This window comes from Adiantum capillus-veneris, chromosome 6, assembly GCF_014529385.1.
Source record: "Adiantum capillus-veneris isolate H3 chromosome 6, ASM1452938v2, whole genome shotgun sequence".
NCBI classification, from domain to species: Eukaryota; Viridiplantae; Streptophyta; class Polypodiopsida; order Polypodiales; family Pteridaceae; genus Adiantum; species Adiantum capillus-veneris.
Genome location: NC_140936.1, coordinates 110,398,201 through 110,542,379, shown reverse-complemented (window position 1 = coordinate 110,542,379; position 144,179 = coordinate 110,398,201). Strand labels below are relative to the sequence as shown.

Here is a 144,179-nt window from a genome sequence, read left to right as displayed (position 1 = left end):
CCACACTTGAGGTCAATACATAACATCCTATGATCCGATTCCGGATTCCATTCACCAAGTGTAAAGCTTTGTATGCATTCTAGAGTGGCTTCTGAGAACAACATATAGTCAATCACGCTAGCACCATTGTGCTTTCTACATGTAAAGTCATTGGTGCCTTGCCATACAGATACACCATTTGCAATGAGCATTCCGGTACTATTGCACATATGTAGAAGTGACTTTCCATAGTGATCCACTTCTTTTGCATCATTAGAACTTCGATTATACATGTATGAGTCATCCACTCTTCTTGATACATGCGGCATGTCGACTTGTTGTGTGTCGTGTTGTAACATATTTGTGCGAGCATTCATGTCTCCAAAAACAATGACTTCACCTTGATCCTTGTAATGAGCAATGTCTTCCTCTAGTTCAACAAAGGGCTGATCTCTATCCATATTCAAGCGAGCATAAAAGTTGGAGTCATAGTGTGGAATGTAGCAGTCGGCCACAAACATGACTTGACCATTTGGTGGGCTGATTTTCAGCCATAAGTAGCGTTTATACTTATCTTCTTTGACAATGGAAACATCTTTCAAACCCTTTTTGGTCATACATGCTACGCCTCCTTGGCCTCTTCGTTGCTTTGCATTTTTGGCCACATCAAAGAATGTACATCGTATTTGTCAAATCCAAGAATTCGTTGCGCATCATGCTCCCATGTTTCGACAAGAAGTATCACATCGGAGTCATTGGTAAGCTCATCAATGCCAATTCCCGCATTCCATGGATACCCTTACAATTCCAAAAGCTTATTCGCAAGCGTGAGTTGGTCTCATAGATCATGTTGTCCCTATTTGTTGGGTGGACTTGCATCCTCCTCAAGTGACTTTCTTCTTGAGATGATACCTTAACCTTCTTGCTTCTTTCCTCGTATGCTTTGCGACGTACATTTTGTTGCATAAGAGTGAGATCCTCATATACATTACAACCCGTTCCTTTGAGGTAGATCCAACCATTGTCAAGGATGATCTTTCTCTTTACCTCATCAGCCATGGTAACATACAATAGGTCTTTCTCCCGAGCGAGGGACTCCTTGTTTTCCAACTCGATGTGCACCATAAGCCATGATTCCTGACATGCCAAAGTGTGTAGCAAAAAACTCTTCAATAGCAACCGCAAGAGATTGGGGTTTGTTCCATGCTTTCCTCCTTGATTCCACGAATGACGATGTTCTTTGAGCGTTTTTGTCGTTCTTGCAATTCTTGAGTGTCCACATTCTCTACATTCTTTGCTTGGACAATGGCTTGCGTGATAGGAGATGTAGAAACCACATTATCCTTACATATATCAGCCCATGATTTGGATGCATTTCTCATCTCACATACATCATGTCGTATTGTATCTATCGTTTCCTCTTTCAATACATGATCACTCTCAACTTTGCTCAAGCGCTCTTTCACTACATTCATGTCCACAAGAGAGCGTTTACATTCTTGAACTTCATTCTCAAGATGCATCAAGCGTGTTGTTTGCATTTCAAGAACCTTCTTGAGGTGCTCATTCTCACAACGAGAAACTCTTAAAGTACCATTCTCCATTGCAAGTGCGCGCAACTCTTCACCTTGCTTGTTGACGGTTTCTTGTAACAGATCAAGTAAGCCATGATCATTGCTTCCGTTGTTGTAGACGATGTGGTTGGATTAGCATCCAAATTCCTTGGAGATTTTACATCATTCTCCATGGCGAGTGTGGCTTTTCCACCCTTGCGAGTTTTGTCTGACATTGCCTTCAAGTCGGCAACCAAAAATGCAAAGTTTTGACAGTTTTTTTCAGTTCTGAGATGCTGTTTACAGCAAAGCCTTTCATTACACAGAAAAAATTCTGTCTTTACATCCATGCGTAGAGGGCTTCGTGCTCTTCGATTGAGGCTATAGATCACCTAAATCGGAGTTCGGATGAGCAAGTTATGGTCAAAAGAGTGAACTGCTGCCTACTAGGTCAAAAAACGGCTGTGTGTGTGTGTGTGTGTGTGTGTGAGAGAGAGAGAGAGAGAGAGAGAGAGAGAGAGAGAGAGAGAATTCAAGGATCCCAACCTTTATAAGCAGCGAGAGAGACCCACTTTCCATTTTTTCCTATGGATCCCCATTCTTTATTTCATCTTCTTTTGCACCCTCTTTTGTGCGTGCCTTCTTTGGAATGATGACAAAGTAATCTAGCAGAGAGAAGATCTTGAAGTTCTAAGGAAGCTTTTGGTCTAAGAGATGATCAATGAAGTGGATGCAAATGACAATGGAATGATCAATTTTCTTGGGTTCTTGAATCTCATGGCTCGCAAGATGAAGTAAGGAGTTGAAAGAAGCATTCAAGGTTTTCAATTAAAATAAGAATATGTTTTATTCTGCTGCAGAGCTTTGCCATGTGATGAAAAATCTGGGAGAGAAGTTAACATATAAGAGTTTGAAAAAATGATTCAAAAGGCAAACGTTGATGGTGATGGACAGATGAATTACAAGGCATTTGTGAGGATGATGCTCTCAAAGTAGTTCTTTTGACAGGTGTAAAAGCTAAACAATGCTAAATTCAAACTTCGGTGTTGCGTTGGAGTGGCACTATTCTGCTCGTTGTTATAATCCACCACACAAGAGCACTATGGTTTAATTGTTTGTACACTTCAAATATGACATTTATTCATTGTTGCATCATGCATGGTTTTATTGCGAGAGAGAGAGAGAGAGAGAGAGAGAGAGAGAGAGAGAGAGAGAGAGAGAGAGAGAGAGAGAGAGGCAGTTGATGCAAGGTTAAGAAGAGCTTGCATATTGGTAGAGCGTCTCTACCTTCACAGGTATATATCTTTTTCAAGGGGAAAGGAAGAACGCTCTAGACTTTGGACGTATTGGATGAGTCTAGGTAAGAACCTGGTGCACGCGCGCGTGCACACACACACACACACACACTATATAAATATCCTAGCACGCCATGAGTGGATTTGATTTAGCCACCTTTGGCCATTGTCTATCTAAGCCATCGGTGGTCCAATTTGGATAGCTTTTAGCCTAGGCCTATTGATTTATCTCCACTAGTGGATTCAAATCTCAAAAGCTAGCATGTTGCTATCTCTATATCTCTCTCTCTCTCTGTGTGTGTCCCAAGTTCTTCTCAAAATTCTTGCTAAATTATGGAAAACATAGACAAAGGTAAAGCAGGCACCCTCGTGGGGAGGCCACATCTACAGCAAGGACAAGTTGGCACACTACAGCTAGTGTGAACACAAGAGACTGGCATAGACAAAGGCTAAGCGGTACAAGCAACCACTAGCATGCAAAGAGGTGACAATGATATGTGTTCGGCCTTTAGCGCGCTCATGCTCTCTCCTTGTCCTTGTAGGTGGCATCCCAATAAATGTCTGTCAAGATAGCCTTCTTGTGCCTCTCTTTGTTGGTAACTTTCATGTATCTCGTAGTGGTGCTTGTGTTCTTAACCATAATGCACTAGTACTTAAACTCACTAAGAGATATCATCTAGACTATGGAGAGTTGATCAACAAAATACTGCACTCCACAGAGTGTGGACCATGTTTGTAGACCTGACTAAGATTTCTACAATGGAAATTTCTTTAGTGGTGCTAAGATGTTGATTTGTGCATTCCTTCCTACTCAAGCTTCATTTTAGATGGCTTCTATATGGGTGTGCTTAGGATAAGTTCTCTAAGAGCCTCTAATGTTTAATCAAGTCCAAAATGCTATTAGAGATGGCACAGCTATAGAATCTCCTTGAGATTTAGTTTGATTTGTTTGCTCGATTTTGTATTTGCTCGAAAAATCTTGCTCGCTCTTTGGAATTTCTCTTTAAGCAGGTATCTGAGGCTAAGACTTGAATTGCAGAGTTACAAGTTATATGGTGCTTAAATGCAAGAGGTAGTGGCTCTCATAGTCAAAACAACACTCCTCAAAAAACATAGCCCACTTTCAAATTGATAAGAGCTTCACACATGGAAACCTATACCAGAAGAATATGCAAGCCCATCAACGGCTATTATGCGTAGGGTTCACCTAGGTTCACCTAGGCTTATGCCTGGAGATGTTAAATCGTGACACATGGAGTTGGGGGGGGGGGGGGGGGGGGGGGGGGGGGGGGGGGCTAGAAAAGCACCCCCCGTTATATTTCCTATAGACACCTGGCCGCGGGAGGGGTCGCAATTCCTCACCGTTTTATAGATAGGGATTATTCCCTTTTGGAGCTCCGCCTTGCTTCACTCACACCACCCCTCATCCACCTTGTTGTATCAACTTCACAGTGCTTCACTTCTTCAATCCGTTTTTGTGTGTAGAAAAGGCATGCTTTTATAGGCCAAAAGGGTTGCCCTCTCTCATGAGAGGCAGCCATGTGTAGCCGCCCTTGTGTATACAAATCCGCTTTGAATTCTCCCATGAGCCCATGTGTGGCTGCCCTTGAGAAGACAAATTCGATTTGAAATCGGCCACCCGTCATTGACTACCAGCCACCAGCCAATTGACCGTCCGTTTTCCGACCACTTTCCTGCCATAATATCTTAGCGAAGAAGGAATATTTCGGTCGTGGAAATTTCGAGACAGGCCGTTGAAATTTTGGTTTTTCGGTGAGTGATTTTTTTCACGCACGATGGCTTCTCCTCATAACGGGGGCCTTACAAATGTGCATTTTAATACAAAGAATTTCAAGGAGTAAATCAGGATCCATACTTAACATGGCGACCTCACAGGCAGCATGTACTTGACTGGTACAACATAGTTTCCTGGTAGTAGTGGATGTTGGCCTAATACGGGTTGTGGTCTTTTCATAGCCATAGGTGGTTTCTAAACATGTGCCATGTTTGGTGGATATCTATACTTGGGTTGTCCCTAATGTCTCATTAGCACATACTAGACATTTCCATCATATCTATCTATTTCCCTTTGATGGTACACCATTTCAATGGTTTGTGTTGTCCCGTAGGTTGTCCTTGAGATGAACCCTATTTTGGCAATCCCATAGGCATCCTTCGTAGGTATTCATCATGTCATTCATGTGCTTAAGCATGTCGTTCATGGCATTAAGAGGAGCTGCCACTATTGATCCTCCTTGTGTTGGCATAGTAGATGTGGTTCGCTCACTCTGTGTATCCGTGATAGTGCTTTCTGAGGTGCTTTCCTCATTGAAAATCTTGCAATTGTCACCCAAGTCAATTGCATCTAGACTGCAAGCTTCCCATGTTGTATGTTTTTTACTATACAAAATGGCATGCAATTCCTTATTAAGAAATCCTTCTAGGATCAATGAGACACGCCTCTCCTCGGTTGGAATTTCCAACTTTGTACATTTATCGATGTATTGCCTCATTCGACTCACACAATCTCTTATAGTTTTCCCTTGTTTTTGTTTGAAGCTATAGGTTTGTGCCACGGTGCTAAGCTTGATTCCCATTTTCGAGCAAGCAACATCAAATCTCATGGCCAAAGTTGTTGGCGAAAAGTACTCCACATGTAGTGTCCTAGCAAAAATCTACTCCTCCAAGATAGTGTGTGCTCAGGAAACCACATCTCTCAAGAGACTGCTACAAGAGTGTGAACCTCCTTTGTGATGGACGAAAGCACAATAGTACGGTGTCGATGTGGAACTTGAACCATCAATGCCATGTATGCAACAGAAGATGGAAGTGTTGCCTTTGGGAAGAAATTTCTCCCTAACGTTGTGAGTATGGGAGCCGCAAGAAAACCACCACTATCTCAGTCGTAGGCTAGCTCACCAAGAAGCTGAATCTTATGTCGATCCGTGTGTGTGTGTGTGTGTGTGTGTGTGTGTGTGTGTGTGTGTGTGTGTGTGTGTGTGTGTGTGTGTGAGAGAGAGAGAGAGAGAGAGAGAGAGAGATACACACTCTCTGAAGCTCAAACAAGCCTGCAAGAAACCTATAGCTCGATGTCGATCTGTGTGTGTATGTATGTGTGTGCGTGCATGTGTGTCTAGTACACACTCTCCCTCTCTAAAGCTTAAATGTGTGTGTGTGTGTGTGTGCGTGCGTGTGTGTGCACGCATGTGCATGTTGAGCCAAGCTCCACACACACTTTGTCTCTCTTGCTTGCACTACTCATTGGCTTCAATGCTTCAACTCAAAACTATAGCCAAAAACCAAATCTTGGGTGGCGTTAATATTTTGTGATGCCTTAAAAGAATTACTTATGTTGCCTTAGCTTCCCTCGCTACTACAAGGATATATTTTGCTTGCGTATTTATTTTGTGCTACATCAAGAGCCAAGGTTTCTCAAACTCTTTGCAATCGACCGCTTTAATATACATAGGAAAAACAAGTTTTGCACAAATTGAGTGCCTGTTGAGGATTGAACCTTAGTTACATTCCGTGGCCATGTCGAGCGCAATGACAGAGCTCTAATACCGGTTGTTGAGGCATGTGTGCACGGATGTGTGCTTGCGAAGAGGGGAGATGAGAGACAAAGAGGAGAGACTTTGGGGTGGAGCCACACTGTGTGTATGTGCTAGGGTTCCTTATTATATATTTGAGAAGGAGAATGAATGAGTTAATGTTATTGTAGGGTTAGTCACCAAAAGGGGACACCCACTATGGCTCTTTAAACCAACAAGGATGACCAATGCCATATTTGGCACCCTCAAGCTCCCCCATGAATAGGCCATGTCTTGTGATGATTTAGAAGAGTTCATACTCTAATATACATTCTATGCACACTTTGGGGTACAAAACACATGTGGGTTTTTTGGGGGTGCAGGTCCCACTAGGCACCCCACATTCAAATTCACATAAACCTCCAAAAGTTTCATAAGGTTGACCTACAAAGTTGTTTTTTTGGCCATAAAAGCATCATTTTAAGTCCAAATTGATCCTTGTAAAACCCAAAAAGACCCCAATCTCAATGTCCATCACCTAAACATTGGTTTTGGCCTGCAAATTCACAAAAAAAACACCAATCATCGCATCACTCTAACATGCATCCAAAGTTTCCAAAAACACGTAAAATCCACTTAGATGGAGCAAGTCTTGTTGTATCAAGCCAGTATATATCCAATTGGAACTCAAAGACATTTGACATGATCACAAAGTCAAAACCCACCCATTTAGCATAATTCCTAGCACACATTTCATTCAACCCATCATTTTTTGTCGTATCTGGCACACATCAAACACTTACTACATTGAATCTATGAAATGCATCATATTTATTGCAAACTTAATTGGATACATCAAATGGTATACATTTTAGCAAACTCTTGTCGTCATTGATCCCCAATATAAACCAAAAAACCCCAAAAGTGCAACCTACACTCGGTTTTTCACACCATGCCCACAAAGTGGCATGACAACGCGTGAATGCAACATCAGGTTCTTTTGGCTTCATAAGGTGTTGTATTCAGTCTTTGTCCACACAAGGGCAACATATCCCGAAGCCTCCAACCTCCAAAAAAGTCCATTCCATTCAAACCTTTTTATGCAGTTTGATCCATAAGGGACTCTTCCTATGGCATGTTAGAGCCCATAGTTTTAGTGTTTTTTTATGCAATAGGTGCCTCCTGCCTAATTTTGGAGTGTCATTTCTTGTCAAGGGAGCAATCACACACAAGGTAGAGTAGAAATTCAAATAAGGAGCCTTTCCCTTAGTAGAAAGTACCAGTGCTTAGCTCAACTTAAAGGGCATTCTCACTAGAATAAAAAGGTAGCAAGGAAATTTTTTCCAATTCATCTAAAGGAAAAATTCTTCTATCTCTCTCACTTTCTCTTGTTGTACTCAAAGCTAAAAATGTTTTGCATCCATACCACAATCAAGTATCTTTTATATTGTATGCTCTACATTTCATGTATGGATATGATTTGATTTTGTGCTATTTTGAGACATAGGCATTGTCCTTTGAGACTCTCAAAGTGATATTGATTATCTAACTATCCTTCCTATCAAGTGTTATCCACTCTTACTTTAATGGCTTACACAAGTTGTGGGTAGATTGCATATTGTTCAAGTCCTAGAAATTGAGAATTGTCCCCGCTTAAAGTGATTTCTCTACATTCTTGGATTCATAATGCTACTAAGGCTTTACCAAATTCTAGGGGATTACACTATAGGGACGAATCCATAAACATTGATTAAAGTATGTATGTTGTACAAGGGTCTTAGCTTATCATGGAGCCATTGTCTACCCTTTCTATTTTATTTTTTTCCAAGAAAAATATCCTTCTATTAGTTAATAAAAGTGCCCATTGAGCTATAAACTGCCCCAACAAGAGAGGGGGCTACATCATCATGAGGGGAGACTCTCTAAATGAAAAAAAGAGATATTTACAATGACGGCTAAATGAAGATATGGGAGAGTAAACATCCACACAAGTGACTGATAGTGCCATCTAGGATCCCATGGACAATGGTGTAGAAATGCCTCGGATGCCAAAGTTGTAGGAATGCCTCGCGGTGCTCCTGCATATGGTTGTAGCTACCCTATAGCCTCTTGAACTAACCTCAAAGTATGTGGATCAGCTCCAACCATGTATCTCATACAGTCTCCACCGGTGGGATGGGGTAGGCCTTGAAGATGAGAAAGCAATGGGCTATAGATAAGCTCTAAATAAATCTCTTTATCACTGCTCCACTCCTGGGACGTAAGCTCTGTGACATGTTGGAGTGTGGGTTGGCCCTCGTGTATCACAATCATCTTGCTAGTTGAGGATAGCTCAAAACAAAGTGGTGGGCCCATGAGGGTGGATCAAACAGCAACACCCCAAGTGTACTAACTAGCTGACGACAAGGCTAACATCAGTCGTAGAATCCAAAGCCAAACTTGTTGCACCATGGGGCATTCTCATAAACAATGCCTCTGTGACTCAAGTGGTGGTCACACACGACACATGCCATCGGATGGTCACTATAGACCAACCAACTTCCCACTGCGGTAGCTCAATGGGTGACAAGCCTCCAGAACATGGTGACTCTCCTCAACTATTTGCAATCCCACAAGTGCTCCCAAAAGAATAGAAAATGATCTAAGAATTGAATTTATTGACATAAGTAAAATTCACAACAACACAAAGCGTTGTAGCACCTAGATTACCATCTTCTTCATCTTTAACTTAATCCACCTTTTATTTGTTTTTTATAAAAAATAGTCACATGGAACATTTGACTTGAGGTTACCTTGACCACAATTAACTGTATTGATAGCAATAGGGCTTCGATGTTGCACTAGAAGAGCCCAGATGTTCTACACTTCTTTCAAAGAGTCAATACTATTGGAATTCGCATGTTCTTATTCCTGAGATGATGCGACCAAACCTAGAAATTTAAAGGCATTAAGATTCTATAAAGTAGTTGTTCGAGTAACCCTTTAGCTTACACTCTAATGTGACCAATCCTTAAAGCCAAGCATACATGCATGCACCTCTATGTGCATGGATACACCTTGCTAACACGTGATTAGTATTTCCCTATGCTAGACTTAGTGCTCTCTCTCTCTCTCTCTCTCTCTCTCTCTCTCTCTCAACAATGAGTTGATTCATAACTCTTTAGGCTGATTGCTACTCAATTCTAATTATCTATGGCATTGGTCTTTGGGCACGTCTATACCGCCTGTACCCTTGCCAATGATAAGCAGTAATTAAATTGAGTATTAGGTTGTGTGCTTTTTCTTCTTCATTTGACTTGCGTGATTACAATTTAATGCTTACAAAATTGCCTATCTATGCATATATGCATGTGAAGCCCCCAATCAAGAGCGCTCAAATGATGCACCGATACACAATCTAGCTCAAACATCAAGCAATGGTGGTTTTCATTAATCTTCACGTTTTAGTGTTTGATTTCTCCATAGGTTCTATGCATTGCCATTACTAAAGTAAGTGTGTGTGGAGTGTGTGTGTGTGTCTCCCCAAACATCAACCAATGTGTGTGAGTGTGTGTGTGTGTGTGAGTGTGTTAGTGTTTGATTTCTCCATAGGTTCTATGCATTGCCATTACTAAAGTAAGTGTGTGTGGAGAGAGAGAGAGAGAGAGAGAGAGTGTGTGTATGTGTGTTTCCCCAAACATCAACCAATGTGTGTGAGTGTGTGTGCTTGAGGCAAAAAAGAACCATCTTCAATGGATTTGAAAAGGCTATTGGCCATGGGACCCTTGTCTCACTAGGGTCCAAGGGGCACTTGCCTACCCACCACTAATTCAAGTTTCTAGCACGCCCGTCTACTATCTAGTCTAAGCTCCTACAACCCCCAACCCACATTGATTGGAGCCCATCGCACGTAAACTTTTATCGTCCATTGGACCTTAAAAAGCCCTAAATTCCATTTTGGGTCCATTAGAGCCCGCTCCTGCACGTGCCCTCAAGGTTTCACCTAGTAGCTAGACACCAAAGCTCACACGCTCAACTCCATTGAGCTTGTTTTTCGGGTCCCCTTTATAGAAGACCTCTTTCCCGCGTAGCTTACTACTCCCTTGGCTTCACACCCTTTCCTTGATTGGCCTTAGCCCTTTCTCATAATGGTGTTATTTACTTGGCATTGAGGCCTTGTTCACAAAGCAAAGAAGCAGCATTGCAAAGGGTATCAAGCATTAAAACCTCAAAATTATTTGAGGTATTTAAGAAATTTACCATTGTGTCGGAAACAAGTTTCGCTCGCTTATACTTTTTAAATTTCTTAAATATTTCAATTTTAGAGGGGCGACGAGCACCCTCTTTGATGTTTAGCGCAGCACTTGTGTTTTTCTCTTTTCCTTCCCCGCCCACCCTTTACCCTTCCTTGCCCTTCGTCCTCTCCTTACAAAAAAAACCCCCTTTAGCTTATACTTTCTTAAAGCGTAACGTCCCTTTTCCAAGTTTTACCTTTTCCCAAGGTTGTAAACGGCCTTTTTCTTCAAGAGCTTTTATTCTTGGTGGTTGTGCAAAGGCACGCTTCATTCACTGCACCATTTTGCTTCAACGCACAGCCCTCCATAGCTCGCAACTCGCATCGCACCAGCTCGCTTCAACACACAGCTCGCAACTCAACCCACAACTGATCTCGCACAAGCTCGCCTTTTTAGCGCAACGCTCAAATCGCTACCTGCACACTACTCGCCCACTTCCTACGCACTGTTTGCACCCACCACCGATATCCCGCTTTCTCTCGGCACCTATCTCCCACCCTGGCGATTGCTCCGACTAGCTAGTTGCGACCACCCGTAAGCTCGGCTTACACTAAGACGGTAGTCTTAGCAACGCAAGCACCCTTCTACGGTTTCAAAGGCTGAACTCGGCACTCCAACGACGGCAACAACACTCCGACGAGGTTTAGCTATGAAGCCGTAGCTTCATCATTAGCCTCCGGCGTTCCTCTCCTGCTTTACTGCTTCCCACGGGAGGCCCTTGTCGGCTCTCTACCTACAGCTAAAACCAAAAGGCGCTCTAAGTGCAGCTGTGGCATCTAACCACAGTTGTTACCCAGCATTCGCCCTGTGGCTATTACCCGATGGTTGCACGTAGCAACTCTCTTCACGACACCCTGCTCCGGTTACCCAACTCATTCGATAGCAGGTGCTACAGCAGTGGGCTGCGGCAAACAGACGGCTACCAGCAGCGGCATACAGACGGCTTGGACGGCAAGTGGCCGCACCTAGCAGCGGGTGTTATTATTTCTCCTACAAACAGCACCCGGTGGCGGTCCCCCTGCTCGTGTTTCTTTTGGCTACAGCAGCACCCGGCGGCGGTCCCTGTATCACTTCTCTTCCGCCTACAGCAACTTCAGCCCAACGGGCACCCTGCTCGCCCAACGGCTGTGGTAATTCCTGCTCGTCCGATGGCTGTGGTGGTAAGTCATGCTCGCCCGCCCGCTCTGCGGCAACGGCTGGCACGCTTCCTTCGAGTGCCACGATGGCAGCTAGGTGACCAAGCCTGCGGGCTTCATGACAACAACTATTACAACTAGGCGACCAGTCCTGTGGGCCTCGTAGCGTCGACGACAGTTGGTCTTGCCCACTCTATGACGGCAGCAAATCAACAAGGCAGCAGCTATTTAGAAAAACAAAACTACAACAACTAGTCAACGCGAATCCGAAATGGCGGCTCCCCCTCCTCTCTCCTCCACTTCGTCCTTGTCCCTTGCTCCCACGGCTATGGACGAAACCTCCGAATTTCCTTCCGTGGATCTTGCACCCTCCCCCTTCACGGTTTCCCAAAACCCTAACACCTCACCCGTTGATGTGGTTTCCTTTCCCGGCTTCGTCACGGCGGCTAGCCTCATCAACCCTCCCTCTTCAAACCTAACCGCGCCAATGCTAATCCCAACCCCTCCCATTACCCCCTCCATTACCTCGTCCGAAAAGATTTTATTTAGTCCAGAGGAGATCTTGGGCCTCACCGCTAACCTACCCATCGAGGATCTCGATCAACTCTCTATGCCTTCTACCAACAACCGCGGCAAAAATAACCCCTCCCTTTTTACTCATCCCGGCTTGGCTAGCTCTTCTAAGCAAGGCTTCACGATTTCCTCCTACCCAAACCAAGGCGGTATTTTCTCCAATTTTCCTCAAAGTGGCATCCTCACTAATCCCCCCCTTACCTTCCCCCTCTTCCTTCGGCTCCCTCTCCGCTAACTTTTCAAATATTTCTCCCCATCCACCATCCCTCCCCATCCTACCCGCCATACAGAAACCCTTGGAATTCAACAAAATTGTATCCCTTTCTTTGGAGGAATTTAAAGCCCTTAATCTCAAGCTTAACAAAGCTAAATCCCATCTCACGCACCTTTAAAGCCTTCACGCCAACCAAAAGGCCCCTCATAGTCTTTGTATGAAAACCCCTCGTCTTACCTTGGATGACATTCATGCACAAGCGCTTTTAAGCGCTAAGCTAGAGACACTAAACATACAATTTCAACTAGATTGCACTAAAGCTTACATCCAAGCCCAAACTTCACTCATAAAAAATCTTCAAAAAAGCTTTGATGACTACCACGACATCATGGAAGAGAGGCTTCTAGAACTCACTAAAAAACTTGCACCCATCTCTTTCCTTAGGGTGCTACATTCGGCTTGGGCTAACCAACTCCTTTTTTGGAAACAAACTTCCCTCAACGAATTTGATGCTCTCCTACAAAATCAAATTCTTCAAACTCACTTGGCCTCTTCCTTGAGCATGGTGGCTCATAGTACTAGGAAGAGATCACAAATCTCTGTCCTAGAAGAAGTAGAATCCCTACCTAAAGAAGAAATGGTAGGTGAATTGGTGCATCACGAGGTCACTACCCAAATGAAAAAGCTCCTCTCACCTCCTCACAATCCCCCTTTTCCCAAACGCCCTCACCACACTTTCCACCCTAAACCTCCCTCCTTTCAATCCAAACCTTCCAAACCATACTCTTCCTTGGCAAAAAGACCCCATGAGGAATTCACTCAGCAATCATTTAAGAAACCCAAAACCACCCCCCCTACTTTGTAACCCCGCCACTCCTCCCCCTCTTGTAATCTCCCCATTTTAAGCACTCCCAATAATCCCTCTCCCCCCTCTAGCAACACTTCTCACTTACCCTCTCTTCTCCAAACTCCCAACTACCCACTCAACTCTCCCTCCCCCAAACCCCCCCACTTGCCCCAAACCAAGCCTCTACATCCCAAGTTTAGCCTACCCAAAGGCTCAAAAAACTTGCAATGGAGGAGGACCAACTAGGGCAAGAGCACCCTACCTCTTGGGTCCACTTGCTCTTCTCAAAACCCCCCCTTTTTTCTCACCTTTGGACCCCTCCTACTTGTACTTTCCCTCTCCTCCCCCATCCCTCCCACTCCGGAAAAAAGCGTCATAAATTTTGTCTTCCTCTAACTAATCCTCACCTCTTTAAAATTTTAGTTCTAAGCAATCTTTCTATCTTCACTCTTGAGCACAAAATTACAAACCTCTCTTCGCACAATCTCTCATGTCACCCCCTTTCTTCCTCCAAACATAAACTCCTAGGTCTTGGACTCAATTATATCCCTCCTTCTCCTCCACCCCCTCCGGATTCCATACTTAAAGCCTACTCAAATTTAAAAAGAAGCTTCCATCTTAGATTGTTCTTTAAGAACTCTTCCCCTCCCTCTACCCTCTCTCTATCCATTCCTAATCCCACTTGGAATCCACCTTTGCTTTCCTCCACTCTAAACTTGGCTTTCAAAAATGTGTTTACTCTCCTCAATTCTCTTCTCTCCTTTCGTCCTCCTTTCCACACGAAACCTTCTTTCATGAATGCCCTCTCTTCCTTAAGAGATAACCAAAACATTGTAATCAAATCCGCGATGAAAACCTTGGTCCCGTTGTCCTCTCCAAATATTGGTATGAAAAAGAATCCCTTCGCCACCTCATGGACCCCTCTACCTACTCCAAAATTTCTTCCCCTCCTCTACCCTTTGTTGCGTCCCTCCTCACCTCTATGATTTTAAACTACCCCCTTCTACCTAGCAATGAAAGAGATTTCATCCTCTCCTCTTCTCTAGTTAAGCCAAAACCTTGCCCCTTTTTTCTCCTACCCAAAATCCATAAACCATTCCTTGTAGGCCGCCCCATTTGTTCCTACAAGGGATATGTTTTAGAAAATGCCTCTAAATGGCTCCACGCACAACTCTATCCTATCCTTTTATCTAAAAACCAACACCTAAAAGATTCCCACTCCCTTATCGTGGACCTCATATCCACCCCCTTCCCTCCCCATATTATCCTCTTCTCCTTTGATGTAGAGTCTCTCTATCCTAGCATCCCCATTATAGAAGGACTCTTAGCTCTCAAAAATTCCATCCAAGATGTTTTTCCCTCACCAAAAGTACACTTCATTATGTCCCTAGCCTCCCTCATCCTCAATCATCACTATCTCTCTTTCAAAGGAGAAGTGTGGCATCAAACTAAAGGCACAGCAATGGGGTCAAAATTTTGCAGTGGTCTACGCTTGCCTCTTCCTTTTCTCCCTGGAAGAAGGCATGAAGCTACTCACTTCTGCTTCCCTCCTTTATTTCAAAAGGTTCATCGATGATGCTTTTGGCATTTGGGATGGCCCTGCCTCTAGTTTTAAAAAGCTTCTTCAAAGCTATGGACATCCTCTCCAAAAGTATATTAAAATTACTTCTTCCATCTCCTCTCAAGAGGCTTTTATTTTGGATATCCATTTCTTCAAAGGACCCTCATTTGCCACCTTTCGTATTCTTGATTCACACTGTCACCAGAAAAGCCTTAACTCCTACAACTACATTCCTTGGCAATCTTGGCATCCAACACACCAGAAGATTGCTTTCATCCTTGCAGAAGTCAAAAGATATATTGTCAGGGAAAGCTCTCTTTCGGGCTTCATCACTATTCGCAACCTCTTTTATGCAAGGCTTAGAGCTAAAGGCTATCCCCCCTCTCTTTTGGAAGCTTGCTTCCTTTTTGTATCTTATGAAGTAAGACCTTCTCTACTTCATAAAATACATAGAACCAAGCATTCACCAACCATTGTAAAAATTCCCTTCTCTCCCCTTACCCGCACTCTAAACCTCTCCCGCACCATCAACAAACCCCTCGCTAAGCTTCTTAAAAATGATCCCGAACTCACACATCTTCCCAAGCCTATCATATGTTGGCTTAATGCTCCAAACCTTGGTACCCTCCTCTCCATTAAACCCGACCCCAGCTAGCCTTAATTATGCTCTCCTCCACTAACTCCCCCACCCCCTTATGTTTCCCCTTTACCTTTTCCAAACCTTGATATTCTCTCCTACACTAACTCCTCCACCCCCTTTTACTTCCCCTATGCCTCTTTTCAAACTTGCCTTTTTCACACAAGGCTCATTTAATTTTGATTGACTAGCCTTTTTTTAGGCCCTCATTGACTCTAAATAGCCCCTAAGTGACTTGTACTCCCATCTTTTACTTCCCACCTAAAAAATATTTTCCCACCCTTTTTTGCATGTACCCCCTACATTTAAAGAGGAATTACTCACCTTCCAAACTAGCCTCTCCTCCCTAACTACGGTATTTGTGTAAGTTTTTGAACCATGACTCCCTACTTATACCCCTTCCACCCTCCCTTTTTGTTTACACCACTGATGAGCTAATATAGCGAAACGCGTTTGGTGTAGACTCTTGTGTAGTTCCTCTCTCCTTTTTCCCTTCCCCCCCCCCCCCCCCCCCCCCCCCCCCCCCCGTTTTTTTGCCCTTTACCATTGTGTCGGAAACAAGTTTCGCTCGCTTATACTTTTTAAATTTCTTAAATATTACAATTCAAAATCTGAAAGTCTTTCTTCTCCAGTGGCTCCAAAACTTTTGTTTATGGTGATGGCATAGCTATTCTTTGGTTGTAAAAAATGTTTTGTATGCCATATTTGAGCTAGTGGCTCAACCACATTGCACCATTAAGGTTGTAAAGGGTCAAGAAAGTACCAATTTTATTTGGTATGGCAAAATGTGCACCAGAAATATAAAGAAATTCAATGGCATCTGATTTCACACCTAACAGACCAAAGTGACAGGGGTGCTCATGAAGAAGAACCTTTGGAGCATTGTAAAATTGCCATCTGGTTTAGGGGAATCCTAGACATGAACTTTAAATGCTCAGCAACAAGCCAAAGATGAGCAAGCATTTGGAATCATCATCACGGACCTAGAAGATGACTTCATCCACCATGTTGATGATGCTACCTCTGCTCTTCATGCTTGGCAAAACCGAGAGCATCTATTTGGTTCTCAAGGTAAGCACTCCAAAATAAGCCTTAAAAATCTAGCTTTAATGGTCTGACCATGCAAGATCAATATGATGTTGCTAGCCTTGTCAGCAAACTTAGGAGTATCTCAACCCAACTCATTTATGCCGAGGTACAAAGTCTAGCAATGATACAATAGCCATCCTCCTTAGATCCCTACCAAGTATCTTGATAACATTATCATCAATTCACTTATAGCGGAACAGAAAAGACCTGACACTTACACAAGGTCTCAAAATAGCGCAATAGTTGTCAAAGATAAAGGTTGCTCACGTTGTGGCAAAAGGAACAATAAGTCAAAAGATTGCTTCCGCATTAAGGTGTGCCCTCATTGCAACAAAAAGAGACATGAACCTAACATGTGTTCCTTCAAAAAATAATGCTAAGAATCAAGAGAATCCTAGAGATTTCAAAGGCAAGCTACATGTAATAGTAGAAGATGAAGAAGAAGGGGGTGTCAACACTTTCTACTACAAGGATGTTTTGTAATGGATTTAGACACTGACCCAAATCCAAATTTTGGAGGTGAGACCTACCCTCTTGCGTTAGATTCATCTTTATGAGCCATGTGTACTTACCCAATGTAGCCCATATTAGGGTCCATGATTAGAATCCACGCTTCTCGTATAAGCTATAGCTTACGGGGGCAATTGTTGGGGTAAACCTTTAGCTTACACTCTAATGCCACCAATCCGTAAAGCCAAGCATGCATGCATGCACGTCTATATGCATGGATACACCCTCCTACATAGAACTCCCTAGCACATGCTACGCGTGATATGCACACATGCTACACATTTTAACCCACATGATACTTGCCATCTACCATACGTGATGGATATCCCTCTCACATTTATTTCCGTCTTCCACCTTGAGCCTATAAAGCCACTATATGTAAAGCTTGTATCATTGCTCTCAATTGTCTAATCAATCGAGCAACTTTCATTCCAGTGTATTGAGTACACTCCATTTAATTTAGCTATTCTCTATTTCTATGGTGCCTACCCAATGATGAATGCCACAATGGTTTATCCATCGTAGCTCTTACGATAGTGACTATGCTCTTGTATTCGAATAAATCTTGTACATTCTTGAAATGAATAGCGATAGCATCATCGTGTTCAAATTTGTGTCCAAGAGCTAAATTAAGTGTGAAAAGGAGGAAGAAAGTTGAAGGAAACCTCCAATGTAGCGAGCAAAAAAAAGTATGAGGTGGTATTTGCTCATCGCGACCTATAGAAAGAGGATTTGAGTTGGCTACTGTGACAAAATATGCTTCCCAAGATTGGGCTCTCTTTTGAGACCAAAAAAAGTGAATTGTGAAGGTTGACAAAGCAAGATCCCTCTTTGTTCGGGTGATTTCCCACATGCTCGTTGAGTTGATCGAGCCGACTATAGCCGGTTGTGACTCTCTAGCTCTGGTAGGCTTAGGTATCCACAGCTAGGAGAGAGGTGTAGAGCTTGCAAAATCACATGAGCAAAATGAGTAGAGAAAGCACACTCACACATGATAGTAAAAAAGAAGAGAAGTTTAATTCAATGTGAGATTACATATATATAGACGGATGTTGTCCAACCACCACTAAGTGCGTGTAATTCTAACCATTGAGATAGTGCATGGTTTAAGAGGTGAACTCCATGGTGTTGGGTAACAATTGGTTATCTAATACTATGAGGGAACTTCATGACAATGAGTGGGTAAGAACTGATTATTTAACACTATGAGGGAAATAAACAAATCACTTTCAAGGGGAGGAGCATCATTAGCATTACCATGTCTTGCATTAGTGCTACCTTCATCTAAGTATTTCTCTAAATCATTTTGAATGCTCCACCAATTAATCCACCCTAAATTAACACAGTAATGGCTAGTGCCAAAAAAAAAATTATGAATCTTCAATAATACAAGAACATCGCAATAAAAATTTGGAGCTCTTGGAGATTCTTTGGGGTAGGTTGTTCCTCTATCACTTTAAACTTTTGTTGATCCATCCTTATACCATCTTTAGAAATATATAAGAGCCAAATATTGTATATCTTGAAAAAGGAATTCACTCTTCTTGCCATTGATGTAGATCTTATGATCATACGATTTTTGAAAAGTTTCCCTTAAGTGATTTTTGTGCTCGTCAAGAGTTTTGGAGTAGATAATCACATCATCAAAGAATACATGTGTGTAAACCCTATGCTTATGATAGAGTGAATCCATCATTTTGTTAGATGTAGCTTGTGCGTTAGTGAGTCTGAAAGGCATCACTAGATGTTTATAGAAACTAGAAGTGGTTCTAAATACAATTTATCATAGTCCACGCACATTCTTTTTCAATCATCCTTTTGTTGCACTAAAGGCATCGATGAACAAAGGAGATGAACTTGGTCTAATCATACCTTTCTCGAATAGTTCATGTACTTGTGTCATAAAATGTTCTTGTCATGCATAAGAGACTCGATAAGGTGGTTTGTTGAGAGGAGAGCTTCTAGGGAAAAGCTTAATGTTTTGATCACTACTTTCCCTTGAGAAGGGGGGAGGAGTTAGTAAACAAGGAAGTATGCTAATCAAGAATTTATTTGAAAGACAATTTTTTTCCAAATGAGTCTAAGTTTTGAGGAGGGAGTAGCTTGATGCTAGCTGTAGACTCCTTAACATAAATCATCTACACAAAAATTGACTTCTTTATTGATTATTGAAAAGCTTCTTGAGCTACATTTGGAATTGCGCTACCCTTGCTCTTTGTATGAGTGGATATCCCTTTACTTCTATTGTTGTGAAATCTAAATGACCCTATCAAGAACTTGCAACTTGGCTTACATGGGTGTACACTATGGAGATCTTAATAGAACATCTTCATACTTCAAAAGAGAGATGCAAAATTCATGTTGATCAACATATCCTTGAAGGTGAATTCAAAGTTTTCCAATTGGTGAGATAACTAGGGCTTCTTGTCCTACAAAAGCTATATCCACATCATCAAAAGGGACCCATCTTAGAGAAATTATTTTCCAACTTGATAGCCATATCTTGGGAGATAAGATTATGGGTAGAGCTAGGATCAAAGAGTATGAAGGCATCTTGATCGAAAACTTTCAATGATTAGTTTCCCCTTACCCAAAACAATTATTTTCTTTCTTATACCTCTCAAATTCCTTGGGAGAGAGGTTGTTCTCACCTTTAGAAATTCCCTTCTCTTTCTTTTCATAGTTATTGTTGTTTTGGTTCTTTCCTTTAGAATCTGGACTGTAATTTCTCCTCCTTTGGCTTATCATCAACATTCTGTCATAGCACGTATATCAAACATCATGAATTCCTCTTGCAAATCAAGAAGAATTCTTGTAGCATCCACACTTGTGGTTTAAGTCTTGTAATTAATTAAAATGGAGAAGAAAGTAATATCATTGCCCTCTTTCTTCTAGGCTTCCTACTAGCTCAATAGTGGTTAAACTAAAGGTAATCCCTAAAATACTCCACTATTAAGACTACAACTATGAGGGTATTAATCGATATTCTTGGGAAAATAATGCACCCTATCACCCTTCTCTTGGTTACTCAATAGGATCATCCTTTCATGCTTTTCTCTCAAACGATCCTCTCGTTAGGAAGAAAGAAAGACATGAAGCTCTAGTATCAATGTACCTAAATTATAATTTGCAAATAATAATTCTTGTAATTGTTACACTACTTAATCATGGTAACTAATCGATGTAGACATTCTAGGTAAGAAAAAATTGAGATTGACGTAGAGTAGAGGGTCAAATTTTTTGAGGCCAACCCCCCTCAAAATGAATTTTCTATCATGATAAAAATTACAAGTACAATTGTTAAATTCCACACTCTGTGAAGACTGAGATACAGTCATTTTATCTCTCTAGGCTAGAGAAATAAATCACTCCCCTTAGCCTTATATTTTCATTTTGATCACTCTAAAATATCTTTAAAGGATCAAAACAAATCTTTGTTTCTTTTCAAAGTAATCTTGGGCGTACCAAAGATTTAACTTGGTGACACGAACCAGCTCTTTGCTTAGTTTACGAAAGAATCTATGAGCAATGGCTTGGCACTGCTAGATGTTAGGCGTGCTCACCATGACCAAGGTAGGAGGACAGAAAGCTACACACATGCATCAAGAAAAAGGGAGAGTTTTTTTTTAATCTCATACATTCATAAATAATCATGGTATACAATCACTTTAACTTGAATGTAATCTCAACCACTAATCTCATACATTCGTAAATAATTATGGTGTCCAATCACTTCAACTTGGATGTAATCATTTAAGGAATGAATCCCATGGTGGTGTGTACTTGATTATTCAACAATCCCCCCTATCAATTGTATCAAATTTTAATTCAGTGGCTTCCATAAGTTTTAGTATGTTGTAGATTATTCAACTTCTATGAATTGAGATTTGTCCCCCCTTAGAGTGATGTGTCTACACTCTTGGATCAAACATCTATTAATATGTGTATGTTGTGCAATGAAGGAGGCCTTAGCTCTTGCAGATTCAATGTCTGACCCTTTTACAAATTGAGAATGATGCATTGTTATATGTAACTTTATAAATGTAGAAAGTTGGCTCGTAGCTTAAGCCTACATGGATACGCCATGAACTTTGTCAATTTCTGTACCAATCTCGGTTGAAGATGTTCTTTGATCTTGACTCAGTTGGAGGTTCTTGAGGGATCCAAGAGTCCCACCAATTGCAAAGTAATTTCAACATGGATAGCAAATAATTCTAATGTAAATCTTGAACTCAATACCTTTACCTTGAAGCTCAAACATGTCTTTATGGTTGAATATCTATTGGATTTTTATTGGGGCAAAGGCGGTGTGCCCTTACCCTGGTCAAACAAGCTAGAGGCATCCGATCGCCCATCACTTGCACACACCGTTTTCTTTACTAGATAGAAAAATAAGGGGCTCTCTCTCACACATTGTGGAGAGTTGATCCACCCACATCTTGTTCTCTCTCTCTCTCTCTCTCTCTCTCTCTCTCTCTCTCTCTCTCTCTCTCTCTCTCTCTCTCTCTCTCTGTCTCTGCACACTCACCGCATTTGCGCACTCACAATTGGTATTATAGGTACGGCTTGACAATGGCAAGGAGCATGGTAACGTGGAGAGCTTTGAGGCAATAGTTTGCTTGCTCTCGGTGGTGGAGAGATCAAGAAATCTTAGAAGCTTTGTGCGAATGTAATGGAAGCTTGTGAGCTTAGATGAGAGTGATGTATGCTCTTGTGAAAGCTTAGAAGACAATGTGGAAGATAGTGTGCAAGTGACGGTGCTACCCTAAAAACTATGTGCAGTAGCATTGTCTTCAAATTTGTTTTTCTCCTTGTAGATTGCAAATCTGAAAATTTTGGCCATGGTGTCCCTCCATTTGCAAAAAAATTCAGGTTTTCTGTGTCGCATAGTGTGCAAGTATGATGCACTTTTGATAGCATAACATGTGCTCAAAGTTGGGTGCATAAATTTTGAGGTTGAAGATGCAATTTCAGCTTATGTATAGCTTAAGGTTTGAGGTTTTTGGTAGATATGGGTAAAGAAGAAGTCGATAGATTTAGTCGACAAATATCCATTTCTAGCCGGGGTGAAGTTGCCAGCATTGGCACTATAGATTGAGCTTCTTTCATAGGTTTTCACTTGACATTTTGACATCAATTATGTACTTTGGTTCACAGTCTTTGTGGACGGATTTGCATATGGTTATGAAATATGGTTGGTGCCCATTGTCCATGCATTTTGGCAAACACTTTTGAGTGCCAGTGAGCTCTCTTGAAAGCATTGTTTCCAAATTGATCAATTTTCCGGATTGCCATTGTATGCACATTGTGGAGTTGTTTTGGCATTACTCTTTGCCATTGAGTAGTGTTATGGTTTATGGTTTTGAGTCCTCTTTCAGAGACAATAGTGGTCGAGGTTTATTCCCACTTTGCCATACTTTTGGTTGATAGATTTTTGATTAGTTTGTAGTGGTCAAGATCATTTCCCAATTTGGTATCTTGGATGTGGTTTATGGTTTAAGATTTTTCTTTAGATTTTGCTTAGTTTACAGGGGAGACTCTGTCCAATTTTCCCTAGATTTATTACAGAGTTTTAACTTGATTGCCATACACTCTTTTGATGCAATTGTAGTCATTGGATTGAGATGCTAATTCTCAGGGGAGACTCTCTCCAATTTTCTCTAGATTTCTTGGCATAATTTTAACTTGATTTCCAAACACTCTTTTGATGCAATTGTAGTCATTGGATTGAGATGGTGATTCTCTCCTGTTGTGGTTGGCTTTGATCCCACATTGATGGGCATATGGTTGTTTTTGGATACATATTGGTGTTTTGTGTATGCTCGAAGTGGCTACAGGTAGACTTTTGGGATGCACTATTTTTTATCGATGAATATTTCGATCGTGCATCTATTTCATACATTTACAGGTCATTCGTTACATGTTCCATGTACTTTTGGCACTTGAGACATCAATGTGATGATTGCAGAGCACAATGTGGTTACACTACTGCGAAAGATTTTATGCATTGATGCGCTTGAGCACTATGAGGCTGGTGAGCTCTTTTGAGAGTGTTTTCTCCTTATAGGGAGCTCCTTTTGTTCCAAGTTTGGTTCACTTATTTTTCTTATTAATTTATGATTATTGCCCTTAAACATACTATAGAGCCATAGCTTTACTTATGGCAGTTGATATGTATGACACTTTTGAGTCCATGGCAATGACTTATGTGAGAAAACGGTCTCGTTCGTGTAGACACTTGAAATGTTGGCATTGTGGTCACACAAGGCACATTAGACATCGTTGCTTTAGAAGCATGAGGCATTGGCACATATGTATACATGATGCAGAGATGGTTTTGACATAAACTAGAGAGGTGTCTTTGCATGCTAGTGACGATGATGTCACATTTGCCTCTAGTGTTCCTCTTGCTTTTATGTCTGATAGAGATGCCACTTGCTCTCAATGGTTGCTAGATGAGTATGCAGTGGTTCTTGTCACATCATACCGTGAGTGATTCAAAACTTTTGCTAGTGGGAGCCTTGGTCATGTGCATCTAGCCGCCGACATATCAACATGTGACATAGAGGGTGCAGGATATGTATGATTGTCATTACCCAATGGTGCATCTTATTTGCGAAGAATGTGTGTTATGTTCCTCAGATTACATAGAGCTTGGTCTTGGTGAGCCAATTGAGAGATGATGGATGTCAGGTACTAGTTAGGGAGCAGCTCTTTCAGATGTATTCCAGATTTCTAGTCATTGTGCAGGGCATTCGGAGTGGCTTGGTCTACCCTATGCATGTATTTAAGGTGTCGTATGACATAGTCTTGATTATATTATAGTCATGTTAGCGACATGCTGGACACATATCTTTTGTGAATGAGCTCTAGAGTGTTGTGCACAACATGTTTGTAGATGCAGAGTTAGAGCAGCCATGCTTTAGCGAGACACAACACATTGATCCTCTTAGGACAAAGATGCCTCCTAATATGAATATGAGCGATAAGGAGGTTTTTGACATGCTCATGCTAGAGGTTGATATGGTGACGCGAGGAAATCTAGATACAATCCCTATGGACGATGACGGAGTGATGACTACCTTAGAGTCAGTCCATGTGTGACTAGTTCTGGTGGTGATGCAGTGAGTGTTGAGATACCTATTGTAGATAGAGTACATGGCTTTGATGTAATTGCCATAGATATGCTAATAAAGATTACACATTTTTCAGCATCCTTTGGGACTGTAATGGAATGGCCTATGAACTTTAAGAATATCGGAATTAAGAGGATTAGTGAGCATTTTTGTGAGGTTACTTTGAGAACATAGAGGGTGAACTTAATTGATGGTAGCAACATAAACATAGTACTTGGCATGAAAAATGCTTTTGCAAGAGAGAGTATTATAGAACAACAAATAGTTGAGGACCGGATTTACTTGGAGCCGGTCCCCCCTCTAAAAGGCTTTTGTATTATAGATTCTCTCATCAAGAGACACTTGGTACAATACAATCTTTGTGTTCCTTGTGACCTAGCTGATGCAATGAAGATGGAAAGCTTCATGCATCACGAGCATAATATAAACTTTGCAAAAAGCATTAACTATCCCAAGGCCTCAAACACCTTCGAAGGTGGAGAGAGCTAGCAGGGAATGAGGGTAGGGAAGAGGAAGAAGAATCATTCATAGGAGAAAGAAATAGCTCCTCACTTATCATCACTCTTCTTGCATAGCATAGCATAATAGCATAGTAATGAAGATGAAGAAGATGGCAAGCTTAAGCATTGAAGCATGGCTCTTGGTTGGATTTGCATTCCATAGCCAATAGTGTTGGTGTAGGCTCTCAACTTCTCAACAAGCTTGGAGAAGGAGATGGAGCCCTTGCACTTTGCACTTCACACAATGAGAGAGAGACTGTGTGTGTGTGTGTGTGTGTGTGTGTGTGGGAGAGTATACTCTCTCTCTCTCTCTCTCTCTCTCTCTCTCTCCTTTGTATTATTTAATTATATCATTTGGACATACGTCCTCTTTTTCCTCTTTGAGAGAAAGAACTTAATTATTTATTTTTATGCATCTAAATTCTCATTGGACCCCTTTAAATCCTATCCAATAGGATTCAAGCACATCATGAGGGCCAAATACGGAGGATCTTGACATGTGTCTTTTATGCTTCTTAAGATATCATGTTTGAATTGAACACTTCAAGCACCTTGGTCATTTAAGCATGAAAATCGTTTATGCCTCTTGAGAGATCATGTTTGAATAGAACACTTCAAGCACCTTAGTCATTTAAGCATGAAAATCGTTTATGCCTCTCGAGAGATCATGTTTGAATTGAACACTTCAAGAACCTTAGTCATTTAAGCATGAGAAGTACCTCAAGCTTGGGCAAGGTTCCCACAAACACCTTACGCACCTTAGTTAGCAAGCACAACAAATACCTCATGCTTGGGTAGGATTCCCACCTCAAGGTCAGCGCTAGCTTGTCAAAGGAATTTTTAACACTAACTTTTGGACGTCTTTAATGAAGCTAACCCTAAGTTCTTTGAGATCCATTAGGTAGCATTGCTATTTAACAAACCATCTCTCATTTGGACCCCTTTAACCTTGGCCCTGTGTTGAAACATATCCATAAGCACATGTCTATATTCTAACCCTTGTTCTCCTTTATTCTCCCATATTAAATAATCAGTTTAATATGAGAAAATCATTTGGGTTGGTTAGGTATTAGATTTTATGACATGATTCCCACCTCAAGGTCAGCCCTAGCTTGCCTAAGGTCAAGGTCAAAGGACTTTTTAACACTAAACTTTGGAGGTCTTTAATGAAGCTAACCCTAAGGTCTGCAGCTCCATTAGGTAGCATTGCTCTTTAACAGACCATCTCTCATTTAGACCCCTTTAACCTTGGCCCCGTGTTGAGACAGATCCATAAGCACATGTCTATATTCTAACCCTTGTTCCCGTTTATTCTCCCACATTAAATTATCAATTTAAAATGAGAAAATCATTTGGGTTGGTTAGATATTAGATTTTATTACAGGGACTCTCATGTACGACTTCTTAGGTATTAAAACATATCAAACACAAGATCATAGACTAGATGCACCTCTCCATGTACACTATAACATTATGTAACTACTACTACGCTAGTACTTGTGCTCATCGCAAACGGAAATGAGAGTACATCACACATACTTATCAAGAGAATAAGTACACAATCTGATTTGATGAGAAACACTCGATTATATTAGTAATGGCGGAATTACATGAGGTGTAGGTGGCCAATTTGAGATACACTAATCAATGGACGAGTAAACTCGATCCCCAATCACAAAGTGCTGAGATAAGACTCTAATGTGGCCCTTAGAAATCTATTATTAGCCTCTTTCTTACCCCATATGAGCAGGGATTACAGAGCTCTTTATATAGAGCTTTAGGTAGGTAGCTAGTAGGTGTTACTATAGAAAAACAACACTACATGGCCTGTTTGCGGAGACCATAACATGAGGAGTTAGATGAGCTACCATGAGATTTGGTATGCTAATAAAGTATATTATGAGCTAGAGATTTTCTTTTGGAACCTTCTTAAAATTAATCCTAGATCGAGAGAAATCAGATGTGCAAAACTGTCCAGCTGTAGGTAGACAATTCCACTTATCTTGCCTTAATTGTAGGAAAAATGTCTTTCTTCCCACCAATCATGGCATGATTGATTGACTAAAGGTGATCAATCATGGTTATTCTGAATTACAATGCTGATTGTAAATTAAAATATGAAGTATATGCAACCTATCCTAAATAGGCATGTGATACCTATTCTTCAACATTAGTGTCAAGATTGGACATAACCATTGCCAGTGGGAGCATTTGCAGTTGGGATTGTTAGTCGTGCGATGACTAACACTAGCATGATTCTAATTGATCTAGTAGGGATACACACTTTCGCACACCGCTAGAGCCTACACGGTGGCATGCATGGACTTCAAGAGAGCCAATGGGTATAGGTTGAGACAAGATTCCTCCCTATACCTCTTGTACGTACTACTAGGTCTTATAGTAGTACCACTTACCGGCACATTCACCTTTAAGTGGGAGATTGTTGGGATAAAGGCGGTGTGCCTCTTACCCCGATCAGACACGTTAGAGGCATTTGACCAGGCCATCACTTGTACACACCTTATTCTTTACTAGATAGAAAAATAAGGGGCTCTCTCACACACATTGTGGTGAGCTGCTCCACCCACATCGTGCTCTCTCTCTCTCTCTCTCTCTCTCTCTCTCTCTCTCCCCGCACACGCACCACATTTGCGCACTCGCAATTTTCATTGATATAATTTTGATTATCAAAATTTTCTCTTCAAGAAGCAACTTGAGCTTCACGCAATCTCTCCATGTGAGTACTACCATTGAAATTTCTATGTAGACTTGTTGATGTTCTTTCAAGACTCATCTCATGGATTGCTTGTATAGTTTCTTTGTCCTGTTTAAGTCGCAACTCCATTTGATCAACAATACTCCATAGATTACCTCATAAAAGGTGGTGTTTAAGTTTTACCTACCAGGCGTGAAATTTGTTGTGTCAAACTTGTCTAATTTCAATGAAAGGCTTTGAGTTAATGATGTCATAGGAGGATCATAGAAGTTCAAAGCTGTGATGTTGATGAATCAACACCTTTGATACTCAAAGAAGATGAAGTAGAAAATTGAATTATGTGTCAAATGGTGTAGAATTTGACTCTGCACGTGAGACGCAAAAGCATGCAAAACAATGTTTCCCTTCCTTCCTTAAGAAAAAAATTGCTTAATCAACACCTCACTCTTATACCGTGCTAGATGTTAGGTGTGCTCGCCACAACTGAGGTAGGAGGTGAGAAAGATATGTACAAGAAAAAAAAGATTGTTTTAATAAATCCCAAAGATATAATTATAAAGACTTTAACTCAACCATAACACTTGATTCTCCAGCACGTACAACTCCTCTTGTTCAACCCTAGGAGAGTTTGTAGCCATACGATCGAATGCTAGTTTTGAGATCTCACCTTCTTAAGAGAAGCAAGCTTAAAAAACTTCAAGAATCATAGGTTTGAAATAAGTTGGGCAATACTTGAGAAGAAAACTTGTGCAACCTAAATAAAGCAAAGATGCAACACCCAATCCATAAATGAGTAGTAATGCTTCACCATGGCACCCATCCAGCCACTATCCTACAGAGAAGGGAAATCCTATTGCTAAGAAATAGCTTACACACCCTTGACCCAACATAGGTGAGAGAGGTTGCTTTGTTTCCCTTCAACATCTCAAATGTTAAATGGATTTCAAACATGTATCAATGGTAGGAATCAAGAACTATTGATGAGTCCAGCCATGCTACCATATACATGTGGTAGTGATGTGTGTGAACACACTTAGGACCGTCGGGGCATTTTTTCCCTCTCTAGGAGGTTTTCCCCCCGTGCATTGTATATACGCCCATTCATTCTAGGGCTATCTATCTTTCCATTGCACACTAAGTAATACACTCTCTGTTGTGTGCCTTGACCTTCCTTCGTCTTCTCCAAGCTGTGTGCATTTCCCTACAACCCTAATTCCAACAATTGGTATCAGAGTAGGTTGCATCCTCACGGGCTTAGTCGCCAGCAGTTCCAACACACGCCCGCTCACTTTTACACAATTTCACTGAGCTTTGGTGAGCATGAGCATGTCAACAAAAATTTCAGATAGTCTGCTCAGATTTCTGATTCGGGCTCATTTCAGCCTCTGTTTCCACTACAGGCTACTAGTACTACACAAGCTATTTCGTCCTTTTGTGCAAAATTTTTGTCAGTGCCATTTTTTGCATAACAGGTCCCTTATAGTCTTCTACAATTTGTGCTATATAGCACGTGTTGTTCTCGCTTCGTTTCTCCTCTTTTTGGACAATTTTCACATTAGGTGCAACATTTACCATGGCTGACAACAACACAGATGTGTTCAAGATGTTTGCTGCTGAGGACAGATTGGATGGGGACAATTATCCTATGTGGGCTTACATGATGCAACATGTTCTTGTGTCAAAGGGCGTCTAGAATATTGTGCAGGGCATTGATGTGCGTCCTGGCTCTGAGGATGTAGGCGATGTTGAGGATGTTGCAGGTCTTGTTGCAAGGATTGCTGCTGTTAGAGTTGTTTTGCCTACGGCAAGACAAGCTTGTTGGGATGTAAAGGATGTGTAGGCTCATGTGTTGATTGCGTTGTCTGTGAAGCGCACCATTACTCCTCACATTCATTCAGCAAAATCTGCAAAACAGGCTTGGGATATTCTGACTGGCTTTATGCAAGCCGCAATGAGGCAAAAATTGCATTGCTACGTAAAGAGGTAGAGTCGAAGATTATGCATGAGGAAGATGATATGGACACTTTCCTTGCTGGTGTCAAGAATATCAATGAGCAACTTATTTCTGCAGGTGAAGAAATTTCAGACAGTTCCCTTGTGCAAATTGTTATTGATGCCTTAACCGATTCTTATCAGACTTTTGCAAGTACTTGGAGACTTATGATCCAAGGAAATCTTGAAGCTGTCAAGTTTGATGCATTATGCACATCGCTGTTGCAAGAGTCACTTTCTAGGAAAAACAGGACTAGACAGAGTGCAGTTGAACATGCGTTTATTGCTGCTCAAAGAAAGGGTGGTAACAGCAATGCATCCACTTCTTATGGTTCTTCTGCGAGTGGAAAATCACATGTTCCTAATGCTTCTATTGGCAGTAATTCATCTAGAAATTCTGGTGATAAGGACAAAAATAAGATGCATTGCCATTATTGTAAAGCTAATGATCACTTGATTAAGTAGTGTCCTAAGTTGAAGGCCAAAGAGGCTAAGAAGAAAGAGGGTGGTTCCACTACAAATGCAGATATTGTTGAGTCTTTGTGAAAGAAGACTGTGATGCTGATGTTAATGCAAAATGGGCTTTTAGTGTAGAGTGTACCTATAATCCTGTTGTCCATGATGCATGTATGTCAGTTGCTCTAGATTCACACGTGTGGTATTTTGACAGTGGTGCTACAAAGCACATTACCTCACATCGTGATTGGTTCACCTCTCTCGAGTCTGTCCCTCATGGGAATTCAGTCACTTGTGCCAACAATGCCTCTTATCCGGTTCAAGGAGTTGGAAAGATTGTGCTTACTACTGCAAATGGCAATTCTTTCACACTTGTTGATGCACTTTATGTACCTGGGATCAAGAAGAATCTTTTGTCTGTATCTGCACTTGCTAGACTTGGTATTGTAGTCAAATTTGTGGATGACAGATGTACAGTACATGATCTCAATTTCGGTGATGAAATTGTGTGCATCTGGGATTTTCCGTGGGTTGTATAAGCTCACTTTGTATGACAAGTGTGGTTAGAATTTTGCAAATGCAGTTGTGGATTCAAAGGCTATTTCAGATGCAAAAATTTGCATGCACGTTTTGGTCATCTGAATTTTGCCAATTTGTTGTGTTTGTAGAAATCTGATATGGTTGCTTCTTTGCCGCCTCTTGAAGCACTTGTCAAACATGTTTGTGAAGGCTATATTTTGGGTAAGATGCAACGTTCTAAGTTTCCAAAGGATGGTTCAGTTAGGGCCACATGCAGGTTACAACTTGTGCATAGTGATGTTTGTGGGCCCATGCAAACTCCGTCCTTGGGCAATTACCTTTACTTCGTGACTTTCATTGATGATTACTCCAGGCATGCATGGGTATTTCCACTAAAAGCGAAGTCCAAAGTTTTTACATGCTTCAAACAATTTCTGGCTATGGCTGAAAATGTCTCGAAATGTACTATGGGCACCCTCCGTTCCGATCAATGGGGGGAGTATATGTCTCATGAATTTAATGCATTTCTGGCTAGTCATGGGATAAAAAACCAATGTACAGTGCCTTATACGCCTCAGCAAAATGGTGTTGCTGAGAGAAAAAACAAGTCACTTACGAAAATGGCATGATGTATGGGATACATTGAATGATAGTAAATTAGATGCACCTTTGTCTAGTTGCACTCGTTCAGGCTCTCGCCATGCATCTTATGCATCAGATTGTTATGCTTTGGCTGTGTCTAGCTTACATGATGTTGAGGAACCGTTGTCTTTTGATTAAGCACAGAATTCAAAAAATTGGACGGCTGCCATGCAATCAAAATATGATGCACTTATAGAAAATAACACATGGAATTTATGTGATTTGCCTCCTAGCAAAAAGGCCATTGGTACAAAGTGGGTTTACAAGTTGAAACGCAAGCCAGATGGTGAGATTGATGGCTATAAGGCTCGACTTGTTGCCAAGGGTTATGCACAACAAAAAGGCATAGATTATGAAGAGACTTTTGCTCCCACATGTCGTATGACTACTGTGCATTTTCTATGTGCATTAGCGGCACATTTTGGTTGGGATGTACATCAATTAGACATTGTTACTGCTTTCTTGAATGGTGACATATTTGAGAAAGTTTATGTAACGCAGCCTCACGGTTTTGTCAAGAAAGGAAAGAGGATAAGGTGTGCAAATGTAACAAAGCTTTGTATGGGTTGAATCAATCTCCTCGTGCTTGGTATGAGAAGGCTGACACTCATTTGGTCAAATGAGGCTTTTGTATAACAATCCAATAGAAAGCACATTGTATGTAAAGCGTGAGGGTGATGTACTTCTCATTGTGGTTCTTTATGTAGATGATTTGCTGATCAGTGAACCAAATGAGAGACATATTGTTGAATTTAAGGCTGCTTTGAATGCTACTTCCAAGATGAAAGATTTGGGGCTATTGCATCATTACTTGGGCATACAGTTCAAACAGTGTGATGGTGGTATTGCCTTGTGTCAGAAAAGTTACATAGAGACATTGATGTGTAAGTTTGGACTTGAGGATTGCAAACCTATTGCCACTCCCATGGAAACAGGGTTGAAGTTGAGTCTACGTGATGCTCATGATACTGCTGATGTCACTCTTTAGCAAATTGTTGTTGGCTGCCTCATTTATGTATGCAACATGAGGCTAGATATTCAGTTTGCAGTCTCACATGTCAGCAGATTTATGCATAGCCCAGGGTCTAAGAATTGGCAGGCAGTCAAGAGTATTTTTTGCTATTTGAGTGGCAATTTACATCTTGGCTTGTTTTATCCCAAGGGGGGATCATTGACACAAGACTTACATGCTTTGTCAGACTCGGATTGGGCTGGTTGTTTTGACACGCCAGTGTCCACAAGTAGTTTTTGTTTCATGCTTGGCAATTCATGTATATTATGGTTGAGCAAGAAGCAACCTAATGTGGCCACTTCTAGTTGTGGGGTTGAGTACAGGGCAGTCTTCACAACTACGGTTGAGTGTGTATGGCTCAGACGCCTTATGGCTGATTTGGATGTTGGACAGGACACTGCCAATACTATCTACACTGACAGTGAGAGCGCATTAGCAGTTGCGAGAAACCCAATTTTTCATGCTCGCACAAATCACAATGAGGTGCATTAGCATTATGTCCAGGAGAGGCTCTCAGCAGGAGAGATCAGCTTGGCTTATGTGCCAACACAGGACAACCTTGCAGATCTTTTCACAAAGGCATTGTCTCGTGAGAAGTTCGAAGATTTCCGCAAAGCTTTGGGCTTACTCCCCTTTGTGGAATGATCATGTCCTCAGGGCATGTCACTTCCCTTTACTCATGTGCCAAATCTCATTCACCACATCACTCCAGGGGGGATTTGTTACCATATACATGTGGTAGTGATGTGTGTGAACACCCTTAGGACCGCCGGGGCATTTTTTCCCTCTCTAGGAGATTTTTTCCTGCGTGCATTGTATATACGCCCATTCATTCTAGGTCTATCTATCTTTCCATTGCACAACAAGTAATACACTCTCTATTGTGTGCCTCGAGCTTCCTTCGTCTTCTCCAAGCTGTGTCCGTTTCCTTGCAACCCTAATTCCAACAAGCCATTGATTCTTTTTGGAAAATGGATCTTGAGTGATCATTGCGTTATTTGACGACAACTTGTTGCAATGATCACCCCTTGTCTTTTTCACTCAATCCATGATACCCCCAAAGCATCGGGCAAATATCATTTAGCCACTAAAAAAGGAAAGTTCCCATAAAGGATTAACATATGAATATTAGGTAAAGATCCAAAAAATTATATCACCCACAATTGGCAGCAAAACCATATCAACGAGCAAGAATCAATCAAAATCAAAATAAAGGTCTAAAACTCGACAACATGCTTGGACATACATCAAGGTATAAACCATCTTAATCCATTTAACATCAATCCAAACCAGTCCACAACTTATCAATTATGAACGGCTAACACATTTCAATGCATAAAGACTATGAATTCGGAGATAGAAAATCAAACTTAAATAACCTCATAACATACTCAAATACACAACCATGAATTGGAATAAAATTTTGATTCCTTCGCATATATCCGAGTTACTAATCCAATATTGATAGAGCATACAATCTAAGACACTCCTTTGGCTCATCCTTGAAGGTTGAGATGTGTGGTCCACTTCTTCTAGTATTTTGTAATTGCAACAATATTTGCATTGTCTTCAACAATCTCAATGACAATCCTTCTTGGTTGTGGTAGAGGTTGATACGGTGGGGGCACCTCTTGGCATCTCCACAGAGGGTCATATCCAAGTGATAGAGATTTGCATCTCACTTTGCCTATCATGGCCCACCCACTTGCTTTAGTCTTCATTGATAAGGGTGACAACTCTTTAAAAAAAAAGGTTTTTTTTTTTTAAAAAAATAACAAGGAAAATGCCTTTATGGTTAAGTTGCCAAGCGCCACTTGAAATACACACGTGAGCTAACAATTACATAAAAAAAAGAAGCGAGGAGAGTGCACTTTGACTTTACAGATGGATTACATTCATTTCACATAGAGATCACGGGGCATGCAATTCACTTGGAGTTGACTTTGGGATCACTTGAAGTTCAAGAGAGGATCACTTGGAATTGTCTTTGCAATGGATCAGTCGACGTTCCCAAGGGACCCCACACGGGAGAGGGATAACTGCTTTGAGTTACCTCCCCCCCCCTCCACTAACTACAATTGCAAAACAATCTTTTTTACCCCCTCTCTTGGCATGCATACATGGAGATTCTCACATCAAATCAATCAATTCAATCCACCATTTTCGATTATCTCCCTCCATGTGGGAGGTACCTTACAATACAATCCCAGATCCAATGGTGGGCATCCCAATCTTGCTCGGTGCCACAACACTAAGTGGCATGGGGTATTTAATGAAGCTTGAAAGATGGGATTGATGTCGTGCAAGGATTTGCACGGATCTCGAGGGGGATGGACAATGCAAAAAATTGGATGGCGTTGAATTTTTCATTCCCTAGCTAAACATAGAATCAACGAACTCCTTGTTGGCAGGCTGATGTGTTAACCATGTGCCCTTGTGGGTTTGGTTGTCCAACACTCTACTTCGCAACATGATAAAGTGAACAAGCGCAAACAAAAGTAAACTCGATCTTCATCAATGCCCGTCGTCATGAAAATCGCGTCTGTGTTGCCCATTGTTGATCCCACGGCTTGGGCTTCATTCAAGACCAGGTGGTTTGCCCAAGCCAAGCCCCTACCCTCGTCTATATGTGATCGTGGTCGGAGTAAGGGGATCTAAGACGGTGTGCTTTTTCGGCGAGACGGGGGGGGCTTTGGGCCGTTGGATCAACACAGCAGGGGGGGGGGGGGGGGGGGGGGGGGGGGGGGGGGCTTTTATAGTACAACCAACACTATCATTTCAAGCAATTGCGATAGGCGGGTTGGATAGGCAGCACGACTCCTGAGTAGAAGGTTTGGGAGTTCGAGTTGCGACGCGACGACGGGAAGCCTAATTAGTTTTGCCTCATAGAGATGGATCAACGGTGGATTGAATCTCTGTCGTAGATCCCTTGACTTTTGCCCGTGGCCTTTGTAGACAAGGAGCCCCCACCCCAAGCCCCCAAGGTTAGGTGCCAATTAGCAATCGATCATGACCTTCAAATCACGGCCTTTAAAATTCTTTGAGTGGACCTGGAATTTGAAATGCAATTTGCGTTCATGAGGTTTTAGGAGTGAGAAAGTGCACGTAGCTATGCTAGGTTTGGCTGCTGCAGGGAGAAGAGTGATGAGATTCGAAAATCGAGCTGGGGTTTAGAGGTGCTTGAGGGCATTTGGGTAGAGAGAGAAGCTTTTTGGATTTTGATGGCGCTGCAAGCTAGCATCAGGCAAGCTGTGCGCCATGGCCCTCGAGTCTTCTCTCCTTTTCTGGGCTTCACAGCAGGTATTCTTACCTTCTCTCTGCTGTGCTTGCCTGCATTTCCTTTGGGTTGTTGCGTATCAAAAGAATGAAGACGTGAAGACTGATCGTCTCCCTGAGATTTATTCTCTCAAAAGGTTCAATGTTTACAGGTCGATCTGGGGGCCTTGCTCTGTGCTTGCGTCATTTCTTTTTGCGACTCTTTGTTTTGGTACATGGGTATGAAAGAGGGTAGAATGTCTAATGCTTGTCACAGTCAACAAGCAACGTCTGGCAGTTGGTCTACCTTCCTATGGAAAACACCATATGTTTGAAGGATACGATGCTGATCGCTGCATATTTTCCTTGTTGTGTGAATTCTATGCCGAGTAAGGAAGTTCTTGGATGCCATGGAGCTCGAGATATACTTTAAAACATTAAATATACTTCATTCATGGAAGAAGCTGAATCTAGCTGGGAGTTAACTGTGTTTGGGTAATCCTTTGCTTTTGTACGTGAACCATCCCCTAAGCTCAATAATGCATCACCATAATGCTCTAGCTGATGTAAGGAATCCATAAGGCCTATAAATATGAGGCCCATCTATTGTACATTGTATCGTAAGTCTTTCATAAGTCAAGTGTAGCTCTTTTCTATATCTCTCTCATTGTGTCCAGCATTCTTCCTCCACCATGAATGCGTAATTCCTCTACTCATCGTGACTCTTAACAATTGGTATGAGAGTCATAAGGAACCCAGGCCTTAATCACCTTTCCTTCTAAAAAGAGTAGTCTGTTATTTTGATGGATAAAGAGATTTCCTTTTAGCTCATCCCTATCTCTCAAAAAAAAAAACAAATTTGGTTTTCTGAATAAGTAACCCTTAAACCCTAAGGGGTGTAACTGGACCCACTCACCCACCTTTAGCTACCTTTTGAATACGGCCTTCATGACGGCAATTGTGAGGAATCCAGTGTTCCATGTTGCACCAAAAACATCAAGGTGCATTATAATTATGTAAGGGAGAGACTCTACATAGGCTCTCTCTCAACCTTTTACTTGGGAAAGCGGAAGCCTAGATACTATCTTCGCTCCCATCTTCCACTCGACAGCCATAGCCATTTGAAGCAAAAAAACCCCTACTTAAACACTCAGGCTGTAGTCTAACATCTCTCTACCCTTCTTTTACTATGGGTGATTTCTCCAGGCACAATCACCAAACAACCCTCACTCTGTATAATCGGCCCCCGTGAGATATTGGGGCACGAGTAGCTTTGTGAGGACCAGGCAGAGAGATGACAAACCTTCTTGATGTTAGCCGCGTTCCAACTGGTGCTCGATTTGGTCACATGTTGTTTGTAATGGATGTGGTTGTAGTTACATTGGGTACTCACGTTCGATTGGTGTTTGTTTTCCTTCGTCCCGAGGCATCTTGTTCTCTAGATGGTTTGGACCCTGTTTTGTGCAGTGGGATCCTCGGAAAAGGTGAATTGAATGACAATCAAGTTTGGAATTACGAGTAAGTGTCATAGGTTTGGACACTCCAAGGGAGAAATCAATAGCAACACTCGAAGAGAAACTATAAATAATTGAACTGAACTTGAGTAGAGGGGGAGAAAAGAGGAGAGTTGACACAGAACGATGGAGTTTTGTCCGTAAGTGCACTGGCCGCAAAGACCGATACCCTTCGGGTGTTTCTTTTTTAATGCTTTGCCAAAGGTACAATTCCGTGAGGGTCCAGTTCTCTTGAAGACTGCGTCCATATGCCCCCTAGAGACTGGCCTCAAGGGCTTCTATAAATAGTACAAGGGATGCCCAAAAGCACTTGCTTTAACAGCTCTTGCATCCAAAAGAAAATGCTCCCAAAAGCATGCACCAAACTGCCAATAAATTAGTCAACACAATTTGCAAAAATCCATACAGCTTGCCATGTTAGCCTGTCAGCGCAAAATGCGGAAATGTTACAGGCTTGGACACTCCAAGCGAGAAATCAATAGCAACACAAGTACAAATCTACAAAGAACTGAACTGTATATATATATATATATATATATATATATATATATTTATTCTTCTTCTTCTTCTTCTTCTTCTTCTATATATATATAGATAGATAGATAGAGAGAGAGAGAGAAGAAGAAGAAGAAGAAGAAGAAGACCTGTTATTCAAGAGGAAAATGGCATAACCAATCTACCGCACTTGGGTGATAGAAAGGTTATACCATTTTCCTCTTTTTATGGTCGTCATTTCGCTCCCCACCTTCTTTGATGGCCCGCACTTGTTCCTTAATTGTGTTAAGGTCTTCAATTACTGAGGGTTGAAACTTGAAGCTCTCCCTCTTCGAGGACGTTCTGCGATCGCACCTCTGCAAGCTCTTTCTTGAGTAGTGCGATTTCCTCCTCTTGGGCCTTCACACGATCCTCGAGTGTATGTATCGTGCTTTCCTGTGCTGCCGCGCGCTCGTCGAGTGCGTTAATAGTACCTAGGAGATGGCGGTTGATCTTGCCGATGGACTCGCTCATTTCTTGTTTGTATTTTTGAATGGCATCCTCCATAGGGTCATCCTTGGCATTTTGTTTTCTCATGATTGAATGAAGGCCGCAACAGGAGAGGGAGAGAGATAGAGAAGTGAACTTTTTTTTTTCTTTTTTTCCTTCTCTGTCTCTCTCTACGCTCGTAGACTTTCTCTCTCCTCGGTTTTTTCCCCCCTCTCTCTACGTCTTCTCTCTCTACTTTTCTCTCTCTACGCTTTCCACCTCTCTCTATGCTTGAACAAAGTCTACTTTCTCTCTCTACGCACTGGCAATTTCTCTCTCTATGCACTACTAGTTTCTCTCTCTACGTGCTTCTTTCTCTCTCTGCACTTGCAGTTTCTCTCTCTACGCAACGGGGGCGGGGGGGAAGGGGGAAGGGAGCGCTGGGCAGCAGGGGAGGGGGGAAGAGAGTGCGGCAGGGCACGCAAGCGAGAGAGTGAGCAGAGCGCGGCAGGGCAGGACAACAACGAGCAGAGCGGGAGCAGGGCGAGAGCAGGGGGGTGCAAAGTAGAGCTCACGAGCAGGGCAGGGCAATGACCAGCAGAGCGGGGTGCACAGAGAGAGAGAGAGAGAGAGAGAGAGAGAGAGAGAGAGAGAGAGAGAGAGAGAGAGAGAGAGAGAGAGAGAGATCTTAGACATGCGATTGAGGCCCAACTTGATCCTACATGATGCTTTTGCACCGCGCGGAGCCGCGACAACTCACCCGCATCCAGCATCACCATGAAACGCATTTTGATAGGTCACGACAGGTTAAACGTTTCGGGCCTTGAAACGTTTTGCTCACCAAGTGAAACACAAGCCGTTTCACTAACAACAAGTTACCATAGTTTTAGTTTCAAAGTCGCTAAACGCACATTTCGGTCTTACGTTTCACTGTGCTCTCATTTTAGACTGAAACGTTTCGTAGTGAAACACCGCGTTTCAGGGTGAAACGTTTCCGCCTTGAAATGTTTTGCGGTTACGTTGCCCGCATCAAGCTAAAAGTGACGACCGACGGTTTCTTGGACGGACCCTCCACGAGCCGCAACAAAGGGGACTCAAGTTAGCGGAACGCGAGCCTCCCAAGCCTACGCGCTCAAGTTGCGGGGACTTGGTCTCTCCGTGAAGGTTCCACCTTGAGTGTCTCGAGCACACCCGTAACACTTGGCATTGGAGTCAACTTCTTGTCCTGCAACGGTGGGGACTCATCAGTAATGTATGCAAGATCTACTGTCGTTGAAGGTACGAGCTAGCGATGCAAACACACTGGGTCATCGAGAAGGTGACTGGGGTTGCAGAGTGACGCGACTCTACGAAAAGAGGGACTCCCAACAACAAATGCTTAGCTGAAGGTGCTCATGGAATGCAAGCAAGATGGTGCCCATGAGAGGTAACCGAGTTGGTTGACGACATCAACTCACTTTTTCTTCGGTGAGGGCTCCAGGTGAGGAGTCCCTGTAGCAAACTGCTGACGTGTCGAAACCCTAATTTTGCTGAAACCCTAACCCTAAAACCAAAAACACTAATTCTGCCCGAAACCCTAATTGTGTTGAAACCCTAACCCTAAAATAAAAAACCCTAATTTTTCCCAAAACCCTAACGCTAAAATCAGAAACCCTAACCTAACCCTAACCCTGATTTGCTGATGTGGCGGGCTGTACGGACACTAGCGCGATTTACAAAAAGCTGATAGTTTTTGGCATTGCTTTTTGGACTGGGAGCTTTTGAGTTTTGAAGGCTTTTCACTGTAATTGCTTTTTAAGCCCAGGGCCTTTAAATATGAGGGAAGGGCTCATTCTCTGGCATGCTTCTTGGAGAAGGTGCAGAGTGTCGAGTACCGGCTTGTACTGTGTTGATGCAATATAAAGAAATACCGAAAGGGGCGCCAAGGTTTGGGGCCAATACTCTCTGGGGCAGAATTCCGCCACTCCGTGTCGCGTGTCGTCTCTCTCTCTCTCTCTCTCTCTCTAAGTTCAGTTGTTATTGAAGTGCTAAAAGTCTGTTTAGTCTGTTCTTTTCTATTGGCACGTGGTGCGCGTCTTGTGATAGTGGTATCAAAGCATCAGGCGTGTGCTTTTCTGAAAGCATACCGGTCCTACATAAGAGCAGACAGAACTATTGAAATTATTATGCGAGGAATTATACCCGGACTCATTAGCCACTCCCACCCTTACTTCATCGCGCATCGGGCGCGCTCCCGTCTTCACCGCTCATGTCTTATAGGGCGTAAGCCAATTAAGATCACTTGCAAGAGAAGGATCCAGATTTGTTTCAAGTCACTGTTTTTCTCAGAATCAGTGCCATGCAGATGTTGATGTTTATAGCCTACCAAGCAACATACTCCAAGTACTTGGCAAGCTTTCAAGGAAAAAAAATAAAATTGCGTGAAGTTGAATGGTTTCTGACATCTTCCTTCAGAGTGCAACTTCTGGCAGAGTGGGGTATCCTGAAATGCTTGCCATGGAAACCCTAGCAGATTATAACTTGAAATTTCTCAACATCTCTCAGTAGATGTCTCTTCACGAGCGGATGACCTTGGAGGTTTAGTGCGATTGCTATCTTGGGACTACCATCGCCGCCAAAGCATCATATCAAAAGTACTTTAACCCAAAAGCATCTGATGCCAAAACCCAACGCTAAAGCTGCTATGTCATCGGCCCAACGCAAATCTCGAAAATCCGTACTGCTTGCCATGTCAGCATGTCAACGCGATTTACGAAAATCCCTCCCAAAGTCCAAGCTCTTGTCTTTTAGGGTTTTGGGCCCCACGACCAGTGCTTCATAAGTTCTTCAAGTTGGTCGGCTCAATTTCTCGTCCTTTCTGCCGTTTCTCTTGGAGTTGGTCATGCCATGTCATCACTTTGTGACACTCTTCCCCCCTTACACATATGGTAATGCCCCACTAGTTGGGCTCCTCAGATGACCATGTATAGTCTTGTGGATTTTTTTGCATTTGGCAAGAGTCGGTACGTAGTGTACGGTACGGTTTAGGTACGTACGGAACGTACTTCCGTAATGAACCAACCTTTAGGTACGTGATAGGTACGTACCATTTGTAAAAAAAGACAATTACACTAAATTTAAGTTCACAGACCTTTCAAAATTCAGCCTCATTAACAATGCAATGCTTAAAATGAACATATTGATCAAAAAACTTAATGACTCAAGATTCAATACTCAATGAGAAAACCAATGACCATAAATCATAAGACCAAATAACAACTACAAAGTTCAAACATCATGTCCATGGCATTAGCCAGAAGTGGGCATATACCATACAAACTGAATCAAGATCCAAAACAAAGTACTGTGAAATACTACAATGCCATAATAACAATAAAAGTCTGCTGCAGCCTGTCCTCCAAAGCATGAAGTCACCAGTGTGCACTAAGACGTGCGGCCTCAAAAGTCTGTGTCAGATGCGGAAGATGAATCGTCGGTAGAGAGCAAGCCCCCATCATCAAGGACATTGCCCTCCTCATCAAACTCAGGGTCAGGCTCAGCATATGTCAACTCTGGTACAAGCACCTCTGCACCACAAGCCTCCTCAGGCATATCAGCAATCTCTGCATGGATGAGCCGGACAGCTTCATTCGCTCGCCTGCGAATGGAGCGAATAGGAAGCTTCCCCCTACGAATACTCTCGTCTCACAGTGTCTGGATCTCCTCCCACCGTGCGTAGAGGAAGGCTAAGAGCTCGTGCACGTGATCTAGTCACACGACGATCCACGCTCTCGAGCTCTCTATGCAGCTCTCTAAGAATCTGCTCCTGCTCGTCTCTAATCTGTCGGTCCACCTCCTCTGGTCTAGGATCATCTACGATTTTCAGCTCTGTCGCATCAACCTGTTGAAGAGTAAAATAAAGTTAAACTGACTTATTTATGGCATATGCTTGCAGGTTGAGTTTACAGTGGCCAACATCAAGGTAATTACCTGTTTGGGTTGCCCCAAAGAATGGTAACTCCGCACAAGCCTCATGTTGGCTCTGCAATACACCAACTTCTCCAACTGAGAAGTGCTAAGGCGATTTCGAATCTTCGTGTGTATGAGAGAGTAAGCACTCCAATTGCGCTCACATGCTCCAGCCGAGCAATCCTGCTCAGTGATCAAGCAAGAGCGCAATCATCAGCAAGAGAGTGACAAGTGTCAAGTAATATAAAGATGAAGTTAGAAGTTTAAAATGATATATACAATGTAATCATGGATGGCAGTTTCCTAACCTGGGAAAGGATACGAAGAGCAATGCGTGAGAGGTTGGGAAGACCAACTCTCCCATACGAGTGCCACCACGTCAAAGGATACTTTGTGGCTTCCTTCCTCAAAGAAACTGCTCTCGTGAAAGAAGCGCCAATGCCATTCATGTAGTTGGTGAATTCCTTGTCTATCCCAAGCTGATCATCCTCTGAAAACATGAGCCCAACATACTCTGATTGTTTTGTGCTAAGCAAGGTATCACTCCATAGCTCTGGCGACCTGTAGAGAGGATGAAGCATGGCAGCCATCGCATGTATGGGACGGCTCATGAAAGTCCAGCGGCTCTCAACACATCCCAATAAATCTGATCGGCTGAAATATCAAAACAACTTGTCAATACAAGTTAACTGTTATAACTTAGACTTGATGGTTAAAATAGACAAGTTACAACCATTAGAACATGAGGAACCCTTACCGATCAATAGTCAACAGATCGCATTTGGAAACGTGGTCTTTCATCTGCATAAACAGATGATAGACTAGTCCCAAGGTCGATCCCTCCATATCCGTCAATCGAAGGAGGACGTAGACTGGCTTGAGTGCCACTGAAAGAGCGTGCACTTCCTGCCAAAAGCTCTCATCAAGGATCCGCCTCTGCAAGTATTTTGTAGATTCATCCTGCGATCTTGACATGCCTCGCCATTTTGGATCCACCACTGTCTGTAGTAGTGGATCTCTAAGTTTGTAGAGCCTCTGTAAAACCAAGTAAATGTAGGCAAACCTGGTTTTTGAAGGTCGAACCATATCCAAAGTGCTATGGCTGCGGAAGATAGCAAGAGCCTGATGTTTCTTGCGAAAGAATGTGGTGACCTTGACTACATCTGCAACTATGGGCTGCACCCATGAAAGTTTGCCAATATCCTCCATGAGCAAATCCAAACAATGTGCAGCACATGGAGTCCACACTATGCCAGGAAAATGTTGCTCCACCATAAATCCCATTGCCTTGCAATTAGCTGCATTATCTGTCACCACCTGCACAACATTCTCCTTGCCAACCTCCTCTATGGCTGTTTTGATGTGACCAAAAATAAACTCAGCCGTGATCTTTTCCCCTAGTTTTCCTGCATTCACAGCACTCAAGAAATAGGTGCCCAAAGCAGAAGACACAAGAATATTGATTATGTGTCGTCTGCATATGTCTGCCCAACCATCTGAGATAATGGTGCATCCAAACTCCTTCCATCCAGCTTTCACAGGCGTAAGCGCCTTGTCAATTAAGGCCTTTTGTTCATCTAACATAGTGGTGCGCATCTTTGTGTAATCAAGACCTGTCCATGTCTCAGTAGGCCCCACCTGTGCAATGGCTTTTACCATTCTTTTCCACTAATCTGCGCGCAAAACATTGAAAGATATGTTGCACTCAATAAGAGTGCGACATATCTCCATCTCTGCCACCCTCTGACGCTCTTTCACCCAAGCCTGAGAAGAGATGCGACTATGCAAAGTGGTCTGCGTTGATGTTTCAGATGTACCTTTTTCACGTGGCAAGGAATCCTCACCTTCACCACCAACACGTGCTCTCTTCCTGGAAGTAGGGGGTTGCATGGAGGCCGAACCTCCTCCAACCTCTGTCTCCGCACCTAAAGACTCCAGCTCTCCAACAAAAGCATCATGTAAAGCATCCTGTGTGCTGGGAGCACCTCTCAAAGCAGGAGCACCAACAGGAAAATACTCTTGAATAAGCTGCTCCCTCAAAGGTGGTGGTATTTTCTCACATGCACCAATCTGGTCAGTGCACCCGATGCCTGTCAAGTACTTTTTGACTCGCGTAATAGTGTTGGTGTATTGGTCCCCACAATACTTGCATTGCCATAAGCGTGTACCAGAACCTTGCTGAAAAGTGGTCGTGATGATCCTCAAAACATTGGTGTGGAGCGACCAGTTGGGGTTGGTTTTACGCGGCATAATGAATCCTGCACATTGCAAATGCAAAAGAGTGCACGCACATGAGAAGTACGGAGTGCGAGAGAAGAGTACGGAGTGCATGGCGGCAGAAGCAGTACCTTTTCACGCGCGTAGCTCGGCTCTGCAGGACTCTGTGCACTGCTCTGCAGACTTCTCTGTAACAGAACAGAGACTCTTTTGCTACAATGGTCGATTAAAAAAGCCTAAGGCTTCCCCCCTTCACACTAATAAGCCTAACTGGAAGCGCTCCCTAGCGGAATTTGTCCGAGCAAAAAACACCCAAATTTTTTTTTATGCCGTATTGTACCGTACGGTACGTACTGTACCGTACCGTACGGTTGTACCGTACGGAAAGGTACCGTACGTACGTACGGATTCTACTATGCTACACTCGGCTTAGACAGGAGCCCTTCAAGCTAAAGACATGTGGCGAAGGCCCACATCCGGTTCAAAAGAAGAGCCAACATCTATGCAGGGTAAACAACCAAGAGTAGACACCCTTTATTAGGATCGCAGCGGATCCAAAGCAAGGGAAACCATGAAGACCCGAGATGAATGATTCTCAAATTTGCCTTTGGCAAGCCACCGAAGCTGGATTTGTGAAGAACAAGCCGAAGTTCTTCAAGAGCGGAAGATCCAAATCGAGCAACCAAGGCTCAAATAAAGACGAGTCTTCAAGCAGGTTAGCAAGGATAGAGGTAGACTAGCCATCTTCTTCTAGTCGAGTTGCCTTCTTCAAGTCTTGCCCTCAAGTTTTCAAGACTCATATCCGAACACCAAGGTTCAAAAGAGTCCCTCAATTTTAGGCTTTGTGAAAAAAAGGACGAATTTTTACGTACCTAAAAACTCAATCCATTCTGTACTATGTACCTAACGTACCGAATTTGTACCGAACACTACGTACCTAACTACCTTGCTACAAGGGCACTTGAGTAAGTGCTTCAAGAAGAAAAATTAAGGGCCAAATCTTCTGGAGCTCTGGTATATGGCTCGCCAATTAAGCCAAAGGATCGACTTCAACAAGTACCTACTCCCCATGGAATAGTGAAGATTGGAAAATCTTTTCGATAGGTCTTACAAAACTGCCTGGCAATTAGCCAAGCTTCACCACAAAGTGGACCTTTGTCGCCATTCAGGAAGGAACTGGACGAAGACATCCAATCAGCTTAACAAGAAGAAAGTGGGAATCAACGTGACTTGGTTCTCGCACTCGAAGACGAGGGCTGCATCGCCAAGGTAGCTCAAGTAACTTCTGGAGCACACAGGTTCCCTCGGCATAGATCAACGCAACAAGTGGTCTATGCCCATTTTTGTAAATTCTTCCTATTAGCCCCTTGCTAAGGTACGAGGCGGCCTTGGTACTCACCACTCGCGATTGCCATCTGGCTATGCACGGCTGTTGTGGGTTAATAAACACTGCCATTAAAGGTAAGACCACCGAGAGCAACCACATTTCTGCACAAGGAGATGCACGTAGGTCTACACCTTCCAATGCATTAACTGAGGAGAGTCCAACCCTAAAAATGCCACTCTCGGGGACGAAAGCTTTCTAGGGAGGGTTGTATGTTAGGCCTCGATTGAGTCCGGGCTTTAGGGTGATGGCCAACGTCGGATCTCGGCATACAATGGCACAGGTCCGTGGTGCGCATGACGGTTCTGGGTGGGGACGACGGACGATAGTACACTGAACTTTGTGTTGAGAACTTGAGGTATGCTCATGTGTGTGGTGTGTGTGTTGGGTTTGGGAGCATATGTTAGTACCTAGTTCTATACCCACTATTGGGCACTGACGACGTTAGTGGGGATGTGGTGGTATTTAGTCAAAACTATGCATGATGGAGTTGATGGTTATATTGTCTTGTGGGTGACTACCATGGGTCTATACCTTGCACTTTCCTTTAAGGGTGAATCTGGGCTTATCTTGGATTCATCTAGGTATACTTAGTCTTGACCCAATGATTTCTCCTCAATCCACTGTCTTGGGACGTTGCGGGTGCGTGGTTGGGTTTGAGAGGTCTTGATAACGCCTCCGATTCTCAACGGGTAGTTCGTCTCACACAGGGACTCCGAGAGAGAGAGAGAGAGAGAGAGAGAGAGAGAGAGAGAGAGAGAGAGTCTATTTTATTTAACTTGTTTTCCTTGAAACTCTTGAAAAGGTGCAAGTGGACATTGCATGGCCAATGTGAAACGACTGCAATCAAACGGGTTTCTCACATTGGGAATTTAGGTTGGTTAGTCGGGGACGGATCGAGCCAGTTAGCACTGAATTTTGATGAGTATGGAAGCTTGTGTGCGCCTAAATGTAATTTGGGCCACTCGACAAGTCACTGACAACTTTATAAGTTGGGAGGGGTTAGGAAATTGAACCATAAGGGGCATAGTGGACACATGGTTGAAGGAGAGCCACATGCCAGCCAATTCAGCATCCCAGAAGCATATGCCTAGCGTGGGGGTGCCCAAGAGAGAGAGAGAGGGGGTTGCTTTTAGTGGATTTTTTGTAGCTTTAATGGAAAGATTGCCTTCTTCCTTGTCTCATGTAAGGCGATGATTTTGCTCTTGTACATCTCCTGTCACCGGCTTGGACACTCCAAGTGAGAAGTCAATAGCAACACATGAACATATGTCACAAACTTCAAAATCACTAAACTTTGAGAGAGAGAGAGAGAGAGAGAGAGAGAGAGAGAGAGAGAGAGAGAGAGAGAGAGAGAGAGACAGAGAGAGAGAGAGAGACGGCATGACGGAGTCCCGCGCCTAGAAGCACTGGCCCGGAAGACTTGCGCCCCTTTTGGTATTTCTTTATTATTGATCACATCAAGGTACAACTCCCGAGAGTCCTGTGCTCTCAGACTCTACGAGCGGCAAGGTTGTTTCAAAACGTACATACTAATCCGTTCTGTATCGTATGGTAGTACTGTACAATCTGCATGGTATGGATCAATCCGTACAAGTCTCTCTCCCCCCCCCCCCCCCCCCCCCCCCCCCTTCCCCAAACCCAATTTTTGGGGGAGATTAGGCCATCTGGTTGCTTCGTGGGGGTTTTCGAGCCATTCCGTACACTTTTGGGCACATAAATAGAGATGTCTTCAAATGTCTATAAAGCTTATGCATCTTGTTTTTAATTGGAAATATCCTAGTAAGTTTCGTAAATTGAGGTTCCCTACAGTATGTACATATCCGCCACGTACAATACGTTTTGAACCACCTTGGTGTCTAGATGCTCTGTAGAGTGAAGGGGCTCTTTTATTCTTACAAGGGATGCCCAAAAGCAGAGCCCCAAAAGCATCATATCAAAAGTACTTTAACCAAAAAGCATCTGATGCCAAAACCCAACGCTAAAGCTACTATGTCATCGGCCCAACGCAAATCTCGAAAATCCGTACTGCTTGCCATGTCAGCATGTCAACGCGATTTACGAAAATCCCTCCCAAAGTCCAAGCTCTTGTCTTTTAGGGTTTTGGGCCCCACGACCAGTGCTTCATAAGTTCTTCAAGTTGGTCGGCTCAATTTCTCGTCCTTTCTGCCGTTTCTCTTGGAGTTGGTCATGCCATGTCATCACTTTGTGACACTCTTCCCCCCTTACACATATGGTAATGCCCCACTAGTTGGGCTCCTCAGATGACCATGTACAGTCTTGTGGATTTTTTTGCATTTGGCAAGAGTCTTTTGAACAGGAACCGGATTAGCTAGTCGCACAGTTCCATCGCGACAGATTGCGAAACAGGAGAGTTTTCTCGCGTGAAAACTCGTCCTTTTTTTTTTTGAAGTGTCCCATTGCATGCAAGAGCTCGTGAAACTCATAAACGTGTTTGCTCCATTCAAAATGATCCAAAACAGAAAATTATTGGGGCATACATGGTGTCGGTCTTCGTGTGCGCAGTGACATTCTAGTTGCTGGACGCATCTATGTTCTCTCTTCTTCTCAATTTTTTGTGTGAAATTAACAAGTAATTGAATTAGTACCGCCTTGCACTAGGTATTGGCCGTTTTCATGGTTCCATCGTCGGGATAATCACTTTTGTTTTAAAAAAGTGCAGCGTAGTTTGTTGTGGGTGAAAGCAACACAAAGCATATCATTATGACAGAGAAGAAAGATGAGATAATTGAAGAGGGATCTTCCTCACATGGCACGGAGAAAGTTCCTTCAACTCTTCAAGAAGAGGAGAGGTTGTTTAAAGCTGAAGTGCTTAGTTGCATGGAAATTTTTCAGCAGTTGTTCAAGAACCCAAGGATGCAAGAGTTCTCACAGGCTCCTACACAGGTTTTAAAACTCAACTGCTTAGTTGCAAGGAAAATTTTTCAGTAGTTGGTCAAGAATCCAAGGATGCAGGAGTCTATACAGGTTTTATAGACTCCTACAAAGGGTTAATTGGATTTGACACAAAGCACGCGTGAGGCGTTGTAGGAAAAGGAGATTTCTCATGCACAAAGGTCTTTTGATGCTCAAGGGAAAGCCCCTGTGATTGAGAAACCAACGGTGCCATTGATCCAAAGCAATCTGCTTCACTTGGACAGGAACTGTTTGTGAATGGTCAGGGGAGTAATGAACAGGCTATGCGTCAAACCCTTCTATTACCTACTTCATATCATGGCTATTTTGGAGGTGGTTCAATGTTTCAAGCTATGGTTGAAACTTCCACAGGTTTGTAAGGATATATGCTAGGGAATGTGTTTGGAATCAGGCATGGTTAACCCTATATATGGGAACATAGGTGTCCAACCAGGTTTTTAGGGGTGCCTATGGACATTTTCAAATGCTTGGAACACAGTTTGGTATGGCTGGTTTTTCACAGCCATATGCCCAAAATGCATATATGACAAGTAAAATAGGTGATGCGAGTGTTGAAATGGTCAATCATGGAGCACCGCTTTTACGGGCATGTGTTTATGACAATTTGACTCCTTTTAGAGTCAGCCTAAGGATTAAAAGGAAGGTGGACAGACAGTGAAGTTTGAAATTTTCAAGGGAACAAAGTATCAATTGAAGGCTTGGACCATCATACAACAATTTGACCTTGATACAACTTATGTTGGAGGAAACTTCACAGAGTCTTCAAAGATACGTAAGGTTGCCACTTTCTTGAAAGGAATTGCACTTCAATGGTGGATCACATTGTTGAATCAAGGTTAAGCACCGATAACATGGGTCTAGTTTAAACAGCTTTTCACACCTGCGTGGCTTACAAACACTTTTGAAGTGGATGTGATGACAGCATGACACGACTTAAATGCGGCAAACCGTGCGAACCTTGTAGAGTACAATAAGCAGTTTTCGGCTGCACCATTGCCAGTAAGCTTCTACAGGTTTGTGCCATTGTCAGAATAGATTGGGAAGTACTGTTGTGGATTGCCCAAGGAAATGAGGGACTATTGCATAGACTATTGTCATGAATATGGCAATTGATTGAGAATGCGACAGTGGCCAGTAATTTGTTGAAAGGAAATTTTGGTGGATTTAAGGGCAACAAGAGAGTCCCACGGCAAACAATTTTCAGCCAAGGTTAAAGTCATAACAAAGCCTCCCACAAAGAAACCCTCCATTGATGAAGTTGACAAGTCCAAGAAACAGTTTAAACCTTCTTTCGGGCGAGAACAAGGATGTAAAAGGCATTTTCTGGCAAATCCTTTGAAGAAAGGAAAGCTCTAAGAGAAGCCAAGAATGCTTCGTTTGTGAATAGGAGTGACATGTTGCAAATGAATGCCCACAAAGGAAGTCTTAGGATAAGGATGACAAGTTAGAGCATAAAGGAAAGAAGCCAAAAGCCCATTGTAGGACTTGTCCCAGATTTGGTTGGTGATCAACCAAAGACAGATGCCACGGAATTGTGTAGAGCTTGGGGCAAAGTTAGGGACCAAACAACATTGGTTTTCTTTGATCCAGAAGCCCATGCAAATCTCATATCACCAGCGTTGGCATCTATGTTGGGCATTCGTGCGGAGGCGATGGGCATGACGGGTGAAGTAGGTTTGGCATGTCCAGGTCATTCAGAACGTGTTACTCCCATTTTGGGGAAGCTTAGTCATGTGGATGCGGAAGAGTTTCATATTATGCCACTTGAGGGTTGTGATGTGTTGTAATGTGCAGCGGAAGTGATTGATGGTGAATGTTGAGCTAGGGGTTGAACCTCCCTCTGTCCGGAGTTTGTCGAGTTGGTCATGCCTCGTCACCACTTTGTGACAGCATTAGCATTCCTCTCATTTGTCTTGCCTTGTGAGCCGAAGCATTAGCCTCACCACTTGCCTTTCGTCTAATTTCCTCATTGAGAATAGAACCCTTTACTCCATCAAAGGTAAGGTTTGGGTTATTAGACAATGAAACCACCCATAAGCAAGAAAATGGCCTTTAACTTATCATCAAAAGCTGGCAAACGAGAGTCTTGCAACTCGAAAAGAATCCTTGTAAAGGCACCAATGTGCTCAGCTACCGACTTTGCAGTATCCAATTGCATATGCATCAATTTACGCGTCAAGTGCGTCTGGTTCTTTGACGTCCTGTTTTCATAAGTGGCCTTGAGCTTTTCCCGCACAGCATAGGCAGTGCCAAGACCCTTGAGGTCTACCAAAATTTCATCCGAAACAACCATTTTTACATACACAATAGCCTTCTTATTTAGATGAAGCCACACCTCATCTGTTATAGCTACAGGCTTTACATCTTGCAATGCACGATCGCAATCTTTTAAGAAAAGAATGCCTTGTATTTTCTCTTCTCATAAATTGAATCCAGTGCCTTTGAATCTCTTGATTTCGAAGAGATTCTTCACGTCCGAAGAGGAGGAGACCATATTATCACTTTTGTGCACAAAATGCAGAATATCGTATTTCTGTAAAATTTTTTAGAAATTGATAATTTGCTGTAGTGGAGTGCGTACGCGCAGGTGGAGTGGAGAGAGACAAAGAGAGGCATTGCGAGTGCTAGCGTTAGCTGTAGGAAGAAGCTACGATATCAAAAAGATCTAAAAACTCAAATGATGAGGTTTTTGGGACTCTTTGTATTAAAATGGGCCATTTGGCCACTTTGACAATGTGAAACCTTTAAAAATAGTCAAAGTGCCCAAAGGCCAATAAATGAAGTAAAATGCTTGTACATGCCCAAAATGGTGGGCTAAAAATATACAAAAAAATATATTTGTGAGCTCTCAATGAGAGCTACACAGTGGAAACCGTTCGGAGGTGTTGTGGGCGTTTACCCCAACAATTTTGGCCTCTTGAAGACGTTAACATATCATTTCATTTTCATTTCTCTCCCCTCCCCCGAAAACCCGCATGTTCCCTTGTCACCACATCTTCCTTTGCATTTTTGACAACCTCCACAAATGGTGCTCCTATGAGAATTGATGAACCAAATACGCCTAAAGGAAGAGTATGGGTATCCACATACTCAGACATAAGGTGGTGAATTGTTTATGAGTTTCATGATAGGTGATCCAGGGATAAGGAAGACATACGCAGCCAGCACTTGACGACATTCATAAGTAGCCTAGGGCTAGTAGATAATGGTGGTCAAATTGTTGATGATATGGAAATCTTTAAACGGTTTTCAGCCATATAAATGAGTTTATTGGACTGTCCGGATCTGGAAGTTTTCTGTTGTAAAGATGGGTGTTTCAAGTCCATTCATTGTGTATCCCGCTTGATTGATGTTAATGAAGAATCCTATGTACACTGCTCTATGCAGATTAGTGATGATTCATGTATTCCTCTTGGGCTAGTCCTCTCTTTGTAGGAGGCAAGAGAACTTTTTACTTTTAGGAGTCGAAGCAGGAGTCAAAGCCTTCTGTCGGAGCGTATGGAGATGTGCTTATCAAAATTTTCTCCTTGGCTAAGATGTGTTTTATAATAACCTGGGACGTGTTCCAGATAATCGGATGGGGCTAAAAGCGGACCTTGTTTTCACAAGAGAGGTTCAAAACAAGGGGGCAAGTCTGGGACGGTGTTGGGATTAGGGGGATTGAGAAATAGTTGGCACAAGAAGCCCAAAAATGGGTGTCTTGCATTACTATGATGTTCTGGCTGCTTGCTAGTTCAGATTGACAAATTCCAAAATGCTATTTAGCATCAATCGTGCAGAGAGATAAATGCAATTATTATGGGAGATAAGCCATTCATCTCTCAGAAAACAGATGTACAGAGGATTTTTTTTCTTTTATCAATTTCCTCTAGAATGTGCAGCACATTGAAATTGTCTGGTGCATGCTTGTTACTTCAGTTGCTTGCTCATGCATTGATCTGTGCTGGTATAACTGGTTAACAAACTAATTTCTTGCATTTGATGTACTTAGAGCGAGGACATGTGGCTTTACAGGTAGTTTGGATCCTGGAGATCGATCTGGATATTTTAAGGAACGGTATGAAAGAATGCAGCTTTACTCCACTATAGCTCCAGCTGACTATGAGAGGCGGAACTATGCTAAAGACGTAAACCAATACACAGATGTGCTGTACAATCTGAACAATGCTAATAGGTGCTTCTAGTGCATTTCTTTCGGTCTGATGTTTCCAAATGGAGCACATCAATCACCATATTGTAATGTTTGCATCCCTTTACTGTAAGACTAGTAAGTTAGCTCTGTTGATCACCTATAATTGAATGTCTTACAGGCCTTTCCTACTGCGTGATGTGTACGATGATATGATTTTGGATGGGATCCAGCCACATTCAGATACCTTTGTACCATTGCTAGTGGGTTGTATGAAGGGGTCCCGTTTGCAAGACGCATTTTATTTTTACGATGAGATGAAGTGCATGGGATATGTTCCTGATGTAAGTCTTGTCCTATATTATTTGGCATTGTAAATTAGCAAATGGTTAGACATTGTTTCTGCTCAAATGATTGAAGTGATTAGACCCTTAATTACTCTCAGAAGGATGGCTCTTAAAGAAGTGGTAATAATGGTTGTTTTTTCCAACATGTTGATGCTAACTGAGTCGTAATTAGTCTCTGTATATATGCAATTTCTGTATTTCTTCTGACATTCATGTCAACATTCATATGTGTTTATGAATATTGATCTATAAAAGTGTGTGTTGTGTATGTGTATCTTTTCACAAGAGCACGTACTAGCCATATGTTAATGCCCATGATTGAGGATCGCAAGGATGTACGTCCTTGCATTGTCTGCTTCTGTAGCATCCCCAAAGAATTGAATATGACCTCTAGACTTGAACAAGTAAGCTGGAGCAATTACCTGAAGCTCTGTCATCTGACCATGTCAAAGTGCAGCGGAAGGTGGGTACTCATGTGCACAGGAGGGGAATGAGTATGGGGAGGGAGAGAGACAAAAAGCGGAAATGAGAGAGAGTAGAGAGAGATAAGAGTATGGACAAGCTTTTTATCAGTCAGATACACAATGCTGGACTTAGTGGTTCTTGCTACATCAGCTGAGATGGACAGAGTTTTGGGCAGATTTCTGTAGACTTGATCACAATCCAGATAGCCACATTTTTCTACCTCATTAGAGTATCGTTATTCCTAGATGTATCCTGTGGTTTGTGTCCCCTTGATCTCATCGTATATCGTTCAGGGTTTTTCCCGTATTTCTTGTATATGAACCTATGGTTGATTTTATGTAATGCAAAGGGTCAAAGCCCCGCAAAAAAAAAAAAGAGTATGGACAAAGCCCTATTAGGGGCACTCTACACAAGTCACACTATGATGTGATCTTATACTCTAAGAGTGCTCAAGGCCCCTAAATATAGAGGTGACCGAGACTAGACCCAAAAGACATGGGAAAGGAAATTTGAAGAGTCGCCTGCCAATATACTTGGCACCCTCTGGAATTGGCCCAAATTTGCCTGATTGAATGCTGGGCACTACCACTCGTTTATCCCAGGAGACGACCCTCTAAAACTCTTTAAGTATCTGTTGGCAAGCTTTCTACGCACCTGCTCGGTGTAAGCAGGTGATATGGGATGGCTGGCTTTAGGATGGAGCTTAGCAGCAGCGGGCCTGAGAGGTGAGTTTGATGTCCTTTCTTCTTTGTTTCTTGGTTGACTTTGGTCTTTGGCAAGTCACATAAGGAGGTTGGATTTGGGTGGTCTTTACAATGGTGTTAGGGCTAGACCTTGCTAGGTATCATGTGACATGGCAATATGTGGACTGTTGTGATGGTTGGAGGTTTCCAAGCCCAGATTGTGGACAACTGCTGATAGATGAATACCCTATCACTCTCAGGATACCTGTTCAAAGGCTTCTGGAGTCCCTTTCTACTCTTTTGTAGGTAGTTGGGGACTTTTACTTTTTTTTAGGAGTTTTGTTCCAAGGCCGTTTTTCAGTTTTATAATTTTTTTGGCCCTTGTGGCTTTGTTCAGTTTGTACATTTTTCATTGACCATGCCTCCATGGTGAACAATCTGTTTCAGTTGGAGAAGTTCTTCTGTTTCCTCTACTTCAGGAGGATCATGGCAGACCAACATATGGTACTTATGTGAAAATGCATTATAGATGTTCCATATTGCAGGAAGACCCAAGCGAAAGGTCACGTCATTATCTATATCTAGAATCTTGATGGCCCATGCTTGGAAATTTAACAACTTCACCTTTGTGGCCAGCTTGTTTCTTTAATCTTGCCTTCTCAAACTTGAATAAGACAAATTGGTCTATAATCAAGTCTAGGCATCTTCTGTGCTTATCAGCTTGTTTCTTATGCTTGTTTGCGAGTAAAGAATAGCTCTTCTTACTTGCCCATAGCTAGGGTTTAAATCTCTCTCGAACTCATCTGGTTCAAAGATCTTATCCTACATAAGAAGACTTGATTTTGGAAGGAGCCTTACCTAGAGTACACCGTATTGTTATAGGCGAACTCTACAAAAGGTGAGTACTGTTTCGAGTCGGATTGTCTATCTGAAACATATTACTTCAAAAGGTCTAAAATGGTGGAATTGACAATGTCGCTTTGTCCATCCATGTTTAGGTGATATGTTGAAGAGAATTTCAACTTAGTGTCTACATTCTCTAACAAGGCTCAACAAAAGAGGCTAGTTATGCAAGGATCTCTATCACATACTATTGACGGTGATGCTTGAAGACTTAAGTCAAAAAAATTCTAGCCACGTGAGTCGCTTTCTTAGTCTTCTTATCCGGGATGAATTGTGCTTGTTTATTGAAGCTGTCCACAATGGTCCAAATGGCAGCATTTCTGGTTTGAGTCTTTGGAAGGTCCATTGTAATGTCTATGGCTTTACTTATCCCTGGTTGCTATGGTGCTAGTAGAGGTTGTAGTAAACCTGGTGTCTTGTGTTGATCAAATTTCACTTTTTGGCAAACGAGGCATTGTCAAGCATATCTTTCAATGTCAACTCTGAGAGCATTGTTGGGCTAGAGTTATAGGGAGAATACCTCGATGATCGACGTAAGGTGAAGCATGAGCTTCTTCCTTAACCTAGGTATCGCCACACAATAGCTTTTGGTGGTGATATAGATGACCATCACTGAAAAGCCTAGGGAACTATGCTGTTTGATCTCCACCCAACCAACCCTCTTATAGGGGCCCCTGGCCCCTATCTTTAGGACTTCTTTACTTCACAACCATAGCTTAGAATTCACAGACCAGAACCTTGACAAAAGAAGAATCGAGGTGAAGCTGTGATACCATTATAACCGGCAAGCTAGTGACAAGCCGGTAAATCCATAGCAAACACTCGACTAGATCTGAAATAGATAATAGTTGAACTTGAGAACAATTTGTACTTGAGACGCAAATTGCCGCAGTGCGGCTTCCAGATGCATTGGCCCCAAAGCTTGGTGCCCCTTTCTCTACTTCTTTTTATAGTAATGAAGCCACAAAGTACAACTTTCGGGGAGTCACTCTACAACTGTGCATGCAATAATCTGGTAGAAGCGAACCTTCCCCCCCCCCCCCCCCCCCCCCCCCCCCCCCCCCCCGCACACCCCCAAAAGGAAGTGATATAAAAAAGCCAACCACTGTCAACCATCGTACAGCCTGCCACGTCAGTCCTTGCAAATTGCGGCACGATTCATGGTGGATTCTCAAGGAATCTGCCATGTGTCACCAGGAATGACATGTACGATCAAGTACTATCAATACACGTACGATACTAATCTAACTACACAAATTGTAACCTACTGCATATGAAAAAAATAGAAGACTTGTTATTTTAGCCTAGAGTTTAGTCTTTAAAGAATAAACACGAGGGGAAAGAGCTTACTTGAATAAAGATGTTCCGTACGTTGAACGTGAACAACCTTGCATGTCACTTTCGGCCGCTTTTTCTTTGTCTGGTGTTGGGTCTGTTTAGCCAGAAGGATCCCCTTTCCCATACGCTTGAATTCTAGAAAAGAAACATTGCCTCACTCTTCACCTTTTTCACGGTTTCACTTTCTTTGTTGGGCCTCTTTGTCTTTCCGCCACTCATGATTGGAAGGATTTTTACCAGGTGGCTATCTGTTATTTTATTCTTTGATGGCAGGATTTGGCATTCAATTGTCTCGTTGCAACTTGTGGAAGATGCCGGCAGCAACGTCGCGCTTTTCAGGCATGGAATTCTTGTTCTTTAATTTTGTGCATCCTACTCGATATTAGCTGGATCGGTTTGTTTTTCAGCTCAATTTTCATGCGGCCCAAGTTAGTATGACATTTTAGGCAAGTCTTAAAAAGACTTGACATGCCTAACACATGAAAATATGGAGTCTACTTATGTTTCAATCTTGTTGACATTTACATATCTTGAGTCACATGCCAAACGCAATAAAAAGTGGAGTCTTCTTATATTTTTATTTTGTTGCCATCTACATACCTCACATGTTACATTATGTGAAGAGTAATAGTGGATTATCGTATGTTATGTCTCCGATCTTGTTGAAAGCCTTCTTTTTCACCAGCTGCATAGGTTTTAGCATCACTTCTATCATCTTGTAATAGGCTTTGGGAATTAATTTTTTCTGTTTGTTGCTTATATCTGACCGTTGTGGGTAGGGCTTATCATTTGACTGAAATTGTTTTGTTTCCAGTCCAATACATTTGTGATAATATACAGTCTAGTGACACGGGAGCAAAGGCTGTAGCTCCTGTGGGTGATCTTTTGGTGTTCTACACGCTGCATGGATTTTGGCATTGAAAAATTTTCCTTTGTGTTGAGGGTGTGAATGCTTTATTAATTCATCAAATTGAATATTAAGAACATAGTTTATCTCAGTATTTAAGTGTGATAGAGTGATATGTCCTTTATCCAGGTTGTGGAGGAGATGAAAGATTTCAATTTGCGTCCTAAAATGAAAACCCTAACTGCACTTCTAGGAGCTTGTGGAGCTGCAGGGATGCCTAAAGAAGCGTAAGTGTTTGTGTTTTTTGATGTTTAGGACTTTCAGATTGTTATCAAAATCTGTCTGGGAGCCTCATGTACGTACAGACTTTTTGGGTCTTCTGTTGTGCATGCTCTCTAGGGCTGGGGTTGTACAGAGGATAACTGAATCAGGACTTACCCTGAACAAGTATTGTTATGCTGCACTCATAGCTGCAGAGAAGAACCAGCTCTTAAAAAGAGGCGACCCATTTGAGAAGGTGTTTGGTTCAAAGTCTTGATGAACAATTTTTAGTGCAGAACTTTGTGCAATCATGTGTATGGTCTTTATCATAAGGGATTGAATGATGGTAGTGCAGATAATTGAAATTTTGAACCAGGCGAGGAGCTGGTCGAGCAATGAGCTGTTTGGAGGTGACCGAGAACGTACAGAAAATGTTGATGAGATTGATGAATACATCTATTGTCTGCCCACCATAGATTTTGTAAGAGGACGAGGAAATTTGGTGGACCGAAAGCTGACTGTGTACCATGCTGCTCTTTGTGCCTGTGCCGATCTCAAGAGCACTGCAGTAAGTGATTCCAGGTTCTCTATATCATTTTTCTTTTGGAGGAGAATTTGGACTCGTTGAACATGCAAGGCTCTATTGTGTCAATGATTTATTTTTTATTAATGTAATGTATCCGAACTTAACGTCATAGTAAGGGTCTGAGGTGAAGCAGGTTCAGATTGGAACTTGTTCCACCTTGGAGATTTGTTAATCTCGATGAAGTTAATTGCCTTATCACTATTATGTAAGCTCTGCATTTTGAAGTCACCAATCTCATGCTGAATAGGTCATCACAAGTTCTCACTGCCATATTAGATTGCTAATGATTCTTGAAAGGCTGCATTTTCAAAGCGGCTTACAGATTATGTATTCCATTGTTTGAAAGGAGTGTACTAATTTTTTCGGTCACGTGGAACAATTTAAGGATATATGAATGAAAGCATGCCACTTAGAGGTCTCTTGGTGTAAGTCATCTATCCTCATGAGATGCAATGACAAAACCCCCCCGGTAGCCAGCCTCTGGTTACAAACCACCACATCGACACGGGCGGGCCATCCAATGTATTAGAGCGTGACATGAGAGAGATCTCGAGGAGAGATGGCAGCAGAGGACTATTACTGATCCTGTGGAGATCATGCGCATCCTTACAAAGGGCTCCTTATGTACACCATACTACACCTATGACCACAGGATGGTGTTGACTAGGCTTGCATTTTTCATGATGATCTTGTGCTGCCAGACCAACTGGGGATGGCCGTCTGTTTCCTGGCTCTCTTGGCTTGTTCCCGTCCCCGTCCCCCAGTCCTATGTCGTCTGTCTCTCCATCCCCTTGTTACTATGAGGGGTTGGCCGATGCTTAACAACTTGGATCTTTGACGGCCATTCTTACAATTAACACGATTTGGATCTTTGTCGGGTCCATTTTCATGTGATTGTGGGATGCTATGTGGCGCATGTAATGAATCTCTCGCTTTTCTTTGCATTGATAATGCAATTCATGCTTTCACAATTCTTGAAATAGTGTATCCAAGTGCTTTGTATGTTCCTTTTCAGACTTAGAGAGAAGACTAGAATGTCGTCAAAGAACACTCCTAAGAAATGTTGACGAGAATGTCGTCAAAGAACAGTCCTTAGAAATGTTGATAAGGTCAAACGTGTCTGTCCATCGTCTGATTTATTGTAAGTGGTGCATTTGTCAAGCCAAACGACATCACCAAAAACTTATATAGTCCAAAGCTCATGCAAAAACCTCCCTTATGCACATCTTCAGGGACTATGTGTATTTGATAATAGCCACTCTTGAGATCTATGGGGCTAATGGTAATTGCACCTTGTGACAATATTGTCGTTTCATGGAATCAGGAATGTGTTGTGTTCAAAGATCTTCAGTCTATGGACACACGAAACATACCAGCGTTCTCTTGTATGAGAAGAACTGAAGAGCAGTCCAGAGAAGTACTTGCCTCTAAAAGCTCATGGAATTGCTTGCAGATCTCCTCTTGTTTAGTCAAGCTTACCCGTTGTTGGGGTTGGATCGGTGGAGAGCTGCCGGGTATGAGATCAATTTCATAATCTTCCGGGCTTTCAAGAGGTAATCTAGGAGTGACTCGATAAAACAATCTTTTTACATTGCAATAAATTGAAAATAAGATATATCAAGACTTGAGAGTGAACTCTCTTCATACTCACCTCTCTCGCCCTTCTCTGGAGGGCTTTGTTCTTTCCACTTTGTTCTTTCCACTGTTGCCTAGTGGAGAGTTAGACTCCATGTGACCCTCATCTCCACACTTACAACATCTGAAGATCGGCGATTCTCTTGTTCCTACCCTTGGGCTTCTTAGACTAGTCTGTTGACTCCTTAAAAAGAATGTTTTTAGTTATTTTCTCGAGTTCCTTCAGACACTCCTTTTTGCTTCGCACGATAGGTGCTCTGCTCCATGTTCCTTGGAGCTCCGCTAGATTGGAAGTCCTCAACTATGATAGTTGACTCCATCATCCTCTGAAATCATTAGGATACACCTTCATACTCTTCCGAAGTGGGGTTTGAAGACCTGCTTCGAACTTTCTTATTTGTTCTTGACAGTTATCATTAAAATTTTTAGAAGAACCGACCGAAATTTTTCCATATAAGCTATAAGACGCTCATGTTTATCGTATGTAAGCCAGTCGCATTCTTTTCGGATGTTCTTGTCAAAATCAGATGCAACGACCCGCTTATAATACTCATACTTAAAACTTGTCCAAGTCTTGGCTTGGGTGCCTTTGAAAATCTTTGCAAACCACTTGCTTGCTATCTCCCTAAGATACATACCCACATGCCTCAGCTTCGACTTCTCAGCGACCACCCTCAAGGGCCCCCTCGCTTTGTTGCCAGAGCAAATACTTGCTTTTATTACTTGCACAAAATGTTGATACAATGATGCTAATGTTGAGATTCTGACGGGAACTAGATGTAGATCCTGATGGGTGCTTGCTAGGGATGCTTGATACTGCGAGGCTAAGGTTGAGTACTGAAAATGCTAATGGTCCTGTGAATGTGATCTGCAACTAATGGTGACGATGGGGCTGAAATCTGCATTATTGGAAAAATGCTGATGGCTTGCGGGTTGAATGCTTTGATGATGAGGTGCAAAAACGCTGGCATGCTGAGGTAAAAATGTTGGAATATAAGTGCTGAAATATTGAGTCCTGGTGCTGAAAACGCTGCTGATGAAGGGCTGAAAAGGTTGGTACTGAAGCTGTGGGTACTCGTACTTGCATGTACTTCTTCTTCTGCTTCTTGCCTTAGGAAATGACCCCCTAGGTGTTAGTGTTCAATTTCCTGTCCGATGGTAGCTCCAATATCTCCCAGGAGCAGATTAGGGAGTGAGCTGTTTTGTGGCTGTGCCTAGCGGTATTTGAGGTAGACGTACCTATTCACGGCGGTGCACTTCAGTGCGTTGCTCACCCGATAGGTTGGCATGAGGCGGGACCCCCGTTCCTAGGGTTTCCCGGGGTTAGAGTCTTGAGTCTTTTGCAATTCTGCTACTAAAGATGTATGTCAGGTCACTTTTAGCGAGTTTACATATTTATTAGCATTTTATCAACCATTTATGGGGTTGTGGGGTTTTGGCCAAGGTAGGGCAAATTGAGAGTTTGCCTTCAACAACCCCCCCCCCCCCCCCCACTTTTGGCATGTTGTTCAATGGGTAGATCCTGCGTTTAGGCACACTCTCTCTCTAGCGTTTTGTATGCGGCGACTTTCTCTCTCTAGCTTTTTTCTCTCTCAACGTCGATCACCCTCTCCCGTGCGTTTTCTCTCAACGATTCCCTCTCCTCTTGCTAGCACTCCCTATTCCCAACGTGTGCACACCCTCTTCGGTGTGCCACTACCTGTAGTGTGTGCTCGTGCCCGTTTGGTGGGCGGTATGCGGTAGGACGTTGATGACAAGGAGATCCATCGTGATAGATACAAGATCTATTGGCTGCCCGGTATGGAGAGGTGGTTTGCTCGTGGTTGCAGACAAGTTTATCGCCCGATTCACCCTTTTCCGTTGCACCTTTGGCATGGTATCAGAGCCACGACGTGCTCTTGAATTAATTCGGTGATTTGTACTAGTTTGTGGTGCTGATTTTTCGTGATGAAAAGAGATAGTTTACTGGTTTTTCTGCGTTTTTCACTCTTTTGGGACTGATTTTGGTTGTAATGGGCTGATTTGTAGATTTTCTCTTCTACCTCGACCTAGCTTTATCACACGCCTAAGTTCTCCAACACCATGGAGAAGAGTGATGATTCTGAAACAAGTTTAGCCCTTGATCACGAAGTGCATCATGAGGAGGAGACCGGTGGCGGTGGAACCATCGTCAACGAGGAATGGGGAGATTGGTCCCTACTCCGGCGTAGGTGGTCAACCAATCAAGATACTATACTCCCTACCTTTCCCTTGGACCAACAATTGAATGAAGACAACTATGCCATTGGGAAAGCTACTGTGATGGCAGTCTTTGACTCTTACGAGCTTGGAGGCGTCTTCTTGAGCAACTTTCAAAAGCCAATCAACCCGACGAGAGCAAAGTTATGGGATCATGTCAAAGCTCGAATCCGGTCTTTCATTATCCTCAACAGTACACCATCGGTGATTAGTCATATACGATTGATGAAAGATGCGAAGTTGATTTGGGATCGGCTTTCTTCACTTTATGATCGAGTTTCTCCAATGAAGCGGGTAGCCCTCGAGGTGCAGTTGAGGACCTTGGATGCGAAGAACTCTTCCATGCCAGATCACATCAACAAGATGCAGGAGCTTCAACAAGAGATGCTTCATATGGGAAAGCTTATCAGTCCAGAGGATAGGCCATCCATCTTTTGGCCCCATTACCTCCTCGGTACTCCAACTTCTATTCTTCTTTGATCATGAGTGACCGGCTGGAAACTATCTCTTGGGACGAGATTGTTCCAATGGTATTGACCTAGAGGAGCGGTTCAATACGGGGAAGAAGTCGGCCTTGACCGGTTCTTTCAACAACAGGAAGCAGAAGGGTAGGAAGAAAAGCAACAACACCAAAGACAAGAAGAGTGATGCCGAGCGCGAAGCCTTTAAGGCGGAATGGCATTGCAGTCATTGTGGTGGGAAGGGACATCATTGGAGGAAGTGTCCAAAGCGAGTCGGAGATGCTTCGACTTTTTGAGCATCAGTGGTGCAGTCATAGGCCTTTGTTCATTTGGAGATTCTCCCCGTAACGGACCCTCTGGGAACATTGGAGTTTGAGTTGACTCTTACGAGTCGAGATGATTGTGATTGGATTCTTGATGGTGGTGCTTCACGGCACATGACACTTTCGAAGGATCTTTTGTCCAACATGCGACGACACTGTGGTACCATCTTCATTGGCGAAAAATTTGAGATCCCTATTCACAGCGAGGGATCCATGGAGCTCATTCTCGACGGCAGAGGGGGTATGCATATCTCCAAGGTACTTTATGCTCCGAAGCTGGGATTTCATTTTATGTCTATGCACAAGGTGTGCAAGCTTGGCATGGAGATGATCTTCATAGAGGATGCGGTATTTATTCAGGGATCGACAATCCGGCAAAGAGGTCAGAGGGGTCTTGGTGGAGAACGGACTCTACATGCTCTATGCTCTTTCTTAAGCGACTGGAAAACCCATAGGTGATCCTTGTATTACAGATTTGGCCATTTGAATAATGATGCTCTTCAGCTTGCTTTTCGTGAGCAGATGCTTATAGGCTTACCAGATGTTGGGAGTAAGCATGGAAATGCATTACTTGCATTCGTGGGAAGCAATATCGAGAATCTATTCCACGACTTGCTACAGGTCGCACCATTGCCGTTTTGGAGTTGGTTCTTATCGACCTATGTGGACCTATGCAGGCCGCTTCCCTCAGCAAGGCCCTTTATTTCATGTTATTGGTGGATGATTTCAATGGTTTTACTTGGGTATATTTTCTACAACACAAGTACGAGGCATTTGGCCTCTTCAAGAATTGGCGTTCTCTTGTGGAGAAGGAGAGCATTCATGTGGTGAAGACTATCCGATTGGTGGAACATGTCCGTAATTGGGATTTGCCCAAAACTGCATGTGATCTGCATTCTGTTTTAGGTCTTTGTCAGGCATATAGTTCGCATATCAAGGATTTTGCACGCATTGCTGCACCCATGACTGATGCTTTGAAAGGGGTGAAAACTCGTCGTTAGCGCGTTGCTCTGTCCGAGGTAGCTATTGATGCTTTTGAAGCTCTCAAGGTTGCCGTGAACTGAGGCTTCGTGTCTCATCCTTGCCGCTTGGGATGACCCCTTTGAGATATGGACGGATGCGAGCAACGTCACCATAGAAGCTGTGCTCCAACATTATGGCCGTCCAGTTACATTTCTCAATAGGAAGTTGAATAGTGCTGAAAAGAATTATTCTGTGTATGATAAGGAGTTTCTCTCTGTCATTCATTCTCTCAAGCATTGGAAACATTTTTTGTATAGTAGAGGTTTACTGTGCGTATTGATCATCAAGCCCTCAAATGGCTTCAGTCTATGCCTAGTGCACATTGGAGTGACCGCGAGGCACGGTGGTCGGAGTTTTTTGAGCAATCTGGGGGTTTGATTGAATATATTCTAGGTAAAGCTAACCCTGTTGCAAATGCGTTTGACTCTAGAGACAAGTTCAACCGTGTCTATTCAAGGAATCTCTTTCGACACCATGAAGAACTAGTATGCAGATTCCGAGTTTGGTAAGCAATGGTTGCAAGCTCTTGCTTCCCAAGGGCCTAGCAACTATCTCATTCATGAGGGTCTCTTGTTTTTTCGCCACTGTCTGTGTGTGTTGCCTCCTCTTAGGCAAGCCATATTGCACGATGCACATGATGCACTCACGGGTGGGCACAGAGGCATGAATACCAATTTAGAATAGGCAGAAAGATTCTTTTTTTGGCCTAAAATGCGGAAAGATGTGTTTAAGTATGTCACACAGTGTTCAATTTGTCAGCTACCGTTGCCTATTTCCAAAGGGCCATTTCAGGACATTTTTATGGATTTTGTGACTAATCTTCCATCTAGTTTGCATTCAAGGAACACTCGATTTCTAACCATTGTTGATCGTTTCAACAAGTTTTGCATGTTGATTTCTTGCAAGGCCACAGTGACAGCACAAGATGTAGCACGTCTGTTCATTAAGCATTGGTATCACCTTTGTGGTTTGCCTAAGTCGATTGTGACAGATAGGGATGTAAAGTTCACATGGAATTTTGGGAAGCACTTTTTGAAAATTTTGGCACCAAGTTGAATTTCTCATCCACATTTCACCCACAGTCCGATGGTCAAACTGAGATCTACAATCAGTTGGCTTTCGAAGTTTTGAAGTCTTATCTGCATGATCAGTAGTCTCATTGGGAGCAATATCTCTCTTTAGTGCAAGCAATTTTGACGACTCCTATTCCGATGCCATTGGTAGAACTCCGTATTAGGCAGTATTTGGCCATCCGTTTTAGGTTTTGTTGACTTGATCAGTTAGTCAGTTGCCTGATGCCAATGTTGAGAGCCAGTCTTTGGATGAGATTATTGAGAGTGTGAAGCTTCGGCTAAGCAAAGCTCAGGAGTCTTAACGTCAGGCTAACAACATTCGTCAGGATGTTAATATCAAGGAAGGGGATTGGGTCTATCTTAGGATCATGAAGCAATGTCTCAAGTAAGTAGGAAAGAAGTGTCCAAAGTTGTCTCTTTGTATGTATGGTCCTTTTCCAGTCATTAAAAAGATCAATGAGGTTTCTATGAAATTGCAGTTATCTAACTCATGGTCAATGCACAACGTTTTCCATGTTTCTTGGTTGGAGTTGTTTCCAGGAGACCGACCAAAGGACATTTTTGAAGAAGAACCCGAGATTATTGATGAAGTAGAAGTCATGGAATCGGAGAAAGTTTTGTTGCATCGGTTTCGCCATGGATCCAAGAAGCAAGCACGACAATACTTGTTAAAGTTCAAAGATCGAGGAACCCACGAGGCAGTGTGGGTTGATGAAGCATTTTTCACGGAATACCTTGAGTTGTTGGCCGACTACAAAGAAGATACGCAGCTCAATACCAATACCTCACCTTGAAAAGGGAGGAATGTCAAGTGCATATTTAACCCTATTTGTACGTGGACAAGTTGTTCCTACCTCTAGGGTTTAGGAAGCCTAGGAAGTGTTCTGGCAACCTTGTGAGCCTCTACGCGGGCCGTGCATGTCCAGGTACTTAAGAGTAGATACATACCCTCTGATTGCACACCTAGCTGAGCATTTTCTGCCATTGCATAAAACCAAAGTTGCATTGCATATGAACCTCCTCTTATGAGTCCTCTTATTAAGTGACTTATCATCAAGGGATTTTTGAATCTATAGATCGTGGGGGATTGGCTATTGATTGCTCGACCCAGTTTGTGGGGATTACAAAAGAAGCCTTGATGCGCATGGGAAAGCCACAAGAGAGAAGAGTGCACATGCGTCAATTGCACAATGCCTACAGCGTTTTCTCATTACACCATCAACGTTTTCAGCAAGGACAGAGTTGCCTAGCGTTTTTGCCTTGAACCAGACAGGTTTCAGTTCTCAGCCCTTGAACCGGTCGGCATTTCAGTTCAACTACGTTTTTGCCTTGGACAGTCAGCGTTTTCCGCTAGTCTCGTCATTGACATCGTCATCGTTGTCGTCGGCATCATCGTCGTTGTTGTCGTCTTCATCGTCGAGATAACCATCATCAATTACCACAGCATGGGGGGGGGGCTTGGAGGGAGGTTTGGGACCCCATCTGGTGTCGTCTCTTCTCTCTCTCTCTCTCTCTAGCACTCTCTTGTACTCTAGAGCTGTTCGGAAGTGTTCGATATCATCACTCAAGGAAAGAACCACGAGAATTTTTTTTTGCTTGTTGAGGTCGCACGTACCCCAAGAACACTTTGGCATGTCGATCACTAATCTGTGTTTTTGAAGAGTGGTAGGTAACCCAAGAAAGAAGGGCTTGTCCAACCTCCCCTTGTTCCTCTTTTCCACTCATTGAGAACGGACCTTGCACTTACCGGCATGCCAATCAATGTGAGGTGGGGGAAAAAGCAACCTTGGTGTGAGCTCAAGGCCGCCAAGGGGTGCACCTGCAGGAAAGAGTTGAGCTTGGGTAAGAGAAAAGCCTTCTTAAACGCAGATTGCAAGCCAAGAACACAAGAAACTCATGATCTTCAAGAACTCAAGACCCTTGAGAACTCAAGAAGCTCACGAACTCAAGAACCCAAGAACCCCAAGTACCCAAAGAGTCAATTCATGGTCATCACCCGAAGCAAAATGTATACATTGCGTGAAGGTGATGAGAGTTGAGTTGGAGATGACGAAGTTTCTACATGAGCAGGATTGTTCAACGATTCCCCCCATCCCCATCTACGCCACGGATTGCACCAAACCCTATGGAGGCTTTGGTCAAGTCGATGATGGACATGATGCTACAACAAGAGGCGCAACGCGTGAGAAAGCACGCATGGCGGCCGAAGAACCAAGGGCAGCTATGGAGTTCGAGCGTGAGAAAGCACGTGAAGCTCAATGCATAGCGTGTCACAAACTGGTGATGTGGTAGAGCCACCTGGACTAAAGGACACCAATTTTTATAAGTTGTACCAACTTATGGGTCCTATCCGACATAGTTACCCGGAACGGGAAATCGGAACGCGGAACGGGAATGGCAACGGGCGTGAACTGCCATTCCTTGTTACATATACTCACGTCTGAAACACGGAACATGGATTCGGAACAGAATGCTGGAACGGGAACGAGGATCGAAGACCTAAAAATGGTCATTTCCTGTAACTTTCCTATTCGATGAGGCACAAGGGACAAAAGAATTGTGTGAAGGCTGATGCTGTGGCAGCTGTAGGGACGTGTCACAAGACAGGCACCACGTGCCAACGAAAAAGAAGAGACTGAACAAACTTTTGGCACTTCAAATAACAACTGAACGGAAAGAGATAGACGACGTGGGGAGTGGATACGTTCCACCCCAGAGAGCATTGGCCCCAAAGCTTGGCGCCCCTTTCAGTATTTATTTATATTACTTTAACTCAGTACAATGCGGATACTCCACCGTCTGCACCTCTAAGCATGCTAGAGAATGAGCCCTTGGCTCATATTTAAAGGCCCTTGGCCATAAAAAAACAGTTACATGAAAATCTTTCAAACTCAAAAGCAACTGGTCTTCAAAAGCAGGTGCTCAAAAGCTGCCAGCACAAAAGCATGAATCCATACAACTCTGCCACGTCAACAGCTAGCATGAAACGTGGAAATCTGTACAGTTTGCCACGTCAACAGGCTAGCGCAAAATGTGAAAATCCGTACAGTTTGCAACATCAGCAGGCCAACGCAAAATCTGAAAACCTGTACAACAACTGCCACGTCATCAAGCTACTTGTTTATTGTATGTGTGTGTGGGCTACTTTACTCTAGGCCCCATCGAACGGGAACCTTGAGTTGGTTGGATCTTCTCCTACTGCTTCTATTGCTTCTCTTAGGGTTTAGGCCCCTCGGCCGGGATGTGAAAGTCGGCTTCGTTCTTCAGTGGCTTGACACGTTAGCAATTTGTGACAGGACGCCCCCGAATCGCGTTGATGATGTGGCAACTATATGGACGCATTTTACGTTGCTGACGTGGTAGGTTGTACCGATTTCAGCCTATTGCGTTGGCAGCCCCTAGCGCTAGCTTTTGGGCCAAGATGTTTTGAACCTAAAGCTTTTGGGGCTTTGCTTTTGGGCATCCCATGTAATGTTCGTAAGAGCCCTTGGGGTCTCACTCTGCAGAGCATCTGGACGCAAAGTGTGAGAGCAAGGACCCTCAAGAGTTGTATCTTGATGTGATCAATAATAAAGAAATACTGAAAGGGGTGCTAGTCTTTGGGACCAGTGCGTCTGGACGCGGAACTCCGCCATGCCGTGGACTCTCTCTCTCTCTCTCTCTCATGGATCTCCACCATATCTCCCCCCCCCCCCCCCCCCCCCCCCCGCGCCCCCCTCTTCTTTCATTGTACTACACATTGTATTTTGTTCGAGTTTTTTTTGATTCCGGACATGGTATCAGATTCACTATGTTTTAACGGCTTGGTCTCATAGGTCATTTTGGCCTTTTGAAGACGTTAATATGTCATTTCATTTCATTCTCTTGATTTCTTGCTTGGAGTGTCCAAGGCTGGTATACTTGTCCATGTGGCGCAAGTGCAGTGCACACATGACAAGCACTTGCGGTATAATCAGGAGAATAGGATGGAGAAGAGATAGATGTCTTTACTATCATTAACACACACACACACACACACACACACAGAGAGAGAGAGAGAGAGAGAGAGAGAGAGAGAGAGAGAGAGAGATGAAATGTTATATTAACGTCTTCAAAAGGCCAAAGTGACCTATGAGACCAGAAAGTTACAATGCGGTTTATCGGATACAAAGTCAGATTAACAAAATAAATTAAACTAGGATAACAAGATATAAATACTGCGGAATCCTAAACTAAGCTGATAGGTGTGAAAGGTGAAAGGCGTGAAATGTGTGAACTAAGCTATACAATGTGTAGACAATATGGAAGGGAAGTAGAGATCCATCTTCATAGAGATCCATCTTCATCTGCACTCTGGACGACGAGAAAGTATGGCTCGAATCCTTTGCTGTAGCCTCCTTCGAAACTGTGTAGCTCCTCTTCTCCATTGGGGTCGTCTAGATCTCCAGAGAGAGAGAGAGAGAGAGAGAGAGAGAGAGAGAGAGAGAGAGAGAGAGAGAGATGTTTGTCCTTCCTTTCTCTTTTTTCCTCTTCAAGCATTCTGCTGCCAAGATCTTCTATGTCCAAAGGCACCTCGATGACCATTTCTTTTTTGCCTGTTGGCATCTCGATCAGCGGATCCTCGATACTCAACAACATCCTTGTCTTGATGCTTTTTGAGAGGATCTAAGACTTCCTTAAGAATTGGCAGAGCAAGCAATTGCTACAGCTGCAAGTTGAGATCGAACTTTCTACTGGCTCAAAGGTTCTCCTTGGCCCATCACGGCTCTTCCCGTATCTTCTTAGAATCGTCCTTCTTTGCAGAAAAAGAGAGGCGACCTTGCTCTGACACCACTGTCACAAAAAGAAAGAGAGAAGGGTCGATTCCCATTTAGAGCGCGTTTTGTGGAAGGGCGCCCTTTTGTGGGCTGCCCACTTATTATGAAGTTGGCCTGGTTACCTTTTGACCTGCAAAAAAGTTTATAAAAACTGAAATTTAAAGACAAACGCTCACATAGACACTATCTAGGCATCCCCGGATGCACTCACATGCACAAATGCAATGCGGACATAGACTCGTTCATAGGAAAGCATCTGCTTCTCTGGGAAGCAACTTGCTTTTTTGGAAAACAATTGCATTTCCTACTCAGAACCCGTCTTCATTCAAGTTCTTGCCTGATCAGAATATTCCTTACTTGGTGCTTCCGTCAGGCACCATGTGATGCACCGGGAATTTCTTGCCTCTTGCGCTCAAATCAGAATCCACTCAGACCATTGAATATTCCTTGCTTGGTGCTTCCATCAGGCACCATGTGATACACTGGGAATTTCAGCACCTAGTTTTGCACTCACTGAACTTATGGAACTTTTCTTTAGGGATGCTCTATGCCACCCATCCTATGATGCATCAGAGATGCTGCTCTGGATAGTTGAATACTCCCTCTTGAAGCCATTGCGACGTATCAGAAGTATCCATTGGTTGTGGTCAAGCAGATATTCCCGTTCATGTACTTTTAATTGCCCTAGAATGACACATAGGCATACTCGTGCTTGGATGTCTCAAGAGAGTCTCTGTCAATGATGCTGTACATCATCCTTCCTATGTCAGATCGTAGATCTACCAACTCTTACTAAACAATTATAATGTGCACATAAAGTAAAATAGATCTAATTTGAATGAATTGAAATTACTCAAAAATTAAGAAATTAGCTAATTTAGCAACAATTACCATCACTTCCCTAATTTGTACAAGTATTTGCAAAATGTATGTGAGGCCATATGTGTGGAAAGAGCCACACCATGTTTAAGGTTGGGCAAGCTCAATGAATTTAGCTGCTTAAAGTTTAATTCTTTAGTATGTTGTGTCGTAATATGTATGCAGGCTTTAAGAATTGTCGTTGAAATGCTGAAACAAGATGGATATCAGCCAGATATTTTTTGTGTGGCGCAGATTTTAAGGTATCTCCCTTTCTTACAGAAAAGTATTTGATGGTTTTTCTGCCTCAAAATATAAAGGACGACACAGACTTTCCACATTGTTCAGGCAGACATACTTCATGGATATTAATTTTGGTGATAAGAGCATGTGTGTGCATGCATGTGTTTGTAGTATATGCATGTGCCATAAACCTTGTTGAGTGTACACGGTGAGCTGTGAAGTATGTACTCCTCATATTAGTAGAATATTCAGGCATCCCAAAAATTGTGGTCTTCTGTTCATTTTCTGAAGGATATGTGCTGTTCTTTGTGGTTGTTTGATATCTTATGCCCAATCAGCTAAGGAGAAAAGGAATGATATGAATTTTGCAGTGTTAGACAAGGTAGGATCAAAACGTATGTACGGATCCATTCCATACCGTACGGACGTACTGTACGACCTGTACGGTACAAATCGATCCGTACAAGGCACTTTCAAAAAAAATTCTTTTTGGAAGAAAAGCGTGTCTGAGGGTTTTTGATGCATTTTTGCTGACTTATGGGCGACTAAACCAGTCCTCATTTGAGCTTTAATATGCATATTCAATCATCAATGTTGTCTAAACTTTGAAGTCTGTTGCAATAGTTACACAGTATGTGGTTGTCTTGTAAAACATGTCTTTAAATGTCTCTAGAAGTTGTTGCCCTCTCTTGTTTTTTTTCAAAAATGTCCTAGAAAGTTTGGTAAATTGAGTTTATTTTACAAGAGTACGTATTTTTACGTACACAATTTTTTCATGTACGGAACAATGTACAGTACGTACATATACGCCACGTACATTACGTTTGGTACCACCTTGGTGTTAGACATGAGCATTAGCAAACTGCATCAGTCTTAGGTGGGTAAAACAAATGGAATTTTTGAAAATGAGATTGGGAAGACGACAAGTGCAAAGGATTGCACATAGGAGCACAGAAGCTAGAGCTATGCATTACCCTTAATAGTAGAGTTATGCATCACTTGGACAAAATCTGCTTTTGATGGACTCATGCCATCACAACGGGCACATATTATTGTCGGTTAAAGCCATGTATCCACCATTTATTGATAGTGTGAGTGTAACATTCTTGTGCACCTAATCATGCAACCGGGGATTTACATCCCTTGTATTGCCACACAAGCCTAATTACATTGAACTCTAGCTAAATTACAAATGGACTGTCAACCTTATCTCACCTAAAATCAAGTCCATCTCAAACTTGCTTCTACCCAAACCACCTTGTAAATGGCTTGTCTAGTAACCTTAATTTTAAAAAACAATGTGGTTCCATTTCCACAGTCTTATGTCACACCTCTCTCTCTCTCTCTCTCTCTCTTTGTCTCTGATGGGTCTCTCATCGTTTTTAGGGTTTCGTCCCTTCTTCTTTGTTGTTTTTAGGGTTTCGAAATTGCTTTTTGGTTGCTTTTAGGGTTTTGTCTGGTTTTTTTCTGTTTTTAAGGTTTTGAAACCGTTTTTTTTCCTATTTTTAAGGGTTTCGTCATTGTTTCATGCTGTTTTTTAGGTTTTGAAACCAGTTTTTACTGTTTTTAGGGTTTTGCCACTATTTTTTGCTGTTTTTTAGGGTTTCAAATCTGCCTTTTGTTTTTTAAAAGATTTCATAAGCGTTTCTTGCTGTTTTTTAGATAATTTACCATTTTAGAGTCTCTCTCTCTCTCTCTCTCTCATGGGAGAAGCCGTGCCAACGGCTTCCCCCACGTGTAAGAAGACGCAAGTAGCCGGTCGCCCACAAAGCCTCTTTCATGCGGACAGGGAAGAGGATGTCGGCAATAGAGAAGGAAATGAGAGAATGGAGAAACGAGGTGGAAGAGTGGAGGAAGGAGAGGAGCACTATTCTTCAAAGATGGACCGAAGAAAGAGATGGCCTGCGTAGGAGGATCGCTTCGCTCAAGGAGAAAGTTGTCATTCAAGATTCCATCATCCAAAATCTACCAGGTGAGCTTCTTGAAGTCAAAAGTGGGCGACTTGAAAAAGGGGAATTTCAGCCTTCCATGATGGAGGAGCTGAACACAATCAAAGAACAAGTGCGGGTCATCAAGGAGGAGGAGGAAAAGGAGTCATCTTGGGTCGAGGTCATCACCAAGACACAAAAGAAAGTGGAGGTGGCCGAGAAACGGATCGAGGTCGCCATGAAAGGAAAAGGTAAAGAGGCTTTCTCTACACCTGCCATCATTAACATGACCCTCGAAGAAGAGCAAAGAAGGTGGCTACGTGCCTTACATGTGAGGGTCACTGGCCTCACAGATGTCAATAATGTTGAAAAAGAGGTCATCAAGCCTCATGTCCATGATGGGAATGGAGAAGCCTTTACACACAAAGGCATGGAGGGTGGGCAAGAGGAGTGAAGGCATGGGAGAGTCCTCAAAGCAAAGAGCACTCATACTACGTTTCCCTTCCTTGGAGGAGGAGTTCTTGAAGAAGAGGCCAACCCTCAAGAAGACAGGTATTTTTATTGTGATGATCTCACCCTCTCGCAACTAGCTCACATGAGAGAGGTGATGCTAGAGATTATAGCAGCAAGGAAGAAGGGAAAGATTGTCTTTTACAAAGATGGTCGGGTGGTGATTGTAGAGCGACGCTCTACATGACGGTGTGAGACCTATGGGACCATATTGAAGATGGCAGCCTTGAATTGTAATGGATCTTATAGGTTGGATGTGGGTGCCTATGAGGATAGCTTTCGAAACAGGGACATTATATTCTTCTCAGAGACTTATCAGGCCCCTGGATAGATGATGCCACATGTGACAGGATATAGATGGGAGACAGCTTGCCGGAGTGACATGATCTGAGCATGGGAGCAGAGGATCGGGGGGAGTAGCGATATTATTCAGAGAGGAGCTACATCCACTCCTACACATTGTACGAAGAGACGATCATGCTAGATACATGTGGGTGAGGCTGAGGGCCGACATAAGCCGATTTTTATACATTGCCATATGCTACTTTCCCCTAGTACATTAGTCTATGCTGGGCCTAGAGGTCAGTCACCTTTCTCAATCCTAAACAATAACATATGGGAGTTTTCCAAGGATGGTGACATCATCCTCCTAGGGGACTTCAATGCCCGGACGGGCAATGCTCATACAATCTTCTATGACACTTCAAAGGAGATGCTTAGAGAACTGGATGTAGGAGATTTGGGGCTTGATAGACATTCACAAGATAGAGAGCAGACAGAGTATGGGAGACACATGTGATATTGAATGACCTACAATGTTTTCCTACAGCGGTTGGTTTCACATGCTTTCCACACAGGCATGGGGCCAACACAATGGACTTTGTCATGGCACATCTGAGCTTGATTCCCTGCATTCATGATTTCACAGTAGGACCAAGACCAGTGGGTGTAGCAATGGATCATGCTCTCTTGATACTTTCCGTCTCCTTCCAATACAATCTAGACTAGGTGCCAGGAGGGAGGACACATAGCCACTATACATTTACACAAGAGATTGATTGTGTTTATACAGAGGAGATCTATAGTCGTCTATGTACAACAGCCAGGCTGGGAGTCTCAATGGAGGAGATCACTACTTTATTGACTGAGACATTGCATGATGCAGCAACAGAGGCATACCCACACACTCAGCCTAATCAAAGACGCGTTCTGGGACCATGCCTCAGAACAGTTAGTATGACGAGGAGTGTAGAGAGACGAGAGCACAACTTCAGAGAGATCTTCTCCTAGCGGTCATCAATCACAGACAGTCTCGGATAGCCTTCAGGCACCTTGTGCAACGGAAGAAGCGAGCATTCCTAACTCAAATGGGACGAGACTTATACCACTTGTTCTTGAGTAGAGACTGAGGAGTGGCATGGGGTTTCTTTCATGAGCACTCTTCTCCCCTATTGATTACTTCTTGTGATGTGTGGGGTCAATATGCAACATCCTTATATATGGTCCGTGGACAGACACCCCTTCCAGATCCTCCTGAGCCATGCCCATCAATGAGTACCTTCTTTACCACTGAGATGGTAAAGACGGCCATTGACAGAATGAGGACCAGGAGGGCATAGGATCATGATGGTCTAGTAGCAGAGCACTTTATACACGCTAGAGATATGTTGGCAGAGGTTCTTGCAGTTTTATTCAATTGTGTCATGTGTGAGGATCTATCTGAGACTTGGAGACTGTCTACTATTGTGCCTATCTTCAAGGTAGGTGATCCTACGGAGCGTGGAAACCACCATACTATTATGATTGGACACTGGCACGATTGTATGCATCTATCCTTGAGCAGCAGTTGAGCAGATAGACAGAGAGTGAAGGCGTACGAGCAGCGGGACATGCCGGTTTTAGGAGAGACTTCTCTACTCTTGACCATATTCTGACACACAGAGCCATCATTGAGGAGGGTAGTGTACATGGGAGATAAATTTATTGTAGCTTTGTGGATTTCCGCAAAGCATTTGACATGGTGCCCAGAGCCAGATTGAAGCGCAGACTACAGGAGATGGGAGTGCCCATTGAGTTGATTTGGGGGATCATGGCTCTATACAATGTACATATCAGTGGTGGGACATGTATGCACTCCGAAATGTCATCATGGTTCTAGATACATGGCTTCAGCATGGACATCTTGTCGTCCTTCAAGTACTCCCTTGATGCACCATCGTTGTCTCTTACAGGGGTGGAGATTACTAGACTCATTCGCCTGGATGTCACAGCACGTTAGCCGTCTGTGCGTTTTACAGTTGCCACGTCAGCACGTCGTACAACCTGCCACATCATCTGTCCGTATTGCTTTCCGTACTATCTAGCCGGGCAATACTCCCACGTAATCATTTTTTGACATACCCCCCTCTTCAAAGAATTGTAATTGCCCTCGATTACGCTTGCAAAGTAGATAGAGACCATAAACCAATTCAGTAGACACTGAGTCTAAGTACCGATGCACTAGACAACACTGTACAAAGACGACAGTCATGTCACATCACATCACATGTCATCACATGAAATATCAAATCAATCACATAAAAATTCATTCCAAATCTCTGACCATGACTGTCAGCAACGTATTTAGTAATCGCATCTAGATCCATCATGGACCTCATTGATGTGAGATTACCTAATTCCATATTGCGATCATGTCTATAGAGATTTTTGACTCTAGCACTATCGTGTGCAAGTAGTCATTCGCCTCAAGCATTGGTTGTGTGTGCGAAATCATTTCCAAGGATCCCATGTCGAAGTACTTCTTTCATAAAGTCATCCAGCAGAATACTGTCAATCCATCAGTATCCCTGAAATCCAAAGGAAAATCAGTGACTTTATTATTTCTAGTTAATCTGTGACAAAGGAGCGGAGTAACTCCTCTCTTGTGCAGTCCTTCTTGCAACAGATTCAACCTGCTGATCTTCGGGAACTCTTGGAATAGCCAAAGCTAGACCAAAGGCGTCAAGGTAAAGTTCCAAATCTGAGGGAAATGTGCTAGGTCCTCCATCCATTTCGCATTCAATGCCGTTCACTTTACCTTTCTCTTTTCTTTCCTAGTGAGCGAGTATCTGTTCCAGAACGAGTATCTCCTCGCTCTCTTCCCCTTCAAGTTGCTCCTCAGGCTCGCTGTCGTCTGACACCTCACCCTTAAAATTCTTCAACAAACTCACATGAAAAGCATGGTGAATCTTTTTGGCAATCTAAGTCTGAAGGATACATCATTTATGTCCTCGTGAATTTGGAAAGGGCCATAGTTGTAAGGTGTAGCGGAAGTGAATGTTGAACTTTGCTCAAGATGAGTGCTCCGGACTGTGCTCAAGGTTCCTTTTACTTACGGAAGGGAGAGCCTTCCGTTCCTTTAGTGAGAGAGTGCAATGGACACAAACAAAGTGGATGAACACTGTGAATGAAGGTGCTGAGACTGAGAGATAGAGAGAGAAGAATACGACACCAGAATGTTGTCAATCCCTCCTCCGAAGGCCCCACTCTCTACGGCGAGAGCGGTCTACTATTGATTGCACAAATCTCTACAATGCTTGGACTTGCCGACGATGTCGACGACGAGACGGGCTAAATCTGAAAATGTTAATGGCTGAAATCTGCAAATCTTTGTTTGCTGAATTCTCACTCTATGTCAGTGACGATATCGATGGCAACGATGCGACGACGGCGTGCTGAAAACGCAGATGCTGAAATCTACGTTTTCTGGGCTGAGTCTGCAAACTACGCGGGATCTAACTGTGCGGCGAGGATTTGTTGCGGGAAGATGAGATCTGCGAGGTTTGGGACTTCTACTGCGGTGTCTGACTGCTGAAAACTGAAAACGCTGGTGTTTAATGAGGCCTTGTTGCGGTGAATCTGCAAAAAGCTGAGATGCCAGGCTGATGCAAAAACGCTAGGGCTGATTTTGGTTCTGTTCTCTGTTGCAAAATCTGGTAACGCTAGGGTGATGTGTAGTCTTCTGTCGCCAGGCTGCTGCAAATGCAAAAACACTGGGCTTGTTTTGCTGAAAACGTCAGCTGTTGCTGATGAAGAAAACGCTAGGGTGTCTGCTCCAAAAACGCTAGGTGTCCTGTGGGGGTCCTGCTGAGAAGGTGTCTTCCTGCTACCTCTGTTAGGGAATAAAGGCCTAAGTGCCTTGTACTTACTAACTTATAAGTTAAAAGACTTATAAGTGAGGGGGCCCAAGTGTGAATGGCCCCCTAGTCACTTACTCATATACTCAAAGGTCAAGCCCAAATAATACATAGCGTGGCTTTTTCCCAAAACTTCTACGAGCTCTCTCTCTCTCTCTCTCACGTCCTTCTCTGCGTGTGCTTCTACAGCGCCTCTCTCCTCTTCTCCTTCACTCTCATTGCATAGGACAGCAAGTGGGCTCTCTCTCCTGCTTTCCCACACATGGTATCAGAGCTTTAGGGTTTCCAAGAGAGCCATTTTCGCAACACAGATCAGAATTCTGTTCTTGCTCGCTGCGGGAAGGATATTCAACTGTTTTCGATCAACTCTGTCGCGAAGGGATCCTCTCACCGTGTAGAATCGACCTCCGGTGACAGTTTCCCCAAAATTAGGGTTTCAAAAACTGGCGAACAGCAGCCTATTTCTGCTGAAATTGACCAATTTCGGGGTCAATTTGATGCAATTTCATTAGGGCAAGTCTCACAGGTCAATCTTACAGGTGTTTCCACCAACGAGGTTCTGAAAATTCAGCAAAACAGGTGTTTACAGGTCTGATTTTTGCCCTAAAACAGGGAATTTCAGCAAGCAAATGAAGTATACACCTTGTGGAAACCTTTGGTAAGGGTTTGGCAGTGAATGTACGCCGTTTTGGGGTGATTTCGCGTGAAATTTGCTCGCTGTTTTTCTGTAACAGCAAGCTGTTTTTTTGCCTGATTGCGCACATTTGGGCGTGTTTAGGTCGGCAAAACAGGGTTTCAGTGTTTGCAATCACTCAGAATGGCTTCTAGCAGTGAAAGTGGCAATTTGTTGCACATTCGCAAGCTTGAAGGGTCCCATAACTTTGCTATATGGAAGAAGCAATGTTATAATGTGATGTTGCAGAAGAAACAGGCGAAACCTATTAAGTTACAGGGTGTGAAACCGGATGATATGGAGGTTGAAGAATGGGAAGAAGTGGACGAGTTGGCTCGCTCCACGATCATGCTTTCGGTGTCTGACAATTTACTCTTCAATGTAGAGAATGAGCAGACAGCATGGGGCATGTGGAAGCGTTTAGACGAGTTGTATGCACAGCAGAGTGCTGCCAGTAAAGTGTATTGGCTTAAGAAGCTTATGGATCTCCGCATGAAGGAGGGCACGCACATGTCAGTGCACCTCAATGAATTCAATTCTATTTTCAGCCAACTGACAGAGCTGAAATTCACGATTGATGAGGAGTTCAAAGCTACTTTTCTGCTATGCACATTGCCCGAGAGTTGGGATGTATTCCGGACAGCTCTTAGTAACTCAAGTGCGTCACTTAAGTATGCAGATGTAGAGAGTTCTCTCTTGATGGAAGAGATGAACAGGAAGAACACCACAGGTGGGTCTTCTAATGCATTGCACTTGAGAGGCAGGTCTCAACAGAGGGAGAAATCTGACAGTAAGGACAGGGCACGCAGCAAATCTCGTAGGAAAGATGTTGTGTGTCATCATGTGGAAAGAAAGGGCATTATAAACGGGAATGCTATGAGTGGAAGAAAGAGAAGAACAAGGGTGCTGAAACTGATGCAAAGGACAAGGGAAATGCCAAGAAGAGCACTGTGTTGATTGAGGAAATCAATGTTGCTTGTAGTTGTGACAGTGACAGCAGCACTGATGTACTCAATGCCTTTTCTGTGGATGCACATACCCTTGCTATGGGTTCTGATGTGGACATGCATACTTGGATTCTTGATTCAGGTGCCTCCTTTCATGTAACACCTCATAGGGATTGGTTTACACAGTACTCAGGTGAGGTGCAGGGCACTGTTTATTTGGGAGACAACTATGCATGTGACATTGCAGGTATTGGCAGTGTCCAGTTTTCCTTTGCTGATGGCATGACTTTTGTTTTGCACAAAGTGCGCCATGTGCCACAACTCAAGAAGAGTTTGATTAGTACAGGGCAGCTAGATGATGCAGGCTATCACACCACTTTTGGTGATAGCAAGTGGAAAATTTGTAAAGGGGCCCGGATTGTAACCAAGGGTTGTAAATCGGACACTTTGTATCTTTTGCATGTATCTAGTGTGCGTGACCATGTTGTCGCCGTAACCGAGCAGCCAAGTGTTTCTTTGTGGCATGGCCGGTTGGGACACATGAGTAAAAGAGGAATGGAAACTCTGTCTCGTTGTGGTTATTTGCCGTGTTTGAGGTATGCTGATTTTTCTCATTGTGAGCACTGTATTTATGGTAAGCACAGTCAAACACCGCACAAAAGGTCTCTTTCTTTGAAGTCTGACAGGTTAGACTTAGGGCATTCCTATGTATGTGAAATGCCACAGTTGTCCTTAGGGGGAAAGAAATATTTTGTCTCGTTTATCGATGATGCTACACGTAAGGTGTGGGTGTATCCAATACGTGCTAAAAGCGATGTTTTGGATACTTTCAAGAAGTTTCTTGCGTTTGTTGAGAATCAAACAGACAAGAAGCTTAGGTCTTTGCGCTCAGACAATGGGGGGGAGTATGTATCAAAAGCATTTATTGACTTTTGTGCTACTAAAGGTATTAAAAGAGAGCTCACGGCTCCTTTTAATCCCTCTCAGAATGGAGTTGCAGAGAGGTTGAACCGGACTATCCAAGAGAAAGTTCGGAGTATGCTGTCACATGCTGCATTACCTCATGGTTTTTGGGCAGAAGCTGTGCAAACAGCTATTCACTTGATTAATCGCTCACCTAGCAAGGCTTTGGGTGGAAAGGTGCCTGAGGAGGTGTGGTCTGGCAAGCCACCCTCATATGCACATTTAAGAGTGTTTGGTTGTGAGGCCTATGTTCACATCCGGAGTGAACTGCGCACCAAACTAGAACCAAAGTCTCATAAATGCATTTTCCTAGGATATGGTGAGGATGGTGAAATGGGGTATAGATTATGGGATCCCGCATTACGGAAAATCATACGCAGCAATGATGTCATCTTCAATGAGAATTGCATGCACAAACAGCCCACAAAGGTCGAGGAAGTGCGCCGGGTTGTTTTTCGTGAAGATGTTACATATGGACAGCCAAGAAGGCCCAATGTTCAGCAGCCTTTACATGCTGAAAATGGTGCTGAAAATCAGCCATTAGCTGCTGAAAATCAGCCCCAACAAGTTGCCATTGATGCACCACAGGTAGGGGAACAGGTTGATGCTCCTAGACCGCCCGTTGTTGCGATGCAACCGGCTGAACAGCCTGCTGTTTTTGATGGTTTACAGGCTGAAAATCCACCTGTTATGGATCATTGGGTACGTAGGTCTACTCAGGTGACAAGGCCCCCCGACAGATATGAACCGTCTTTGGACTATGTCATGCTTACTGATTGTGGTGAGCCGTCTTGCTATAAAGAGGCTATGCAACGGGAAGACAGTAAGAAATGGTTCAAAGCAATGGTTTCGGAAATGCAGTCTTTGGAGAAAAACCATACATGGGACTTGGTTGATTTGCCTAAAGGGCATAAGGCTCTGCCATGTAAATGGGTTTACAAGACCAAGGTCACATCTGATGCTTCTTCTAAGTACAAGGCACGTTTGGTTGCTAAAGGGTACAAGCAAAAGCATGGTGTGGATTTTGATGAGATTTTTTCTCCTGTTGTAAAGCTTGCCACATTACGTCTTGTTTTAGGCCTGGTTGCTTCTGAAGATATGGAGTTAAAGCAAATGGATGTCAAAACAGTGTTTTTGCATGGCGATTTGCTTGAGATGATCTATATGATGCAGCCAGAAGGTTTTGTGTCAAAGGGGCAAGAGAAGAAAGTATGTAGACTCTTGAAGAGCTTGTATGGTTTGAAACAGTCTCCCCGTGCATGGTATCACAAGTTTGATACATTCATGAGGTCTCAAGGATACAAAAGAAGTAATTCTGATCACTGTTTGTATATCAAAACGGCAAGTGATGGATCTCTTCTATTGCTGATTTTGTATGTTGATGACATGCTTATTGCGGGTAAAAATGTCATGGAGTTGGATGCATTACAGCAAAGCTTAAAGAATCGCTTTGACATGAAGGATCTTGGTGATGCTAATCATATTTTGGGCATGCGTATCTCTCGAGATAGACCTAACAGGCGTCTGTATCTATCTCAACGAGATTATGTTAATAAGGTGCTACATCGTTTTCATATGGATGGGGGAAAGGCACTTGGTACTCCGCTGCCTCCATATGTAAAACTAACTGCACATGACTGCCCAAACACAGATGATATGCGGGCTGAAATGGCCAAGATTCCTTATGCATCAGCCGTTGGCAGTTTGATGTATGCTATGGTTGCTACACGTCCGGACATTGCATTTGCGGTGGGAGTGGTAAGCAGGTATATGAGCAATCCTGGCAAAAAGCATTGGGAAGCAGTGAAGTGTATCTTGAGATACTTGAAAGGCACTAAAGACTTGTGCATTTGTTTTGGGAAGAGTGAGACATCTGTGCATGGCTTTACAAATGCAGATTTTGCTGGACATCCAGATTGCAGGAAGTCTACCTCTGGATATGTGTTTACATTCACAGGAGGTGCAGTTTCTTGGATTTCTAGACTGCAAAAATGTGTTGCTTTGTCTACCACTGAGGCTGAGTATGTGGCTGCCACTGAGGCATGCAAAGATGCTTTGTGGCTCATGCGTTTGGTAGAAGAGCTTGGCATTAAGTCACCGGTTCCTGTGCTACACTGTGATAGTCAGAGTGCTATTATGCTTGCAAGGAATCCTGTTTTTCATGCCAAGACAAAGCACATAGAGGTGAAGTATCATTTTATCAGGAGTGTGCTTGATGACAAGAGCATTACACTTGTCAAGGTGCACACAGATGACAATCCTGCAGATCTTTTGACCAAGAGTCTTCCAGCAGAGCGGTTTGCATATTGCCGACAGATGATGGGTGTTGGATGAGTAAGTGCATGATCAGCTGATGTATCATAGTTAGTTGATTCTTTGATCTCCCAAGGTACATTGCCTTTAGGTGGGAGGTTGTTAGGGAATAAAGGCCTAAGTGCCTTGTACTTACTAACTTATAAGTTAAAAGACTTATAAGTGAGGGGGCCCAAGTGTGAATGGCCCCCTAGTCACTTACTCATATACGCAAAGGTCAAGCCCAAATAATACATAGCGTGGCTTTTTTCCAAAACTTCTACGAGCTCTCTCTCTCTCTCACGTCCTTCTCTGCGTGTGCTTCTACAGCGCCTCTCTCCTCTTCTCCTTCACTCTCATTGCATAGGACAGCAAGTGGGCTCTCTCTCCTGCTCCCCCACAACCTCTTCTACCAAAAAGTGCTAGCGCTAGGTTTCCTTATATACATGCTTGGCTAATTTGCCCTACCCAGTTCCCAACAAATGTCACTTAAAAATAATATGTGAAAATTGGCTAAAATAGGGAAAATAGGTCTATACACTGTAAAAATGCTACTGATGGGTTTTGACTGTAATCTGATGATCATGCTGTGTGCAACCAGAGGATATGCATCTACATTTTAAGTGTCCGGACATGCACGGTCTGCGAACAGACTCACAAAAGTGCCAGAACACTTCCTAATCTAACTGAATTGAACCCATGTCATGAAGTAGCTTGTCCACGTACACATAGGGTTAGATGTGCATGTGACATCCTCTCCTTTTCAAAGTGAGGTACTGGTACCAAACTGTATGGCGTCGAGGGAGATGGCCAATAGGGTTTGGAATCTTGGAAAGGACTCTTCGCCGGCCCACTCTGATGCGTGGGTCATGAGATACTTGAACTTCTTAAATATCTGCGACGCTTGCTTCTTTGGGCCGCGCCGAAAGCGACACAAAGTCATCTGTGGCTCCTTTAATGCTTCAACTTTGTCCATAGTCATGCGTCTACCTTTTTCAAGAATCTCCGAGGATGAAAATTCCTGAAACCACTTCCAACACAAAAACATGAACATACCCATTCGATGTAAAGTGACTGGAAAAATTCTAGTCTTCTCTAAAGACTGTGCATGCAATGTAGATGAACATAGAGACGGAGTGCCAAACCGTTCATCAAACACATGCAAACAATGGAATCGAAACTTGACTTTCTGATCTAAATCAATCAACTGTGGCGAATCACAATGGAAATGCCTATGCTTGATGCTCAATCCTTGTTGTGCTCTTTCTGATACTGTGTCATGCCAAGGAAGGGACATGGAATGTGAATTCCTTGAATGCCAACATTTCATCTTTTCATGAGTAATCCGCATACATTCGTGCTCATCCATGAGTGAATCATGTTCATCGTGCAATATGACATGCCTGTGAAAAGGGATCACATAAGGACGGTGACTAAAATACAGGAAAGCATCAGAATGAAACACTCGAACAATGCGTGCTGACTAATCATTCGAACACATAGTACTTCCTGTGGGGGTTCTTTGGACCTCGACTCGAGAGCCAAGATCGGTTCTTCGTGATCGATTGAATCTGCAATGAGGTTAGCTTCGTTGGACAAAGTATCAACTAAACCATCATCCTTGTGAACAATCCCATCATCTTCATGCAAATCATCATGCTTATCATTTTCATGCAATATATCATGCTTGTCATTATCATTCAAATCATCATGCTTATCATTGTCATTCAAATCATCATGCTTACCATAATCATGCAAATCATGTAATTCGTGTGTGTCGTGCTTTGGAGAAGAAGAGATTGAGAGAGTCTCCTTCTCCTGATCCTTTGCAACCCGCGCCTGCACATTAGAAAAAAGTCGCAGCAACTCTTGCATCCGTTGGGCGTTTTGCGCTTCATACTCTAACCGTCTTTCTTCGCACTTGCGATTGAATTCGGCTAGGCTTTCTTTGGGTGCCAAGCGTGCGTGCTCATGCTCACGCTCTAAGACTCCAAGTCGGCCTTTCTTTCTGCTTCTCTTTTTGCTTTTCTTTCTGTGTGTTTACGATCCAATTCTTCCTTTCTTTGCTCCCATGCTACTTGTCTTTCTTTGCGCTTGCGCTCCAAGGCAGCGCGTTGCACTCCTAGTTCTATCCTCCTGTCCATAAACATCTGCACCAAAGCCTCCATAGGAGTTAGTGCAATCCTTGGCGTAGATGGGGAAGGGGGAGGGTCAGAAAAACTTCCTGGTGGAAAAATTCTTCTTCGCCACTTCCATGCTCACCACTCATGCGAAGTATCCATTCCGCTTCCGGTGATGACCATACACTGAAGTCGTGGGTTCTTAAGTTCACGAGGAACTTGGGTTCTTGTGGTTCTTGGGGTCTTGGGTTCTTGAGTTCTAGGGGTTCTTGGGATCTTTAGGTTCTTCTTTCGCTTGCAATCTGTGTTAGAGAAGGATCTTCTCTTCACCTGAGCTCCTCTTTCCCGCGAGCGTACCCCTTGGTGGCCTTGCGCTCACACCAAGGTTGCACCTCACGTCGATTTGCCGGCCGCTAAGTGCACGGTCCGCTCTCAATGAGTGAAAAGGGAAACAAGGGGAGGCTGGACAAGCCCTTCTTTCTTGGGTTTCCTTTCACTCTTCAAAAACACGATTAGGAATCGACACGCCCAAGAGGTCTTTGGTTATGTGCGACCTCAACAAGCAAAAAAATTCTTGTGGTTCTTTCCTTGAGTGATACAGAACATTGCCAAAGCTCTGATACCAATGTAAGGTGCAACGGAAGTGAATGTTGAACTTTGCTCAAGATGAGTGCTCCGAATTGTGCTCAAGGTTCGTTTTACTTACGGAAGGGAGAGCCTTCCATTCCTTTAGTGAGAGAGTGCAATGGACACAAACAATGTGGATGAACACTGTGAATGAAGGTGCTGAGACTGAGAGATAGAGAGAGAAGAATACGACACCAGATCGTTGTCAAACCCTCCTCCGAAGGCCCCACTCTCTATGGCAAGAGAGGTCTACTATTGATTGCACAAATCTCTACAATGCTTGGACTTGCCGCTGATGTCGATGACGATGAGGACGATGACGAGGAGGGCTGAAATCTGAAAATACTAATGGCTGAAATCTGCAAACCTTTATCTGCTGAATTCTGACTCTTTGTCGGTGACGATGTCGATGGCGACGACGACGCGGCGACGATGCTGAAATCTGCGTTTTCCGGGCTGAATCTGCAAACTACGCGGGATCTGACTGTGCGGCGAGGATTTGCTGCGGGAAGGTGAGATCTGCGAGGTTTGGGACTTCTACTGCGGTGTCTGACTGCTGAAAACTGAAAACGCTGGTGCTTAATGAGGTCTTGTCGCGGTGAATCTGCAAAACGTTGAGATGCCAGGCTGATGCAAAAACGCTAGGGCTGATTTTTGTTCTTTGCTCTGTTGCAACATCTGGTAACGCTAGGGCTGATGTGTAGTCTTCTGTCGCCAGGCTACTGGGCTTGTTCTGTTGAAAACGCTAGCTGTTGCTGATGAAGAAAATGCTAGGGTGCCTGCTCTAAAAACGCTAGGTGTCCTGTGGGGGTCCTGCTGAGAAGGTGCCTGTTGAACACGTGGTTCTTGCTGCCTCTTCTACCCGAAAGTGCTAGCGCTAGGTTTCCTTATATACATGCTTGGCTAATTTGCCCTACCCAGTTTCCAACAAAAGTCACTTAAAAGTAATAAGTGAAAATTGGCTAAAATAGGGAAAATAGGTCTATGCACTGTAAAAATGCTACTGATGGGTTTTGACTGTAATCTGATGATCATGCTGTGTGCAACCAGAGGATATGCATCTACTATAAGTGTCTGGACATGCACGGTCTACGAACAGACTCACAAAAGTGCCGGATCACTTCCTAATCTAACTGAACTAAACCCATGTCATGAAGTAGCTTGTCCACGTATACATAGGGTTAGATGTGCACGTGACAATAGTCATTCTTAGCTTTGGAAAAAGCCGATCCTTTCCTTTTCGTTTTCTTAGGCTTGCGTTCCTAAACCGTAAAAACACCCAATCATCTTTCTTCAGTTGCAAGTCATGTCGAATCTTGTCGGCTGCCCTCTTATGCCGTGCTTGAAATTTCTCAAGAGCCTTGTGCGCCTTGGCAAAAGAAGTATCTAGATCTGCTTCAAAAATCTTATCTTGGGTCTCGGGAATTCATCTTTCTTCAGTTGCAAGTCGCGTCGAATCTTGTCGGCTGCCCTCTTATGCCGTGCTTGAAATTTCTCAAGAGCCTTGTGCGCCTTGGCAAAAGAAGTATCTAGATCTGCTTCAAAAATCTTATCTTGGGTCTGGGGAATTCTCTGATCTACCAACTTATTTCCTTTTTCCTTTCTTTCCTTGTGCCCTGGGACATGTAGGTAGCGTCTTTCGCTTCCCCTTTCCATTGGCACGTCAGTCTCAATCATCAGAACCCTAAGACGCATTATCATCTGATCCCCTTTCTCTGGAATCCTTTGATGAACTTGCATCTGGTTCCCTTAGTTCGTCGGAACCTCTGATTCTCCAGAATCCTGTGATGAGCTGTCATCCGGTTCCCCTGATTCATTCTTTTCAATATGATGGACTCTTGCCTTGTTGAGGTGGAGACTATCCTACCTGTAAGATAAGTCAATGAGCCGGCATGCGTTCCAAATCGTTCCTTAGCATGTTGCATAAGTCTTTGAATAGAGTCAGACTCCTGGTTCAGACAATAGTCTCGAATCTCTTTATCCTCAAAGCTTCTGTGATGATCGTGGAAATAGCCAGAACCAAGGCTTCCGAGACAAAGCATCTGCCATTAAATTCTTATGTCCGTGAACATGGTTGGAAATGAAACTGTGACAGGATGCTAGCCCATCACATCTGCTTTTCCGAAAACTACTATGACAAGAAGTAGCGCAAATTCTGATGATCCGTGAAGACTGTAAATTCAGCTCTGAGTAACTAGTGGCGCCATTGTGTAAGAGCATGGATCAATGCCAAAAGCTCTTTTTCATATATTTGTGCTACTAATTTGGGCCGTAAAAACATCCAGCTTTCATAAGCAATGACATGGCCTTCTTGCATCAAAACTGCGATGATAAACATCACAGTAAACTTTGAATGGCTTTTGCAAGTGTGGTAAGGCCAATACATCTAGTAGTCAACTTTTCTTTGAGAGTCTTAAAGGCTGCAATCTCTGTCGGTCCCAAGTAAAAATAACTCCTTTCTGAGTCGGCAGATGCAAAGGAGAAACTATCTCTGCAATTTTTCGAATGAACTAGTGATAATATAAGCACAAGCCGAGATAAGCTTTGAACCTCATGAACATTCTTCAAATCAGGCCAATAACGAATAGTCTCAATTTTGGTTGGGTCGATCTTTACCCCTACTGTTGAGACGATGTGTAGTGTATCTCAAAAAAAAAAAAAAAATCGCTCTTTTTTGCATTTATAGCCAATTTATGCTGCCGCAGTGCCTAGAAAACTTTTTGAAAATCCCAAAAGCCGTCCTGAAAGCTGTCTTGTAGACGTCTCCAGGAGCAATTTAGATCTGATGATAACCACTCGTCATATCAATATGAACCCTAAAGTCTGTCGAGTATATCATGGATCCTCGTAATGGGAAATTTGTTTTGGTTCATTGGTTCTTTATTTTGGCCTTGGCTAACTTTGTAAGGTGGCCAGTTCGGTGTTGTACTACCAAGAATCAATCATGTCCGGATCTCGTCTAAGGAGCCTCCCTCCTTGTTGATAAGATAGATTAATCCCTCGCTTATGCTGTGAGTCATCTCTCCCGTGTGGAGAATGTGTTGGTACGCACCACAAAGGTCTAAGCCAAACACCTCCCAGTACTCTAAAAAGAAGCTGAGTGTCAAACCATGTTTCCCGGGGCAGCTACCCCGGGGAAGTGCCCTGATGGCCTTCTGTAACTGCTCTGGCTGAATCGACCGCTCAAGCCGCTGGCGCATCTCCTTAGTGACTAAGCAAGGCATCTGTGCACACACCTGCTCTTTACATGCCTCTCGTCGCTCTGACTATGGCTCAACTGAGAGTAGCTCACGGTAAAAGCCAGTAGCAACTGCATGCATATCTTTCGGCGTTGACGCAACTGACCCATCGAGCCTCCTCAATTGACTAACACTAGTGTGTGCATGGCGAGGACCCACAATCTCAAAGAACTCACTAGTAACTCTGTCACCAACTTGTGTACACTGAGATGCGTGCCGATGAAAAGCAAACTCGTGGCGTCACTCCTCTATGGTGATCAGCTCTTGCCGAGCGTGCTGCATCTGTCCCTCCATCTAAGGGCTATTTGGGTGAAGTTCGTGCATTTGTTGTAGGGATGCAATGCCCCATCGGAGCCGCTTCTCCTCCTCCCTGGTCACAGCCAAACGAGTTGTAGACTCTTGGAGGAAGAAACGACTAAGCTCCCTAATGCCATTGGCTACTCTAGCAGCACGGTCTCTAGGCATGTCCAAGCTGTCTGTCCACAATGCCACAACCTATTCTCTGAGCTCTGTATGCAACAAAATTCTCTCGGATGCGAAGCATGACACTGCCACTCCTCTGTCTGTCTGCCACTATGAAAATCATTGGTGCATGATCTGAAAAGGTGGTCCTTGCTAGTATGCCAACTGAGCCACCCATGTCACAAATGTGGTCACTACGGTCCGATCGAGAGAAAGAGAGGCTATGCGAGGGCCGTACAAAGATTGCATGCTGCCATACATATTTAATCCTCAAAGTTATACATAGGCGCTCCCAAGCAGCCAACTCTGTCCCGTGAATCGTAACATGATTGCCTTCAATCTTGTCCTAGGGGTCCTCCAACATGTTGAAGTCCCCCCCAATGCACCAACGCTCTACATGAGGCAAGGCCTCCACAAGAAGAGACCAAAACTCAGCCCGTGCGGCGTGTGCTCGCTTGGTTAGATGCATAGATGTTCAAGAAGCCTACAAGGCTACCTTGAACTTGCGTGGTGACCCATTGGGCCTGGCTTGGCACCACAATGCCTCTGTCCACAATGGCATGTTGCCATGAATCTAATGCTCATACATACACCTCCTTGGATGCCACCATGCCCAAATGTAGCTGACCAAAATGTCTCATAGTGGCCACACAAAATTTGCCCACAATGCCGAATACGGCTCTCACAAAGGTGAGGCTCTTTTAGCATGAGAATATCAATAGGACCACCCACTAAGCATCTCTGCAACTCGTTTCAGACGGCCACACCGGCGCACAAATTGTGGACCTCCAAGGCCCTGTATGTTCCATGAGAATATTGTCATAAAATCAATTGGAGAAAATTGATGCTGCTACATTAGCCAAACGAGCTATCTTCGAAGCATGTTTGGATGGGGAATAGTTCGCATCCAAACGACACTGAGCCACATCCTCTGCCCAAGAATCCTCATGAGTATATACATAGAAAGGAGGGAGCTGTGCATCTGCAAAAAAGTGGACAAGAATGTACCTGCATCCTGTGACATTTGGCAAGGTCATTATAAACTTGGCCAATGGCCACAATGTCTGCACTAGATCTGTGATCTTGAGCTTCCCTTTGTGGTGGGGGAGCTCTAGCGCCCAGTGAAGTGCTGAGTCTAATGGCCAATCCTGGTGGTCTCGCCTACGCAATGGAAAAGAGCATCCCGCTCTCGAGTCTAAAGCATTTGCACCATGTGTTGCAAGGAACAAAACATGCTCTCAAAAACAGGCTGCCTCTAGATCAACATGGGGGTAGCTTAGAAAGCAGGTGAAAGCGTAGTTGAAGTGGTCCCATTGTCTGCTGATGTCGAAGCTAGAGAGGCCTCCTGGAATAGCCCCAAAGGCCGAGGTCTCAACCGGAAGAGATAGAAGGAAGGGTTGACTCTCTTGAGCCGCCTACCCGAAGCGAAGGAACTATTCAAGGAACGATGGACAGTAGGAGTGCGCACAAACCCGGCAGCAGGAGGAGGAGAGGGGTGAGGGGGCGGTGGAGGAGAGGGTGCGGCAAGAGGTGGAGGAGGGACTTGGAAGGGGGATGGAATGGCGACCGAGTTAGGGGGGGGGACTGGCAAGGGTGATGAGGCTTCTGCTGCTCTGGAAGGGAGGAAGAGGACGGGTCTATGTGGGTCTCCTGCTGTAGAGGTCCCAAGCGGTTTCTCGTAGGAACCCACTCCTGGCCAGGAATAAGAGGGACTCTACAAAAGCCCCCTCGTCCGACACCGCAGAGCCGGCCCTTTGACTTGCTCTTTCGCCAGAAGAGCAAGCGAGCTTGTTGGCCGAGAAGGAACGACTTCAAGCCACCTCGGTCATTTGCAAGATTGTTGGCACTCGGCCCAGCAGAGGCGAGGTTAGGGACCTGCTCCAGGCCCGACTCCTCACCGAAGTGGACAGGATCATTGATGTGTAGAGTCTCGGGTGAGGCTATTTTCAGATAGAGCTCGAGTCTTCAGCGATGGCGGCCAAAGTGGTTTTGATGAGCCCGCTCGGCATTCGAGCGGCTTAAGTTTTCTTATGGGACTCCAAGCACTGCAGCTTTTGTAGCGGCCAAGGCTGTAGGACTCCCCATTGGGAGGGTTCTTGTTCGAGATACCCACACCCTCTCGAAGGATTCCTCGAGGGGGTGGTGGATGGCTCAACCATAGAGTGGAGTATTCGGGCCTTCCGAATCAATGCTTCATTTGTAGACATATGGGCCACCTTGCAAGGGCATGTCCACGTAAGAGAGCCAGATCATCTCCACAGTCACAAGCCTCGCGTGTGGGCCCTTCTTTGAGCTCCGAGGTCCCCCTTACTGGGGCTTCGGAGACCGTTGGTGAGCTGCCTTTGTTGAGTCAGAGTCTCTGGCATGAGGAGGGTGGCACCAGGTTCGGGGCCGTTGTCGACAGGGCCATGCTTCTCGCCCTGGTGGCCGCCCTTTGAGGTGAAGTTGGAATTGCCATTGTGTGACTGCTGCTGAAGAAGAAAAAGGGGCGGGCGAGGACGACGAGGAAGAACCACTGGAGAGCTGAGAATCATCCACATGAAGCACGGCGGGGCGCAGACGATGGCGAGAGCGTACGCGTACAACAGTATAATGATGGTGTGCCATGCTGCTCATAGGCAAGTGTCTTGCAAGGTTGCTTCTAAACGTTTGTATGGATGGTATTGTATTGTAACAAATTGTTGATGTGTCAAAGCCTAAAGAATGGAGCCAACTTGTAGATGCTGGCCGAGGGGCCTAAACCCTAAGAAGAATAAGCAACAGAAGAAGAAGTCCTACCGACTTATGGGGACCCCGTCCAATGGGACCCCAAGTGACATAAAGGATTAAAATAAAGTAGGACCCGCACACACGCAAAAACTGATGACGTGACAGATTTTCAAAAATTACGTTGACATGATGACGTGGTAGCTTGTACGGATTTTCGCGTTTTGCGTTGGCTGATGACGTGGCAGGCTGTACGGATTTTCGTAAATTATGCTGGTAGCTTTTGGCATTGCTTTTTGGACCAGAAGCTTTTGAGTTTTGAGGGCTTTTCATTGTAACTGCTTTTGGGGCCTAGGGCCTTTAAATATGAGGTTAGGGCTCATTCTTTGGCATGCTTCTTGGAGAAGGTGCAGAGTCTGGGTACCGGCTTGTACTGTGTTGATGCAATATAAAGAAATACCGAAAGGGGTGCCAAGGTTTGGGGGTAGTACTCTCTGGGGTGGAATTCCGCCACTCCGTGCCGCGTGTCGTCTCTCTCTTTCAATTCAGTTGTTATTGAAGTGCTAAAAGTCTATTCAATCAGTTCTTTTATATTGGCACGTGGTGCTCGCCTTGTGACAGTGGTATCAGAGCATCAGGCGTTTGCTTTTCTGAAAGCATACCAGTCCTACAAAAGAGCAGACAGAGCTATTGGAATTTTTATTTGAGGTATCTTGGTGCTCCGACCTTGGACTTATTAGCCACTCCCACCCTTACTTCATCGTGCATCGGGCGCTCTCGCGTCTTCACCGCTCATGTCTTACAGGGCATAAGCCAATTAAGGCCACTTGCAAGAGAAGGATCCAGATTTGTTTCAAGTCACTGTTTTTCTCAGAAGCAGTGCCATGCAGATGTTGATGTCTACAGCTACCAAGCAGCATACTCCAAGTACTTGGCAAGCTTTCAAGAAAAAGAAAATAAAATTTGTCCGAGGTTATATGGTTTCTGACATCTTCCTTCGGAGTGCAACTTCTGGCAGAGTGGGGTATCCTGAAATGCTTGCCATGGAAACCCTAGCAGATTATAACTTGAAATTTCTCGACATCTCTCAGTAGATGTCTCTTCACGAGCAGATGACCTTGGAGATCCAGTGCGATTGCTATCTTGGGACTACCATCGCCGCCAAAGAAACACTGTTTGTCCAAGAGCTGATGGACCATGCTGAGCTCGGCTACGACCTTATGGAAGAAACGTAACCCTAATTTTTGGTGCAGGTTTCAGGATGGAAAGTCAATTGACTTTTCGAGCTTGACTGATGTCGAGATTGCTTTTTAAGTTTGAGTTCTGTTTGATCTTGTTTGGTTTATCTTGTTTGGAATTCGTTTGAAATGGATGGTATCTATTTTGAAGCTGGTTTGGTGCCGATTTTAAATGTTTGACTTCGGTTTTAATACTGATTTCATTGATTGGTTATTTTACTCCCGGATGGAGAAGTGAGAAATAGTGTTTTGGTATTGTTTGAACCTCAGAACGACGCAGGCCAATGCCTAGGGGGCGTTCCGTTGTATGCTAGAAAACCTCCGAACGACGCAGTCCGATGCCTGGGGAGCGTTTGCTTGTATGCTTGAACCTCCAAGCGACGTAGATTGCCGTCTGGGGAGGGTTTGGTTGTACAATCCTTTGAGCTCATGGCCCGGACCTTTTTAGGTTATTTGCGGGGGGAGTGACGAGGTAGTCGTTGAGTAGCTTCATACCGCAGACCGTTTGTCTTGGGGGAGTGCTCAGCGGCGCTGTTTGTTGTGTCTTGTAACATGCATATGTAAGCATTTGTGTTGCATTGTGATGTGCCAATTACTGAATATTCCTAATTGGATGAGATTGCTTGGGTATGTAATTCTTTAGTGCATCAAGACACCCGTGGAAGATCAGTACGGTCTGGGTGTGATGGCTAATTTTACTACGCCGGAATATCAAGAGTTCCGATCTGGAAGAAAGGAGAAGCTAACTCCTTCATCAAAACAATTGAAAGGAGAAGCTAACTCCTTGATCAAAAGAGCAGAAAGGAGAAGCTAACTCGTTGATCAAAACAGCCCAAAGGAGAAGCTAACTCCTTGATCAAAACAACAAAAAGGAGAAGCTAACTCCTTAATAAAAAGAGCAAACTGATTGTCCCTCGGAATTTTTTTTGAGCTAACTTGAGTTGTTTTGCAGATATGTTGTAATTGCGGACGATTACTATCTTTCAAGAAGGGGAGATGTAACAAACTGCTGACGTGTCAAAAAGCCTAAAGAATGGAGCCAAGTTGCAGATGCTGGCCGAGGGGCCTAAACCCTAAGAAGAATAAGCAACAGAAGTAGAAGTCCTACCATCTTTTGGGGACCCCGTCCAATGGGGCCCCAAGTGACATAAAGGATTAAAATAAAGCAGGACCCGCACACATGCAAAAATTGATGACGTGGTAGATTTTCAAAAATTGTGTTGACATGATGACATGGCAAGCTGTACGGATTTCCGCATTTTGCGCTGGCTGATGACGTGGTAGGCTATACGGATTGCCGTAAATTACGCTGGCAGCTTTTGGCATTGCTTTTTGGACCAGAAGCTTTTGAGTTTTGAGGCTTTTCACTGTATGACGAATTTTGACAATTACGACAGATGACTAGAGAGTCTCCCCCTTTTATTGTGTTGCAGTGTTACTGAATTTTACATACATCAGACTTCTATTTTGTTATTGGCAGCTGGAGTTTCATTCAATAGACTTTTATTTTATTTGTGGCATCTGCCATGTGGATTTGTTTTTGCCATCTATGATCTGATTCTGATGGTGTGATTTTCCGCCACTTTGTCTATGAGCATTGAGTCTGACATGTCTATAACATATTGCACGATTCAGGTCTTGGCTAAATTTTTTTAATAATGCTGGTCATTGTGTGAAAATAGGGTAATCTCTCTTTGTGTAAACATTTATTCTCTAATCTAGCAATGGTATGTTTTGTAAGTTAGGCTTGTTTACCAATGATATGTACTGATTACGTACCTTAACCAAGCACATTCTGTACGTACCTCCGTACCATACGTACCTTTCCACCCTGGTGTCTTGATACCATAGGGTCCTCTCTAGAGAAAATTGCACACTAGGCGGAAAAACCATTCAATTGTGCCCAAAGAAAATTGCACATCAGGCAGCGCAATTTGAATAAAACCCCTAATTTCAATGTTAAAAAATAAGTAGTGTACCAAGCTTATGCAAGCATAGCTTTGCCAGCGAGAGAAAAGTGCATTGAACAGTAATGACAGCTTTCTCCTAAAAAATGGTAGAACCAGCCATGGTGGTACAGAACGTACTGTACGTGGCGTATATGTATGTATTGTACGTTGTTCCGTACAAGAATTTTTTTTTAATTACGTAACAATACGTACTCTTGTAAAAAAACCGCAAAGTACTAAATTTTCTAGGGGACAAAAAAAAAAAAAGAGGGAAGCCAACAACTTATAGAGACATCCAAAGACATGTTTTACAAGACAACCACATATTGTTTAACTACTGCAAGAGACTTCAAAGTTAAGATCATATTGATAATTGAACAGGAATATCCAAATGAGATCTGAAATAACAGTGAACAATGAACGCACCCATATTGAAAACATCAAATGACAAAGTACCATAGGTGATAGCTACTAGGCATAGTCACAAGGGACGCGTCCCATAGGAGTGGGCACGGGGGACTGGGGATGGGGCTCAAATGGATTTTTAGTGTAAAAAAGAGGGTAGGACGGCAAGTGGGGACGGGAAGCCCAAAAATGGGCATCCCCTATGACTATGCTACAAGGTTAGGCTATAACAAAAGGCTCATCATAGAGCGTACAAATGTCATAAATGAAACCATCTTACTCAAAAAGTCTGTCTATATAGTAGTAGAAAGCACTCAATAGCTAGCTCTAAGCTAGCCCAACATCCATGTGATGGCCCTATCCTCAAAAATCATCATCAGATGTAGATGAAGACTCCGCTGAAGAGAGCAAGTCCCCATCCGTCAGGACATTACCCTCTTTGTCGTACTCTGGCTCTGCCATCACGGACACCTGTGCCTGATGTAGATCATCCTGTCTCTGACCAGCATCATCCTTTATTACATCTGTCGAAGCCTCAATGAGACGAACAACGTCGTTTGCCCATTTCCGAGAAGAACGAACAGGAAGCTTTCCTTTACGTATGCTCTCCCTTCGAGCACTATCTGGGTCTGGAGCATGCTCACGTAGACGAATAGCCAATGCTCGTGCGTATGACCTCGTCACACGCCGATCAGCACTCTCCAACTCCCTGTGTGAAGCAGCCAAATAATCTCCTCTTGCTCATTTGTGATCTGTAGCTCCACCTCGTCCATAGCACTAGGATATGCCACCATCTTCACGCGTGTTGGGTCCGCCTGCTGAAAATCGAGGAAATATTATTTAGTTGGAGAAACATTTTTGAAATCTCAGGTTGTTAAAACTTGTGTTTCTTTGAAATTGTCACTTGTGCGGTTGCCATCTAGTACATAATACTCCTAGTTCAGGTCTAGCTTTGACATGTTCTGCAATGTGCATGATCATTTAGTGTTTATGTATATATGTCAACATTTAGCTTGACCTTTCTTAAGAAACCTTTCGGATGGTGTTTCAAATATGAACCGAAACTTGTCGAAACCTTTGATCCCCGTTTCAAAACCTCCTGTTTCGAAACTCTATAGCCACTATGACCAAGTTGAAGCGTTAGGGGTGAAATGAGCAGTTTTTGAGGTGAAACATTTTGGGGTTGATAGACTGATGCTTTGCTAACACTTCACTGCGCTGCAAGTCCTATCTGCAGCCTCTAGAAAGTTTCAATCACCTTGATCATTGGCCTCCTCAAAATTGAGAAGGGTGATAGTGAGTGGCTGGCCTGATTTCTTATGCACCAGGTCAACCTTTCCCAACGAGAAGCACTACCACCACTTCAGGTGAGTGGTTGGATGAAAAGTTATAACACAGCGAACTACCAAAAATCTGAAGACTTGATACGCTTTAACACTTCAATTCAACCGAGTATTTGATCAAAAGCAAAGATGAAGGAGATGGTGGAGCTGGATGTTCTTGCACGAGAGTGGGTGGCCCAGAAACTACCATTGTCAGCACCCCCGATTGAATCTTTGTTTATTGTTTGAGGATGTGTTCAATAGATTGCAGGACTATGGAAGTTCTCTTTTTAGAGTTCATGCACCAAGTGGTTGCGTGCTCCCTGTTGCATGTGTGTTTGTGTCCGAGATCCTGCACGAAAAACTCTTATATAGGTCCTGAAAAGCTATCAGTATAGAGACACATGCGTCCAAACTTGTTACCGCCGCGATTGAATATTGTTTATTGCTTGTGGATGTGTTCAACAGATTGCGCTGTTTTTGCATGTGTGTTTGTGTCCAAGTGCCTACACGAAAGACTCTTACATAGGTCCTTTAAAAAAATCAGGTACCCCCAAAGCTATTAGTATATAGACACCTGCGTCCAAACTTGATACTGCCGCGATTGAATATTGTTTATTGCTTGTGGATGTGTTCAACAGATTGTGCTGGTTTTTGTTGTTTGCTTTCTTCTTTTTCTTATACGCAGGCTCCTCTGTTTTTGTTTTCTTTGTTTCTGCATGTTTGGTTGTCCATTTTGAGGTTTATTTGCTTTATGGGTATGCTTGTTTGCTTGGCGGATTGCTTGTGTGTGGTTGATGTTGCATGGTTGTCTATGTTGGGTCGGTATGATGTGTGGTTGCATGCTTAATGTTTCTGCATGCTTATGATTTCTCTTGGTTGTGGAGTTGTTGATAGATTTCTCGGGGAGAGGTGGGGGTGGGTTGGTGGTATCGACGGGGTGGAATTTATAGCTTCCTCTGCATGCAACTCTTTGCTCCAACATCTCGTACATATTTTGTAGGTTACGGCTGTCAGAGGTCTTGGATTACTGCTAGAGGTGGTGAAGGCTTTTCTCTCTTCTGCGTCTTTGGATCTTTTGATACAGGGTTGCTTTTTTGTGGAGTTGCACTGATTTGTTGCACTGACTTTGAAGATTTGGAGTGTGATTTTGGAGATCTTCTAGTGGAGTTTTTGACTGCTTGCGAGTGCAAACACTGGGCGGCCTGATTTTGCTACAACTCTCTACTGCATCCTCTACTCCGGGCCTAAATGGGGCCAGCCTAACCAGCAAACAGGGTGCCATCAGCGCCAGCGTGAGGGAGGCATGCAGAATGGGGGAGAGTGGGGACAGCTACCTGAAGAGAGTGCTGGGTCACCCCCTCCTGGAGCTGGCTCCATGAGGATATGACCGGGCACTGTACTTTCTGACCATGCTCCGATTTCTATGCATATTCCGTTTGCTATGCCTTCGGCTTTGAGGGGTGGAGCTTGTCTACCTAACTCCATACTATCGGATCCATCTTCATGGTAGCCATTGTAGGATATTTGGTCAGTTGATGTTTTTACCTTCAACTATCTGGCAGCACTGCTGGCTTCGTGTATTTCAGCATCCTCTGAGGCATGTATGCTCCCGGTGGCAGGGAGAGTTGCAATGCAGAGAGAGAGATTTACTTGACCATCTTGAATGTATTCACAAATGTTTTGAGAAGTTTCCAGGAGACGGTTTTCTAGGAGAGATGGTGGAGGCTAGTGCCACTCTGGTCCATTGCCAGGAGGAGAGATCTGAATACACCTATCATGCTTCGGTTTCGACTTTGGATTGCCCAAGCAGATAGGATGATAAGGATTTCTTCTCTCACTTTCGAGAGCTGCCTGCTGTGAGTACTTTGAGAGCGCTCAGAGATGAGGCTGGGACATTGAATACTGACCCTGTTGTTGTTCTTACTATGGCTTTGTTGCTCCTCGATCTGCTTGCAGACTGAAGTCCAACAATAATTTCTTGCTTTTGTGCTTGGGTTGAGTCTTCCGTTTGATTGAGCTTGCCAAAATACCTGTGGAACCGAGACATGCCCAGTAAAACATTACATCCTTCCTACTCCATAAAGTAGAAATCAGTTGGATCTGCAAGTCGAAGTGATCCAATCAATGGTGTTGATGATGTGTAAGTATCATTGGCCATTCTTGGGGTCCAACAGGGGAGGCTAGTCCTTTGAAGCTTTGCAAGACATCAGGAAATGTTAACAGACCAGGAGACTCTTAGTTTCTTTTAGAATGGAGCCAGTGTCAACTTCATCTAATCAGCAGTTTCAGCCCCCATTGGAGTGAAAGCGTGAGGAGCAGCGTTGGCAGCTGGGTAATGACGTCTGAGGTGACAATACCTGTTATCACATTAAATGTTTTGTAGCCTTAATAATGTAATAGTATGGTCTATAAGTTTGAGGAAACAAGGGGCCATAGTTCCATATTTCATTTGCACGAGTGTCAGTAATGCTCTCTCTTTGGCAAACTGGTAAAACGGCCCATCCCATTTTGTCATGAGTGAAAGGCTCCTTTTTTGGCAGTGGGCTCGAAAAGGGAATTCCTTTGTGCAGCATAAATTTAACCTCTCATTTTGGATTTCAGATGATAGCTCCTATACTCGAGAATTTCTTATTAGTCTTCACAGTATTCATTGTGAGCTACCTCACAAATGAGTCCAAAATTGAGGAATTTTAAGATGATGATGTTTCATGTCTGCAATGAAGTGAATGCTTGGTTTTCAGTTGGAGTATGACATGTTTGTTTTCTAGTAAGGCTTTTTAAAAGTTCATCAGAAAATGTATAAACTTGTCGTCTGCCTTGAACTATTATTTGGCAACCATTATTACACTGAAAATATTTGGACATTTTTGTCTTGTGCTTTTGAATAGGTGTCATATCGCGTGCAAAGAGTTTGGAGTTGCCATGAAAGCTTTAACCGGTTACTTGAACTCTGGGAGACCTACACGATCAGAGTTGTTTGCAGTATGTTCTTGTGCTCAAATGAGAATCAATAATGGAGAGTTGTTTGTTTTCCTTTTATGAAGGATGCCTGGCACTCCGTCTTCGTTCTCAAAAAGAACACTTAATCTGAGTAGGGTTTTTATGTGGCATCAGCACTCCTTTTCAACTTAACCGTTTTCCTGATTTTTTTTCACCTGTATGAAGATTCTGATACTGGAGGCAATGAGGGGTTTCAGCGTTGACGGAATGGACATGGCAAAGAAGCTCTTGGTAAGATTTTCTCTTCAAATGATTTATGCTCTTAGGATTTCAAGGAAATTTCGCTAGCTCTGATTTTAGAATTGTTAGCCATTGACAATTTCGCATTGTTCCTATTCATGTCGATGCTATTTACCTGATCAAAGATAGCATGCTTATTTTGGTTGACACATTTTGTAGCAAGAAATGCTGAAGAAGGGGTTGCCGCTGGTAAATAAGTTTCATGGTGATCTTTTGGAGCTGGCATCGCAAGAACCTGTAAGTGCTTCACTTTGCTGGTTAGCACCTGGTTCAAAATAAATTGTTGTGTTGGTACAAAAATAAACTCACTCTTCACACTTGATTGATGTTAGTAGTAAACTAGGGTTAGGCCAGATTTTCACTCCAACTGTTTCAAATGACTGGGCTTTGAATGTGAGAGGAATGGCCGTATGGCGTTAGCATGCAGTTTGCTGTGAAGCAAAAGACCTGCAAAATTTAGTTGGCCCAGTTGTGAACTTTCTGTGCTGTAGCAGCTTGTTTTGTGATCTGTTATGATCGTCTTATATTGCATTGGTAGGGAATGTGGTTGGAATCTTTCAAATATTGCAGTAGAATGCCTATTTGAAGTGGGAGCAAGACATGTAGTCTGAGGGACAGAAGAGAATGCGTGCCTTACATTCTACAGTCTCCTAGGAATGCTGTCCAGGGAGGACAACCTTGCTCTCGCATATATAGCGCACTCAAGAAAATGTGCGTGTCACATTCTGGTAGCTGGGCAAAGGAGGATCTTGAGCTGTTCCTAGAGGTGGGACAATCATCATTATGGAAAGGTACAATTAATGATGGTGGATGACATGTAAATTCAATATCACAGTGGCTGCACAGACCTGTGAGCACAGAATGAGGATAGAAGCTGGTATATTCGAGTATCCAGACTCACGCAAGTAACAGAAGCTTGTTATTTATGGAAGAGGGATACACGCTTCAAGGCATGGAGGCCAGACCCATGTTGCATCAACTACTTCTGTCTGTATCAATGTATATGGTTTGAATTGTATCTCAATATTTGAGGTCTACTTATTATTGGCGTTTCTTTCACATAAAGATTGAACCAAAAAAAGGTCTAACATACTAATGTGCTGCTTTTGCAATTAGTACAGTTCCGTCAAAGCATTCAAAATTATTGGCTGGCTGTTTTTATGAGGAAAATCATAGGGTCTGTTGCCTTTATTGAGCTTCTTCATGTTTTGCAGGGAGGGGACTACTCAGTGGCCAACCTTTTATTCGACTTGATGCAAAAACGCAAAGTCTCATTACCAAGACGAATAGTGGACTCTTATCTTAGAGGCTTGCAGGTTTGTCACTGTCTGTTGTGGTCATGATTGGGCTGTGGATAATACCCTGGTGCTAAGCTAGACTATTGCCGATGCTGGCAGCGGCGCGATGTTCCAGAAGGGGATCCTCGAATGACGCAGGTGAGGGAGTTCCTGAATAGGAGGACGCCTGGGAGAGTCGAAAGACCACCACGGCGACAGCTGGAAGGAGGGGAAAGAGGACCAAAGCAGCTGGAGTCGTGAAGGAACATTGCTTGCCTGCAAATGGACAGGGCAGTAGACTCTTCCAGTAAGAGCAAGAAATAAGCCAGAAGAGACTATGAAGGTAGTAGTTCTAGGAGTCAATTAAGTTTCCGCCCAGATGTTCGTGGTTTCATTGTTTACTTTGTGGGGTTAAAATGGCGGGTGCAAATCTTTCAAGGTCATCCATCTCCTTTCTCTTATCATTTTGCAGCTATGTAAGCAGGTATGTCTTCCTTGTTGATAAGGAATGTGCTTCGTGTTAGGAATGTTGCCATAGCTACTTGCATGTTTAGCAATTGATAGAAGTTAGCTTTAATGGAAAAAGTTGATCCAGAGAAAGCTCTTTAATTTCTCAACATTGGTGATGGCATGCTTGTAGTCCATTACTTTCTGGTTTTAAAATCTCTTATTTTCATTTCTTGAGGCAAGGACATGTAGTTTTTTTAATTTATTTGGGGGGGCGAGGGATCACAAATTCTAAGCTTATTACGACAGGTAAAGAGTTAACTATTACATCTTACTATTTATAGTTGGTTTGGCATTAAACTCCGGAAAATCGTACTAGTATGTGCAAATGCAACGTGCTCTGAAATAAAGTTGCAGCTTTTACTGATGGGATTTGAAGCTATTTATGACTCTATGAGGTTGAAACTTCTTGGACTTGAAGAAGTTGGACTTAAGTTGCAACAGGGCCTCAATCCTATGTAACATATGACTATTTACAATCACAGTTTGTAGCTCTCTAGATGAGCTTTGCTAGACAGATGCTTAGTTTATCTTTAAAATGGTCTTTTGTTCCTTACTCTCAGCTCGGTCTTCATGTTGACCGTCAAGAAAGGTGTGAGTAATTGGATGGGTTCTCATGGCTGAGGATTGAATAGTTTGAGTTGGAAAAAGGTGATTTGTAGCTAAATCTAACCGAAGGGCAGAAATGTAGATGGGGGATTAGCCAAGTAACCCTCGGTGGGAAGAAAATGTTGGGCTAAAGGTCCTTATAATATTTTTTCAAGTGGCTATGATCTTTGCTACATTCTGAGAGTAAACAAAGCTCCTTGCTAGAAAATGATAGTAACAATTCAACGATTTCGAAGCACTTCATATCAGTCGAGAGTAAAATTACAGTTGTGGTAGTCATGGCGGTAATGTCCTTTTGCAAACCGTCTAATCTTTTACTGGACACCGAGGGAATAATGGTGTATTGATCCTAACTATAGCTTTGGTTTTGGTGCCTGGAGGGATATCATTATTGAATTTTGGACAATCCATATTGGTGTATCACCTAGTAAGCAGGATGTCAAGTGCTTGATGGTTGGACCAGAACAATACATTGAATATCTAATCCACTATCTTTTTGGGACATAAGTGTTTACAGCTTCAACCTAGACTTATTTTGATCATCTCGTGTTCCCATTGACTGCTTCATTTGGCATTCCCTTTCTTTCATCTTTAGCCTCTTACATCAAGAATCTACTATTGAATCATGTATAAGCTTGATAGCTTTGTGTGTCAATCCGCTAAGGTTTTGGAGGTTCATAAGTTGGACATGGTTAAACATTGTGGCTTTTTTATTTTGTTCAAGAAGAAAATTGGGTAATGGAATAGGCTTTTCAATTATCTTTCGTTGGAAGTCGTTTTTTTTACTATCTGGTGCCATGAATTTGAGGATTTCAGGCCCTTGAACTTCAGTAGGTTATATTTCTAGCATTTACTTGTAGTACTCATATAAACTTCGAAGAGAGCATTCCCTTTAGTTAGTATAAAACACAACCATGGAAATAGAGAGAAATTTTACATATGTTTTCACGAGTTAGTATTGTTAATTGCGATGTCTAATCATATTTGTATTACTTAGTTTTACTACCATGTTGTCATACATATGGTTCACCAAATGTCATACATATGGTTCACTATTTGGTATTATAAAAAAATAATTAAATTTGACCGTAGATACTGATTTGTGCATTGCTTTGCAGGTATTGTAACATTCAAGAGACATTAGCAAAACTCTTGCCTTTTCAAGTTGTAGATGGTTCTGAATTTTGAATCATCGGTCTATTTATAATGGTGTACTTCTTGACGCTAAATAAAATTGGTTGCTTCTATGTAATACGGTCTGTTGTTTGTTAATGTTGCTTAGGATTATTTAACACTATTTAGTGTTATTTGCCATTGTTTAGTACACTGCAATCCTTTAGAAAAATAAATATCGTTGTTTCGTGAAAATAGTAAAGAGACCTTTGCAATGCTATATAGCACTACATAGAATTATAGTCTTGCAAAAGCTATGTAGCGTTTTTTTTTTCGTATTAGTGAGTCCTATGTAATTAATGGATGGACTTATTTGTTGCCATAAGTTATGCCTTCAAGGCAAGATATTCTAAACCTTTACCGCACTACAAATTTCTTACCACAGGGTGTGGCCTCAACCATTTCCTCGGTAGGGGGTCAATCTTGCTTCCATGTTATGTGGTTTTGTCATTAATGGTGTGGGTGTAAGCATTTTCATGGTGGCAACTACTATTGCATGGCGGCACCTCCACATGCATGGTGGGTTTGGTGTTCACCCCGGCATGTGAACTTGCTATGCTTCCTTCCATAGCATGTGTCTAAGTGATTTGACCCGATCTGGTTTTTGCAATGCATGGATCATGCTTGGGAGCTCATATGATTGGTGCTTTTCCGTGATTTTTTTTAAATGTCTTGTTGACTGGTTTGGGCATTGCCGATCCATTGTGAGGGGATCGATTGTTGTGGCAACCTCTCAGGTCATGCTTAGATTTACGTGTGATGCTGGTTTGGGTTTCTAGCTTCCTTGTAGAAAGTCTGGCTCTATGGACTCCCAAGTGAGATGCCTTGGCTAGGCTTGACTAGGGCTATGTATGTATTTCTTTTTGGCTTTTAATAAAATAACTTAGTGTGTGAGTAGTGCTGTAAAAGAAAAAAGTTTTGAGATTCTTGAGAGGAGTTTAGGCTAGAGAGAGAGAGAAATGAAATGAAATGAATTGATATATTAATGTCTTCAAAAGAACAAAGTGACCTATGAGACAGAAGAGTTTACAAATGGTGAATCTGGCACATTGTCTGTGCAAAAGTATGCAAAATTGAAATTGAATTGAGATAAAGTGAAATGGAACGAAATGAAATGGGATGAAAGGTTGAGATGTTGGAATCAAGATCCCATCCTATGATATCTAGCATGGGTCTTTGGTGTAGCTCATCAATGTCCTCCTCAGTCAGTACTCTGATTGGGTGTCTCCCATGCCGTGACAGAATAGTTCGGACCGTTTGATGTAGCTTCCATTGATGTCTTGAAGACCCTCGCAATCGTGGGCGTCTGGATCTCCCAAGCTCAATGGCCTTGTTAGTCAGTGTACCTTTGGTATAGGTGGACTCTGAAGTTTGTTGTGATGCTTGTCTCCTATTGTCTGGTCTCCTCCAGGGGGTCTCCCTATGTTTGCGCAACTATAATAAATATAGCCCAAGGTATCATTGATCTGGATATCTCATAACTTAGGCCAGTGGTCCAAAACCCTCTTTGAATAGGTTGTGGAAATGGCCTCGTATCTCATAGTAGACTGGGGAGTGACAGATGTGATGTAACGTCTCTGGCTTTATATGGAAAAGTTAACAAAACCTGGCCTTTGATGGTACTCTTCTGAATCTACCAATCTCAATCCCTAGTTGATGTGCGTATCTGTCCAATAGCACATCGTAATCTATGGGATAGATGACTGTTCAGTAGGCGGGTCTAATCACAAAATCATCCTCTATAAGCTTAAGGAGATGCTCTTTGTAGAAAGTCATCTTCATGCCAAGCACACACATGGTTGTATCCATGTCCTCCTAGTGTCTAACTAAAGCAAGTCTTGTTTGATGAACTGAGTGATCTCGGTCCATGTGAGAGACAATGAGTGCGTGCAGGAAAGGGGGTAGTCTATCCATGTCAAAATCATGCAGCTTGGTTCGAACCAAGCTGGTTTGTATGCAGACCAACTAGAGGTGTGTCCTTGTGAGGGAAGCTATCGAGAAGACTCCAAAGCTGGATGGGCATATTTGTCTCTAGGGAGGTCCCATATACTGTGCATGAAAGAAACGGATTTGGTGAGTGCCTCGATGACCAGTGGTGGAGCAACGTGTTGTGCACGGATAATCTCATGTGCTACATAGGGATTAGCCCTAATCATCCGGGAAATCATAGAGACCAAAGGCCTCTCCATGCACTTCCCATCCATCAGTAGTGCCAACCCGGCTAGCACTACCAGCTGGGTTATGGCTGTCCACTGATGGCCCCCAAATCTGCACCCCATAAAGCATAGTTGATATGACCAAAGTGTCGAAAAGCCATAGTTTCCTTCGAGGTTCTTGAAACTAAACTTGCGAATACATCCTCTCTATCTTCCCTAAAGCCACATACGCTCTTGTTAGCCTAGTCTTTGTTGCTCTCCTCAAAGAAAACACTGGGCAAAGACCACACCAAGGTAAGTGTATGCATCTGTATTCTCCACTGTCTCATGACCATATGCAAAGGTAGGTGCAGATTGCCTGACCCACTGTAGTGTGGTGTTGAACACCATAACCTTGGTCTTGCCAAGGTTCACAGATAAGCCGCTATCACTAGCAAATGTGTGCAATGTATCCAAATGTCGTTGCATTTCCTCTAGTGAATTTGAGATCAAGACAATATCATTTGCATATAGTAGAAATGAGATCTAGGTCCCTGCTAGCCGTGCTCCTCTGGCGCCTCTCCTTTCAATGTATTCTGAAACCTCATTTACATAAATACCAAATAAAGTAGGGGAGAGTGGACAACCCTGTTTCACCCCAACAGTGGAATGAAAAAGCTCAGACATCCCCTTGGGAGTGCGGACCTGACTCACAGCTGTCCTGTATAGGTTCATGATCCCCCAAATTAGCTCTGTGGGTACACCCATCTCCTGTAACTTGTGCATCAGTCGATCTCTAGGGATTTTGTCAAATGCTTTGCGGAAGTATATACATGTACAATAATCCTCCTACCATGTGATTTCCCCACCTCAATAATGGCTCAGAGTGTCAATATGTGATCAAGATTGGAAAAAACTCTCTTGAAACTTACCTGTCCTGATGCTCGTATGCTTGCTCTCTTTGCCCATCTACTCAATTGATGCTCAAGTATAGAAGCATATAACATGGCTATTGTGTGTCCAATCATAATGGTGCGATAGTTCCCAGGCATCATTGGATCTCCTGCGTTGAAAATAGGCACAACAGTCAACATACTCCAAGGATCAGAAAAACCCTCACACATGGCTCGAACATCAATGCAAGAAGTCTTGCAAGCATATCTGGGGCATGTATAAAGTGCTCCGCTACGAATCCATTATGATCATATGCTCTTCTAGTCCTCATCCTGTCAATAGCTTTCTTCACCATCTGAGCGGTAAAGAAAATGCATGTCTCTAGACATGGCATCGAGGTGTCTGGTAGAGGCGGCTGTCCTCAAACTGTGTAAAGAGATGTTGCATACTCACCCCAAGTCTCAGTGGATGTGATAGTCGGTGGAGGGGAGTGCTCATGAAAAGAATCTCCATGCATCATTTGAGTCTCGGGTCAAAAATAGCTTATACAACAACTCCTCTAGCTGAGCGAGATAAGCCCTCTTCTTCCGTCGCACAAGCCATCGAAAGGAAAGCTATGATTGCCTATGATTAATGACTGCCAATGACACCTCTGTATGAAGTGTGGCTCTCGTTTCTCTACACTCCTCATCATACCAACTATTTTGGGGCATGCTCCCAGAAAGACGTCTGTGCTTAGGCTGGCTGTGTGGGTATGCCTTTCTTGTTGCATCATGTTATGTCTCTGTTAGTATATGGGTAAGCTCTAATGGAAGTCTTGGCTCCTCAATAGCTAAGCGCCTACTTATGCCAACTATGTAGACAGAATCAGTCTTTGATGTGAAACTATATCGGGTATGTGTGGATGTTCGTGTCAATTGAGCTGTGCTGAACCAAAAAGGGATGACAAACATGAGAAGGGCATGGTCTATTGCTACACCGATTGTTGTCCCAGGCCCGACTATAAAATCTTGAATAGAGGGTATAAAATTGGGCCGAGCCAAAACATAACCCACTGTGCTAGGCCCATGTCTGTGAGGAAAACAAGTGAACCCGGAAATCTTTGTTGACCATTCGAAATGGCCAGTCTATAAAATATCCCCCATAACCTATGTTCTCCTATCCTTCGAACACCTAGCCAAACCCATATCATTGACATCTAATTCTCTTAACATCTCCTCTCAGGTATCATAGATTACTATCTGAGAGTGGCTTGTCCTGGCATTGAAGTTCCCCAAAACATAACATGCCCATCTCTAGAAAACTCCCATATATCCTCATCCAAAATCATGTGAGGTGACTATCCCTTGGGGATGCATAGTGAGATGTGCTTGGTGGAAAATAGCATATTGCAATGTCTTGACCCACATTGTCTATATTCTAATCTCACCTCCCGTCTATAAGTAGTCTCCCAACGATACCCCGACACTGTTGGTAATGTGCCAACGGGAGTCTGGTGTGTCTCTGAGTAGAAAATAATGTCTCTTCCTTTGAAGCTATCCTCAAAAGCGTCCAAATCTAGCTTCAATGACCCATTACAATTCCATGCTGCTAGTTTTAGGCTTGTCCCATAGGTCTCATACCGTTATGCGGTGCTTTTTTTCTAGAATCACTACTCTCCTTCTCTGTAAAAATCAATTTTGCTTCTCTCTGTGATTGCCTTGATCTGCAGCATCTTCTCTTGCATGTGTGCTATCTGTGCTAGAGTGAGATCATCCCCCAAGAAAATCCCGGTCTTCTTGAGTGTTGGTCTTTTCTTCAATAACTCGTTCCTAGCCTCCCAAGTAGGAAAGCGCATAATGAGTGCTCTTTCTTTGGAGCTACCTATCCCATCCTTCCCTTCCTTCCCTTCCTTCCCCACTCTCCAAGCCCCTGTGTGAGTAGGCTCGGGGATGTTCATTTGTTTCAGAAGTTCCTTAACTTTCTTTTTCCACATTGTTAGTGTCTCTGAGACTAGTGACACGTACATGAAGAGCTCTAGTCTTCCTCTTTTGCTCCTCCTCCACAGTCAATGAAATGATGGTAGATGGGGGTGTGGTAGTAGACATTCCTCCTTTTCCTTTCTTTGCAATCTCAATCCACTTCTCTGCTTCATCCACCTTCTTCTGCATTTGGAAGAGCCTCCTTGTCTACGAGGAAGCTTCTCGTGGTTTTTGTTGTTTCTCCTCCTTAAGAGTTTTTACCTGCTCTTTGATATTATTCAATTCCTCGATCACTTTGGGCTAGTCATCTTTAGCTTTTTTTGATTTACTTTTGCACTCTGAAAACTCTCTCTCAAGTTCTTCATTTAGAGCATCCTTTTCAGTCATACGCTTCTTCATATATGATTTCCAAACCGCAAAGGTGGTGATTGTTGCATCCAATTCCTTTCTCCAAAGGACTTATGCTACCTCTATTTTTGCACTCATCCTTTTCTGCATTTTTGCTGTGAGTTCGTTATACCACTGGACTCTGGATGCCTCCTTGGCTTTGACAAGTTCTTTTTGATTTCATGAGATTGAGTTCAACCAAATCATCATCTGAACGTTTTCATACATGGTTTCATTCTTGATCTTATAAAGCTTGCCTACAGTTCAATGATAGCACACTATCCGCATCTTCTGTCGGAAGGTGGCTCACCTTGGGTGGAGTCCAGTAGTCATCACCCTCTTCACTCATAAGTCGTGCGCGTCGTAGAGTAAACTAGAGATATAATTTTTCTCTCTCTATTTTCCTTTTTTTTCCGCGGCAATACTAGCGGTTATAGAATACTCCTCTCATAGTGAAACTGGACATTGGGAAGATGAAGATGCATTCGATTGTGACATGGGAACCAAGTCTGGATGTAGGACGAGATTACTAATGTGTGTCCCTTATACAGGCGGAGGGTTCATTCCCTGTATCAAATTCTGAACATCTTGGCTTAAGCAATGAATACTTTTCTCCATTCAGACTTGGGATGCTTGGGGTGTTTGTGTTGCTAAAGATAGCTGTGTTATTTTTGCATCTTTCTCTGTCAGTTGTGTCATTAAAATATCTCTCTCCTTTTTTAATTGTATGTTGGCCCCTTAACACTAGGTTGGTAACCTAACAGGACATAAAAGTGTCCTTTCAGGGTTTTGAAAAAAACCTCCAAAACCATAGTAGATCCACTCATTTTGTAAAATCCTTTCATGAGGTTATAGTTCAAGGCCTACTACACATGGAAAAAATAAGAAACTTGTAAAATTTCTCATCTTTTGGTCACACCAAGCCTCCAAAGTTGATGGACCAGTACATTTTCATCAAAACAGTCATTTCTTATGTTTTGTTGCATAAAAATAAGATTAGGGATTTTTGTAGGACTTGAGATAAATTCCCTAGTTAACTTCAATGGGTTGGTGATCAGAACATATGATTGCTTCTCACTCACTATTTTTTGTTTTGCCAAAAGAAATAGGTACAAAAAAGTCAAATTTTTACCAATCTGCAAACCTATCATCAAAGTTTTTATAGCCATGCTCAATACAAATAATATATGCATGTTTTCTTAGTTCCCTGTTGTCCTTTAGCTTCATAAGGATCCATGGAGCATGTCAAAAGAATAATACATCTCTTACCAAGGGGAATCTTGGGGACAAAGATGAAGTGCTAAATACAGCAAACATGAAAAAACTGGGTTCAACATTATGAGTTGTAGAATCCCATAGAAACTATTCAATATCTAGCCAAATTTGATCCTTATGACTAGATATGGTTACTACCTACAAAATGTATATAGTTGTCACAAGAAACTAGAAATATTGAAAAAGCTATACTTGATATACTAGAATGTTTTGTTTTCTTCTGTAATTGAAAAATTCAACCATTGTTGTGTACTATGCAAAATAGGGTATTAGGTGCCCCAAAACTCAAGGAATATTAGATTTATGTTACAATATGCGACATAGAAAATCAAAACTGCATTTGGATATCATGAAAGCCACCAAAAAAATCATAGAAGAGCTAAAATTGGTTAAAAAACAGGATTTGACAATTTTTGTAATTTGGTCATAACTTACAACTTTAACATTTATTTATCCCTAGAAGCATCAGGACATGTTGAGGACTACTAAAGATAGTTCTCTAGCATTATAGACCTCACAAACATGAATTCTAGAGTGGTATAGTTGCAAAAAGTTGAAAAAAGCCAAAAACAGGACCCGTTTTTTCACACAGTTTAGGTTGTGAAATGTTGTGCAAGGACAAGGTTAAAGATGGAATTGATATTCCAAAAAAATGCCAAGTTTTTTTCAGCTCATGAGACAACTTTCTAGATAGATAGAACCTCAAAATCCATTTTGAAACTCTTGATATAATTCAAGGAAAATGGTCACTTAACAGGACATAAAAGTGTCCCAGGACATAAAAGTGTCCCATTACCAGCCTAGTGTTAACTATCAATGCCAGCTCCTCTCGTGTGAATGTGACACAACTCTGCCTGATATCATGGGTGGCTACAATTGTCTCTTTTGAGGGCTGTCCATTTTGATAGTCGTCGAGCAGTGCGCATTGCTTGTTGTGCCAAAATACCGTGCGCTAGAGATTTCATGCGTTGAAACGCATTAACAACCAACTTGTTGTTGATCATCTAGCATCGTTTGGGTACCACAAGCTTGTTCTTCACCAGCCATAGTATCTGACAATTGCAATGGACAAATATTCAATACCTTTGACAAAAATTTATTCTCACAATTCAGCAGTTTCAAAGATACCACAACATGTTGTATCTTAGTTCAATCAAATATTCTGTAATTGATGCGAAAAACGAAATCACAACTGATCCAATTGAACCACAAGACAATTGACTAAAGACAAAGATTCAAATATACTTCAAATGACGCAATGATGATTGACGACGAAAACATTCTTTTGAATATAATCAGATAGTATATATTTTCACAAGAACACTTAAAAACAACAATTTCAGACAATTCAAACATTTGTATATGAAATACTCTTCATGGTCGCGTTATCGACCAAGTATTTCATATACTTAATACTTAAAAAATGAATTGCACGCGCACATACAAATTTTATGGCGTTCGTACGATCAGATTAATGACCTGAATGCCACATTTATGAAAAAACAAATGCTTCTAACAAATGACACTCAATTAGCCGTGTTACGATCAATTGTCGCTTGAATCTAAAGAGCAATAATAGCTTGCATACGAGCATCATATAGCCGCATTATCGATCGATGCCCTTATGTTTCTTGGAAAGGGGAAGGGAAGTTGACTCACCATAAGGGTACTAGAATCACTGCGTTACTGACATAGTACTCAGACAGTGAGCCAATACTTACCACAAGGACATCATATTCCCCACTAGAAAACTTTTAAAGCGTTTACCAAGGCCTTTTATCGCGTTTTATAGAGAGAGAGAGAGAGAGAGAGAGAGAGAGAGAGAGAGAGAGAGATTAGATAGATAGATTTTATTATCGTCCTCGGAGGTCAAATATGACCTATGGGACAAAAGTTACATGTGATGTAGTATGTGTATGGCTGATGAGTGACTCTCGATGCTCCAAAATTGTAGTGATGAGAGTCGTAATGGAGAGCCCACACTTTGGCTGGGAGAGGAAAGTGTGTAGGTCTAAGTTATGGCTGAAAATGTGAGAGAAGCAAGTTCGGATGTGATCAAAAGCTGAGCACTCTAGTAGTGTGTGGTACTCAGACTCTCGAACTTGTAGTGAGCATAATGTGCACAATCGATTTGACTCTTGTCCATTGCCCCAACGCCCTATCTCGCATTGAAGGAAATGGGAGCTAAGCCGAATTGCTGCGATACTGCGTATCGCAGACAAGGGAATAGGCTCAAGCATGTAAGTGTGAGTACGGTTTCCTCTCTCAGTGAAGAACATGGTTTTGTAGTTGGGGGCAATATAGGTGGTGTAATGTATGAAGCGTGACCCATCGGATTTCTCCCAAGCCGTAATACATTGGCGTTGTAGAAAAGCTTCATTCACTTGAGAGTCAATTGAAGCATCATGTAGCAAGTGTAATGCATCCCATCTCCCAAACCACTTCTTTATGTCTTGCATCCATCCCGTGCTCAAGATCTTGCTGTTATGCGTCTTTTGAACTTTTTTGCTTGCTTCCCATGCAATTGTAGGAAGTCGATGTGAGGGGTTTTGACGCATCTTTATCATGTACTCCACAACCCTTTCCATGCCCATAAACTCAATTGGAAGAGATCCCGACTCAAGAAGTAGGAGCATATATTGTGTTTGTGTCTTAACTTGGAGAAAGTTTGTAAGAAAACGCTTTTGGACATTCTCAAACTCTTTCCAAGTAGACTTTGAGATGCTCCCGCCCCACACTTCAACTCCATAAAGAAGAACCGGTGTCACCAATGCATCAAAAAGATACTTCTTGAGAACCCAACACTTGATGTTTCCCGCATTACACATGTTCTCAAATGCATAATATGCTCTCTTTCCCGCTTCCAAACGACGCATAGCACATTCATGCCACTTGTGATTGGATGGAACCTCAAGGCCAAGGTACTTAAAGCTCTCAACAACTTCAAGTGTCTCGTTGTTGTACACAATGCATGGCTTCTCCTTATGGTTGGTTTTCACAAGCATAACCTTTGTTTGGATTCATTTACAATCAGCCCACTATGCAAGCAAAAGTTCTCAAGGACAACCATAAGCTTTTGTGCATCTTCTAAAGTGTGTGCTAGAAGCACTACATCATCCGCATACAACAAAAGCATGATTACCACATTGCAAATAGTGACCTCTTCAATGCCTTCTTCTTGTATAAAGTCAAGTACCATTTGTTCCAATTGATCGATGCATAGACCAAAGAGAGTTGGTGACAATGGACATCCTTGTTTAACCCCAATAGTGCTTACAAAAATTTCTGAAATTTCTCTTCCCATGCACAATTGACAAATCCCCTTCTCATAGATTCGAGAAACCGCAAGCATAAACTCACTTGGCACTTGGAGTTCTTCCATCCTTCTCCACAAATTGTTACGTGGAATCATATCAAAGGCTTTCTTAAAGTCCACAAAACAACAATACAATCGCTTGCCTTTCAACCGACTTTCCTCCATGAGAACACGAAGAGTGACAAGATGATCAATGGTGCTATGGCATCGACGAAAACCCGCTTGTCCCTTTGCATGCTTGTCATTCTCTTCAACCCAATCACTCAATTTCATCTCCATTATGCACCCAAAAAACTTTACCATAAGAGACCCAATCATTATAGTCCGGTAGTTGCTTACATTCTTTACATCCCCTCCTTTATGCAAAGGCTTAACCCAATTAGTACCTCCAATCATAAGGCATACCATGTTGAGGTGCAAGGTTGAACATATCACACATTTACTCATGGGTAAAATCTCCCGTCCATTTGATCATCTCCGGCTTGATACCTTGAAGATCTCCCGCTTTGCGAGTGGCCAACTTTTCAAGCCCACCGCATACATCCTCAATAGTAAAAAAAGACGGCATACATGAGAGAGAGAGAGAGAGAGAGAGAGAGAGAGAGAGAGAGAGAGAGAGAGAGCAAAATGGGGTGGCCAAAGGAGGAGAGAGGGGAGCGAGAAGGATTTATTTTGTAAATTAGATATTACCACGCATATTACCTTGCAAATTTCAAAAAGGAAGAGAGCGTAGTGGTATGCCGCGTTTTTTGCCCCCCCCCCCCCCCCCCCCCCCCCCCCCCCCCCCCCCCCCCCCCCCCCCCCCCCCTCTCTCTATCTCTCTTGCTTACTTCTCTCCTACACACACACACACACACACACACACACACATTTTAGAAAAGTTAGATTCAAAGAATTTGTACCTCTTTCATGTTTGGTGTAGGTGCTTCTTGCTTGCTTGGTTGACCTCATGTCCCTTTTTTATTGTTTTTGTTGTAGGTGTGTGATTACTTTGTAGATGCTTGCTTGCTTGGTGTGTAATTAGGGAGAGAGAAAAAGGAGCGAGGGAAACAAAGAGAGAAAGAGAGATTAGCATAGATTAAATGGTTAATGTTAAATTAATGTTAAGGTAGAGATTAACATAGATTTCATGATTAATGAATTAAACATCACACCTACACATTAAATTTGTTGTATGTTTAATGTTATATTAGTGTTAACTTAGAGTGATTTGTTGTGTGAAAGATGTGTATGTTAAATTAGAGAAAAAAAAATAGAGAGACAAAAAGAGAAAAAAATTAAACATTAGGTATTAAACATCAGAAAAAGAAAAAGTGATAGAGTATGATAAATTGTACATTAAAAAAAGATTTAGAGAGAGATTAGAGAGAGAAATATTCACTTTAATGTATGTGAAATTAGAGAGTGGAAGAGAGAGAGAGAGAGAGAGAGAGAGAGAGAGAGAGAGAGAGAGAGAGAGAGAAGCAAAGAGATCGGAGAAGAGCGACCAGAGGGAGGAGAAAAGAGATGGGAGAAGAGCGATTAGAGGGAGAAGAAGTGTTAAAATAGTATTAAATTGAATGAGGGAGAGAAGAAAAAAGATCAGAGAGAGGAAAAGAGGGACAGAGGGTGTAGAGAGAGTGGAGATATAGAGGAAGTAGAGAGAGATTGATAGATTACAGAGAGAAACAAGGATAGAGGGTGTAGAGAGAGTGTATAGAGAGGGAGAGAGAGTAGATAGGTATAGAGATAGAGATTACGTGGAGAGAGCGTTAAGATTAGGGGATAGAGAGAGTAGAGAGTAGATAGATAAGGTTATTAGAAAGAGATTAGAGTGTAGAGAGGTGTACATAGAGTAGATAGAGTGGGGGTAGAGGTTAAGTAGATTAGGTAGAGAGAGAGAATGCATAGAGAGTAGCAATAAAGAGAGTCGATTAAGAGAGAGGATAGATATAGAGATTAGATAAATAAAGTTAGGATTTAGGAAAAGATTAGGGTGAAGAGAGAGGTGTAGATAGAGTAGATAGAGAGGGTGTAGAGATTAAGTAGATTAGGTAGAGAGTACGTAGAGAAGGTGTAGAGATAGAGATTAGGTAGAGAGAGAGGTGTGGATAGGGGTTTAGGGTGTAGAGGGAGAGTAGAGAGAGGTTATGATGTAGATATAGGGAGTTGATAGAGAGACGAAGGATACGTAGAGTGTAGAGATAGATAGATGGACTACAAAGAGTGTAGAGATTTACTTCTATTTAGTGCTCTCTATGTTTAGAGGGTAGAGAGAGAGAGAGAGAGTAGATATAGAGATTAGGTAGAGAGTAGATAGATAAGATTATGATTTACGAAGAGATGAAAGAGGTGTGGACAGAGTAGATAGAGAGGGTGTAGAGTTTAGGTAGTAGAGAGGGAGGATAAGTAGAGAGTATAGATAGAGATCAAGTATAAGGTAGAAAGATAAGGTTAGGATTTAGGAAGGGATTTGGGTTTAGAGAGAGGTGTGGATAGAGGAAGTACAAAGGGTGTAGATAGAAAGACGGAGGATGCATAGAGTGTAGAGATAGATGGTGTAGAGTTTAGGTGGATTAGGTAGAGAGGGAGGATACGTAGAGAGTGTAGATAGAGATTAAGTCAAGGGTAGACAGATAAGGTTAGGATTTAGGAAGATATTAGGGTTTAGAGAGAGGTGTGCATGGAGTAATTAGAGAGGATGTAGTGATTAGGTAGAGATGGAGGATACATAGAGAGTAAAAATAGAGAGATTAGATGTAGAGAGAGAAATTAGGATATAGATAAAGGGAGTAGAGATAAAGATTAGGTAGAGAGAGATGTGGATAGAAGTTAGGGTGTAGAGAAAGAGCAGAGAGAGGTTAGGATGTAGATATGAGTAGAGAGAGTGTAGATAGAGAGAGGGAGGATACATAGAGTGTAGAGATAGATAGAGGGAGTAGGGAGAGCATAGAGATTTACCTCTCTCTATGTTTAGAGGGTAGAGAGAGGATATAGATAGATATTAGGTAGAGAGTAGACATATAAGGTAAGGATTTAGGAAGAGGTTAGGTTGTAGAGAGAGGTGTGGATATAGTAGATAGAGAGGGTTTAGATTAGGTAGAGAGGGAGGAGACGTAGAGAGTAGAAATAAAGAGTGTAGATAGAGAGATTAGGTGTAAATACACCCTCTCTGTCTACCTCTCTCTATGTCCTCTCTATCTATTTCCTCTCTCTACACCCTCTCTATCTAGGTGTGTAGATTAGGTAGAGTTTAATATAGAAAGAGAGGTAGACCCGCCTAACTCAATAGAAGAAGGAACAACTCCAAAAGATGTGAGAAGCCCACATAATAGGGAAATGGTCAGTTTATTGAGAGAAGGTAAAGCCATTATCCAAGAGTTTTGAACTCCCTAACAGGTTCCACCCTCAGCTACCCCTTCTTAGGTTTTGTTCATTTAATCTTATCTTCCCTTTATCACACCTCGCTAGACCCTTACTGCTTAATAGAGATGTATCAACACTTGGGGGGGGGGGGGGGGGGGGGGGGGGGGGTGGGGGGTTCACCTTTAAAAAAATACCTATAGTACATGCGTTCAAGAGGTATTTTTAGAATCACTATACACACACACACACACTTCATCATGAATTAAAAGACCCATCTTCTTTTATAAGCCTGTAGCTTTTTTTCAATTTCCCATTTTTAAACCCCTCTTGTACATAGAATTCTGTAACTCTTTGGTATGTAAAAAACCCCTCTGGGGTTACACTTACGTATTTTTAGGTGGAGCCCTCGAGATCCAACAAACCCTTTATTAAGAAGGAACTTTATAATGTTTTGTTTTTGGTCCCATAGGTCATATCCTTAGTGGAGGATAGTTAAATCTATTTGTCTACCTATGTCTACCTATCATAGACGTCATATTGAGTAGAATGCACAATCATTGAGAATGCCAAATGGATGCCAACACAAACATGGCAATGGCAATGGAAATGACAATGCTACAAAGTTTCAAATACAATGCTTATCTTAAAGGTTATGGCTGTGCTCCTAGTACTAGAATTAATGATTATGTACAAAGGTTCTTAAGTCAATCATCAACTACATCAGCTTCCAAATCACTGGTTGATTTGGCTCACTCTCAATGTCAAAGATGAGTATACAAACCCCCTAAAATAAATAGAGCAAAGCTCCCTTGTGAGAGAAAAATATTAAGAAGAAGTGACCAATATTTGTTGATGTGAACTATGTGCTTGAAGAAGACAATCATAAACCAGATAACTTTATGCAGGTCAACAATAAAAATGCTCATCTAGGCCATCCTAATTGGATGGACCATGTGAGCATCTTTATTTTTGAAAAGCCATATGACAATAATATGTGCGGTAATATACGAGGTAATATGTGCAGTAATATGCACGGTAATATTTGCGTCTATATTATCGCTCCTATTACCGGGTATATTGTTGTTAAACCACTATCGCATCCTTTGTCGCGTTGTTATTTTTGCACACACAATATTTCTCTTTGTATTTTTCTTTGTTAATCTGTGATAATGCTAGCGGTTATGGAATTTCCTCTCATAGTGTTCGCATCATTGAGGGGATGCCCCCATGGTAAGCACTATTCTGTAGGATAGCTTACGTGCACACTCACATTGTGTGGTAAGGTACCTTATGACTGCCGTGCAATATGACAAAAGGCACACTACCACACAACATGCACACACAACACACACCCAGGTCGTGTGGTCAGGTACTCCGCTGTTGCCGTGTACTAAGATGCAAAGAACGCTCCCACACAACTACCTCTCTCCTCTTGACATAACTACGACGGAAATCATCTCTCTCTCTCTCTCTCTCTCTCTCTCTCTCTCTCTCTCTCTCTCAGAGTGGCTCAAGAAATAACACCCAGCGGATCCTATCGGGGCCCTATATATATTATATTGGGGGCCTGCCGGACATTAGGGTTTTCTTGGCGGGCCCGTAGGAAAAACACTAATGCCGGACGGAATCACAAGAAAACTATTTTGCCCGACGGGTTTTTTGTGGATTTCCAGGTTGCTCTCAATCGGCTTTTTTGTGATCATGTTAAGTGTGATTATGTAAATATGTTAATAAGACCTTGTGATCACACAAAATTTTAGGTAATTACGTAAATATTAAATTCCTATTTGTGAGATAGGGACAACAAGGAGGTGTAGAGGCCACCCCCCCTATTGGCTTCATTTTTTTTGGCTTGGTTACATTCATATGAGGTCAATGGTAATAATAGAAAAATCCATTAGAGTTATTATCACTGGAGCTATACCTCCATTACCTATAGGATAAAGAAAAATAGCAAAGAATACTCTCTCTCTCTGTGATCCCACCTCCCTCCAACTTGACCAGAGCTTTCTCCAACTAACACGGAAAATCCTCTCTTTTTTGGCGCTAGAGGGTGGATCACACAAGGCCATGACCCCATGGCTTACAGTGCACACTGCCCTTAACCATAGGATTTATTACATTGATTTTGCGCGCGCGCGTGCACACACACACACACAGAGCAATGATGTACTCCTAGATATTCTAAATGCTAGGTGTGTGGAGAATTGTGTGTGTGTTGGAGCTCAAATGAAAAAATATTACCAAAATTTTAGGAACCCAACAGTAAGGAAAAGTAAAGATAAGAGGGTACTAACATTAAAGCTAAGCCTACCTTGTGCATATGTGTCCTCACAAGCTTTGCTTGATCCAGTGGCTCAAAATATGCACCAAGGTTTCACACTACCCCCAATAGCTTTATGTAGGCCAATCAAGTACAAGGACCTCTCTGAGACAATGCCGAGGCAGCCCCCTCTAAAAGTTTGGTTGCATGCACAATAAAAAATAAGGCAAGAGCCAAAATGGCTGGCCCTCCCTCACATTATATTTGAAGGTGAATGACAAAAGCTTGGAGTATCAATGCACCTAATTCTCTCAACATTGATGTCTTCATAGCATGCACTATCTCTATAAAAAGGCTCTACCACCTATTACCCCACACTCATGACCTAAATCTCTATGGAAGCAATATATTGCATTGATGTCTATACATATTAAAAACCTTATTCTCGCCAGCTTCTTCCACCTTCAATTATTGGATCACATGTTGTGCTAGTGCATTTAATGGGGTGGCAGAGGTGAGTCAATAAAGAGTAGGCTTGCCTAATCATATGTTAGGAACTAATTGTAGGATGTGAGATCCTCAAATTTGAATCTATTCTTGATGGTTTAAATAAGGTTTGCAAGTGCCTAAAGTTTAGACCTATTAGCAAGAAGGATACTTGCAAAGGACACATTGACAATCAAGAGTAACACATTCAAAGCTTGCAGCAACAGATTGCCCCTTGAACTTGAGGAAAGTTTCACCATAGAGAAGAAAGGCATTCTCATTTTCAAGTGAGTGATGTAATCGTAGGTTAATATCTTGAGTAGTATTTAGTGGAGAAGAGGCTCCAGCTTCATAATGCATTAAGTGAGAAGATTGCCTTTAAGATGAAGAGTTACTAGAATTGGTAGAAATTGGATTAAGTGTGGGTTTACACAGCAGACAGAAGAGTGGAAGGTACATGCATCCTATATGGAGTGCATCACTTAAGCAAAGGAAATGATGTCTCTCTTTAGACACACCATTCTCTTTGGGCAAGCACCCCCCCTCGTGTACAATAATTGAGCTACCGAGCACTTATAGTTGCTTTATGTGATTGCCATCAAATTTTTTTGGAGCTACCCATCTTGGTGACATAAACACTCACAAACATATTCTCTTAAAAAATGATTTTTGATTTGTATCTATCACAATTGATGGCCATTTAATCAAGTTTGTCATGATTAAGCAAGGTCAAATTTTCTAGTTTCAATTGACCACCTCTTTATATGGACAGAAAAGTCTTTCAACTTTCCAGCTTCATGGGTCTTTTCATTTCCTAAAGTCACCCTTCACCTACACACTTAAGATGTTTTGAAAGGCTTTTTATTTTTTGAGATGATTAGGTCTCCCTAATTGACCAACTGCTAATAAACTTTATAAAAAAAGTAAAAATTGACCAACTGCTAATACACTTAATAAAACAATTAAAAGGTATTCCTAAAAAAGTCTTTCAACTTTCCAGCTTTATGGGTCTTTTCATTTCCTAAAGTCACCCTTCACCTACACATTTAAGATGTTTTGAAAGGCTTTTTATTCTTTTGAGATGATTAGGGAGACCTAATTGACCAATTGCTAATAAACTTACTTAAAAAAGTAAAAATTGACCAACTGCTAATAAACTTAATAATTTTTTTATATAAAGTTTATTAGGAATACCTTTTTATTTTTTCAAGCTGATTAGGGAGACCTAATTGACCAACTGCTAATAAACTTAATAAAAAAAATAAAAATTGACCAACTGTTAATAAGCTTAATAAAGAATTAAAAGGTACCAATTGCTAATAAACTTACTTAAAAAAATAAAAATTGACCAACTGCTAATAAACTTAATGATTTTTAATATTAAGTTTATTAGGAATACCTTTTTATTTTTTCAAGTTGATTAGGGAGACCTAATTGACCAACTGCTAATAAACTTAATAAAAAAATAAAAATTGACCGGCTGTTAATAAGCTTAATAAAAAGTTAAAAGGTATTCCTAATGGCTTCAAAAGAAATAAAAGGCATTTCTAATTCAAAGATTCCCTCAAAAACAACAAAAACAATGTGTTAGTCTATAGCTCATAACAACGGGCAATGATCAAGCACATAGATTTGCAACAATATTAGTTGGGAAGCATGGATAAGAGAGAGAGAGAGAGAGAATGAACATATCAAATCAATGAATTGAGCTTAGTCAACCTAATTGACCAATTGCTAATAAACTTACTTAAAAAATTAAAAATTGACCAACTGTTAATAAACTTAATAATTTTTTTATATTAAGTTTATTAGGAATACCTTTTTAGTTTTTCAAGCTGATTAGGGAGACCTAATTGACCAATTGCTAATAAAATTAATAAAAAAAATAAAAAATATATCAACTTAATAAGCTTTATAAAAAATTAAAAGGTATTCCTAATGGCTTCAAAAGAAATAAAAGGCATTTCTAATTCAAAGATTCCCTCAAAAATAGCAAAAACAATGTGCTAGTCTATAGCTCGTAACAACGGGCAATGATGAAGCACATAGATTTGCAACAATATTAGCTCGGAAGCATGGATGAGAGAGAGAGAGAGAGAGAGAGAGAGAGAGAGAGAGAGAGAGAGAGAGAGAAGAAAATGCCAGAGGGAAAATAAAGGAGAAGAGAAACACCTCTTTATATGGACACAAAAGGTCTTTTGATTCACAAATATATTCTCTTAAAAAATGATTTTCGATTTGTATCTATCACAATTGATCGCCATTTATTCAAGTTTGTCATGATTAAGCAAGGTCAAATTTTCTAGTTTCAATTGACCACCTCTTTATATGGACAGAAAAGTCTTTCAACTTTCCAGCTTCATGGGTCTTTTCATTTCCTAAAGGCACCCTTCACCTACACACTTAAGATGTTTTGAAAGGCTTTTTTTTTTTGTTGAGATGATTAGGTCTCTTTAATTGACCAACTGCTAAAATCCTTAATAAAAAAAGTAAAAAATGACCAACTGCTAATAAACTCAATAAAAAAATTAAAAGGTATTCCTAAAAAAGTCTGTCAACTTTCCAGCTTCATGGGTCTTTTAATTTCTTAAAGTCATCTTCACCTACACATTTAAGATGTTTTGAAAGGCTTTTTATTTTTTCGAGATGATTATAGAGACCTAATTGACCAATTACTAATAAACTTAATAAAAAAATTAAAAATTGACCAACTGCTAATAAACTTAATAAAATTTTTTTATTATTAAGTTTATTAGGAATACCTTTTTATTTTTTTGCGTTGATTAGGGAGACCTAATTGACCAACTGCTAATAAACTTAATAAACAATTAAAAGGATTAGGGAGACCTAATTGACCAACTACTAATAAACTTAATAAGAAAATTAAAAATTGACCAACTGCTAATAAACTTAATAATTTATTATTATTATTAAGTTTATTAGGAATACCTATTTATTTTTTTGCGTTGATTAGGAAGACCTAATTGACCAACTGCTAATAAACTTAATAAACAATTAAAAGGTATTCCTAATGGCTTAAAAAAAGATTAAAAGGCATTTCTAATTCAAAGATTCCCTCAACAACAACAAAAACAATGTGCTAGTCTATAGCACGTAACAATGGGCAATGATGAAGCACATAGATTTGCAACAATATTAGCTGGGAAGCACGGATGAGAGAGAGAGAGAGAGAGAGAGAGAGAAGAAAATGTTAGAGGGAAAATAAAGGAGAAGAGAAACACCTCTTTATATGGACACAAAAGGTCTTTTCATTTCTTAAAGTCACCCTTCACCTACACACTTAAGATGTTTTGAAAGGCTTTTTATTTTTTTGAGATGATTAGGGAGACCTAATTGACCAACTCCTAATAAAGTTAATAAAAAAAATAAAAATTGACCAACTGCTAATAAAATTAATAAAAATATTAAAAGGTATTCCTAAAATAGTCTTTCAACTTTTCAGCTTCATGGGTCTTTTTGTTTCCTAAAGTCACCCTTCACCTACACATTTAAGATGTTTTGAAAGGATTTTTATTTTTTTTGAGATGATTAGGGAGACCTAATTGACCATTTGCTAATAAACATAATAAAAAATTTAAAAATTGACCAATTGCTAATAAACATAATAATTTTTATTATTATCAAGTTTATTTGGAATACCTTTTTTATTTTTTTGAGTTGATTAGGGAAACCTAATTGACCAATTGCTAATAAACTTAATAATGTTGTTTTTAAATTGACCAACAACTAATAAGCTTAATAAAAAATTAAAAGGTATTCCTAATTGACCAATTGCTAATAAACTTAATAAATTTTTTTAAAAATTGACCAACTACTAATAAACTTAAAAAATTAAAAGGTACTAACCAATTACTAATAAACTTAATAATTTTGTTTTTAAATTAACCAACTACTAATAAAATTAATAAAAAATTAAAAGGTATTCGTAATTGATCAATTGCTAATAAACTTAATAAAAAAATTTAAATTGACCAACTACTAATAAACTTAAAAAATTAAAAGGTATTCCTAATGGTAGACGTAATTGACCAATTGCTAATAAACTTAATAATTTTTTCTTAAAAATTGACCAACTACTAATAAACTTAATAAAAAATTAATTGACCAATTGCTAATAAACTTAATAATTTTGTTTTTAAATTGGCCAACTACTAATAAACTTAATAAAAAATTTAAAGGTATTCCTAATTGACCAATTGCTCATAAACTTAATTTTTTTAAAAAATTGACCAACTACTAATAAACTTAAAAAATCAAAAGTTATTGACCAATTGCTAATAAACTTAATAGTTTTTTTTTAAAATTGACCAACTACTAATAAACTTAATAAAAAATTAAAAGGTATTCTTAATTGACCAATTGCTAATAAACTTAATAAAAAATATTAAATTGACCAACTACTAATAAACTTAAAAAATTAAAAGGTATTCCTAATGGTAGACCTAATTGACCAATTGCTAATAAACTTAATATATTTTTTTTAAAATTGACGAACTACTAATAAAGTTAATAAAAAATTAAATGGTATTGCTAATTGACCAATTGCTAATAAACTTAATTTTTTTTAAAAAAAATTGACCAACTTCTAATAAACTTAAAAAATTAAAAGGTATTCCTAATGGCTTCAAAACAATTAAAAGGCATTTCTAATTCAAATATTCCCTCAACAACAACAAAAACAATGTGCTAGTCTATAGCACGTAACAACGGGCAATGATGAAGTACATATATTTGCAACAATATTAGCTGGGAGACCTAATTGACCAACTGCGTTGCATTTATACACCCGTATAACAAAAATTATACGTATAAAACGTCAATATACGCTGTATTTCCGAATAATTACCGAATAGCCGTATAAAACATTTTTCGATCGAAAAGTATTTCCATCAAAAAATATATCGATCGAAAAAAAGTATATATATACAATCGTCGCCGTGTTCGATCAAAAAGCATTGTGGACTTTCTTGGAGTTTGGAGAGCTTGGAGCTTCTGAGAGTTTGCCAGATAGAGACAGCGTCTTCGATTTACAGCGGTTTTTAGGTATATTTTTTAAATTTTCAATAAATACTAACTTTTTTTTTTGTGTTGTGCCAGACTTGTGTGGTGTAGTAGTTTCGGCTCTCACCACAAAGTTGGCTTGCAAGTCGTAGGCCACTTCGTGGTGTGTAGCCATATGGCTCACTCCAGAGGTGTATAGAATATAGTTTCCTTTCCCGTGGTCTGTAGTTATATAACTCACTCCAGGGAAGGCTTAGGGTAAATTTAGATTCTCACTCGTATGGTGTAGTAGTATATCTCTCACCATAGAGATGAGTTAGGATTAGAGGTCGACTCGTGGAGTGTAGTAGGCATGATGCTACACCTCTCACTTCAGAGTAGCCTATAAAATTTACAATCTTAAAGTAAATCATTATTCATTATTCTACATAGAAGCACAAAAATTAACGTTCGTCATTTTAAGAGTGTAGAGATGCATACTTTATGCCCTCTCATCTTAATACGACTTTCGTTATTTTTGTGCTTCTATTTCTGAAGTAACATCATTGTTCATCAGCAGATGACTTGGTGTTACTCTGAACGTAGATATATACAACAATTGATTTACATTTGAGATTGTTGAGCTATTTGCTGATGGTTGTGTTGTGCGTGCCACACACTCCATTAGAAATAGCTTATAAAATTTACAATTTTAGATTAAGTTTTTCTGTTACATAGAAACACTAGCGTTACCACTCGTTATATTAAGAGTGAAGAGATGCATATTTTCATGCCCTTTTCATCTTAATGTGACATGCTGGTTACTCGTGTGTTTCATATTCCAAAAGAACATCATTTTTCATCATTAAATGACTTGGTGTTGTTTTGGACATAAACACATACGATAGGTAACTTACATCTGCAATTGTTAATTTATCCGCTGATAGTTGTGTTGTGAGTTCCACACACTTTATCAGGGATTAGATTGATAAAAACTATCAATCTATTTTACAACAGCATCCAGGACTTGTGTTGAGAATATCTCACACTAGCTGAGCTGTTCACATATACGATTTTCCAATCCTTTAGATGTAATTTCTTTCATCATCTCACACTTCTGCACATAGCAGGGTCCAGTTCTTGTGCTGAGAGCATCTCACACTCCTGGCCTGTTTCTCTCTCTCTCTCTCTCTCTCTCTCTCTCTAAATTAATTTTCATGGTCGATTCACACAATGTGGTTTGTAATCATAATATTTTCTCTTTAATTTGCAATAATTTAGTATTGTTTAATAAATTTGAATCATCATTTAATATATATATAGGGTTAACACTCATTATATAATAACTATGTTACTATGGTGTACAATCATTTCGTAAGATTCTTAATTTATAATTTTGTCATACAGATATGGCAGACACGAAGCTAGCGAAACATCAACGAAAGTTCGTCTCCGAAGTGATTGTGAGACACTTCCATTACTCGTCAGAGGCAGAGATTAAGCGTTGTTTAAACCCTGTCGCTCTGGAGCATTTTTATCAGCTTACAGAGACTCTAACCAAGTCTGTGTTTGAGCAGCTCCAGGTAGAGCTTTCACCAGCTATTTTTGACATAGCCCTCCTGACATCAGGTGCTTTAGTAAACATGGTCAAACAAACCATTGGAAAGATCATGAAAACCTTTCAAGAACTGAAAAATCCTGCAATTACTTCCTTGCCAAACATAGCTGAGCGCATACATCTTGTGCAACAGCTTTACACGGAGTTCAAGAGCAAGGAAAAGTTAGAAAGAGCAGCAAAGCGTGCAAGAGTGGAAGCCAGCTCTTCTGAAGCTGCTGTTGAACCAGAAATCATTCTTAGAATAGAGCCAGCAACGTCATCCATTGCTACATTAGACCTCTCTCAACTACCACCTATTTTACACCTTTTACCCGACACAGCCATCTTCAATATCCAAGGTCCACAGCTAGGAGAGGGAAGATGGGCACATGTGAAGCGTGTGGGTGTCACACATCCCGCTTTCAAAGATCAAGTGTATGCTGCAAAAGTGTTCAAAGTACACTTACATGGGCCCACCATGGAGCAACAGGTCAAAGACGAAGCAACAATTTTGGATATTTCACATCGAGGTATTATCTACCCTCTTGCCATGGTGCGCCACGTGGAGCGACCAATGCTCATTTAACGATTTTGGAATGGCGGCCATGTCTAGCAATGGATCAAAGAATGCACTGCAGACGGTAGCCAATCTGTCATCTGCGATTATGTACTCACTGCAGGAATAGTAGAGCTATTCCAGGAGAATATTTTGCAATCATCAATGCTCTCCTCCAAACTCTAAAGTATATACATTCACATAACTACCTCCACAATGATCTACACTCTCGGAATATGATGCTGCATTTTGGCGAAAAAGGTGTTTATGCCGGCATTGTGGATTGGGGTTCATGCACCAAAACAAATACCATAGCCGGTTTTCCTCCTCTACGCGATATGCAGATAGAAACTAGAAAACAATATGAGAGAGATTATCCATGGGCAGCCCCCGAATGTATATCTAGTAATCCTCCCTCCTGGACCAAAGCTATGGATATTTATTCCATGTGTCATACATGTAAACGCATTTTGAAGTGCTTACCAAAGCCCCAAGAACAAAGTAAGAGACATTTTTTGAGTAATGTACTTGCTCATCTTGAAACCGGCAAGCGCCTAAACCCCAAAACCCGGCCTAACGCTTTTGACCTCTCCTTATGTTTAAATGGTGCCCATAGAGTGGGTTACAACATTGTAATGACATCTGGCTTACGACCAGCTGATGATTAATGAAAACACAAGTCTCATGATTTCATCATTGTTTTACTTTTGGTGTCAGATTTAATTGTATGTTTAATTGAACAAAATATCTATGTTTGTCATTTGATATACTGTCCAATGTCAAATTAATTGAATGGGTATTTAAAAGTAATGACATGTTCACCTAATATGCAGATATGGAAGAAGAACTCAACCACGCTGAAGCTCATGCAATTTTTAAAGAAGAACAAGTTAGATGTGGACAAGCAGATCTTTCTACTATTGCGAACATTGAAGAAGATGAATCTGAGCTGCAGGGCGAACCACTAACCCTTAAAGAGTGCAAAAAGCTTTGCCCTAATCACTTTGTACGCCATCAACTATTTCAAATAAGTGGCAATGCAAAAGATACAGCTCCGTTAAAGCTCTCTGATTTGCAACATAAAGGACTGGCACGTGTATTGCTGCAAAGGTTTATACGACAAGAGAGATGCCTACCAAAAAACAACCAAGTAGCAATTTACTTTATCCAACAATGCTATGTTCGATATGTTTTGCTGAAGAGAGTGGATTGGTCAGATCGTCCAGGCACCGCTGGCGTTGGATGTGGACGCATTGCAGAAAAGGTGGCAGCACGCAGTGCAAATAATCCAATGCCTCCTCGCAAGCATCCTATTGTTTTACTTCCTGAAGAGTCAGAAACACTGACTGAATTAGCCAGCCAAGGACAAGACCTTGCCAGCCAAGGAGAAACACCGGACATGCTTCGTGGCGGTATTCTTGAGCTTGAAATAGAGTTAAGTGATGCACAAGCAAATCTTCAACGATATGAATCATTGTATGGACCTTTGCCAGATGATACCACCACTTCACATAAAGATGGTGCTCAACCATCCCCTGAGCTAGGAATTACAGATTTTACCATAGACCAGCTTATAGCAAATCTATCAAACTCATAAGTCACTCACAAGCTTTTTGTAATCTCAAAATTATATCAAACTCTTTTCGATTGAGTAATTTCCTAGAACCTTGTTGTAATTTCAAACCTACATCGACTTTATGTAATTGTTATTCGACAAGATATTATCGGCAATTTATATTTGTGTGTGAGTAAATATGTGTGTATGAGAGAGAGAAAGAGAGGTTTTGATGTGAACGACAACGAGATACCACTTTTTTTCATCATATGCAAAAACTTGTTAAGTATTACAATGGTACTCTCACAAATCATCTCCATCTTCAAAAAATGCAACCATATCATCTACTTCGTCCATATCTGAGCATTCTGAAACTATCTCCCATTCCATATCATCTTCATCATCAACTTCTGCAGAAATAGCTTCATGCGTTTGGAAGACTCCATATTGCTTTTGAGCGGCTCTAGTTGCAATGTTTTGAGGCTTATAAATAATTCTCATATTGCAAAAAACATACACCAAATCAGCAGCCCGTTTAGTATGAAGTCTGTTTCGCTTTTTCGTGTGCACAAAGTCGAATGCTGACCAATTTCGTTCACAACTTCCACTTGATGCAGCTACTGATAAAAATCTAACTGCAATGTGTTGCAACTCCACTTTCTCTCCACCATACTCCTTCCACCATAAAGGTGCACTTGTTTTGCCAATGGCATCTATATGCCACGGATCTCGAAACATACCAGTTCTGTTGGCATAATCTACTCGCTGATGAAAAGCTGTTTTTCCATCTTCGTGCCCTAAGAGTTGGGAGCACACTGTTTTGAAGTCGGACATAACTTCTTTGTTGGCAGATTGCTGATGCATTTGAAACTTAGGATCCAATACAAAAGCCGCACCATGCAATGGCGTATGTAACTGCACCCAATGCTTGTTAACAATTGTAATCATGGTAGCTTTATCCTTTGCACCAAAACTGACATTTTCTCTTAGCTTGAGTATAGCCTCTAACATATGCCAGTAGACCCGACCAAAAATAAAAGAATTTGTGTCAACTGCTCTCAAAAGATCTACAAATGTCTTAGACACAGTTACTATTCTTTCTACATTACGCCAAAAGATTGGTGAGTTTACTATTTGTGCACATCGACCAGCTGCTTCTTGATAACCGTGATACTTGCTGAGCCATCCATCCCATCTTCTGTCTGCTAAGGTTTCCATCAATGCAGGCTTCAACTCTTGCAAAGCAGCAAGAACATAGTATGCCGTAGCAAACCTTGTTACGCAAAATATTTGCAGAGCTTTATTTGGTGACTTGGTTCGAAAAAGAGCATACAAAAATTGATGCTCTCTAATGAATTTCGCCACATGATTTTCATCCAATAAAGTTTGCTTCACACATGCCATTTTACCAATATCTTTTAAAAGAAAATTTAAAGTGTGAGCTGCACATGGTACCCAAGAAATCTCCGGATACTTGACTTGAATAGCTCTTCCTGCTCCTTTGTAGTTTGCCGCATTATCTGTGACAATAGCAGTCACATTCTTTGGTCTACCTGCCTTTGCAATTGCACGCTCATACACCCCTGCTAGGTAGGTGATAGTCTTCTCTTTCAAGGAGCTGTCAATTGCTTCCACGAACATAGCCCCTCTAGGGTTAGTAAGCATTACATTGATTAAAGGTTTTTTTTGACAGTTAGTCCATCCATCCAATGCTATGGTGCATCCATATGCTGGAACAAACTCTAGGACTATGCGTTTGAGAATGGCTTCAGTACTGTCTTTGACTTTATCAAGATATTCAGTTCGCATCTTGTTATAGTCAGGAAGCACAAATCCTTTTTTAACTGTACTCATCAAAGCATCTTGAAATATTGGATTGCGCATAACATTGAACGATATGCCACACGCAACAAATGCTTGTGTCCATTTTAAATGCAACTCAAGCAACCATTGTTTACCTAATGCTTCAGGCATTGTCTGTCCATTGGATGACGCTCTGCCTGATTTGCTTGTGCTAGGAACTCCTCCTAATGTAGAAGCATGTCCATGAAGAGGGTTCAATTGAGAACTTTGATCATTTACTTGAGTGGTACACACCTCTTCTGTTGTCTCATTGCATACAGATGGTTCAATATTCGCATGAATATCTTTAGAAACATCACCTTTATGTTTAGCTGCAAGAATCAACTTTACTTTGCGAGAATACATGGCAAATTTTTCATGAATATCTTTTGGTGGTGCCCCTCACTTTTCAACATTGCCAGGGACTTTAAACAAATGCTCTTTAATTCTGGTTGCATTACCACTGAACTCGTGGCCACAAGATTTACATTTAAGTCGAGATGTATTTCTCCCAGCTTTCAACTCATGCACATAACTCCACTCTTGTCCTTTCACCATGATGCACAAAAATAGTTTGCTAGTAAAAACAAAGTCAATGATCATTTTCATAATCAAAATCAATTAAAACATTAAATTAATTTAACTAACAATGATTGAACGAAATTAAAATAATTAAAAACAATGATTGAACAAAAATACAATAATAAACCATTGGATTACATATAAATTGCATCGATTTATCTAAAGTGCAAGCTTGTATCTTTAACACATTAGGATAATCAATAATTACAATTAAATCAAGTATTAAAATGATTATCATTATAAATTACTATATATACAAGAGCTATAAGTGACATTTTTAAATGTCAAAACGATAATCACTTACAATACTTGATAATTATCGTATCTATGTAAAGTGCGAACAAAAAGTTCTTACACTTTACCATAGATTTTTAAGCGATTATCTATCTACAATGCGAGCATATGTATGCTCTCACACAGTACGATAGATTTTGCAGTCCAAATAAAGATAAGAGAATATCATTATTTTTGGACATGTTTTTTCTAAATTTTTACTCTAGTGAGAGCATAGCAGTGTGAATAGCTCTACACAAAACGTAAAAATATAATTTTGTTTCATTATATTCATTTTGAAGTGGGAGAAAATCTCTACACATCAAAATCGAACTTTAAATTACATAAAATTAATTTTTATGTGATTATAATTTTAAACTAATTATCTCATGTGAGAGTACACTCTACACACAACAATAATATCTTACTTTTTTTTTATTAGTCACTTTCAAGTGTCAATTAATTGAACACATTGACAAGTGATTCTTATAATTAGAGTTTGTATCAGGTGAGAGATTAAACTCTTCACAAAATACAAACTTTCAACTATTTACTAAGTTTTTCAAAATAAATTCATATAATTGAATCACAAAACTTAAAATTCTATTGAATTTTAATTTTTATTGAATTCAAATTGTTTTTTTTTTTACAAATTACATTTTTTGATCGTTTGGTGAGAGTACTCACATGGAAAACACTGACTTTGAAAGCTGGTATGAGGCCTTTCGCGTGTTGCTATATATACTAACATATTCGATCGTTATAATTTTTGATCAAAAATACTTTCGTTCGAAAATAATTTCGATCGAAAAATCAAGAAGTTATACGATTGACCGTTTATGCTGATGTGGCACCGTATAATACGGTCGTATAATTTAGATAAACGAATAATATGCCCATTATTCGCGTATTATACGTCTCCCGAATAACGAATAATGTAACTTCGTTGACCAATTGCTAATAAACTTAATAATTTTTTTAAAAAATTGACTAACTACTAATAAACTTAATAAAAAATTAAAAGGTATTCCTAATTGACCAATTGCTAATAAACTTAATAAAATAAAATTTAAATTGACCAACTACTAATAAACTTAAAAAAGTAAAAGGTATTCCTAATGGCTTCAAAACATTTAAAAGGCATTTCTAATTCAAAGATTCTCTCAACAACAAGAAAAACAATGTGCTAGTCTATAGCACGTAACAACGGGCAATGATGAAGCACATAGATTTGCAACAATATTAGTTGGGAAGCACGGGTAAGAGAGAGAGAGAGAGAGAGAGAGAGAGAGAGAGAGAGAGAGAAATGCTAGAGGGAAAATAAAGGAGAAGAGAAACACCTCTTTATATGGACACAAAAGGTCTTTTGATTGTCCACCTTCATGCGTCTTTTGACTTTCCACCTTCATCTGTCTTTTTATTTCTTAAACTCACCCTTCACTTATGCACATAATATGTTTTGAAAAACTTTTTATTTTTTTGAGATTGAAGAGACCTAATTGACCAATTGCTAATAAACTTTAAGGGTTTTATGTGTTACTAATAGTAAATTCAAGTAGGAAATGCTAACGTTGACATTGGTTCTAGCTAGTATTTATATGGTGCAAACTCACTCAATACTATGAAAGGCCATATTTAGTGTAGGCCTTGGTCGATGTTTTCTTTTGGTGATCCTATGTCTAGCTCATAAAGATGCACCTCCTGAGAAACGAAGATACATGGGCAAAATGTAGTTAAAGCCTTGGTAACTTGTGAGAGCAAACTCAACAGGCCACAAATTTTCATCACCAATCCCACCATAATCTTTCGCAAGCACCTTGGGTGAGTTGCGTCAGCAACAACTTTTTTGTTGACCTATCTTTGCAGAAAGTTTGAACAACAATTGATTGCACAAGTATTGTAGAACGTCTTTTGGACGTTTACACTAATTTTAGTATCTTTATATTTTGAGCTGCTAAATTAGTAGTGCTCCAACCAATAGACTAGACTTGATTGTCTTTCAGCTAAAAGAAGTTCCAATTTCCCTAGGATTTCAATTGTTTGTACCATGTAAGGTCAAACTATAGTTTTAACAACAAACCTCTACTCACTTACACATGGTCATGAGTCGAAAAACTCCTTTTTCTTTGTAGAAAATTAAATTTCTCTCTAGTAAAATTCCTCTTGGAATGATAATTTGTAACTAAGTTTGTTTGTTAGTGATTTTTATTAGAAAACCCCCGGATTTCATTTCAAGGAATGAGGCCCCATAACATTTGCAGGATTAACAATGTCAAGCCTCTAAGAGTTTTATACTCCACACTTCACTAGTAGCTGATTAGCAAGGAGGACCCAATGGCATCGAGAAGAATTGACTTCGCAAGGTGCAAGGGTATTTTGATAGGTAGTCCACATTAATTAATGTCACTGTTTAACCATCCCCCACACAAGGTTGACAGCCTCAAAGGAGCTCCCCCACCAAAAGCCTCGGGGGATCATCCATACATATTGAAATGTAGCACATGAGTTCAATATTTAGGGTTTTATGAGAGGGGTTTAAAACGTTGGATTTTACCTAAATTTAATATACTTAAATAATAAAAGGGGTCCATTTTATTTTTGAAAAATATACACATTAGAGAGTTTTAAAATATGCCTTGAACATATGTATTATGGAGGGTTTACATATTATGAACCTCCCGGGGCAACAATTAATGCATCAAACTCCTATCCACATACACACCCGCATGTGCATGTTTGTACGAAGAAAAGTTGCATTATGTCACCTTTATGATTGGAGACATATTGCTCTAGTCAAAGCAAAATGCGTGGTTATGGGCTCAACCCCTCTAGGGTGAAACCAAAACAATATTTCATTGTATATCATTGTAATTTAAATTTTTCAAGATTAGGGAGACCTAATTGTAAGCTCTGTATATATATATATTGTAACTTGCCAAAACTCTTGATCGCAATGGATATGTGGGCTCCTTCTACACAAGTTTCAAGGCTATAGTTTCCTTGCATCATGCAAGGAGAGTATTTTGTTGAAGTCTCTTTTCTTTTCACCTATGGTGGTGTCGTATTTCAAGGGGTGGGTAACCATTCATCCTCTTTCTATTTTTTATGGGCTTTCTCATTAGCTAAGCTACATTGTACCTTATATGGTACACATTTAATACTCCTTAATCAAGTGCATTATACAACACCACAAATTAGTCATACATATCATACAAAATCACCATTTTGTATAATTTCCTAAAATTTTGATCAAAATAGAGTTCGATCAAAATATATATTTCGATCAAAGAATAGTGAGATTTTAAGCGATGAGAGAAAGAGCAAAAAAATAGAAATGGATAATGAGTGTAGATAAAGGGAGTGGAGAAGAGATAATAAGCACTGGAGTTTCTTAAAATTTACATTTATTTTTTAAAATTTTAAGTGAAAATTTTGGAATTAGAAAGTGTCCACCACGAAGGTTCGCCAACAATATTTTTTTCTAGCCGGAGCCCAAAGAGGAGACTTACCTCCGATTTTGAGAGGAATTTCGACGCCTTTGCGGGGATTTAAACCAAAAAACGTAATTTTTTTCCGATTCTTGACTAGGTAATTTTGGTCGGTTAAACCCATAAAGTCCTCAGATTTCCTACTGATAACTATGCTAGAGACACTGGAAGTGCTTGTGTGGTCTACAATTTCAATGCTAGTGTGAGTGACCTTGTCAAACCAATTATTGTTTTGATTTTACCTTTTTGAACATCCAAAAATGCCAAAATTAGCCCAAAAATTGCCCAAAAAACTATATTTTCCAAAAAAAGACAAAAAATCTAAACACTTTGTAAAATTTTTTGGGAATCTCAAGAAACATTAAAAAATCATATTGAAATACATTGGACATGTGCAGGCACACCAAAAGTAGTAATGTTTATTGAAAATTTCAATTATCACAAAATCATCAAATCGATCGTTGAAATTACTAAAACGTATAAAACTCGATCAAGAAGGGCACAAAAGTGCTCCAAACCATGCCTAATGATGCATTCAAGAAGTATCCTTTGGATCATGCACTATAAAAGTTTTACAAAATTAATTAGAAATGAATGCAATATTAGGAAAACAAATTTTATTCTAAAAATATCCAAAAAACTTTGGAGATCCCAGACACTTAGATGAATGGTAAATCCAAATAAATTTTTTCGTTTTCACATCTCTTTGATTGCCAATTAATTTGATCAATAAAAATCAAGAGTAGGCAATAGAAATTGACAAAATTAGATCAACAATTTGGGCAACTAGAGTGTGTAAATTTTCATTTTGAGCCCAAAAATGCATCAATCAATCCTTACACATATCAAATTTTCAATCATAAATTCACTTGAGCATGCACATTGATCAATCTCTATGCACGCAGACACTAATAATTGGCAGTTTTATACCAATTTTTAGGGGCACACACACAAGTGTGAATCTCATCAGATTTGCACATTAAGCACGCAGATGTTAAATTGGCAAAGCCCATGCCACAAATCATGAATCGCATTTTCCAAATCCAGTATTACACATTGATTATTAGAGCACACACAAAGGCAAATTAGTGCAAACCCACCTAAAATTAGGCATACACACCCTCAATTAGAGTGCACACACACTTGATCATAGTGCAAATAATAGAAATCAAACCATTCAAGCACACAATTGACAAATCAACAATGCAAATTACCAAATGAAACCATCACTTTCATGCACATCCGATTCTAGGAAAAATTTGGCATTACAACACCATACAAACAGATAAATCAACAGCCCATAACATCAATTGACAACAACTTTGCATACCGCATATATCTCGATTCCAAGGGCACCACTCAATTGCCAATTACTTGATGCGTAATTTGATTCCATTAATGTTCCAAAGCCCTACTCTTGCATTCCAAAATCAAGAAATGGTCATGTGATTAGCACAAATCAACATTGTTAGAATGCAATTAAAAAATATAATTAGGATAATATAAAACCACATGCACCAAATGCTAATCATATAGTAGAAAATTAGTGTGTAAGTTAGCAAAAAATATTGAAACTAGAAAGGGGTTAGTGAGAATTTACAGTGTGTAGGCACACAATTAGAAAGATATGGTGTTAAATTAGGATAAATTGAACACATTTCCATATGCACACACATCCAAAATCCACAAAAAAACCAACATACAAATTAAATTAGCGAAGAAATTAGTGAGGGAACCTATTCAGTTATGCCAAGCTTACACTAGCGTAGGCTATCAATCCTTGGCAATAGTGCCGAATGTTGGGGGTCCATTGTAGCATAACTCCAATGAACAACATATAAATGTCAATCCCAAGTGATGAGCTATGGATGGGGCATGGAAACACTCGTACAAGATTAGTGCTCTAATCAAGATAGCACAAACAGTTAGCTCTATGAGGTGAGCTTGGCCTATGGAGGAGCTAAAGCACAAGATTGGCAATCCTCCAATTCCACTTCTTCTCACCCTAAATCAACTCAATCACACACACTAACGATTCCAATGATGCAAAAATTCACTAATCTTAGCATGCTACACACTCATCACATATGTACATGCATAAATCTATCAAAAACCCACATTTTAATCAGCTATGCATGCACATGCAAAGGATAGAGAAAAATCACACAAGATCAGGGAGAAATTAACCACTAATTAGTTAAGATCTAGTTAATCAAGGCATCAAAGATAATCAATAGAGAGTGAAAGAGGCATCAGGAAAAAATCACACAAGATCAGGGAGAAATTAACCACTAATTAGTTAAGATCTAGTTAATCAAGGCATCAAAGATAATCAATAGAGAGTGAAAGAGGCATAGTGAATGAAAATTAAGAGCGTTGATTAATGTTAATCAAGTCACATGATCTCAATACTTTATATCCACACACCACATGAGCTCAAGGACTTTATACCCACATACCACATGAGCTCTCACTAGAGGTGCTATCCACAAATGAGGATTCCTCCCTAAATTTGTTTACACATTGCCTTATATATGTAGGGTTAAAATGTGCAATGTCTAGGTGCCCAAAAACTTAAGGACTGCAAATTTATTATATCTGCTAACTAGGCACAATAACTGACATCTTCTTTAGTGCTTGGAACTCTCATTGAACCCGTAACACATCATAATTATTAAAATGGCTTGAAATAATTCAAGCAGTTACAAAATAAACTACCATATTGGGAAATCTATAACTATAATCTTTAAAGCTTCTTTGTATCCATCCTTGATGTGCAGTTGCTAGGCTTGGGCCTTTAGCAGATCTTATTAATTGATGTTGGCTCAGTTAACTCTCTCTCTCTCTCTCTCTCTCTCTCAAAGATACTTATCACAAATGCACTATTTTTTATCAACAGACATTCCCATCATGAGTCTATTGTATACAATTTATAGGTAGTCACTAGTTACATGTTCTACATGCTTAAAGCTGCAAATTTATGCAGTTGTTGTCAGATCTGTCATATTTGTGGGATGCATCTTTGAGCACATTTTTTTTCTCATGACTTGCATGTATGGTTATGCTGAGTTGAGAGTTATTTTTCCTAGTCTTGATTTGTTGATACTCTTTGTGCATGTATTATCACTTGGCACTTGTTTATGCATGAATATTTCTAGGTTTAGAGTACACATTGGACACTACTTTTTTACATCCCATGGTAGAGCTTAGTCAAGCAATAGATTGCATATGTGACCATTGAATTGATGCAATTTCATGCTTGCTAGCATAATGGTTGAGTGATCTCCAACTTTGAAGCATATGCATTTTTGTTCACTGAAATGACATCCATTATATGTGATAGATCGGAGTCAATAGAGATGATTTGTGAGAGACGGCGATCTCGTTCTTTCCAATACATGTGTTGTTGGCATTGTGGTCACATAAGACACATTAGATGTCATTATTTTAGACATATGAGACATCGATAGGGATGTATGCATGATGCAGATAATTTTGGTATAGACTAGAGAGGTGGCTTTGCGTGCCAGTGATGGTGATTTCATGTTTACCTCTAGTGTTCCTCTTGATTTTATGTCTAATAGAAATGACACTTGCTCTTGATGATGGTTGTAAGATGAGTGTTCCATGTCACATCATGCCATGAGTGGTTTAGCACTTTTGCTAGCGGGATCCTTGGTTGTGTGCATCTAGCTAATGGATCAACATATGGCATAGAGGGTGTAGGAGATGTATGCTTGTCATTACCAAGTGGTGAACCTTATATGCTACAACATGTATGCCATATTCTTGAGATTGCAATGGGATTGATCTCAGTGAGATGCTTGAGAGAAAGTGGTTGTCAGGTATTTCTTCAAGAGAAATCTGTATAGGTACATTTGGGTCGCTTAGTCATTGTGCAAGAAGCTAGGTCCTACATCATCTACCCTGGAGGTTTCTTACGTACGATATGACAGAGCCTCAATGATGACAATAACATGTGAGGAGCGAGAGACAAGACATGTCTCATTTTTTAGTGTGAGCTCCAATATGCTTAAGAGACAAAGCATGTAGATATGCAAGACATCTTAGTGGACTTTGTAGAGGTAGAGGTGGAGCAGAATTGCTCCAATGAGACACAATAGCAGCTTTCAGAGTTTGTGTAGACAGAGGTAGAGTGGGTCTACTCCTTAAGGGCACATGCAAAGATGGCTGTTAGTCACATTGCTAACATTGAAGCCTATGTAATAACCTATGATGTAATTTTTCATATTTTTTTGAGCAATTTGGATGTCTCCAGGCCAAAGATTTTGTAATTTATTGATTCCCAGATTACAATGTAAAAGATTATGTGAATATGAGCCAACCAAAGCGGGGATAAATGCTTTAAGATTGTATCATTGAGTCCACAGGCTCTAAGAGAGAAGATTGCCCATTTTTTATCCACAACCTTTGGCTAAGGTATAAAAGCCAATTATTGTAAAACCTAAATTTTCTTTTTGGATAATAATTGGTACAATTTTTTTGCAGAGCATTGTGTACTCTCCTTCTTCTTTCTCAAGCTCATAACTCCCTCATCAAGTGCTAGTTTGAGGTGCCATCTACTTCATCGTGTTCATGGGTAAAAGCTCTTTGCGGCATTGTAAGTCTCTTGTGCTAAAATTGTGTTTTTGTTGTGGCTACCCTTCTCATAACACAAGATTTACACTCAAGAGGACGTCACCTGTGAGCAACCCTTGAGCCAAAACTCCCCTATAGACAAAAGTGTGCATACTGATCCAGTCGCTATCTACAAAGTTCATATGACTTTACATAAGTCTCTACATACAGGTTTTTTGAATATTTACAAAGCCCCCTACCTTATGTGTACTAACCCTATTTCCATCTTGAAAGAAAAATAGGAAATCCTTGGCTAAATTTTAATAACCTCATATGTGTCCTTTCATTGGGTCCTTTTTTCAAAGTATAAAAGTTAACTCGCCTTCTTCTAACCAATGGTAAAAATGACACACTTAAAACTATGATGGTTTTAAGGTTAGTGAGATTTTGCAATATAAGCTAGTATTTGCCTCAACTTAGCCTAGATCCAGTCCAAATCCTAGATTAGCCATTTGATGGCATGTGTTGGGGGGGAAATTCCTAGAATATCTATCACAATAATTAATATCTAATTCTCCTAAATGATTTTCTCATGTTTAACTGATAATTTAATATGGAGAAGTACCGGGGGAGAAAAAGCTAGGATATTGGTTAGGCTGGCAGACCGGTCATAGTAGGGATTTAAAGGAGGGAAAATAGGGATCCAAAGGGGGGCCCTCTGCAAAAGAGCAATGTGCAACAATAGGCTTCAAAGACCCTAGGGTTCGGCCCATTAAGACTCCCGAAATGCTAAGGTTCCAAAATTCAAAGGTTATGTTCAATGTCAAACTCTAGGTAAATTGGATGCTTGTGGGAAGACTCAAAAGTCTTCCCACATCCCTATCCTTGAGGGTGTGAGCCCTTTTAGTAGGGGATGAGAGAGAAACACACACACACACACACACAGTCTAGCAAGCTCCCTTTACACAAAGGGAATAGGGGACACATGTTAGCTCCCTAGCCCAGTTTCCCCCATGGTGCATTCAAACCCTATTGGATGGCCATAGAGGTGGACCAATGAGAATTAGGCTAGAATAAATCTATTTTAATTCATTTAAAAACACTTGATAAAAGAACCAATAGAAATTAAGCTCTCTAGAAGACTATTGGACAGAACCCAAGGGGTTCAATGAGCAGCCCAATGGCTTGCCTGATTCCTATTGGCCAGAAGACTAAGGGGTCCAATGGGAGTTTAATTGCATTACTCAATTACCTAAAGCTCTCACAAAAGGAAAAAGGGAGACACATGTCACAAGGCTATCACGTATGCTTCTTAATTATCATTGGATAAGCTTTGCAGGGTCCAATGGGATGGCAACATGAGTAAAAAGCGAGAGGGGTCGACCAAGGGAGAGAGAGGGGGCTGATTTGTGGCAAGGAATTATCACACACACACTCACACAATCTCATGTGTGGAGTAAAGAAGACTATCTCCTTCTCAAGCTTGAATGGAAAGATCATCATCTACTCCAAGCTTGTGAGAAGGGAGGCCTACACCAACAACTCTTGTCTTTGTGATGCAAATCCAGCCAAGAGCCAAGCTCCAATGCATGCTCATCTCCTCTACCGTGATAATTACTAAGCTATGCTAAGCTATTTTGAGTGATTATGTGAGAAGATATACTTCTTTCTCGTAAGAATACTCCTTCTTCCTCTCAATCTACTCTCATACCCTGCTAGCTCTCACCATCTTTGAAGGTGTGTGAGGTCTTGGGTTTGAGACCGTGAGGAAATTGATGGCTACACACAAGTTACTAGACCATTAAATGATACATTGGTATCAAAGCACAAGGTTTCTCTTTTCTTGCTCAAGAGGAGGAGGTCCTCAAGCTAACTATAAATGATTGGTATTATTAATTGCAAATGAGTAAGTAGAATAGGGATTTTTCAGCCTTGCAGTGTGCCTGCTTCGTGTAGATAACGGGGCATCACCGTCAAGAGCTATGGTCTTAATTGTAGAGTCCTACGGGGCTTGCCTACGGCTACGGATTAACCACTATTGAGCTATTAGAAGCTTGACAGGAGCCGGTACTGTTTTCGTGTTGAAAGACCCTCTCTTCTATTTCTTGCAATTAATGATATTCTAGCCATGGGTATAGGGGCTTGAGTGCTTTTCTAAAGGGGTTGTGAGGAGTAGCAACTAGGGCTTGAAGTGCCAAAGTACGCCTAAAAATATTTACACCTAAAAGTTGTTAGAATGGTTGACAATAGTAAAGAGAGTGAAATTAATGTTGAAAGCTTTGATTTTGCTAATGAACAGGCTACTAATGATGCCCCTATGCTTGTTAAGTACATTGTTTCTAGGCTTCAACAAGCCATGGGCAATCCATCCCTCCAAAGTAAAGTGCAACGGCAGCTACGTGCTCATGGGATTATCCAAACTCCCCACCAAGAAGAGAGAGTACCTAGGAAGCCTCCTTTGTGAGACTTCCAAAAAAGGCCTCTATCCGATAAGGGAAGAAGAAGAGGATCCATACGAAGGGCTCAAATACTTGATGATGCATCTCCTTCCCAAAGGAGAACTCAAGTTTCAATGGTAGAGCCCCCACTGAAGGAACGAGAAAGAAGTGAGTCTCCTGCCACCTCGATGGAGATGGCTCCACGAAAACGGCGGGCAAAACGCTCTCCAACACCCCCTAAACAGAGAAGACCATCACACACTTCTCCACACCATAATTCAAAGAGGGATGACAAAAAACAAGAGAAGAAAAAGGCAAGAAAGAGGTCACCCTCTTCTCCATCTTCTTCATCCTCTTCCTCTTATGAAGAAAGTGATGGTGTAGACAAGGAGGAACAAGGGAAGAAAAAGGCAAGAAAGAGGTCACCCTCTTCTCCATCCTCCTCAAATTCTTCATCTTGTGAAGAAAGCAATCGTGCAACTTTCGAGCCACCAAAAAGAAGAGGCCATAAGAAATCCTATGCCGTGTGAAAGAGGTCGTCCAAGCTCAAGAAGTTCAAAGAGGGAGGAAAGAACATCTCTTTCATTCCCTACAATGGAACCTTTGGTGCTACAGACAAAGTCTTGGCCTTCATCCAACAATTGATGCGACGTTTGGAGATGAGGGCTTCACGGAGTCCTCTAAGCTACGTTTGGAGATGAGGGCTTCACGGAGTCCTCTAAGCTGCGTTTGGAGATGAGGGCTTCGCGGAGTCCTCTAAGCTACGCCATGTAGCTATGCATTTTCAAAAGTCTGCCAGGCAATGGTGGTCTAGCCTACGGGCAAACGGTGAAGCTCCAAGAACATGGACATCTTTAAGAGCTTCCATCATGAAGAAGTTCTTGGCCACCAATGCCAAAGGGCTTCACGGAGTCCTCTAAGCTACGCCATGTAGCTATGCATTTTCAAAAGTCCGCCAGGCAATGGTGGTCTAGCCTATGGGAAAACGGTAAAGCTCCAAGAACATGGACATCTTTAAGAGCTTCCATCATGAAGCAGTTCTTGTCTTTGGCCACCGATGCCAAAGACAAAGTACTCACCGAATGACAAAGCTTGAAGCTCTCTCCTTATGAATCTATTCACAAGTATGTAGAAAAGTTTTGAGACTTACATCTCAAAGCCAGTGTCTTCAAAAAGATGGATTTTGGAGAGAAAAAACAACAATTTTGTGCGGGTCTAATTGAAGATATGGCGGTGTATGTCAACTCCCAAAGGCCACACACCATATCTGCGGTCATACACCATACCATAGGTGGTTCACGAATCAATTTCCAACAAGGGGCTAAGAGAAATCTTAAGCCCACGGAGAACAAGGACCATAATAATGAGCCCAAGGGGAAGGACAATGTCCAAAAGTCTCCTAAAGGCAACACCAACAACAACAAAGCTAAGGAGAAGGGAGTTTATACAGGCAAAAATAAACTCTCTTTTGAAGAGCTTGAGCGTTATCGTAAAGATAACCGTTGTTTCAAGTGCGGGGAGCAAGGGCATGCCTATCATGCTTGTCCCCACAAGAATACAAGAAATGAGCCTCCTAGAGCTACCTTAGTTGAAATCCAAGAAGAGGATGCTCACCACAAAGGATCTCCTCCATGCCATGCTTGGGGAAAGGTAAGACAACGTGATGCTTTTCTTCTCTTTGACCCTGGCTCTACTCACAATTTCATATCCACAGAGTTGGCCACCAAGCTAGGCATCCAAGCCTATGAGATGGGAGATGTGCTACCCATTGATGGTGCTTTCAAGGGGCAAGAAGCCTCAATCACTCCCTTAATTGGGAAATTGAGGCTTTATGTCCAAAGCTATGTGGACAAGGAGGACGTCTTTATCTCTCCTCTCAAGCACGAGGATGTAATCCTAGGGGCACCATGGTTTGATCGCATGGATGCCAATGTTAAATTCCTTGAAAGGCAAATCTACTCTAGGTTCAGGGAAAAAGATGTGTACATAGATGCTAAAGAGTTGGGTAACACCATACCCATTGTACATACGCAAGCTTTCAATAAGTCAATAAAGAGCTCTATTTCTATATACATGATTTTTGTTAAAGATTCTAAAAATGAATCTAATGCTTTAGCAAAAGAAAATATAAACAATCACAAGGAATTAGAGTTATCCAATTTTCTCAAGGGATTTCAAAATGTTTTTATTGACAACATCCCTTGTGAACTACCTCCTAAACAAGGCAATGATGGCCATGCGATTGAGCTTCTTCCAGGAAGTTCACCGCCTAATAAACCTCCTTGTAGAGTTTCTCAAGCTCAATAAGAGGAGAGGCAAGTGCATGAGTTAGTTGAGAAGGACATGGTTAGGCCTAGCTCATCTCCATTTTGTTCACCCGTGTTATTAGTGCAAAATAAAGACGGCAGATATCGTATGTGTGTCGACTATAGAGCACTAAATAGGATCACTATCAAGAATAGGTTTCTTGTTCCATGGGTAGAAGACCTATTGGATAAGCTACAAGGGTCGACCTACTTCAATAGCATTGACCTAAAAAGTGGCTACCATCAAATAAGGATAGTTGATCAAGACATTGTAAAGACCACATTTTGCACTACGTTTGGTCTTTACGAATACATTGTCATGCCTTTTGCTTGACCAATGCACCAACCACATTTAACTGCTTGATGGAGACGCTATTTAGGCCTCACCGAACCTTTACTGGAGTTTTCTTTGATGATATAATCATCTACTCTAATTCCCTAAATGTACACAAGCAACACCTCCAAGGAATATTTCAAGTCTTACAAGAGAATAAACTTTATATTAATCAAAAGAAAAGTAAGTTTTTCTTACAAGAGATTCAATATTTAGGTCATATTATCTCTCAAGATGGCATCCAAATGGATCCATCAAAGCTAGAGGTAATAAAAGGATGGCCTAATCCAAGGAATCTACATGAACTGAGAAGCTTTATAGGTATGTGTGCATACTATAGATGCTTCATAGAAAAGTTCTCACAAATCGCGGGACCATTATATGACCTAACAAAGAAAAACGTTAGATATACATGGTCTGCCAAGGAGAACAATGCTTTCGAGAAGCCTAAAGAAAAGCTTATCTCTCAACCTGTGCTTACAATGTCGGATCTCTCAAAGCCATTTGAGGTCCAATGTGACGCTTGTGGTGTTTGCCTGGAGCTGTTTTGCTCTAAGAAGGGCACCCATAGCCTATGAAAGTTGAATGATCAACCCTGTTGAGC

The 144,179-nt window shown here is 41.7% G+C and overlaps 1 protein-coding gene and 1 pseudogene across 3 annotated transcripts; one reads left to right on the top strand and one right to left on the bottom strand.

The window, feature by feature from the left end:
• Window positions 1-35,245: 35,245 nt before the first annotated feature.
• On the top strand, window positions 35,246-103,097 carry LOC147456077 (pentatricopeptide repeat-containing protein At4g35850, mitochondrial-like). Of its 3 annotated transcripts, XR_015188427.1 has the most exons (14): window positions 35,246-35,471; window positions 52,404-52,563; window positions 52,700-52,862; window positions 56,528-56,593; window positions 57,291-57,388; window positions 57,501-57,618; window positions 57,718-57,930; window positions 70,542-70,618; window positions 99,046-99,139; window positions 99,323-99,388; window positions 99,557-99,634; window positions 100,612-100,713; window positions 100,795-101,017; window positions 102,909-103,097. XR_015188427.1 is itself a non-coding variant. In XM_086514644.1 (13 exons), the coding sequence occupies exons 1-13, from the start codon at window positions 35,393-35,395 to the stop codon at window positions 100,933-100,935; spliced, it is 1,455 nt and encodes a 484-aa protein (XP_086370770.1). In that variant the 5' UTR covers window positions 35,246-35,392; the 3' UTR covers window positions 100,936-101,363. The 3 variants fall into 3 exon arrangements, 2 of the variants coding, with proteins under 2 accessions (XP_086370770.1, XP_086370771.1); XM_086514644.1 differs by lacking the exon at window positions 102,909-103,097 and having other exon boundaries at window positions 100,795-101,363; XM_086514645.1 differs by lacking the exon at window positions 102,909-103,097 and having other exon boundaries at window positions 35,312-35,471; window positions 52,381-52,563; window positions 100,795-101,363.
• Window positions 41,121-43,250, bottom strand: LOC147456078 (uncharacterized; annotated as a pseudogene).
• Window positions 103,098-144,179: the final 41,082 nt, after the last annotated feature.

Bases quoted from the DNA above. Each gene is read 5' to 3' on its own strand.
- LOC147456077 (XM_086514644.1), top strand. From the start codon at position 35,393: ATGGCGCTGCAAGCTAGCATCAGGCAAGCTGTGCGCCATGGCCCTCGA. The intron at 35,472-52,403 runs GTATTCTTACCT...GTGGCTTTACAG, and splicing joins TTTTCTGGGCTTCACAGCAG to GTAGTTTGGATCCTGGAGAT. The intron at 57,389-57,500 runs GTAAGTGTTTGT...CATGCTCTCTAG, and splicing joins GCAGGGATGCCTAAAGAAGC to GGCTGGGGTTGTACAGAGGA.